General features: G+C 37.6%; 3 protein-coding genes and 2 long non-coding RNA genes across 14 annotated transcripts; 3 read left to right on the top strand and 2 right to left on the bottom strand.

Moving 5' to 3' along the window:
- Positions 1-57,460: 57,460 nt before the first annotated feature.
- On the top strand, positions 57,461-58,142 carry LOC135770591 (uncharacterized). The gene is made up of 3 exons (XR_010542709.2): positions 57,461-57,589; positions 57,877-57,932; positions 58,021-58,142. It is a non-coding gene; the product is annotated as an uncharacterized lncRNA (long non-coding RNA).
- A 101-nt stretch (positions 58,143-58,243) lies between these two features.
- LOC135770592 (uncharacterized) lies at positions 58,244-60,029 on the top strand. The gene is made up of 4 exons (XR_010542710.2): positions 58,244-58,554; positions 58,639-58,715; positions 58,862-58,964; positions 59,046-60,029. It is a non-coding gene; the product is annotated as an uncharacterized lncRNA (long non-coding RNA).
- Positions 60,030-75,935: 15,906 nt separating this feature from the next.
- On the bottom strand, positions 75,936-122,289 carry sh3bgr (SH3 domain binding glutamate-rich protein). 10 transcript variants are annotated; one of them, XM_065271168.2, is made up of 13 exons: positions 122,131-122,289; positions 121,218-121,403; positions 112,847-112,927; positions 109,879-109,962; positions 107,177-107,329; positions 106,677-106,703; positions 99,107-99,136; positions 97,378-97,404; positions 95,155-95,178; positions 92,860-92,886; positions 89,258-89,284; positions 84,851-84,908; positions 75,936-77,019 (listed from the first exon to the last, which is right to left on the bottom strand). In XM_065271168.2, exons 1-12 carry the CDS (start codon positions 122,284-122,286, stop codon positions 84,894-84,896), a joined length of 837 nt encoding a protein of 278 aa, XP_065127240.2. In that variant the 5' UTR covers positions 122,287-122,289; the 3' UTR covers positions 75,936-77,019; positions 84,851-84,893. The 10 variants fall into 10 exon arrangements, with proteins under 10 accessions (XP_065127240.2, XP_065127241.2, XP_065127246.2 ...); XM_065271169.2 differs by lacking the exon at positions 95,155-95,178; XM_065271174.2 differs by lacking the exon at positions 109,879-109,962.
- Positions 122,290-126,870: 4,581 nt separating this feature from the next.
- get1 (guided entry of tail-anchored proteins factor 1) lies at positions 126,871-137,002 on the bottom strand. Its single transcript, XM_065281887.2, has 5 exons — positions 136,845-137,002; positions 136,065-136,230; positions 127,465-127,532; positions 127,251-127,365; positions 126,871-127,109 (listed from the first exon to the last, which is right to left on the bottom strand). Exons 1-5 carry the CDS (start codon positions 136,932-136,934, stop codon positions 127,036-127,038), a joined length of 513 nt encoding a protein of 170 aa, XP_065137959.1. The 5' UTR covers positions 136,935-137,002; the 3' UTR covers positions 126,871-127,035.
- A 358-nt stretch (positions 137,003-137,360) lies between these two features.
- Positions 137,361-141,687, top strand: hmgn1a (high mobility group nucleosome binding domain 1a). The gene is made up of 6 exons (XM_065271192.2): positions 137,361-137,550; positions 139,666-139,692; positions 139,836-139,865; positions 139,943-139,978; positions 140,063-140,170; positions 140,603-141,687. The coding sequence occupies exons 1-6, from the start codon at positions 137,533-137,535 to the stop codon at positions 140,630-140,632; spliced, it is 249 nt and encodes an 82-aa protein (XP_065127264.1). The 5' UTR covers positions 137,361-137,532; the 3' UTR covers positions 140,633-141,687.
- The last annotated feature ends 2,492 nt before the right edge of the window (positions 141,688-144,179 follow it).

Genomic DNA, 144,179 nt, shown 5'->3' with positions numbered 1-144,179 from the left:
TGACTACTTGTCAATGGAGAAGGCCACTTGAGCCTTGTTGGAATTGAACCTGGGTCTCCCATATGGGAGAACTAGTGCTCTAACCCCTAGACTACAGCAGATGTGTTGATGCCAGGCTGCCAAAATCTGGTTCTGTGTATTGCTGCCTATGTACAAACTGTTGGCTGGCTGGTAAAGTCAAACTTGCTGTATTATTTGCCCACATAAGCTATGAAGACTGCTTCAGGAGACATAGGAACAGTGATAAAATGAACAACCTACTGGCTTTGGAAAATTAAAAGTGAATTTGCAGGCTAGAAGCTGCCCACAAACTCTATCAGAGATAAAGAAGTGACTACTTGTCAATGCAGAAGGCTACTTGAGCCTTGTTGGAATTTAACCTGGGTTTCTCATGCCTATTTTCAAACTGTTGGATGGCTGGTACAGTCAGAGTAAAACCCACAAATACATAGAAACTATCAGATCTAAAGAAGATTTGTTTGCTTCTTTCAAAACCCAAAGACACTGTTTGCATCTGCTGTATTATTAGCAAATTTTATGTCCAGTACTCTATCTTAAATTTGATCTAAAATGTCCAGCAAAAACCTTAAGCCCACATCAGCTATGAAGACTGCTTCAGGAGACATAGGAACAGTACTAAAATGAACAACCTACTGGCTTTGGAAAATTAAAACTGAATTTGCAGGCTAGAAGCTGCCCACAAACTCTATCAGAGATAAAGAAGTGACTACTTGTCAATGCAGAAGGCTACTTGAGCCTTGTTGGAATTTAACCTGGGTTTCTCATGCCTATTTTCAAACTGTTGGATGGCTGGTACAGTCAGAGTAAAACCCACAAATACATAGAAACTATCAGATCTAAAGAAGATTTGTTTGCTTCTTTCAAAACCCAAATACACTGTTTGCATCTGCTGTATTATTTGCAAATTTTATGTCCAGTACTCTATCTTAAATTTGATCTAAAATGTCCAGCAAAAACCTTAAGCCAACATCAGCTATGAAGACTGCTTCAGGAGACATAGGAACAGTACTAAAATGAACAACCTACTGGCTTTGGAAAATTAAAAGGGAATTTGCAGGCTAGAAGCTGCCCACAAACTCTATCAGAGATAAAGAAGTGATTACTTGTCAATGGAGAAGGCCACTTGAGCCTTGTTGGAATTGAACCTGGGTCTCCCATATGGGAGAACTAGTGCTCTAACCCCTAGACTACAGCAGATGTGTTGATGCCAGGCTGCCAAAATCTGGTTCTGTGTATTGCTGCCTATGTACAAACTGTTGGCTGGCTGGTAAAGTCAAACTTGCTGTATTATTTGCCCACATAAGCTATGAAGACTGCTTCAGGAGACATAGGAACAGTGATAAAATGAACAACCTACTGGCTTTGGAAAATTAAAAGTGAATTTGCAGGCTAGAAGCTGCCCACAAACTCTATCAGAGATAAAGAAGTGACTACTTGTCAATGGAGAAGGCCACTTGAGCCTTGTTGGAATTTAACCTGGGTTTCTCATGCCTATGTTCAAACTGTTGGATGGCTGGTACAGTCAGAGTAAAACCCACAAATACATAGAAACTATCAGATCTAAAGAAGATTTGTTTGCTTCCTTCAAAACCCAAAGACGCTGTTTGCATCTGCTGTATTATTTGCTAATTTTATGTCCAGTACTCTATCTTAAATTTGATCTAAAATGTCCAGCAAAAACCTTAAGCCCACATCAGCTATGAAGACTGCTTCAGGAGACATAGGAACAGTACTAAAATGAACAACCTACTGGCTTTGGAAAATTAAAAGTGAATTTGCAAGCTAGAAGCTGCCCACAAACTCTATCAGAGATAAAGAAGTGACTACTTGTCAATGGAGAAGGCCACTTGAGCCTTGTTGGAATTGAACCTGGGTCTCCCATATGGGAGAACTAGTGCTCTAACCCCTAGACTACAGCAGATGTGTTGATGCCAGGCTGCCAAAATCTGGTTCTGTGTATTGCTGCCTATGTACAAACTGTTGGCTGGCTGGTAAAGTCAAACTTGCTGTATTATTTGCCCACATAAGCTATGAAGACTGCTTCAGGAGACATAGGAACAGTGATAAAATGAACAACCTACTGGCTTTGGAAAATTAAAAGTGAATTTGCAGGCTAGAAGCTGCCCACAAACTCTATCAGAGATAAAGAAGTGACTACTTGTCAATGCAGAAAGCTACTTGAGCCTTGTTGGAATTTAACCTGGGTTTCTCATGCCTATTTTCAAACTGTTGGATGGCTGGTACAGTCAGAGTAAAACCCACAAATACATAGAAACTATCAGATCTAAAGAAGATTTGTTTGCTTCTTTCAAAACCCAAAGACACTGTTTGCATCTGCTGTATTATTAGCAAATTTTATGTCCAGTACTCTATCTTAAATTTGATCTAAAATGTCCAGCAAAAACCTTAAGCCCACATCAGCTATGAAGACTGCTTCAGGAGACATAGGAACAGTACTAAAATGAACAACCTACTGGCTTTGGAAAATTAAAACTGAATTTGCAGGCTAGAAGCTGCCCACAAACTCTATCAGAGATAAAGAAGTGACTACTTGTCAATGCAGAAGGCTACTTGAGCCTTGTTGGAATTTAACCTGGGTTTCTCATGCCTATTTTCAAACTGTTGGATGGCTGGTACAGTCAGAGTAAAACCCACAAATACATAGAAACTATCAGATCTAAAGAAGATTTGTTTGCTTCTTTCAAAACCCAAAGACACTGTTTACATCTGCTGTATTATTAGCAAATTTTATGTCCAGTACTCTATCTTAAATTTGATCTAAAATGTCCAGCAAAAACCTTAAGCCCACATCAGCTATGAAGACTGCTTCAGGAGACATAGGAACAGTACTAAAATGAACAACCTACTGGCTTTGGAAAATTAAAACTGAATTTGCAGGCTAGAAGCTGCCCACAAACTCTATCAGAGATAAAGAAGTGACTACTTGTCAATGAGAAGGCCACTTGAGCCTTGTTGGAATTTAACCTGGGTTTCTCATGCCTATGTACAAACTGTTGGCTGGCTGGTAAAGTCAGAGTCAAACCCACAAATACATGAAAACTATCAGATCTAAAGAATATTTGTTTGCTTCCTTCAAAACCCAAAGACACTGTTGGCATCTGCTGTATTATTTGCTAATTTTATGTCCAGGAATTTTTCTTACATTTGATCTTAAATGTCCAGCAAAATCCTTAAGCCCACATAAGCTATGAAGACTGCTTCAGGAGACATAGGAACAGTGATAAAATAAACAACCTACTGGCTTTGGAAAATTAAAAGTGAATTTGCAGGCTAGAAGCTGCCCACAAACTCTATCAGAGATAAAGAAGTGACTACTTGTCAATGGAGAAGGCCACTTGAGCCTTGTTGGAATTGAACCTGGGTCTCCCATATGGGAGAACTAGTGCTTTAAGCCCTAGACTACAGCAGATGTGTTGATGCCAGGCTGCCAAAATCTGGTTCTGTGTATTGCTGCCTATGTACAAACTGTTGGCTGGCTGGTAAAGTCAAACTTGCTGTATTATTTGCCCACATAAGCTATGAAGACTGCTTCAGGAGACATAGGAACAGTGATAAAATGAACAACCTACTGGCTTTGGAAAATTAAAAGTGAATTTGCAGGCTAGAAGCTGCCCACAAACTCTATCAGAGATAAAGAAGTGACTACTTGTCAATGGAGAAGGCTACTTGAGCCTTGTTGGAATTTAATCTGGGTTTCTCATGCCTATGTTCAAACTGTTGGATGGCTGGTACAGTCAGAGTAAAACCCACAAATACATAGAAACTATCAGATCTAAAGAAGATTTGTTTGCTTCTTTCAAAACCCAAAGACACTGTTTGCATCTGCTGTATTATTTGCTAATTTTATGTCCAGTACTCTATCTTAAATTTGATCTAAAATGTCCAGCAAAAACCTTAAGCCCACATCAGCTATGAAGACTGCTTCAGGAGACATAGGAACAGTACTAAAATGAACAACCTACTGGCTTTGGAAAATTAAAAGGGAATTTGCAGGCTAGAAGCTGCCCACAAACTCTATCAGAGATAAAGAAGTGACTACTTGTCAATGGAGAAGGCCACTTGAGCCTTGTTGGAATTTAACCTGGGTCTCCCATATGGGAGAACTAGTGCTCTAACCCCTAGACTACAGCAGATGTGTTGATGCCAGGCTGCCAAAATCTGGTTCTGTGTATTGCTGCCTATGTACAAACTGTTGGCTGGCTGGTAAAGTCAAACTTGCTGTATTATTTGCCCACATAAGCTATGAAGACTGCTTCAGGAGACATAGGAACAGTGATAAAATGAACAACCTACTGGCTTTGGAAAATTAAAAGTGAATTTGCAGGCTAGAAGCTGCCCACAAACTCTATCAGAGATAAAGAAGTGACTACTTGTCAATGGAGAAGGCTACTTGAGCCTTGTTGGAATTTAACCTGGGTTTCTCATGCCTATTTTCAAACTGTTGGATGGCTGGTACAGTCAGAGTAAAACCCACAAATACATAGAAACTATCAGATCTAAAGAAGACTTGTTTGCTTCTTTCAAAACCCAAATACACTGTTTGCATCTGCTGTATTATTTGCAAATTTTATGTCCAGTACTCTATCTTAAATTTGATCTAAAATGTCCAGCAAAAACCTTAAGCCCACATCAGCTATGAAGACTGCTTCAGGAGACATAGGAACAGTACTAAAATGAACAACCTACTGGCTTTGGAAAATTAAAAGTGAATTTGCAGGCTAGAAGCTGCCCACAAACTCTATCAGAGATAAAGAAGTGACTACTTGTCAATGGAGAAGGCCACTTGAGCCTTGTTGGAATTGAACCTTGGTCTCCCATATGGGAGAACTAGTGCTCTAACCCGTAGACTACAGCAGATGTGTTGATGCCAGGCTGCCAAAATCTGGTTCTGTGTATTGCTGCCTATGTACAAACTGTTGGCTGGTTGGTAAAGTCAAACTTGCTGTATTATTTGCCCACATAAGCTATGAAGACTGCTTCAGGAGACATAGGAACAGTGATAAAATGAACAACCTACTGGCTTTGGAAAATTAAAAGTGAATTTGCAGGCTAGAAGCTGCCCACAAACTCTATCAGAGATAAAGAAGTGACTACTTGTCAATGGAGAAGGCCACTTGAGCCTTGTTGGAATTTAACCTGGGTTTCTCATGCCTATGTTCAAACTGTTGGATGGCTGGTACAGTCAGAGTAAAACCCACAAATACATAGAAACTATCAGATCTAAAGAAGATTTGTTTGCTTCCTTCAAAACCCAAAGACGCTGTTTGCATCTGCTGTATTATTTGCTAATTTTATGTCCAGTACTCTATCTTAAATTTGATCTAAAATGTCCAGCAAAAACCTTAAGCCCACATCAGCTATGAAGACTGCTTCAGGAGACATAGGAACAGTACTAAAATGAACAACCTACTGGCTTTGGAAAATTAAAAGTGAATTTGCAGGCTAGAAGCTGCCCACAAACTCTATCAGAGATAAAGAAGTGACTACTTGTCAATGGAGAAGGCCACTTGAGCCTTGTTGGAATTGAACCTTGGTCTCCCATATGGGAGAACTAGTGCTCTAACCCGTAGACTACAGCAGATGTGTTGATGCCAGGCTGCCAAAATCTGGTTCTGTGTATTGCTGCCTATGTACAAACTGTTGGCTGGTTGGTAAAGTCAAACTTGCTGTATTATTTGCCCACATAAGCTATGAAGACTGCTTCAGGAGACATAGGAACAGTGATAAAATGAACAACCTACTGGCTTTGGAAAATTAAAAGTGAATTTGCAGGCTAGAAGCTGCCCACAAACTCTATCAGAGATAAAGAAGTGACTACTTGTCAATGGAGAAGGCCACTTGAGCCTTGTTGGAATTTAACCTGGGTTTCTCATGCCTATGTTCAAACTGTTGGATGGCTGGTACAGTCAGAGTAAAACCCACAAATACATAGAAACTATCAGATCTAAAGAAGATTTGTTTGCTTCCTTCAAAACCCAAAGACGCTGTTTGCATCTGCTGTATTATTTGCTAATTTTATGTCCAGTACTCTATCTTAAATTTGATCTAAAATGTCCAGCAAAAACCTTAAGCCCACATCAGCTATGAAGACTGCTTCAGGAGACATAGGAACAGTACTAAAATGAACAACCTACTGGCTTTGGAAAATTAAAAGTGAATTTGCAGGCTAGAAGCTGCCCACAAACTCTATCAGAGATAAAGAAGTGACTACTTGTCAATGGAGAAGGCCACTTGAGCCTTGTTGGAATTGAACCTGGGTCTCCCACATGGGAGAACTAGTGCTCTAACCCCTAGACTACAGCAGATGTGTTGATGCCAGGCTGCCAAAATCTGGTTCTGTGTATTGCTGCCTATGTACAAACTGTTGGCTGGTAAAGTCAAACTTGCTGTATTATTTGCCCACATAAGCTATGAAGACTGCTTCAGGAGACATAGGAACAGTGATAAAATGAACAACCTACTGGCTTTGGAAAATTAAAAGTGAATTTGCAGGCTAGAAGCTGCTCACAAACTCTATCAGAGATAAAGAAGTGACTACTTGTCAATGCAGAAGGCTACTTGAGCCTTGTTGGAATTTAACCTGGGTTTCTCATGCCTATTTTCAAACTGTTGGATGGCTGGTACAGTCAGAGTAAAACCCACAAATACATAGAAACTATCAGATCTAAAGAAGATTTGTTTGCTTCTTTCAAAACCCAAAGACACTGTTTGCATCTGCTGTATTATTAGCAAATTTTATGTCCAGTACTCTATCTTAAATTTGATCTAAAATGTCCAGCAAAAACCTTAAGCCCACATCAGCTATGAAGACTGCTTCAGGAGACATAGGAACAGTACTAAAATGAACAACCTACTGGCTTTGGAAAATTAAAAGGGAATTTGCAGGCTAGAAGCTGCCCACAAACTCTATCAGAGATAAAGAAGTGACTACTTGTCAATGGAGAAGGCCACTTGAGCCTTGTTGGAATTTAACCTGGGTTTCTCATGCCTATGTTCAAACTGTTGGATGGCTGGTACAGTCAGAGTAAAACCCACAAATAAATAGAAACTATCAGATCTAAAGAAGATTTGTTTGCTTCCTTCAAAACCCAAAGACGCTGTTTGCATCTGCTGTATTATTTGCTAATTTTATGTCCAGTACTCTATCTTAAATTTGATCTAAAATGTCCAGCAAAAACCTTAAGCCCACATCAGCTATGAAGACTGCTTCAGGAGACATAGGAACAGTACTAAAATGAACAACCTACTGGCTTTGGAAAATTAAAAGTGAATTTGCAGGCTAGAAGCTGCCCACAAACTCTATCAGAGATAAAGAAGTGACTACTTGTCAATGGAGAAGGCCACTTGAGCCTTGTTGGAATTGAACCTGGGTCTCCCATATGGGAGAACTAGTGCTCTAACCCCTAGACTACAGCAGATGTGTTGATGCCAGGCTGCCAAAATCTGGTTCTGTGTATTGCTGCCTATGTACAAACTGTTGGCTGGCTGGTAAAGTCAAACTTGCTGTATTATTTGCCCACATAAGCTATGAAGACTGCTTCAGGAGACATAGGAACAGTGATAAAATGAACAACCTACTGGCTTTGGAAAATTAAAAGTGAATTTGCAGGCTAGAAGCTGCCCACAAACTCTATCAGAGATAAAGAAGTGACTACTTGTCAATGAGAAGGCCACTTGAGCCTTGTTGGAATTTAACCTGGGTTTCTCATGCCTATGTACAAACTGTTGGCTGGCTGGTAAAGTCAGAGTCAAACCCACAAATACATGAAAACTATCAGATCTAAAGAATATTTGTTTGCTTCCTTCAAAACCCAAAGACACTGTTGGCATCTGCTGTATTATTTGCTAATTTTATGTCCAGGAATTTTTCTTACATTTGATCTGAAATGTCCAGCAAAATCCTTCAGCCCACATAAGCTATGAAGACTGCTTCAGGAGACATAGGAACAGTGATAAAATGAACAACCTACTGGCTTTGGAAAATTAAAAGTGAATTTGCAGGCTAGAAGCTGCCCACAAACTCTATCAGAGATAAAGAAGTGACTACTTGTCAATGGAGATGGCCACTTGAGCCTTGTTGTAATTGAACCTGGGTCTCCCATATTGGAGAACTAGTGCGCTAACCCCTAGACTACAGCAGATGTGTTGATGCCAGGCTGCCAAAATCTGGTTCTGTGTATTGCTGCCTATGTACAAACTATTGGCTGGCTGGTAAAGTCAAACTTGCTGTATTATTTGCCCACATAAGCTATGAAGACTGCTTCAGGAGACATAGGAACAGTGATAATATGAACAACCTACTGGCTTTGGAAAATTAAAAGTGAATTTGCAGGCTAGAAGCTGCCCACAAACTCTATCAGAGATAAAGAAGTGACTACTTGTCAATGGAGAAGGCCACTTGAGCCTTGTTGTAATTGAACCTGGGTCTCCCATATTGGAGAACTAGTGCGCTAACCCCTAGACTACAGCAGATGTGTTGATGCCAGGCTGCCAAAATCTGGTTCTGTGTATTGCTGCCTATGTACAAACTGTTGGCTGGCTGGTAAAGTCAAACTTGCTGTATTATTTGCCCACATAAGCTATGAAGACTGCTTCAGGAGACATAGGAACAGTGATAATATGAACAACCTACTGGCTTTGGAAAATTAAAAGTGAATTTGCAGGCTAGAAGCTGCCCACAAACTCTATCAGAGATAAAGAAGTGACTGCTTGTCAATGGAGAAGGCCACTTGAGCCTTGTTGGAATTGAACCTGGGTCTCCCATATGGGAGAACTAGTGCTCTAACCCCTAGACTACAGCAGATGTGTTGATGCCAGACTGCCAAAATCTGGTTCTGTGTATTGCTGCCTATGTACAAACTGTTGGCTGGCAAAGTCAAACTTGCTGTATTATTTGCCCACATAAGCTATGAAGACTGCTTCAGGAGACATAGGAACAGTGATAAAATTAACAACCTACTGGCTTTGGAAAATTAAAAGTGAATTTGCAGGCTAGAAGCTGCCCACAAACTCTATCAGAGATAAAGGAGTGACTACTTGTCAATGGAGAAGGCCACTTGAGCCTTGTTGGAATTGAACCTGGGTCTCCCATATGGGAGAACTAGTGCTCTAACCCCTAGACTACAGCAGATGTGTTGATGCCAGGCTGCCAAAATCTGGTTCTGTGTATTGCTGCCTATGTACAAACTGTTGGCTGGCTGGTAAAGTCAAACTTGCTGTATTATTTGCCCACATAAGCTATGAAGACTGCTTCAGGAGACATAGGAACAGTGATAAAATGAACAACCTACTGGCTTTGGAAAATTAAAAGTGAATTTGCAGGCTAGAAGCTGCCCACAAACTCTATCAGAGATAAAGAAGTGACTACTTGTCAATGGAGAAGGCCACTTGAGCCTTGTTGGAATTTAACCTGGGTTTCTCATGCCTATGTTCAAACTGTTGGATGGCTGGTACAGTCCGAGTAAAACCCACAAATTCATAGAAACTATCAGATCTAAAGAAGATTTGTTTGCTTCTTTCAAAACCCAAAGACACTGGTTGCATCTGCTGTATTATTTGCTAATTTTATGTCCAGTACTCTATCTTACATTTGATCTAAAATGTCCAGCAAAAACCTTAAGTCCACATCAGCTATGAAGACTGCTTCAGGAGACATAGGAACAGTACTAAAATGAACAACCTACTGGCTTTGGAAAATTAAAAGTGAATTTGCAGGCTAGAAGCTGCCCACAAACTCTATCAGAGATAAAGAAGTGACTACTTGTCAATGGAGAAGGCCACTTGAGGCTTGTTGTAATTGAACCTGGGTCTCCCATATTGGAGAACTAGTGCGCTAACCCCTAGACTACAGCAGATGTGTTGATGCCAGGCTGCCAAAATCTGGTTCTGTGTATTGCTGCCTATGTACAAACTGTTGGCTGGCTGGTAAAGTCAAACTTGCTGTATTATTTGCTAATTTTATGTCCAGGAATTTTTCTTACATTTGATCTTAAATGTCCAGCAAAACCCTTAAGCCCACATCAGCTATGAAGACTGTTTCAGGAGACATAGGAACAGTGATAAAATAAACAACCTACTGGCTTTGGAAAATTAAAAGTGAATTTGCAGGCTAGAAGCTGCCCACAAACTCTATCAGAGATAAAGAAGTGACTACTTGTCAATGGAGAAGGCCACTTGAGCCTTGTTGGAATTGAACCTGGGTCTCCCATATTGGAGAACTAGTGCGCTAACCCCTAGACTACAGCAGATGTGTTGATGCCAGGCTGCCAAAATCTGGTTCTGTGTATTGCTGCCTATGTACAAACTGTTGGCTGGCTGGTAAAGTCAAACTTGCTGTATTATTTGCCCACGTAAGCTATGAAGACTGCTTCAGGAGACATAGGAACAGTGATAATATGAACAACCTACTGGCTTTGGAAAATTAAAAGTGAATTTGCAGGCTAGAAGCTGCCCACAAACTCTATCAGAGATAAAGAAGTGACTACTTGTCAATGGAGAAGGCCACTTGAGCCTTGTTGTAATTGAACCTGGGTCTCCCATATTGGAGAACTAGTGCGCTAACCCCTAGACTACAGCAGATGTGTTGATGCCAGGCTGCCAAAATCTGGTTCTGTGTATTGCTGCCTATGTACAAACTGTTGGCTGGCTGGTAAAGTCAAACTTGCTGTATTATATGCCCACATAAGCTATGAAGACTGCTTCAGGAGACATAGGAACAGTGATAAAATGAACAACCTACTGGCTTTGGAAAATTAAAAGTGAATTTGCAGGCTAGAAGCTGCCCACAAACTCTATCAGAGATAAAGGAGTGACTACTTGTCAATGGAGAAGGCCACTTGAGCCTTGTTGGCATTGAACCTGGGTCTCCCATATGGGAGAACTAGTGCTCTAACCCCTAGACTACAGCAGATGTGTTGATGCCAGACTGCCAAAATTTGGTTCTGTGTATTGCTGCCTATGTACAAACTGTTGGCTGGCAAAGTCAAACTTGCTGTATTATTTGCCCACATAAGCTATGAAGACTGCTTCAGGAGACATAGGAACAGTGATAAAATGAACAACCTACTGGCTTTGGAAAATTAAAAGTGAATTTGCAGGCTAGAAGCTGCCCACAAACTCTATCAGAGATAAAGGAGTGACTACTTGTCAATGGAGAAGGCCACTTGAGCCTTGTTGGCATTGAACCTGGGTCTCCCATATGGGAGAACTAGTGCTCTAACCCCTAGACTACAGCAGATGTGTTGATGCCAGGCTGCCAAAATCTGGTTCTGTGTATTGCTGCCTATGTACAAACTGTTGGCTGGCTGGTAAAGTCAAACTTGCTGTATTATTTGCCCACATAAGCTATGAAGACTGCTTCAGGAGACATAGGAACAGTGATAAAATGAACAACCTACTGGCTTTGGAAAATTAAAAGTGAATTTGCAGGCTAGAAGCTGCCCACAAACTATATCAGAGATAAAGAAGTGACTACTTGTCAATGGAGAAGGCCACTTGAGCCTTGTTGGAATTGAACCTGGGTTTCTCATGCCTATGTTCAAACTGTTGGATGGCTGGTACAGTCAGAGGAAAACCCACAAATACATAGAAACTATCAGATCTAAAGAAGATTTGTTTGCTTCTTTCAAAACCCAAAGACACTGTTTGCATCTGCTGTATTATTTGCTAATTTTATGTCCAGTACTCTATCTTAAATTTGATCTAAAATGTCCAGCAAAAACCTTAAGCCCACATCAGCTATGAAGACTGCTTCAGGAGACATAGGAACAGTACTAAAATGAACAACCTACTGGCTTTGGAAAATTAAAAGTGAATTTGTAGGCTATAAGCTGCCCACAAACTCTATCAGAGATAAAGGAGTGACTACTTGTCAATGGAGAAGGCCACTTGAGCCTTGTTGGAATTGAACCTGGGTCTCCCATATGGGAGAACTAGTGCTCTAAGCCCTAGACTATAGCAGATGTGTTGATGCCAGGCTGCCAAAATCTGGTTCTGTGTATTGCTGCCTATGTACAAACTGTTGGCTGGCTGGTAAAGTCAAACTTGCTGTATTATTTGCCCACATAAGCTATGAAGACTGCTTCAGGAGACATAGGAACAGTGATAAAATGAACAACCTACTGGCTTTGGAAAATTAAAAGTGAATTTGCAGGCTAGAAGCTGCCCACAAACTATATCAGAGATAAAGAAGTGACTACTTGTCAATGGAGAAGGCCACTTGAGCCTTGTTGGAATTTAACCTGGGTTTCTCATGCCTATGTTCAAACTGTTGGATGGCTGGTACAGTCAGAGTAAAACCCACAAATACATAGAAACTATCAGATCTAAAGAAGATTTGTTTGCTTCTTTCAAAACCCAAAGACACTGTTTGCATCTGCTGTATTATTTGCTAATTTTATGTCCAGTACTCTATCTTAAATTTGATCTAAAATGTCCAGCAAAACCTTAAGCCCACATCAGCTATGAAGACTGCTTCAGGAGACATAGGAACAGTACTAAAATGAACAACCTACTGGCTTTGGAAAATTAAAAGTGAATTTGCAGGCTAGAAGCTGCCCACAAACTCTATCAGAGATAAAGAAGTGACTACTTGTCAATGGAGAAGGCCACTTGAGCCTTCTTGGAATTGAACCTTGGTTTCTCATGCCTATGTTCAAACTGTTGGATGGCTGGTACAGTCAGAGTAAAACCCACAAATACATAGAAACTATCAGATCTAAAGAAGATTTGTTTGCTTCTTTCAAAACCCAAAGACAATGTTTGCATCTGCTGTATTATTTGCTAATTTTATGTCCAGTACTCTATCTTAAATTTGATCTAAAATGTCCAGCAAAAACCTTAAGCCCACATCAGCTATGAAGACTGCTTCAGGAGACATAGGAACAGTACTAAAATGAACAACCTACTGGCTTTGGAAAATTAAAAGTGAATTTGCAGGCTAGAAGCTGCCCACAAACTCTATCAGAGATAAAGAAGTGACTACTTGTCAATGGAGAAGGCCACTTGAGCCTTGTTGGAATTTAACCTGGGTCTCCCTTATGGGAGAACTAGTGCTCTAACCCCTAGACTACAGCAGATGTGTTGATGCCAGGCTGCCAAAATCTGGTTCTGTGTATTGCTGCCTATGTACAAACTGTTGGCTGGCTGGTAATGTCAGAGTCAAACCCACAAATACATGAAAACTATCAGATCTAAAGAATATTTGTTTGCTTCCTTCAAAACCCAAAGACACTGTTGGCATCTGCTATATTATTTGCTAATTTTATGTCCAGGAATTTTTCTTACATTTGATCTTAAATGTCCAGCAAAATACTTAAGCCCACATAAGCTATGAAGACTGCTTCAGGAGACATAGGAACAGTACTAAAATGAACAACCTACTGGCTTTGGAAAATTAAAAGTGAATTTGCAGGCTAGAAGCTGCCCACAAACTCTATCAGAGATAAAGAAGTAACTACTTGTCAATGGAGAAGGCCACTTGAGCCTTGTTGGAATTGAACCTGGGTTTCTCATGCCTATATTCAAACTGTTGGATGGCTGGTACAGTCAGAGTAAAACCCACAAATACATAGAAACTATCAGATCTAAAGAAGATTTGTTTGCTTCTTTCAAAACCCAAAGACAATGTTTGCATCTGCTGTATTATTTGCTAATTTTATGTCCAGTACTCTATCTTAAATTTGATCTAAAATGTCCAGCAAAAACCTTAAGCCCACATCAGCTATGAAGACTGCTTCAGGAGACATAGGAACAGTACTAAAATGAACAACCTACTGGCTTTGGAAAATTAAAAGTGAATTTGCAGGCTAGAAGCTGCCCACAAACTCTATCAGAGATAAAGAAGTGACTACTTGTCAATGGAGAAGGCCACTTGAGCCTTGTTGGAATTGAACCTGGGTCTCCCATATGGGAGAACTAGTTCTCTAACCCCTAGACTACAGCAGATGTGTTGATGCCAGGCTGCCAAAATCTGGTTCTGTGTATTGCTGCCTATGTACAAACTGTTGGCTGGCTGGTAAAGTCAAACTTGCTGTATTATTTGCCCACATAAGCTATGAAGAATGCTTCAGGAGACATAGGAACAGTGATAAAATGAACAACCTACTGGCTTTGGAAAATTAAAAGTGAATTTGCAGGCTAGAAGCTGCCCACAAACTCTATCAGAGATAAAGAAGTGACTACTTGTCAATGGAGAAGGCCACTTGAGCCTTGTTGGAATTTAACCTGGGTTTCTCATGCCTATTTTCAAACTGTTGGATGGCTGGTACAGTCAGAGTAAAACCCACAAATACATAGAAACTATCAGATCTAAAGAAGATTTGTTTGCTTCTTTCAAAACCCAAGACACTGTTTGCATCTGCTGTATTATTTGCAAATTTTATGTCCAGTACTCTATCTTAAATTTGATCTAAAATGTCCAGCAAAAACCTTAAGCCCACATCAGCTATGAAGACTGCTTCAGGAGACATAGGAACAGTACTAAAATGAACAACCTACTGGCTTTGGAAAATTAAAAGTGAATTTGCAGGCTAGAAGCTGCCCACAAACTCTATCAGAGATAAAGAAGTGACTACTTGTCAATGGAGAAGGCCACTTGAGCCTTGTTGGAATTGAACCTGGGTCTCCCATATGGGAGAACTAGTGCTCTAACCCCTAGACTACAGCAGATGTGTCGATGCCAGGCTGCCAAAATCTGGTTCTGTGTATTGCTGCCTATGTACAAACTGTTGGCTGGCTGGTAAAGTCAGAGTCAAACCCACAAATACATGAAAACTATCAGGTCTAAAGAATATTTGTTTGCTTCCTTCAAAACCCAAAGACACTGTTGGCATCTGCTGTATTATTTGCTAATTTTATGTCCAGGAATTTTTCTTACATTTGATCTGAAATGTCCAGCAAAATCCTTCAGCCCACATAAGCTATAAAGACTGCTTCAGGAGACATAGGAACAGTGATAAAATGAACAACCTACTGGCTTTGGAAAATTAAAAGTGAATTTGCAGGCTAGAAGCTGCCCACAAACTCTATCAGAGATAAAGAAGTGACTACTTGTCAATGGAGATGGCCACTTGAGCCTTGTTGTAATTGAACCTGGGTCTCCCATATTGGAGAACTAGTGCGCTAACCCCTAGACTACAGCAGATGTGTTGATGCCAGGCTGCCAAAATCTGGTTCTGTGTATTGCTGCCTATGTACAAACTGTTGGCTGGCTGGTAAAGTCAAACTTGCTGTATTATTTGCCCACATAAGCTATGAAGACTGCTTCAGGAGACATAGGAACAGTGATAAAATGAACAACCTACTGGCTTTGGAAAATTAAAAGTGAATTTGCAGGCTAGAAGCTGCCCACAAACTCTATCAGAGATAAAGAAGTGACTTCTTGTCAATGGAGAAGGCCACTTGAGCCTTGTTGGAATTTAACCTGGGTTTCTCATGCCTATGTTCAAACTGTTGGATGGCTGGTAAAGTCAGAGTCAAACCCACAAATACATGAAAACTATCAGATCTAAAGAATATTTGTTTGCTTCTTTCAAAACCCAAAAACACTGTTTGCATCTGCTGTATTATTTGCTAATTTTATGACCAGTACTCTATCTTACATTTGATCTAAAATGTCCAGCAAAAACCTTAAGCCCACATCAGCTATGAAGACTGCTTCAGGAGACATAGGAACAGTACTAAAATGAACAACCTACTGGCTTTGGAAAATTACAAATGAATTTGCAGGCTAGAAGCTGCCCACAAACTCTATCAGAGATAAAGAAGTAACTACTTGTCAATGAAGAAGGCCACTTGAGCCTTGTTGGAATTGAACCTGGGTTTCTCATGCCTATATTCAAACTGTTGGATGGCTGGTACAGTCAGAGTAAAACCCACAAATACATAGAAACTATCAGATCTAAAGAAGATTTGTTTGCTTCTTTCAAAACCCAAAGACAATGTTTGCATCTGCTGTATTATTTGCTAATTTTATGTCCAGTACTCTATCTTAAATTTGATCTAAAATGTCCAGCAAAAACCTTAAGCCCATATCAGCTATGAAGACTGCTTCAGGAGACATAGGAACAGTACTAAAATGAACAACCTACTGGCTTTGGAAAATTAAAAGTGAATTTGCAGGCTAGAAGCTGCCCACAAACTCTATCAGAGATAAAGAAGTGACTACTTGTCAATGGAGAAGGCCACTTGAGCCTTATTGGAATTGAACCTGGGTCTCCCATATGGGAGAACTAGTGCTCTAACCCCTAGACTACAGCAGATGTGTTGATGCCAGGCTGCCAAAATCTGGTTCTGTGTATTGCTGCCTATGTACAAACTGTTGGCTGGCTGATAAAGTCAGAGTCAAACCCACAAATACATGAAAACTATCAGATTTAAAGAATATTTGTTTGCTTCCTTCAAAACCCAAAGACACTGTTGGCATCTGCTGTATTATTTGCTAATTTTATGTCCAGGAATTTTTCTTACATTTGATCTGAAATGTCCAGCAAAATCCTTAAGCCCACATAAGCTATGAAGACCACTTCAGGAGACATAGGAACAGTGATAAAATGAACAACCTACTGGCTTTGGAAAATTAAAAGTGAATTTGCAGGCTAGAAGCTGCCCACAAACTCTATCAGAGATAAAGAAGTGACTACTTGTCAATGGAGAAGGCCACTTGAGCCTTGTTGGAATTTAACCTGGGTTTCTCATGCCTATGTTCAAACTGTTGGATGGCTGGTACAGTCAGAGTTAAACCCACAAATACATAGAAACTATCAGATCTAAAGAAGATTTGTTTGCTTATTTCAAAACCCAAAGACACTGTTTGCATCTGCTGTATTATTTGCTAATTTTATGTCCAGTACTTTATCTTAAATTTGATCTAAAATGTCCAGCAAAAACCTTAAGCCCACATCAGCTATGAAGACTGCTTCAGGAGACATAGGAACAGTACTAAAATGAACAACCTACTGGCTTTGTAAAATTAAAAGTGAATTTGCAGGCTAGAAGCTGCCCACAAACTCTATCAGAGATAAAGAAGTGACTACTTGTCAATGGAGAAGGCCACTTGAGCCTTGTTGGAATTGAACCTGGGTCTCCCACATGGGAGAACTAGTGCTCTAACCCCTAGACTACAGCAGATGTGTTGATGCCAGGCTGCCAAAATCTGGTTCTGTGTATTGCTGCCTATGTACAAACTGTTGGCTGGCTGGTAAAGTCAAACTTGCTGTATTATTTGCCCACATAAGCTATGAAGACTGCTTCAGGAGACATAGGAACAGTGATAAAATGAACAACCTACTGGCTTTGGAAAATTAAAAGTGAATTTGCAAGCTAGAAGCTGCCCACAAACTATATCAGAGATAAAGAAGTGACAAACTTGCTGTATTATTTGCCCACATAAGCTATGAAGACTGCTTCAGGAGACATAGGAACAGTGATAAAATGAACAACCTACTGGCTTTGGAAAATTAAAAGTGAATTTGCAGGCTAGAAGCTGCCCACAAACTCTATCAGAGATAAAGAAGTGACTTCTTGTCAATGGAGAAGGCCACTTGAGCCTTGTTGGAATTTAACCTGGGTTTCTCATGCCTATGTTCAAACTGTTGGATGGCTGGTAAAGTCAGAGTCAAACCCACAAATACATGAAAACTATCAGATCTAAAGAATATTTGTTTGCTTCTTTCAAAACCCAAAAACACTGTTTGCATCTGCTGTATTATTTGCTAATTTTATGACCAGTACTCTATCTTACATTTGATCTAAAATGTCCAGCAAAAACCTTAAGCCCACATCAGCTATGAAGACTGCTTCAGGAGACATAGGAACAGTACTAAAATGAACAACCTACTGGCTTTGGAAAATTAAAAATGAATTTGCAGGCTAGAAGCTGCCCACAAACTCTATCAGAGATAAAGAAGTAACTACTTGTCAATGAAGAAGGCCACTTGAGCCTTGTTGGAATTGAACCTGGGTTTCTCATGCCTATATTCAAACTGTTGGATGGCTGGTACAGTCAGAGTAAAACCCACAAATACATAGAAACTATCAGATCTAAAGAAGATTTGTTTGCTTCTTTCAAAACCCAAAGACAATGTTTGCATCTGCTGTATTATTTGCTAATTTTATGTCCAGTACTCTATCTTAAATTTGATCTAAAATGTCCAGCAAAAACCTTAAGCCCACATCAGCTATGAAGACTGCTTCAGGAGACATAGGAACAGTACTAAAATGAACAACCTACTGGCTTTGGAAAATTAAAAGTGAATTTGCAGGCTAGAAGCTGCCCACAAACTCTATCAGAGATAAAGAAGTGACTACTTGTCAATGGAGAAGGCCACTTGAGCCTTATTGGAATTGAACCAGGGTCTCCCATATGGGAGAACTAGTGCTCTAACCCCTAGACTACAGCAGATGTGTTGATGCCAGGCTGCCAAAATCTGGTTCTGTGTATTGCTGCCTATGTACAAACTGTTGGCTGGCTGGTAAAGTCAGAGTCAAACCCACAAATTCATGAAAACTATCAGATTTAAAGAATATTTGTTTGCTTCCTTCAAAACCCAAAGACACTGTTGGCATCTGCTGTATTATTTGCTAATTTTATGTCCAGGAATTATTCTTACATTTGATCTTAAATGTCCAGCAAAAACCTTAAGCCCACATAAGCTACGAAGACTGCTTCAGGAGACATAGGAACAGTGATAAAATGAACAACCTACTGGCTTTGGAAAATTAAAAGTGAATTTGCAGGCTAGAAGCTGCCCACAAACTCTATCAGAGATAAAGAAGTGACTACTTGTCAATGGAGAAGGCCACTTGAGCCTTGTTGGAATTTAACCTGGGTTTCTCATGCCTATGTTCAAACTGTTGGATGGCTGGTACAGTCAGAGTAAAACCCACAAATACATAGAAACTATCAGATCTAAAGAAGATTTGTTTGCTTCTTTCAAAACCCAAAAACACTGTTTGCATCTGCTGTATTATTTGCTAATTTTATGACCAGTACTCTATCTTACATTTGATCTAAAATGTCCAGCAAAAACCTTAAGCCCACATCAGCTATGAAGACTGCTTCAGGAGACATAGGAACAGTACTAAAATGAACAACCTACTGGCTTTGGAAAATTAAAAGTGAATTTGCAGGCTAGAAGCTGCCCACAAACTTTATCAGAGATAAAGAAGTGACTACTTGTCAATGGAGAAGGCCACTTGAGCCTTGTTGGAAGTGAACCTGGGTCTCCCATAAGGGAGAACTAGTGCTCTAACCCTTAGACTACAGCAGATGTGTTGATGCCAGGCTGCCAAAATCTGGTTCTGTGTATTGCTGCCTATGTACAAACTGTTGGCTGGCTGGTAAAGTCAAACTTGCTGTATTATTTGCCCACATAAGCTATGAAGACTGCTTCAGGAGACATAGGAACAGTGATAAAATGAACAACCTACTGGCTTTGGAAAATTAAAAGTGAATTTGCAGGCTAGAAGCTGCCCACAAACTATATCAGAGATAAAGAAGTGACTACTTGTCAATGGAGAAGGCCACTTGAGCCTTGTTGGAACTTAACCTGGGTTTCTCATGCCTATGTTCAAACTGTTGGATGGCTGGTACAGTCAGAGTAAAACCCACAAATACATAGAAACTATCAGATCTAAAGAAGATTTGTTTGCTTCTTTCAAAACCCAAAGACACTGTTTGCATCTGCTGTATTATTTGCTAATTTTATGTCCAGTACTCTATCTTAAATTTGATCTTAAATGTCCAGCAAAAACCTTAAGCCCACATCAGCTATGAAGACTGCTTCAGGAGACATAGGAACAGTACTAAAATGAACAACCTACTGGCTTTGGATAATTAAAAGTGAATTTGCAGGCTAGAAGCTGCCCACAAACTCTATCAGAGATAAAGAAGTGACTACTTGTCAATGGAGAAGGCCACTTGAGCCTCGTTGGAATTTAACCTGGGTTTCTCATGCCTATGTTCAAACTGTTGGATGGCTGGTACAGTCAGAGTAAAACCCACAAATACATAGAAACTATCAGATCTAAAGAAGATTTGTTTGCTTCTTTCAAAACCCAAAAACACTGTTTGCATCTGCTGTATTATTTGCTAATTTTATGACCAGTACTCTATCTTACATTTGATCTAAAATGTCCAGCAAAAACCTTAAGCCCACATCAGCTATGAAGACTGCTTCAGGAGACATAGGAACAGTACTAAAATGAACAACCTACTGGCTTTGGAAAATTAAAAGTGAATTTTCAGGCTAGAAGCTGCCCACAAACTCTATCAGAGATAAAGAAGTGACTACTTGTCAATGGAGAAGGCCACTTGAGCCTTGTTGGAATTGAGCCTGGGTCTCCCACATGGGAGAACTAGTGCTTTAACCCCTAGACTACAGCAGATGTGTTGATGCCAGGCTGCCAAAATCTGGTTCTGTGTATTGGTGCCTATGTACAAACTGTTGGCTGGCTGGTAAAGTCAAACTTGCTGTATTAATTGCCCACATAAGCTATGAAGACTGCTTCAGGAGACATAGGAACAGTGATAAAATGAACAACCTACTGGCTTTGGAAAATTAAAAGTGAATTTGCAGGCTAGAAGCTGCCCACAAACTATATCAGAGATAAAGAAGTGACTACTTGTCAATGGAGAAGGCCACTTGAGCCTTGTTGGAATTTAACCTGGGTTTCTCATGCCTATGTTCAAACTGTTGGATGGCTGGTACATTCAGAGTAAAACCCACAAATACATAGAAACTATCAGATCTAAAGAAGATTTGTTTGCTTCTTTCAAAACCCAAAAACACTGTTTGCATCTGCTGTATTATTTGCTAATTTTATGACCAGTACTCTATCTTACATTTGATCTAAAATGTCCAGCAAAAACCTTAAGCCCACATCAGCTATGAAGACTGCTTCAGGAGACATAGGAACAGTACTAAAATGAACAACCTACTGGCTTTGGAAAATTAAAAGTGAATTTTCAGGCTAGAAGCTGCCCACAAACTCTATCAGAGATAAAGAAGTGACTACTTGTCAATGGAGAAGGCCACTTGAGCCTTGTTGGAATTGAGCCTGGGTCTCCCACATGGGAGAACTAGTGCTTTAACCCCTAGACTACAGCAGATGTGTTGATGCCAGGCTGCCAAAATCTGGTTCTGTGTATTGCTGCCTATGTACAAACTGTTGGCTGGCTGGTAAAGTCAAACTTGCTGTATTAATTGCCCACATAAGCTATGAAGACTGCTTCAGGAGACATAGGAACAGTGATAAAATGAACAACCTACTGGCTTTGGAAAATTAAAAGTGAATTTGCAGGCTAGAAGCTGCCCACAAACTCTATCAGAGATAAAGAAGTGACTACTTGTCAATGGAGATGGCCACTTGAGCCTTGTTGGAATTGAACCTGGGTCTCCCATATGGGAGAACTAGTGCCCCAACCCCTAGACTACAGCAGATGAGTTGATGCCAGACTGCCAAAATCTGGTTCTGTGTATTGCTGCCTATGTACAAACTGTTGGCTGGCTGGTAAAGTCAGAGTCAAACCCACAAATACATGAAAACTATCAGATCTAAAGAATATTTGTTTGCTTCCATCAAAACCCAAAGACACTGTTGGCATCTGCTGTATTATTTGCTAATTTTATGTCCAGGAATTTTTCTTACATTTGATCTTAAATATCCAGCAAAATCCTTAAGCCCACATAAGCTATGAAGACTGCTTCAGGAGACATAGGAACAGTGATAAAATGAACAACCTACTGGCTTTGGAAAATTAAAAGTGAATTTGCAAGATAGAAGCTGCCCACAAACTCTATCAGAGATAAAGAAGTGACTACTTGTCAATGGAGAAGGCCACTTGAGCCTTGTTGGAATTTAACCTGGGTTTCTCATGCCTATGTTCAAACTGTTGGATGGCTGGTACAGTCAGAGTAAAACCCACAAATACATAGAAACTATCAGATCTAAAGAAGATTTGTTTGCTTCCTTCAAAACCCAAAGACACTGTTGGCATATCCTGTATTTTTTGCTAAATGGACGTCCAGGAATCTTTCTTAAATTTGATCTAAAATGTCCAGCAAAAACCTTAAGCCCACATCAGTTATGAAGACTGCTTCAGGAGACATAGGAACAGTACTAAAATGAACAACCTACTGGCTTCGGAAAATTAAAGTGAAATTGCAGGCTAGAAGTTGCCCACAAACTCTATCAGAGATAAAGAAGTGACTACTTGTCAATGGAGAAGGCCACTTGAGCCTTGTTGGAATTTAACCTGGGTTTCTCATGCCTATGTTCAAACTGTTGGATGGCTGGTACAGTCAGAGTAAAACCCACAAATACATAGAAACTATCAGATCTAAAGAAGATTTGTTTGCTTCTTTCAAAACCCAAAGACACTGTTTGCATCTGCTGTATTATTTGCTAATTTTATGTCCAGTACTCTATCTTAAATTTCATCTAAAATGTCCAGCAAAAACCTTAAGCCCACATCAGCTATGAAGACTGCTTCAGGAGACATAGGAACAGTACTAAAATGAACAACCTACTGGCTTTGGAAAATTAAAAGTGAATTTGCAGGCTAGAAGCTGCCCACAAACTCTATCACAGTTAAAGAAGTAACTACTTGTCAATGGAGAAGGCCACTTGAGCCTTGTTGGAATTTAACCTGGGTTTCTCATGCCTATGTTCAAACTGTTGGCTGGCTGATAAAGTCAGAGTCAAACCCACAAATACATGAAAACTATCAGATCTAAAGAAAATTTGTTTGCTTCCTTCAAAACCCAAAGACACTGTTGGCATATCCTGTATTATTTGCTAATTTTATGTCCAGTACTCTATCTTAAATTTCATCTAAAATGTCCAGCAAAAACCTTAAGCCCACATCAGCTATGAAGACTGCTTCAGGAGACATAGGAACAGTACTAAAATGAACAACCTACTGGCTTTGGAAAATTAAAAGTGAATTTGCAGGCTAGAAGCTGCCCACAAACTCTATCACAGTTAAAGAAGTAACTACTTGTCAATGGAGAAGGCCACTTGAGCCTTGTTGGAATTTAACCTGGGTTTCTCATGCCTATGTTCAAACTGTTGGCTGGCTGATAAAGTCAGAGTCAAACCCACAAATACATGAAAACTATCAGATCTAAAGAAAATTTGTTTGCTTCCTTCAAAACCCAAAGACACTGTTGGCATATCCTGTATTATTTGCTAAAATGGATGTCCAGGACTCTTTTTTAAATTTAAACTTACATGAATACATTTTGCTTGAAAGCTCTAAATGTTATGTCCAGACCTCTATCTTAAATTTGATCTAAAATGTCCAGCAAAAACCTTAAGCCCACATCAGCTATGAAGACTGCTTCAGGAGACATAGGAACAGTACTAAAATGAACAACCTACTGGCTTCGGAAAATTAAAGTGAAATTGCAGGCTAGAAGCTGCCCACAAACTCTATCAGAGATAAAGAAGTGACTACTTGTCAATGGAGAAGGCCACTTGAGCCTTGTTGGAATTTAACCTGGGTTTCTCATGCCTATGTTCAAACTGTTGGATGGCTGGTACAGTCAGAGTAAAACCCACAAATACATAGAAACTATCAGATCTAAAGAAGATTTGTTTGCTTCTTTCAAAACCCAAAGACACTGTTTGCATCTGCTGTATTATTTGCTAATTTTATGTCCAGTACTCTATCTTAAATTTCATCTAAAATGTCCAGCAAAAACCTTAAGCCCACATCAGCTATGAAGACTGCTTCAGGAGACATAGGAACAGTACTAAAATGAACAACCTACTGGCTTTGGAAAATTAAAAGTGAATTTGCAGGCTAGAAGCTGCCCACAAACTCTATCACAGTTAAAGAAGTAACTACTTGTCAATGGAGAAGGCCAATTGAGCCTTGTTGGAATTGAACCTGGGTTTCTCATGCCTATGTTCAAACTGTTGGATGGCTGGTACAGTCAGAGTAAAACCCACAAATACATAGAAACTATCAGATCTAAATAATATTTGTTTGCTTCCTTCAAAACCCAAAGACACTGTTGGCATCTGCTGTATTATTTGCTAATTTTATGTCCAGGAATTTTTCTTACATTTGATCTTAAATGTCCAGCAAAATCCTTTAGCCCACATAAGCTATGAAGACTGCTTCAGGAGACATAGGAACAGTGATAAAATGAACAACCTACTGGCTTTGGAAAATTAAAAGTGAATTTGCAAGATAGAAGCTGCCCACAAACTCTTTCAGATATAAAGAAGTGACTACTTGTCAATGGAGAAGGCCACTTGAGCCTTGTTGGAATTTAACCTGGGTTTCTCATGCCTATGTTCAAACTGTTGGATGGCTGGTACAGTCAGAGTAAAACCCACAAATACATAGAAACTATCAGATCTAAAGAAGATTTGTTTACTTCTTTCAAAACCCAAAGACATTGTTTGCATCTGCTGTATTATTTGCTAATTTTATGTCCAGGAATATTTCTTACATTTGATCTAAAATGTCCAGCAAAAACCTTAGGGCCCACATCAGCTGTGAAGACTGCTTCAGGAGACATAGGAACAGTACTAAAATGAACAACCTACTGGCTTTGGAAAATTAAAAGTGAATTTGCAGGCTAGAAGCTGCCCACAAACTCTATCAGAGATAAAGAAGTGACTACATGTCAATGGAGAAGGCCACTTGAGCCTTGTTGGAATTGAACCTGGGTTTCCCATATGGGAGAACTAGTGCTCTAACCCCTAGACTACAGCAGATGTGTTGATGCCAAGCTGCCAAAATCTGGTTCTGTGTATTGCTGCCTATGTACAAACTGTTGGCTGGCTGGTAAAATCAGAGTCAAACCCACAAATACATGAAAACTATCAGATCTAAAGAAGATTTGTTTGCTTCCTTCAAAACCCAAAGACACTGTTGGCATCTGCTGTATTATTTGCTAATTTTATGTCCAATAATTTTTCTTACATTTGATCTTAAATGTCCAGCAAAAAACTTAGGCCCACATCAGCTATGAAGACTGCTTTAGGAGACATAGGACCAGTTATTAAATTAACAACCTACTCGCTTTGTGAAGGTAAAATAGAATGTGCAGGAGAAGCTGCCCACAAACTCTATCAGAGATAAAGGAATGACTATTTTTCAATGATGAAGGCCACTTGGACCTTGTGGGATTCAAACATGGGTCTCCCATATGGGAGAATTAGTGCTCTTACCCTTAGACTACAGAGGATGTGTTGAAGCCAGGCTGCCAAAATCTGGTCCTGTGTATTGCTGACTATGCTCAAACTGTTGGCTGGCTGGTACAGTCAGAATCAAAACTATCACATGAAAACTATCAGATCTAAAAACGATTTGTTTGCTTCTTTCAAAACCCAAAGACACTGTTTGTCCACGTCTGCTGCCCTCAAAACTCCCTGTCAAAGGAGTTCTTGATTTTAATAGACTCTTTTAACCTTACACAATGGGTGAAAGAGCCCACCCATCTACAGGGGCACACGCTGGACTTAATACTCACCCACGGGCTTTCTATCACTGAGCTTACTCTCTCTGACATAATAATATCGGATCACAAACCAATTATTTTCTCCCCCTCTCTACAACAACTGTCTGTTCCACATGAGAGTTTTAAGGTATCACGTGTTTATTTTACACATTTTCAATCGGATTTTAATTTTTTATTCAAAAATCTGACTGCCCAGTGGTCTCTGGATGAATTTGAATCTGATTTGAACGTTTTCCAACAATTTGAGCTACTACAAAACACCTGGACTACAACTTTAAATGAGACTGCTCCGTTTAAAGTTTTTAAACCCCTTCACACAAAACTTGGAAAGTGGTGTACTACTGACACTCGCTCCCTGAGGTAAACATGCAGAAAAATGGAGCGTAAATGGAAGAAAGACAAGCTGCAATCATCACTTGATATGTTTAAACTTTCACTGACAGCGTACCAGGCTGCGGCTAAATCCGCAAAAGCAGCTTATTTTTCTAACCTGATTCTCTGTAACAAAAACAAACCCAAAGTTCTATTTTCTGCTATTGACTCATTACTTAATCCTCCTACAAACTCCCTACCTAACCCCTCAGACGAACTATGTGAAGGTTTCTTGAGCTTTTTTACTGATAAAATCACACATTTAAGGTCTCAGGTGGCTACTTCCTATGCCACCTTACCAACGATAGCTGATACTCAGACCATCTGTGTATGGGAAAATTTTGATCTCGTCTCGCTTCAACATCTGTCTGAGATTATTGATTCTCTTAAACCCTCTCTGTGCCCTTATGATGTCATTCATCCTCGATTTCTGAAATTAATTTTTGAGTCTGTTGGCCCTACGCTGCTTATCTTTATTAACAACTGTCTGGCCACGGGTGTGATCCCTCCTGATTTGAAACAAGCAGCTGTCACCCCCTTGCTCAAGAAGCCCTCTCTTGATACGTCTATAAAGAGTAGCTTCCGTCCTATTTCAGTTGTACCATTTATTTCAAAGGTATTAGAAAAAATTGTGTTAAAGCAGTTTCAATCTTTTCTCAGCACTTGTCACATCTCTGAATGCTTCCAATCGGGGTTTAAACCGCTCCACAGCACCGAGTCGGCCCTATTAAGGGTTCTGAATGACATTCTGGTTACCACTGATTCTGGGGATTCTGTGATTTTAATTCTTCTTGATTTAACTGCAGCTTTCGATACAATTGACCATCAGCTGCTTTTATCAAGATTAAATGAATTTGTGGGTCTAAAAGGCCAAGTTTTAAAGTGGTTTTATTCCTATTTAACTGATCGTTTTTTCTCAGTTAAAATTGGTAACTGCACCTCCTCTGCTGCTAGTCTTAAGTGTGGCCTTCCACAGGGCTCAATTCTATCTCCGCTGCTTTTCTCTCTGTATCTGCTTCCGTTAGGCGCAATTTTGAGAAAGCATGAAGTCTCTTATCATTTTTATGCTGACGATACCCAGATCTACCTACCAATGAAAAGAAATGATCCCTCTAATATCGCAACACTTTTTAGATGCCTTGATGAAGTTAAGACCTGGTTGTCAACAAACTTTCTATTTCTTAATAACTCTAAAACAGAGGTCATTGTATTTGACCCTCCAGTTAGCTCTAATGTAGACACCTCGTGTCTGGATGATCTGGCTGTCTACCAAACACACTGTGTTAGAAATCTTGGTTTTTTATTAGACTCCAAGCTCTCTTTAGAAAAACAAGTGTCTTCAGTAGTCGCCTCTAGTTTTTTCCAACTCCGTTTACTTTCTAAAATTAAAGCTGCTTTGCCTGTGCAATCACTTGAGTTGGCGGTCAATGCTTTTATTGTGTCACGATTAGACTATTGTAATTCCTTATATAGCGGCATCTCGAAATCCCAACTATCTCGGCTTCAATTAGTTCAAAATGCTGCGGCTAGATTTCTCAGAAAAGGACGCAAATATGATCATATTACCCCTCTTCTACGTGACCTCCATTGGCTACCAGTGCAATACAGGATTGACTTTAAAATCGTTCTGTTTGTGTACAAATGTCTTCACAACCAGGCTCCTCCCTACCTATCGGAACTGCTAAGTCCATATACACCACCCAGAGAACTACGCTCCAGCTCGCAAAGTTTGCTTACTGCTCCGGCCGCCAGACTAAAACGCAGAGGAGAAAGAGCATTTTCAGTTATAGGCCCTAGTTTATGGAATAGTCTTCCAAGCCATATAAGAGTTGCACCTTCCCTGAGCACTTTTAAATCTCTACTGAAAACTTATCTATTTTTCTTGGCCTATGGAATTTAGTTGAACATTTATCATTTTTAAATGTCATGAGTTATCCTTTGCACTGATACAGGTTTTAAAAATTTCCAGCTCAATCTACCCAGGTGAAAAAAAAGTCGTATTTAATGTATTAAAAATATACTTAAAATTTAAGTAATATGTTTTTAGTACATTTGTATTCCCAACGTGGTTATTTAAAGTGTATTAAAAATATGTTAAATAGCTTTTAAATGTATTTCAAAAAAGTGTACTACAAGTACGTTGGTAATAAATATATGCTTAATTACACTTTTTAAAAGTATGCTAAACTCAAGCATACTTTTAATTTATTTCTAAAAAGTGCACTAGAGTTAAGCTGGTAATAAATATATGTTTAATTACACTTTTTAAAAGTATGCTAAACTCAAGCATACTTTTAATGTATTTCTAAAAAGTGCACTAGATGTAAGCTGGTAATAATTATATCTTTAATTACACTTTTTATAAGTATGCTAAACTCAAGCATACTTTTAATGTATTTCTAAAAAGTGCACTAGAGGTACGCTGGTAATAATTATATCTTTAATTACACTTTTAAAAAGTATGCTAAACTCATGCATACTTTTAATGTATTTCTAAAAAGTGCACTAGAGGTACACTGGTAATAAATATATGTTTAATTACACTTTTTATAAGTATGCTAAACTCAAGCATACTTTTAATGTATTTCTAAAAAGTATACTAGAGGTACGCTGGTAATAATTATATCTTTAATTACACTTTAAAAAAGTATGCTAAACTCAAGCATACTTTTAATGTATTTCTAAAAAGTGCACTAGAGGTACACTGGTAATAAATATATTTTTAATTACACTTTTTACAAGTATGCTAAACTCAAGCATACTTTTAATGTATTTCTAAAAAGTACACTAGAGGTACGCTGGTAATAATTATGGGCCCTATTTTAACGATCTAAGCGCATTGTCTAAAGCGCACAGCGGAACGTCTAAATGGGCGTGTCCGAATCCACTTTTGCTAATTTAACGACGGGAAAAATGGTTTTTGCGCCGAGCGCATGGTCGAAAAGGGTAGGTCCTATTGTAATGGGAGTATTTTGGGCGTAACGTGCAGTAAACCAATGAGAGACTTAGCTCTCATCCCCTTTAAAAGCAAGTTGCGCTGGCGCTATGTCTAATCCCTATTTAGATAACGGACTTTGTAAACTGAAAAACTAAGCGGAGGAAGAAGATCCGTTAAATAATTGTGTTGTTTTTCACTTGTATTGAAATTGTTATTTTTTTATTAAAACCTTTAAAACCCGTTTTCTTTTAGTCATGGAAGTAAAAAGCAGGCTTGTAATTGCTTTAAATGTATGGCTATCCAATATCATCAAAAAATAATTTACAAGTATGTAAGATAAGGTTTGTACTCTAAAAATACTTTATTTGTAACAAACAGGAGATAAAGAATTTACAAACGGCTCCCCTCACGTTTCAGCACTTTGGACAGCGGTTTTTTTAGCAAAGAGTTTTTTAAGCATTACTTAAAAATGTTTCTCATCTCACCATATCCACAGTTACAGAGTCATCATATACAATAAATCCGTGAGGTAGCATTAAATTTTTTTTTAAAAACAGACGCATTTGTTCAAAGCAAAGCATTTATTTACTTACCAGGCTGCAGAAGCAGCTCTTTGCGCCTTCTAACGTCTCATAATTAGTCCTCATTTATGTCCAAGAGACTCTTTATAATCTTTTATATTCAATCCTTTAATCTTTCATATTTAAATGCATTTTTGTGTTGCTGCGCATTCATGTACCTTGTGATAAGCAAACCCGCGTTGTCCTCCCGTGTATAGGCGCATTTTACTAATGCGCTCTTTAAATAACATAAAACACATTGCGCCATTGACTTTAGACTTTAGACCAGGTTTTTGTTGGTCAATGGCGTAGTCTATTTTAGTTGCCTCAAAATAGCAACGCGCCAACAATGCGCCTGAACACACCTCGTTTTTAGACCAGAACGCCCATGGGCGCAAAAGGGGGCGCAAATGCATTTGCTATTTAAACAACGCGGCGCTAAACGTGAAAATTAGGGTGGAAACTAGCGAAAGACACTTGCGTCGCGCATTGCGCTGCATTGCGCCGGGTGTAAGATAGAGCCCTATATCTTTAATTACACTTTAAAAAAGTATGCTAAACTCAAGCATACTTTTAATGTATTTCTAAAAAGTGCACTAGAGGTACACTGGTAATAAATATATTTTTAATTACACTTTTTATAAGTATGCTAAACTCAAGCATACATTTAACGTATTTCTAAAAAGAGCACTAGAGGTACGCTGGGAAAAAATATATGTTTAATTACACATTAAAAAAAGTATGTTAAACACAAGCATACTTTTACAGAAGTTTTAGTGTATTTAGAAAAAAACATATATTTTTTTTAAACATGTACATTAATTTTAATAGGCTGACATTGCAATTTCAACATCATATCATTGAACTTGCATTATATATTGATTTTACAAAGTTAATCCACATAAATTTGTTAGTGTTTATATTCAAACAACACACGTGACGGACCTGACTAAACCTCATTGGTTCTTGGGATTCAGTACGTCACATTGGCTTTCTGATTCAGTTGTTCGATACACAACGTGCGTGATCGTTGGTAAATGTGGATTAAAAGTTGAAACTAAAACTGTTAAATTATATATAGTGATCATCAGAGGACTTGGCTGAAACAACGCGATTCACATGGATTACTTCGGCGATGTTTTTATTGCTGTTGCGATTCACTTTTTGAAATGTGAGTAGTTTTTAAGTATCAAGTGGATCTGACATCGAGGGGAAATATACGTTTCTTGGATTTCATTAAAGTACATCGGTTTTTGTTTGAAGATGAATGAGAGAACATGAGGGTAAGTTAAGTGATGACAGATTTTTGCTTTTTATTTTTAGTGAACTATTAAATAAGTAGAACATTTAGTATTACAGTATGTCTTAATTTTAACCCAGCTTCTTAAAGCGTGTATGTTGTGTGGCTTTTGGAACATAACGTTACATTTTTTTTGTGAGTAAAGTTAGGCATTTCATTTCTCTTGTTGTATTTCAGAAATCATAACAGCCTGTCTTTTTTTAGCACAGCGGCATTCAAATTGACCAATCAGAGCCGAGAATATCTAATAAGTTGAAGTAGAGATGAACAGATGAAGATACAGCCCATAAAAATACTTATTCTTGGTGGTAAGTTTTTAGTTCTACAGTATTTGTATAACATTTAGATAACTTTTACGTTTTTCTAATAATAATGTTTAAAGAGTAACTAAACCCTAAACCAACTTTTTTAGTTAATGATCTGTAAGAATGATGCTTTATTAGTGTAAGTTTTTTGACATTTGGATATAAAGTGTTTCAATACTACAATATATGTTGTAAAAACGTCTGAGTGCTGCCCTCTTCAGGTTGAACGGTGGCTACTGGCAGGGCTCGAAATTGCGAATATTTTGGTCGCATATGCGACCGAAATTTAATCTGTGCAACCTTAAAATATATTTGGGAGCATTTCTGCGACTGCCCATTTTGTTGTGGTGCGACTTGATTTAGATTGTGATGCTGCGTGCTGCTGTCCCAGGTTCAGTGTTCTCTACAACGTTACATAACCAATCAAATTTCACCATTAAGTTCTTACGTTTAATGAAGACCGCAGATTGGCTAATATGAGCGTCAGTCATTCCTTGTTGCCGTGCTACGTTGGTACGTGAAGCGCGAAAATAAGACGCACCGCGAGCATGACGAGAACAAGCCGACTACAGCCAATGTTACTACTGTAATTAATGACGACGATCCGGATTCAAATGCGACTCCACCACCGGAAAATAAGACTTGACGTTAAACCTTTCGGAGAGAGTGGCTTAAAGATTTCGAGTGTCTCCGCTATGAAAATGGCTCGATGTAACTTACTTTGCCTACTGTAAATCCTGTAAAACGGCGTTGGTGGCGGAATCAAAACATTTTAAGCGCCAGACCTTGCTTAAACATGGCGAAAGTGCCAAAAACACTAGTAGTGTCATGACAAATGTGTTCATTATTGATGGAGACACCGACCTGTCTGTCAAAGAGTGTTTGATAGTGTATGTGTGCATGCGCTGGTGAATGGACATCCAACAAACATCCTTGTGGTCCATGTTGATGTGGAACACGACAATGTTGATGGTATGTTTTTATAAAAAAATATATTTTTTAAAACATATTTAGTAGTAATAGCATCCTGGTAATGCAGTTATCAATACCAATATTAGCCTTCTATATTAAGCCTTCTATGTTAAGGTCACTTTTGTAAATGTCCCAAGTAATCAGTGTTTTACGTGTTTGCTAGATTTTCTATTGTAATCTTAATCATTTTACCTGTAATCTGTAATTGGTAAATTATTATTGCTATACTATTTCAAAAGCAGTTGGGTATTAATTTAGGAATCTATGCAGTAAAAAAAATAAAATAAAAGACCAAATCTTAAATGCTGGCCATAGGATATGTAAAGCCTGGTGGTTGCATTTTATTTTAATAAAATAAATCTATTAACATATACATTGTAGTTGTGGTGCTTTTTAATTTTTGGATGGATGCGCCTAAATTTTTGCTGGTGCTCCTAACTCTTTAAAGTTGTGAGCACCAGTGCTACCAAAAAAACGTTAATTTTGAGCCCTGTACTGCAGTTGAATTTTCCTATTGGATGTTGGACCGGACACTTTTAGACAACATTACAAAGACAATAATATATTACTAACGTGATTAGCCTGCTGGACGAATTGTAAAAAACAGCACAATGGAAGCACTGCTAGTACAGGCTAGCTGAATATATCTTAATGATTACAGAGATAAGACAACACATAAAACTTGCAACCTTTCTCAGTTTGCACATCTGGACAATTCTTCACACATCATAGGTTGTAAATTTGGGTAAATCCAGCAAACAAGTAATTTTAGCGATTCTGCTGTCACTCTGCTTTAAATCTCCTGCATCAGAAACTTAAGAGCAGCCTTGAGTCAATTGTGGAAGTTAAGCGTGCATAGAGTCCATTGGCATGACTTCTGATTTCCTTAAATCTCCTTAAACAGAGGTGAACTTTTCTTGTAAGCAAGACCACAATAGACATGTCAATGGAAAATGCCCTTGGTTAAAATAAAACACAATTATCAAAGTAAAGAATATCCTGTAATACACACAGGTTGCATTATATCAGTGTCAGTGAGTTAAGCCTCCTATAACCCTTTGTTCAATGTAACTTGTAGAGTGCCAGGTAGCGACGGATCAAACGGACACTCATGTCAAGCTTGATGAGGACACAGTCAAAGCTTTAAAAGGTAAACTGAGAAGTTAACAAAATTCTAATGCATATGTTCATTAATTATTGGTTAATTTTGTATATATTCTGTTTCCTTTTCACAGACCTTGTGATTAAGTCTTCAGTGTCTGAATGGCAAGAAGAAGTGACCCTCCACTTAAACGTGACATTTAAACTGCTCTGTGTTTTGGTTCAACCATTTGTAGGTTTATCTCGAGTAAGTTCAAATGCACTTCTGCATTTGTCCAGTAACTTTTTGTTTAGAGAATTACATCATTATGATTATATAATTATTCAATGGTTGCATATTCATAGTGTACTTTTCATATTGATGTATTAATGTTCCACAATTTGATAAAAGTAGCTCATTGCATTTCACTGATCTTTGTTTAATATTGTAAAATCATTTCAATAGCAGTAAATACATACTTAGTTGTTTCTTTAACATTTAATTAGTTGTTAATGATGGAAGAAACCGGTTCGTATGTATGAATACAGAATAGGTATCATTTTAGAATGAGTTAAAACATGTTTTGGTGGCAAACATGCAGGTAAAATAGTACATGTATAACATTCTAATAGTAAACTTGACTGTAATTCAAATGTCACATACAGTACATTAGAAATGATTTATTTTATGTATATAAATGTGTGGGCAATATATTATTATTTCATTTTGTATGCTATATTATTTATGTAATATTATTATATCTGAAATTATTAAATTACATTTATAAATGTTTAAAAGGTGGGTTCAAATGTGCTTCAAGTTGTAACTGAATACAATTTTAGAAAATAGCACAGTTGAGTTCACTTAGATTGTCTTAAGTTTGTCTTAACAAGTACTAAATACTACTTTTTAGTATATTAAGCACAATTTACTGCACGAAAATAAAGAGCTTTTGGTACCTTAAGGTTGTGAACTTAAAGTGTATTTTAGTGAACTTTTTCACCTGGGAATACATTTGGTATATTATTTTAACATACTACTAGTATATTTTAAAGTAGATTCGTAAATGTTTAAAGGTGGGTTCAAGTTGTAATTAAAGATATTTTTTAAATACAGACCTAGTATGTTAAAATTACATTTTAGTTCAACTTCATGGTGTCTCAAAAAAGCACAGTTGAGTACACTAAGATGGTTTTAAGTTCATCTTAAAAAGTACTTAATACTACTTTTTAGTATACTAAGTTCAAAATTAGTGTGTGAAAATAGAGCACTTTTAGTATAATGTGGAAAGTGTACTTAAATAGTGTATTTTAGTGAACTTGTTTCACCTGGGAATACATTTGGAATATTATTTTAACATACCATTAGTATACTTTAAAGTATATTTAAAAATGCTTAAAAGTGGGTTCAAGTGTACTTCAAGTTATAATGAAATATATTTTTTTAAATACAGACATAGTATGTTAAAAATACATTTTAGTTCAACTTCATGGTGTCTCAAAATAGCACAGTTGAGTACACTAAGATGGTATTAAGTTCATCTTAAGAAGTATTAAATACTACTTTTTAGTATACTAAGTTCAAAATTAGTGTGCGAAAATAGAGCACTTTTAGTATAATGTGGAAAGTGTACTTAAATGTTGTATTTTAGTGAACTTTTTTCACCTGGGAATACATTTGGAATATTATTTTAACTTACCATTAGTATACTTTAAAGTATATTTAAAAATGCTTAAAGGTGGGTTCAAGTGTACTTCAAGTTATAATTAAATATATTTTTTAAATACAGACCTAGTATGTTAAAAATACATTTTAGTTTAACTTCATGGTGTCTCAAAATAGCACAGTTGAGTACACTAAGATGGTATTAAGTTCATCTTAAGAAGTACTAAATACTACTTTTTAGTATACTAAGTTCAAAATTAGTGTGCGAAAATAGAGCACTTTTAGTATATTGTGGAAAAGTGTACTAAGTGTACTTAAATAAAGTGTATTTTAGTGCACTTTTTTATCACCTGGGGTGCCATTACATTCTTCATATGTTTGATCGGCACAGTGAGTTACCTATTGATATGAGCTTTAATCTGTCTGTTGTATTAGATCTTATTGATATGAGTTTTAATTGTTTGTTGTGATATGTTTTTGTATTTTTTGTAATTGTTTCACTCAGTCAACTGACTGGTGATGCTATGAGTTCTGTCAACTGACTGAATTAGGAGGCAATGGTGGACCTCATAATGATGAGGTGCTTTTATCATATCATGACTTAAATTAGCCCTGTGTTTATGTTTTCTATTTCCTTGTTATTTATAAATGTGGTTTTATTAATAATGTCATGATCTGTTGCCACTATGGAAAGCACTTTGGGCAGTCCTGAACTGTGGAAAAGTGCTATAGAAATAAACGAACTTGAACTTGAACTATCAGATCTAAAGAAGATTTGTTTGCTTCCTTCAAAACCCAAAGACACAAAGTCAATGGAGAAGGCCACTTGAGCCTTCCCTTACGAAAAAGAAGTATACTTCAAGTTAATTTTATTAAGAATACTTAAGTAATGTTGGAGTATAGTTTTAAGTATACTTTATGTAGTAAGTGTACTAACATTTATGTTCTAGTAGTATACTTGTAAGTGTACTGCTTGAATACCGCTTGGAACTAAATTGGCCCACTTTTAGTATATAGAAGTATACTTCTAAGTGTACTATAAGTGTAAGAGTAGTCAACTTTAAGTGTACAACTAGTGCACAATTAGTTCTTCATTTGTACTGCAAGTGAACTCATGAGTATTCTAGTAGTTTTCTAGACTTATACTTCAAGTGTACATGCAAATGTTCTGTTAGTGTAATCTTAGTAAACTAGTAGGTTACTTATTGTGTGCTGCAGGTATACTTCCAAGTGTTCTTTTAATATACTTTTAGTTAACTAGTAGTTTACTAGTCATATACTGAAAGTGTACATGCAAGTGTTCTGTTAGTGTACTCTTAGTAAACTAGTAGGTTACTCATTGTGTGCTGCAGGTATACTTCCAAGTGTTCTTTTCATATACTTTTAGTTAACTAGTAGTTTACTAGTCATATACTGAAAGTGTACATGCAAGTGTTCTGTTAGTGTACTCTTAGTAAACTAGTAGGTTACTCATTGTGTGCTGCAGGTATACTTCCAAGTGTTCTTTTCATATACTTTTAGTTAACTAGTAGTTTACTAGTCATATACTGAAAGTGTACATGCAAGTGTTCTGTTAGTGTACTAAACTAGTAGGTTACTTTTTGTGTGCTGCTTGTGTAACAAAGCACTTTGACACTGAGGATCATCTGCAGGTTTTTATTAAACACACTCATTCCAACAGACAAGGTCAAACAACAGCAAACACAGCAATGTAGGGCAGGCAAATCTTGTAGTCATGAAACAGGCAAATGGGTCAGGGCAGTCAACAAACATAAACCAGGTAAAACAGATCAAGATTAATAAATACAGATAGATAAGCAGGCAGGCAAACCGCTCAGCAATGATAGCCGGTACAAATCAAGACTTTGCACTGACTGAATGGTTCCAGAGAGTTTATATAGGCTGTCCAATGAGTTTCAGGTGGCAGACCAATCAGTCCAGGCATGCAGGATTATGGGAAATGGAGTCCAGAAAGAAAGTTAATATTCAGGGGGTTCAGCCATATTATATAGATATATATATATATACAACCTCAAATCAGAAAAAGTTGGGACACTGTAGAAATTGTGAGTAAAAAAGGAATGGAATAATTTACAAATCTCATAAACTTTATTTACAATAGAATAGATAACATATCAAATATTGAAAGTGAGACATTTTGAAATGTCATGCCAAATATTGGCTCAATTTGGACTTTATGAGAGCTACACATTCCAAAAAAGTTGGGACAGGTAGCAATAAGAGTATAAAAGTTAAATGTACATAAGGAACAACTAAAGGACCAATTTGCAACTTAATTGGCAACATGATTGAGCATAAAAAGTGTGCCAGTGTCTCTCAGAAGTCAAGATGGGCAGAGATAGTCTATATTCTATTGTGAATAAAAAATAAGTTTATGAGATTTGTGAATTATTCCATTCCTTTTTTACTCACAATTTCTGCAGTGTCCCACTGTAGTGTCCCATTATATATATATATATATATATATATATATATATATATATATATATATATATATATATATATATATATATATAATTTTTGTATTTATTATTTTTGTTTGATTAGCTCACTGATAGCACACGAAAGATTTAGCTTCAAATTGAAAATACAATTAAAAGGTACAAGTATAAAAATTAATACACAGGAACATTGTATTGTACTTTAAGTGCATTATATTTATATTTATAGTATGATGTTAAGTTCATTTAAAGTAAAGTTAAGTAGTAAACTACTAGTTAACTAAAAGTATAGTAAAAGAAAACTTGCAAGTATACCTGCAGCACACAATTAGTAACTTACTAGTTTACTAAGAGTACACTAACAGAACACTTACATGTACAATTTCAGTATGAGTACACTAGTTAACTAAAAGTATAATAAAAGAATACTTGCAAGTATACCTGCAGCACAAAATTAATTGTACACTACCCATAATTTCAAAATTACTTAAAATATACTGTTTCTAAAGAATGCTAAATAATGTATTTTATAAATATGCTGTCAGTGCATTATTATAATGATAACTTTAACAGATAAAGTATACCTAAAATAAACTTTAAAATAAGTTCAAATTAGTATACTTTAAAAATTACACAGAACTTTAACTCCAAGTATATTTTTTAAGGTATACTTTCAGAAAATATACTAAAGTATAATTATTTTGAAATATGTTAAAAGTTTAATTGTAAGCAAATATGTTGTAAGCATACTTTCAATATATTCAAAGATGGTACATTTCTTTCTAAGTATATTTGTAATGTACTAATTTAAATATACTTGAAATACAATAAAGTATATTTATTTTTCACCAGGGCTAATCATATGGCTTTTTGCAGTTTTCTTGATGTAGCTTTCGTTGTTGCATTTTTACTTTAAACTTTTAAGTATATGTCAATAAACAAGTATAGGCCAAATATACTTAGACATTTCGGTCAGTATAGGTCAAGTATACTTTAGTACAATTTAAGTATATTTCTGAGAAGTACCTAAAGTACATTTTAGAGAAGTACATAAAAAGTTAACTGAAAGTATACTTTCTTATTTTAAGTTTAAAAGAAGTATACTTATAGCACACTTGAATAAACTTCTTTTTCGTAAGGGTTGGTGGAATTGATTCTGGGTCTCTCATATGGGAGAACTTGTGCTCTAACCCCTAGACTACAGCGGATGTGTTTAAGCCAGTCTGCCAAAATCTGGTTCTGTGTATTGCTACCTATGTTCAAACTGTTGGCTGTTCGTTACCATAATGTTTGATTCCTGTTCTTTGTTGTCTTGTTGTTTGTTCTAAACTGTGTTTGCAATGGTGGATCGGTTACTTTTCTTCACCTATCCTAATGTTTTAATGTACTGTAAATGTCGCCAAATCAGTGCTGCTCAGACGGCCTGTTAGACTAATTATTTGAATAAGAAATCAGCTTTCCAAGTATACTCCCCGCGGCTACACGTGGATGGCCGTGTTCGACACTATACGCAATACAAATGACTTCTTATTCAAATTATTAGTCTAACAGGCCAGCAGCACTGATGTGGTGACATTAACAAAACATTAAAACATTAGGAAAGGTGAAGAAAAGTAACCGATCCACCATTGAAAACACAGTTTAGAACAAACAACAAGACAACAAAAACAGGAATCAAACATTATGGTTACAAACATCAGGGTTTAAATTGGGCCGGGGCCGTCCGGAGCTAAGCCCCGGCACATAGGCTGAAGGTCTCGCTCTGCTCTTGCCAGTGTACCCGCTGATGCACTGGTGCATGTGTACTCGCTGCGCTAGTGCATAGTGCACTGACGCAAAGGGAATAATGTGTTTCCATTCATTATGGGGCATACTCACCAACAAAAGTTCAACGATTTGCAAGAGCAGACAAAGTCAATGCAAAGACGCAATCAGACACTTTCATGACGGTGCGATGTAAATGATGCGAATCGGTCGGAGAAAACATGCGCTTCTCCCTTTAAACGCGTCTTCTGGCGCAAGTTATGCAACTCAAGCGAAAAAATTCAACTTCAAGAACGCGCTCTCAGGCAGGATAATTTGACATTGTAGAGACGAGAGAGAGAGAGAGAGAGAGAGAGAGAGAGAGAGAGAGAGAGAGAGAGAGAGACTTTTTTTTTGACTTTTAAAACACCTTTTTATTTGACATTATAACATTAAACAAAGAAGGTGTTTAATATTAACTACATCTTTTCCATAACTACCAAGGAAAAATTAATTCTCCATCTCTCACCAAAGAAACCAAAACTGTGCTTAAGCACCACTTCATTTCAAAACTTAACATATCATCATTCATTTTATAATATTCATATTCTAATTTTATTCTAGATTTTACCAAAGCTTTAAACAAGGCTAATATATTTGCACTTCTTCCTTCATTTTCAATTTTATATGCCTTCCAAATGGATAATTTTGCTTGACCAATCAAAAAATTTGAGAGAGTACAACGTTCTCTTTGAGAACGTAAATATGTACACCCAAAAATAAACAGTGTTTTTGAAAAAGTCCAGCCAAGATTTGTTAAAATATCCTCTAAGAAACTGAAGAGAGCACACAGTCTTTGACATTCACAAAAAGTGTGAAACACTGTTTCTGGTACATTACAATACCCACAAACTGGCAATATATCAGGATTACATTTAGACAAAAAAGTTTTTGTTGGCATTGCACAATGCAAAATACGCCACTGAAGGTCTCCTGACCGCTTAGGTAATGGACTTTTATAAAACAACCGCCAAGATGGTGACTGTTCGTTAGATACAGATAAGAACATTCTCCATTTTGTGTCTTTCTTCCCTATTAGTTGTTTAAAAAATATCATTTTAACGCATGCATTATACAATTGTCGTTTATTTAATTCTAAAAATGATTCATGTTCTAACTCTCGAAGGGAAAGAAGCTGTCTTTCCTCTTTATCCTCTTGATAATTCTGTAAAGTGATAAACACCTCAGGAAAGAGGCATTGTTTTAACCCAATAGAGAAAAATCTTTCAATAAACTTTTTAAGCAACACTGGAAAGGATTCTTTTAGCCTATTCAAGATTTTCCCTACAATTCTCTCGGATTTTCCTCCAACTTGCCTACAAATTCCTTGCACTGAAATCCATTTTCTTTCTTTTAAATCAATTAAATCTTCCTGCTGAAATAAAATTCTTAATTTCAGTATCTGACATATTATCTTTTTGGCAAAACCAGGAATTATAAAAAAGTGGTTCGTCAAGACCAAAGTGTTCTTCTCGATCTGTTTTAAATTGATTCCAGACACTTAAAACATTCTTATAGAATCCAGTAAAGGATGCATTTTTAAACATTTCATTTGACATCAGAAATAATTGTCTATCAAGTCCTCTTCCGCCAGTATTCCGTAAAATGGCTAAAGCGAACATAATCCATGGCTGGGGGTTTTGATCATAAAGCAGTCTTTGAGCTATTTGTAATCTCATTGCTTTAACTTTTGAGATTAAATGGATAAGGCTTTGACCGCCCTCAAATACTGGCAAACTTAAAACTCCTGAATTCAGCCAGTGATATCCTCCCCAAAAGAAATCCACAAAGTGTTTCTGGAGTAGTTGTAAAAGGTCTGTTGGAGGGTCTAAAATGGACAGACGATGCCACAACTTAGAAGCGGCCAAATTATTTATTACTAATACCCTTCCTCTGTAGGACAGTTGAGGTTGAATCCACTTCCATTTCTGAAGTTTCCCGAACACCTTTTCTGCTATTCCATCCCAGTTCTTTGTCATATATTGCTCAGTACCAAAGAAAACTCCAAGAATTTTAAAACCATCTGTTTTCCACTGACACATTCGAGGAAGATGAGGTGGACTTTCTTCTTGCCATTGACCGAGAAGTAATGCATTAGTTTTATTCCAGTTAACCTGTGCAGAAGATGCTTTCTGAAACAAATCCAAACTCGTGTTCAAGTGATCAATATCTTCTTGTGATCTTATGATCACTGTGATATCATCTGCGTAAGCTGTAAGGCTTACGTTGGTTACTTCTGAGATATCAGGATTAAGAACTGAAATGCCATGTAAATTCCTCCTCAAGAATATCAACAAGGGTTCTATGGACAATGTATACAAAAGTCCAGAAAGACTGCAGCCTTGTCTAACTCCTCTGCATACTGGAAAAGTTCTTGTTAAAACTCCATTAATCTTCAACATACTGTACACATCAGTATATAGTAGTTGAATTTGAGAGATGAATTTCTCTCCAAACCCAAAAGCAGTCAAAGTTTTAAAGAGGTAGTGATGGTCGACTCTATCGAATGCCTTTTCCTGGTCAAGTGACAGAAGTCCAACATCAAGCTTGTATATCTCAGTCAACTGTATTAGATCACGCACTAGAGAAAGGTTATCAAAGATGGAGCGTTTTGGGACACAGTATGATTGATCTTCATGGACTATGGTTGCCAAGCATTCTTTAAGGCGATTCGTTAATGCCTTCGAGAGAATTTTGTAGTCTGTATTTAAAAGTGAAACTGGGCGCCAGTTCTTTAAAGAAGATAAATCGCCCTTTTTGGGTAATAGAGTTATTACAGCTCTTCTGCAGCTAAGAGGTAAAACTTTCAATTTTTCACTTTCATTAAATACAGAATATAGATCTGGTCCAATAAGTGACCAAAAAGCTTTGTAAAATTCAGATGTTAGACCATCTAATCCTGGGGATCGTCCAGCAGATTGTTGTTCACAAGCTGTGCTCAATTCTCCAAACGAAAGCGAAAGTTCTAGTTTTTCCTTTTTATCATCATTTAATTTAGGAACATCATTAAGAATGTGTTCCACAGCTTTAGGATCACAAAACTGAGCGCTATAAAGCTTTTCATAAAATGTCAAGGCTTGTGAAATAATTTCCTTTTTATCTGTTGTTTCTCTCCCATCAGGTAGTTTAAGATGATCAATTGATTTTCTCTCTCGAACTTTCTTTTCCAAAGCAAAAAAGAATGCTGTGGAAGTGTCCATATTATGAAGTTGAGTGATTCTTGCTCGAACTATTGCTCCTTGGTCTCTTTCTTCATACAAATTTTTTAAAAGAAATTTATTATGTTCAAGTAAATCTTCACTTTTTTCATCTTTCCCACTTATAGAGCCACTCAGCTTTAAAATTTCTTCTTCCAAAAGTTGTATCTTCTTTTTAGTTTCATTTGTATTATTTTTTGTATACTGTTGGCAGAAAGTCTTAATCTGGGTTTTCCCGATGTCCCACCACTGGCTTAGGGATTTAAACTGTGACATTCTCTCTCTCCACGCTCTCCAGAAAATAGTAAAAGAGTGCTCAAAAGTGTGATCTTTTAACAGTCTATTATTAAAATGCCAGTAAGATTTATTATACGTATTTAATGTTGTAACTGTGACAGATGGTCAGATAGGGGAGTGGGACTAATACTGCTATTAAGAAAACGCTGTTTTTTGAACATAAATTCTATCTAACCTAGCTCCAGATGTCATTTTTGAACCCATCTTTAACCATGAATATTGTTTTTCTTTAGGAAAGGATTCTCTCCACACATCAACAAGTGCATGATATATTAGAACATTTCTAAGCGCTTCTGATGATTTTGGATGAGGCTCATCATGATTCCTGTCAACTGTGTAGTCTATAGTACAATTAAAATCACCAGCTACAACTATTACTCTATCTTGAGGAATTCCATTTATCACTTCTTGTAATTTACTAAAGTATTCAATTCTGTCAGATCCAACGTTAGGGGCATAAACATTAATGAATGAAAAAAATAAACCTTGCAATACAATATCTACTTGCTGCATTCTACCAGGTATAATATCTATCATATTTAAAAACTTTCCTTGTAGATTAGCAGATATCAGGATAGCTACACCGGCACTAACATTTGAACCGTGGCTGAGAAAAACTTGGCCTTTCCACTCACTAAGCCATTCTATCTGGTTATAGTTATCGGTGTGCGTTTCCTGCAAAAAAGTTACACCTGTCTTCTTTAAAGTTAAAAAATTAAAGCGAGCAAACCTTTTCCCTGCACTACGGCATCCGTTAACATTTAGAGATCCAATGCTTAAGGATGCCATAACTATTAAAAGGGAGATTTTAATGCTGCCGAGTAACATATTGCAAGCCTTATACATTTATCCTAACCCATTAAACTTTTTTATTGCTACGTTGAGTCATCTTTTTTACTTTAGTAATTATTTTCCTAAGACGATATCGTTTCTGTCTATTGAATTCTTCAAGGGTTGCATTTGTCATTATATATTTAGAAGAGGCAAGAAAGCTTTTCAAGTCTGGAAAAAACATTTCAATCTGGGGATTTCTGGTTCCTTTGGTTTTGTCAAGGAAAACACTTATTTGCTTTACAGAATATAATCTGGAGTTTGTATCACTCATTTCTAAAGATCCTGCTTGAGAATCAGTGTCTTCCATGTCAAAAAAACTCTCTTCACTTTCACATTCATTTTCTGAATCATTTTCTGACTGAATAGTAGCATCTGTACTTACACTTGACCACTGACTACATTTCCCTTCTTCAGTTTCATTTTCCTTTGTCACATCACTTTCATCTGTGTTTTTCTGCACTAAGCACGTATTTTCCTTACTTTTAGACTGAGAACGTGCATTTTCTGATTGACTTGCATCAGAAATGTCAGCTCTCTGTTCTGGTTGTTTATCGTTGTTTACGTTTTCCTCTCGGTTTTGTGGTTCTGCGTTTGTCTCTCTGCGCGTATTAGAGCTGCCCTCTTCTGCATTGTTAGCAGCAGATCGTCTGCCTAACATGACCATGTTCACCACACACAAAACACCGCATTTGTTCCGAGCTGATAAAGATTGTATAATCTTTACCTTCAATTGATATTTTTATCGCTAGGTCAAGCAGGTCATGTTGTGCGTTCGGAATTAAATACGTGAAATGTCGGAAAGACATGATATGCTTTATGTCGGGATTTTTGAGCCCTAAAGGGATCATCCTGATCGGCGCAGTTACTTTACCGTAACGTTCAAGTATTCCTTTCAAGGTTTCATCTTTTATGAATGGCGGTACATTAGAAAGAACTACTTTTTTGGAGGGACTTGACAACGGCAGTAGTTGTAAAAACATATTGTTTACCTCAAGCCCTGTCTCGATTAATTCATCAACCATATCAACCTCAGTAAGAAAAACAACAAGTGCTTTGTTCATCCTAGCAGCTGACTTAATATTTAAACCACCAACCTTCTGACTGACGGCTACTAGTACGTCTTCAATGTTCATGTTCTGCTCTGGCATGCACTTGAATCCGTGTTTGAGAGTTAGACGCGAAAATGCGTCGTTTGACTCCATTCTTGCTCGCAACCCTGCGCTAAGCGCAGTCTGCGTGTTAATACTTTAACAGTCTTTACGTTAAATCAGTATAAACAATGAAAGTTTGAAAGAGAAAGGAAACAAAGTTTCACACGGGTGCTCCAGCAACACTCTTCCCGCTACCCACAATCCTCAGAGAGAGAGAGAGAGAGAGAGAGAGAGAGAGAGAGAGAGAGAGAGAGAGAGAGAGAGAGAGAGAGAGAGAGAGAGAAGACTAGAAACGTGTAAAGGATTAAAGTATGTATGTCACTCATCTAATTACAGAATGTTAACTGGATAAGACTGGATCTAACTCATAATTGTATAGTTTAATAAAATATTGTATTTTGATTACACAAATCAAACCTAACTATATGATTGTTTTAGCTGCTGACCAGCATAGGGAATCTCTATGGCTAATTTATAAGACATGTTGATGATACAGGACTGTGTGTCTTTTCTTGTTAATTGAGTCATTTAAGATTAAACTTATCAAATCCTATCAGAGGTACAGAATGTCATTGATACACACCAGTGGCTTTCCTGTCATCATGTTACCCCTTGAAGTACCCCTCCCCATAGAGCCCCCCCAGATAACAAATCCCAATTTAACCCCTGACAAACATGATCCACAGCTTTCTGTTCTTGGAAGAAGTAAAAGCTAAAGAAGAAAAACGATAGTGTGTGTGCAAATGCTGTCTATTTCCTTTGTATAATTGTTTGAAGTGGAGTGTCCTGTCTAAATATTATAATGCGCATGCGCTGTTATACGCGGTCTGTACGCACACTGTCCAAGCTGTCTCAAATTTTGTGCTGCACGCGAACGGTCCGCGCGGGTTTGATTGGTTTTGATGGGCAGGCCTCATTGAAGACCTGGACGTAAACGCCCACTGCTATGATTGGATGGCTTCATTCCCCGTCATTACATGTGGGGAATTGTTTTGAAAACCTTAATGTGTAGAAATAGCAGCCAAACTATATGACTGCTATATGGCTGATATATGTTCGATCCAAAAAAGATTCTGGGTGCTAGAAATTAACATAATGTGACATAAATGACAATGTGTATGGTGAAGTAGCAACAAAAATTTAAACCCGACGTGACTAAATTACCATATAGACCCTTTTACAGCCCACGTGATCAAATAGCCTACATGCGCATTTTGGCAACATAAGTGGTGTTGTTCCCCAGTGGTTCTAATGTGTTACCAACTCAGATAGTTTATTAAAATGGTTTCCCGGCATCAAAATGTCTGGTTGTTGCGTTTGGTTGCACTAATATAATATACTAATATACGTATCAACATAAACAAGCAGCTGTCGCGGCCAACAAAGTACTTTAAACGTAGTTTATTTATATAACAAGCAAAAAAACAACACATAGATTACCTAGGAAACCAACGAGGCATTTATTTTCGACGAGGCATTTGTTTAAGAGATCAGTTTAGCAACTAGTCAGACCATTAAAAAAACAAAACCGGAAGTAAAGTTCGGATCCAGATGTGTATCACGTGCGTCTGATGAAACCGTCTATATATGTATCTGGCAACTTTATTTTTGGCCATCTGCTAACGTCTTCTATCCACTCCACTATAGTACACGGATCTGATAGCTGTGTTGAAAAAGTTGATAAGTCAACTTTTTAAAATAACTTTCTCTGTCTGTGTTGCTTCACTGCTGATTCTTGCCATACTTCCTATGCCAAACTGGGCACGCATACGTTGCCACATCATCGTGTACAAACAGTAAAAGGGTCTATACAAGACAATAACTGTGCTTTAGAATCTAAATCGCACCTATTAAGTCCTTATCAATAACTTTGTATATTTCTAATGTGCTTTTAATGTAATGAACTGGCGTGTAGCCTCTTCATTATTTGACAACTTCACATGTGTCTAGTTCTTCATGTGATCTCCCTTAGATATCTCTCTTGGTATATCACAATGTTGCCACCTACAGGACATTACAATTTTTCCCAACACATACCATTGTTATATGATAAAAAAAACTTTGTTGAGAGTCAGACCAGTCTTTTGAAACTAGCAAAAGACACCAGCGTTGTGTATGATTGGGCCCCAAGTGTTTAAGTTCAGATCCACATTGGAAGTTTTCAAAACAATTGCCATGTAATGACAGAGCAGTTGAAATTTGAAAAACTGTTATCCAATCCTAGCAGTGGGCGTTTACTTCAAAGTCTTCCATATAGCCTGCCCATCAAAACAGAGCATTTCTCTAACCCTCCTCAAAACCGAGGTACAAAGTAGTCTATTACTTATTGCTTTGATGTTTTTGAATGTAAACACCACACAAATGTCAGAAGTAGACCTCAGACAACAGTATTAAAGGTCACGTTCTTCCTGATCCCATTTTTTTAAAAACTTTTTTGGTGTGTAATGTTGCTGTAATAGCATAAATAATACCTTCTAAATGATAAAGCTCAAAGTTCACTGATAGGGCGACATATTTTCTTTAACAGAATTCCCCTTTCAAAGTCTACAGCAATGGTCGGTGTCATGAGCAATTCGTTCCCCCCTGGCAATTCGGTCTCCCCTAGCCAAGATGGCAGCGGTGTGAATAGTCACGTTTTATCATCTTCTTAGCAGTTTGAGGAGTTTTGAGCTAACAGACTGAAATTTGAATATGTAAACTTAATTTTTTTTAAATATATGGTGTTGGAAAAAATGTATTTCTTATTACATATTTGAATGTTTTATGTTACCATTTATGAATGTATAATCAATGGTTTAGATTTATGAATATATAATAATTTGCTTAGAAATCATATTCTGACTAGAATTCAAGTCTGACTAGCTACTTAGAAAAACTGCCAAGGTAAAATAGTGCGTACAATGTTCTTTTGTTATCATATGACCTTTGGTAACTGCATCATCAAGCTGCATCATCAAGTTACTATCTTGTTTTGGTAAAATGCAGTCAATCCAATTTTAATCCTATTAAATGTGTGATGTTGTTACAATTGTGAAAGTCTGTGAGGTTCAACCTTCGGAATGAACAGAGTGAACCAGTGATTAAATCCTAAATAAATACAGTCATGCAGGAAGGCTCAAGTCGAGAGACAGTTGAATGTTTCCTGATGAGACATCTCAATCTGGGTTCTCCCTGCAGAGAATTATACTACCCCATTTGTGGTCTGAGCGTGTCTTATTTTTGTTAAGGTTCATAAGTATTATAAACCTGACATTTTGGTCCTTCGAGCCGGATTCCAACACATCCAGTGATCAACAGTGGAGGAGACATGCCAAAGCCTGTCGACGGCCGAGTTCTAGGAATTCGAAGAAAGTCCTGGGTGGTGAAAATTCCTCGCCAGGCCGGCATTTAGGTCTCCTCAGCTGGTGGTCTTGGGATTGACGGAATCCGAAGCTAAGACGACTCAGACGCAGTGAATCGGGTGAGTTTCTGATTGGTAATTAGATTGTTATTTACCATAAGAAAAGGGGACAGCTGAATCGGTTTGAGTCCTACAGTGTCGCCCAAGAACAGAATTGTGGGTTCGAGTCCCCAATGTCTGTTGGACAGTTGAATTGAGTGGGTTTGAGTCCCCCAGTAACTGTCAGTCAGCCGAATGGAGGGTTCGAGTCCCCCAGTAGCTGAAGGGGATCCTGGGGATCGCCCAACAGAATTTACTATATTTGTGTATAAACCAAAAAATGTATTCAGTGCTTTGTATATTATGCGGGTTTTTGTGTTTGATGTGCTGAAGCAGTTGTATTATATTGTATTATATTGGTGTATATATATATACTGTGAATTTACCCAGTGTACTGAAACAGCGACAGGGAGAAAAACCCTGAAGGTTCAAAACAACCAATCAGTTAAACGCTGAAGTAAGCACACTGTGTAAACAAACAGAATGTGGTGTTTAAAATTCCCCGGGGAAAGAAAAGTTGAAGAAAAAAGGAAAGAAACTGTTTAATTCTTGTTATTGAATGTTTTGTTTTTATTTGAAGTGTTTGTGCTAAGAAGGATTTAGAAGGAGATGAGAAGTATATGTATGGTAAAGAAAGTGAAAATGTGAAGTTTGCTAAGAAATGGAAAAAGAAATATCAGTGGTCAGGAAAAATTGAATGTAGATGAATGTAGGTCATTGGTGGAAAAGTTAGAAGTTCCCATAGCAGCCTCTAATGTTCCTGTAGCAGCCCCTGATATCACTACCCATACCCCTGCCCAAATTGGTCCTCCCCCATATCATGGTCTATATGACCCTGCCAGAGAAGCACTTAATGCAGCGATTTTGTGCCATTGACTTTGTCATGTCTCAACAGCGGGGATGGTTATGGTTAAGTTAATAGAAGAGCATTTCATTGCTTATGGATTCAATATTTACTTAAAAATGTTTGTAGGGCATGTACCATTTGTATAAAACATCCAGCTAAATTACTTGGTTTGTCTGAAGCAATTCCAAACAGCCATGATTGTGACTGTGTAGATATTATACAAACATTAAGTGTTGATGAATACTTAGATAATCTGTCATTTAAAAATTCAAATTTGATTGTTACAATGATGTTTATCTTTTGTGGACAAAAAGGGAAATGAAAGGCAAAAATCCCAAAAAACATGTGAATTGACGAGTAACAGAAAACCTAACATTTATATTTATTTTTTGTTATGTCTGGGAAGCTGTGCTTAACTCTTGAGCAGGTTGGCAGCAGAGAGGCTTCCTGAGATGTCCCGGGAACAGGTTGCGGTAAAAGCCCACCTGAAGGGAGATACCAGTGAGGTAAAGGGAGTACCCTTGCTGACCAGGCAGCTACGGTTGCCAGCCGCATGAACGGCAGACAGACTCTTACTGCTCCAATGTGTCATCTATGATGACCAACTACTCACAGCTCACAGACATAGCTGATTTTCAAATTCAATTGAGAATGGATTGAAAATAATAATTTTAACACGGATTCGTAACTCCAAAAGCCTTTTCCTTATTTGGTCACACAGATACACAGTGTCGGACGCTTAGGCGTTTTTCAAATGTGATCACATTTTAATGCAAATGGGAGAGGGGGTTTTAGGAAACATGCAAACGAAATTGTTTGCGGATGCGTAATTTCTCAAAAAACACAATTCGGCACCCCAATCAATTCTGAGCAGAACACCTCAGGGCTGTTTTCTGAATTGCAGTGTGACCATAATCTTTCATCTAAATACAAGGGTTTTAACTATAGATTTTCTCATGCGGTGTAAAGTTTTCCCCACAAAGAAAGGCTTTGCTGCCTTTATGGCTAATATGACAACATAATAATGTGCCAGGGCAAATGGTTTTAATATAAAAGTAATTTTTATATAACACTATTCTATATAACATTTTATTTTTTCATTCATTCATTATACTCCCCAAATCTTAGACATGAGATGCGGGATAGAGTCATGAGAAGAACTTTGTCTTTTAGTGACGATGGGGCCACCTCATGATGAAGATATGGGGTGGGGGGCAAATGTTTAGCTTGTGATGTTTTGGTCACCTAATGGTTTCTATAGTTTCTATGGGAGTCAAAACCAGTTATTTTCTAGCAATAGTCAAAACAAGATATTTCCTAACAAATATTTTTAAACAAAGTTGTTTTTTGGCCATGGAGCTCTTTTGTTTTCTTTTCTTTTGTTTTGTTTTTATGTTTTCGCAGAAATATATGACGGCTTCAAGAAATTAGCTGAAATATTCAGGCCAATGGTCATTTTCATTTATTACACTGAAGGGAAGCAGCTGTGAAACCAGGTGATTACGTTTTCATCAAAGTCATCAAATGAAAAACCTGGTCCAGCCCGAAGTTGGACGGTCCTATCAGGTCCTCATTACAACACCTACAGCAGTGAAGATTGCAGAAAGACCTTCGTGGATAAATCTCAGCCACATCAAGAGACTGAAAGCTCTGGAAAGCTCACCCATGGATGCGGATACAACTTCCCCCCCCACAAAGCTATTTTATGGAATAATTTGGATATCAAAATTAGAAATAAATCAATATTTTTTGATAAATGGTTTAACAAAAACATTTTTTGTCGCTGATCTATTCAACCCTAATGGTGATCTGTTTTCTTATGAATGCTTTATGAATATCCATCATTTCCTGTTCCGTTTAAAGAATTTAAATCTGTTATAAAGGCAATTCCTGATGGATTTATATGTTTAATGAAAGCTTCCCTTACCCATGAGTCATGCAAAAAACAATGTTCACAGTTATGTTTAGGAGGTGTTTCAATTTTAAGTAAAAATGTAATAACTCATTTATCCGTAAACTCTCTCAATCTCGCAACTCAATTTCTCCAAAAGGGAAATTTTTGGGGGGTTCAAAAATAGATAACATTAATTGGAAGAAAACATGGTTATAGCCATATAAATACTGTATACCAAATAAAATGAAAGAAGTGCACTTTAAAATTTTGCATAATATATACCCATGTAATGCCTTTTTATCTAAATTTTGTGATGTATCTGATATATGTTTCTTCTGTATTAATGAAAGTGATGATATTGTCACAGTGTCAAACTGTGTTCTGTGTTTGTAATTATGTATTTGTGTTGTTCCCCGAGTAGCCACCAGATGTCTCTTGTTCTCACTATCACATGTGCCATGAACTGCATATCCCATAATCCTGTCTGTCATCATTGATCATTGTTTTCAGCTGTTCCCACTCACCTTGTTAGTGTTGTGTATTTAAGCCCTGTCTGTTCAGTCTTTGTTGTGGATTCCTTGTTATATGTTACATCGCCTTCTGTGTTTGTGTTGGTATTAGTGGTGGGCAGAGCGAGGCTTCGTGAAACACTGAAACAGTTGAATCAATTGTGCCGTATGTTTCGAGGCTTCGAAACATCAATCCGAAACCGCCTCCACAGTGACACCTAGCGGTCGTTTGCATGTCTTTACATGAAGCAACCTTGACAAGATTTTAGACGAGCGCTGACAAATTGTATCCCACATGTTGATTGATTGACACACAAGTGATAGAATGGGAGAGTGGATGGTGCTCTCGACTCTCATTCGTAAATCTTAGGATCGAACCTGGGAAATGTATGTGCTACATCATCATAATAAAATAGTTTTGTTGTTGTTTTAACATCTGTTTGACAACTACATGAGCTTTTAGGCTCACAATTGTCGATAACTATAGGCTATTCGGGTCTATTTAATGAAAAAAAAAATAGAATAGAGATATACCAAATAAATAATAAGAGATTCATAAAATATATCAAGCCATAATATGCCACATTGTTTACATATAAAGATCTTTATTCAAATATATAAATTGTTCTGTGTTGATAAACTCAACCAGCTACTTTTTTACATATAATTTCTCCAGCCTTTGAAAACATTCTCACACAAGGGACACTTGCTGGCATGCATTTTTTTGTAAGTAGCCTAAGTGTTACATACCTATGAGGAAAATTTACTTCTTTTCAGTAATTTATAGTATTTGATCTTGCCAAAATAGCATCTATGAGATATTGTCAGTTTTGTTTCCTACCCTGTCAGTTTAAGATTCGAAGCAGATTCGACAGGTACGCCACCTTTCGAAATACTTGTGAAATGCACCGCTTGGTGTTTCGAATCACTTCATCACGTGACATGGGTGTTTCGAATCACATTTCGGAGCAGTGTTTCGAAACATTTACGCTTCGGGATCTCGACACAGTGTCGAAACGTCAGTTTCGCGGGAGCCATCCCTAGTTGGTATTTGTATTTATGTTCTGGACTGTTTCTGTGGATTTTGACCTTTTTGCCTGTACGGATTATGATTTTGGATCACCCCTAATAAACTGCTTTTGGATCTTACTTTTTGTGTGAGCGAGTCGTGACAGAAGGAATCCACCATGAAAAGATCCAGCGGATTGGGGATCCGGATCAGTCCGCCCGCTACTGCTAGGGAGAGAGTAGAGCGGATAAGCAACGTAAGGGCCCTACGCCAGCAGGGTCAACCGGTGGGTTGTCTGGCCCAAGGGTTTTGGACCTTGTCTCGGGGCCTGGACTATAACGATGCTGCACTAAAGGACCTGTTTAATTCCTGCCTGGATGACCCTTTACCTAGGTGGGAGATGAATGGACTGGAGATTTTGGATTTCTGGGGGTTCACCCGTTACTTAGAGCATCGTAGCCAGTGGGATAATCCAGCCACACCTGCGATGCCAGACAAGATGGCCACCACCAAGCCAGCAGCGGTTCATAAGATGGCAGTCTACAGGGATGCCCCTGTTTTGGAGACTGCCACAACGATACCCGCACCTGTTCATCAGAGGGTCACGGTGGTAGAGGGGACTGTTTTCAACAGGGCGGTGTCCGTGCCGGCACCCGTTCTCAAAATGGCCGCCACTAAGCCAGCAGCTGTTCCCAAGATGGCCGTCACAATGCCTGCACCTACGTTTGAGACCGCCACGGTTATACCGGCCTTTACTTTCCAGATGGCCACGGCCTCACAGTCACCTGCTCTCAGAAGAGCCATTATCACACCTGCACCTGTGCTCAGAGAGGCTCCAGAGGTATGTCCCGTAGACTCTATGCTTCTTATGTTTGCCATGGCTCTGTGGTGCGGGTGGTCTGTCTTCTGCTCTTTTGTTCAACACGACTCTGAGCCGAGTGAGTCATCTGAGCCGAGTGAGTCATCTGAGCCGAGTGAGTCATCTGAGCCGAGTGAGTCATCAAGTGGGTCCACCTCCGTTCCTCCACCCACCTGAACTTTTGTGTTTTGTCGTTTGGAGTGTCTGGAAGCCACTCCTTTAGAGGGGGGTACTGTCACAGTGTCAAACTGTGTTCTGTGTTTGTAATTATGTATTTGTGTTGTTCCCCGAGTAGCCACCAGATGTCTCTTGTTCTCACTATCACATGTGCCATGAACTGCATATCCCATAATCCTGTCTTTCATCATTGATCATTGTTTTCAGCTGTTCCCACTCACCTTGTTAGTGTTGTGTATTTAAGCCCTGTCTGTTCAGTCTTTGTTGTGGATTCCTTGTTATGTTACATCGCCTTCTGTGTTTGTGTTGGTATTTGTATTTATGTTCTGGACTGTTTCTGTGGATTTTGACCTTTTTGCCTGTACGGATTATGATTTTGGATCACCCCTAATAAACTGCTTTTGGATCTTACTTTTTGTGTGAGCGAGTCGTGACAGATATCTGCCATTTATTTTTCTCATGCAGTGTGTCAACACTTTTTTGAAAAGATTTGAGTTCCTATTGCTTTTCAAAAACTAATGTGAACTGTAATTTACACATTAAGGATGTGATTTGTTTTTTTGAAAATCAAAACAAATCTTTAGAAACAACTGTTAACTTTCTTATACTTGTTGCAAAATTCAATTTTCACAAAGAAAGATTTCTTAAGAAAACACATACTTTTATAGATTTCTTGTGTGAAGTAGAACATTTCATTAAATCACTAAGACTAATTGATAACAACAAATGTATTTCTTTTTTGAAGAAATATGATGAGATCTTTCATGTACTGTAATTAATACCTTTTTTTTTTCTTTTCTTTTTTCTTTCTCTTCTCTTCCATCTGTTCAGATGATCTGGGTTGTATTGTTAATACACTATGGGTTGTATTGTTAATACACTATATGTTATACATGTATTACATATATGAGATTTCTAAAAAAAAAAAAAAATTAGGTCTCCCCTAGGACCCCGATTGGTACCTAGCACTTATGCCCGTTCAAAAATTTGTCATTGCGATATCTTGTCTGCGTTAGCCGACTAGCAAAGCTAATTATGTTGTACAAAATAGAAGCATACAATTTTTTTTTTAATAAAAGTTAAAAAAATTATATAATAAACTAATATTCATGTTGCAGACACGTCAGTACTTTTGTAAATTATTAACATACCTTACAAAATCCTTTTTTTATAGTAAAAGTGTAGTAATCATGGCTAATAAATTATCATTTTAATGTGCGATTCAGCGATGTAGTAATCGTGTTTTGTATAAGTAATTTATTAACTTTACAAAGTACAAAAGTGGAAAGGGTACAGTATAATAAACTAAATAATAAAATGACACAAGCAATGTGTAGATCTCCCACCTATAGCCTTATTTATATACTACTATATGAAACATATCATTTAAAAGACATCAATTGTAATTTTAACAACGTTCTAACTTCTAACTACATAAATCATAACGCGATTTTGTAGGAATTGTGAGGAGTTTTTCAGCCAATGGAATCACGCGGGGGTCCTAGGGGAGACCGAATTGCCAGGGGGGACCGGATTGCTCATGACACCGGTTTAGACCATAGATTTCATATAGAAGACTAGATGCCCTATTGGCCGCTGGGGACTGAAAAATACGGCCGCCATCTTAAACCGGTCGTACTCTAGTTTCGTTGCATGGCAGCAGATAAGATGCCAGAGCACTGTAGAGCATTTTCCTGTTCTAATCGGCAGACCATCGCAAATAGAGCCCGGGGATTATTTTGACAAGTAAGTTTTAACATTACTGTACTATTCGTGTTATTTTGTAAATAGAATATAACCATACAATTGAGAAAGAGCAAGGATTATTGATATAACTGTACTGAAATCGTAGCCAGCTAAACTGCAGCAGCCGTTGTTCACCCTGCAGATGTGGGGTAAAGTAATTATTACTCTGTTGTGAGTATTGTGTAAGGCGCTATATAACTGTGTTTTATTATTATTATTATAAGGTGTTGTGAGCTGCGTGATCCGCCGAGCTTTAACAAGCTAAGATGTCAACAGTCATGCACGTTGTGCGGGAGGATCTGACACAGAGGAGGTTTCCTTCGTAGGGAGCTCATTGAGGAGACCCAGTTTGGAACGGACACTACAGAAAGGGAGCACGGGAAAGAAGCTCTGCAAAACAGTCCTCTTTCAGGGGTGTGTGCGCGCGCGCGCGTGTGTGTGTGTGAGAGAGAGAGAGAGAGAGAGAGAGTGAGAGTAAGAGTAAGAGTAAGAGTTAGTTAAATCATTTTAAATTGTTTCTTCACCTTATTAAAATAAATAAATAAATCTTATTTTATTGCAACTATCTGTTTCTGCGTCTTTATCATATTTATAGTGTGTGATTTATAAAATATCTACATCACATATTTTGATTTTGGACGTCTGCTCACTTTTTATCTTATATCAGAATATTATATTACTGTTAAGTGAATATTCATTCATACTATGAATATTAAGGGGCGCTGTCCACATTAGTGTTTGTAACACTAATACCCTATTCTAAACCTAAATCTTGATAAACTATATATTGTTGGAAAGCTCAACAAGTATAATTTTCATATTTCATTACCATTTGGGGAAAATTATGACATAGTGAGAGCACTGATCTATATAAATGACTGGATTGCGCATGACATCACACTTGTGAAGCCACCGCGCCGCCATGTTGGTATACCCTAACGTTCTATTAAATCAATGGATGTTATCAGATTTTAATGATAAAACATCACTTTATTCGTCTTCGTTTTTATATGTGAAGTTACCCTGTACATTATTGCAACACAAACGTCCTAAGCATGTAAATAGTTATTTACTGAAAGTTGTACATTTTGCGTTTTAATCAGTTATTATACATTTATCTTGATTACAGTATCAGATCAGCAGACAGACGCAGCATATTTAGTATTAATGACAATAAACGTGCTCATTCTGAAATCTAAATAAATAATCATGCTTTGTACCGTATGTGCATGCAAAATAGTTTTGTAATTATGTTATCTAAACTTACAAGTTACCTAAACTTTTTTAGAGAAATAACGCTGACCGTCACCGTGTAGCTGAATGTCAAAAAAAAACTTTATTTATACCCGTGTCATTAACAAATGCAGCAGACACACTCACCTTAACGTTTTTTTATAAATCCATTATCCTGCCCGATTAAAACATAAACATTGCAAATAACACCAGAATAAACAAATAATTTACGTACACATATCCTAAAAATTAACCTTGTGTAACTGATACGCTGTAAAGGGGGTAAATTTTGATCATGATTTAAATGGAAGTCAATGACGTGCCAGTTGGGTATACCAAGATGGCCGCTCGAACTCTGCGCTGGCTTCACCTCACACTGTTACGTTACGTCAAGCGTTCTATGCGCAATCCAGTCATTTATATAGATCAGTGAGTGAAATCCAGTCATTTATATAGATCAGTGAGTGAGAGTCAGTTTCTAAAAGGTTACGGGCCCCCAGGTGGGCCAAATTTGTTTTTGCATATTATAACACTAAACCCCTACTCTAAACCTAAAAATCATGACAACCCAGATAGCAAAAAATATCCGCAGGACTTCTTTTTGCCGCCAGCCCTAAGCTGTCGGCTATAGGTGCGTCCCGCTGGCGGGGATGAAACGTTTGCCGCCGAATACGTCACTCCCATCTCTTGCGATTTGCCGCCGGCCCGACTGCTTAATTTTCTCTGGCGGTTGCCTCCGTCTAATAGACCGCGGCAGGCTGGCGGCAAGCCCCTTTGAAATCTTCTCAAAATCAACATTAGCCATTGGAGTTAAAGTACTGACAGCATTTTAACTTTCACATTTGAGCGGTTATAAAATCATAATAGCCTATATATGTGAATTATATCAAATAGGATAGTTGTTTTGCTCCAAAGCAAAGATATGCAAGTTATGTTTATACGAATGTGTTTTCAGTTAGTTTCCTTTTTTTGAGTTCTTGAAGTTTTAGGAAATTACATTTAAATTACTTTTAAACTGTGAAGCGATTATACAGTAATATATGTAAAATATATCGAATTATTTTATCACTTAGGTGAACATTTTTACATGTCTTTGATTTATGCACTTGACTGGAAATTTCCTTTATGTCTTTCATTATTTTCCAACATCGATTTAATTTTTTTTACCTTTTACATGTACAAGGATTATTTTGCGATTCGACCTGTACAAATTAATTGAGAGAAAAAAGAAAGTGTTAAAGCACAAACAGTGAAGTACCGCTACCGGTCGACAGGGGCAGCACTTAAAAAAGACGGAAGAATTGTAAACCGGAAGATAACGTGTCCTCCCAGAGAGCACTCGGCGTCACACATTTCAGTGTTTGAAGAGAGGATCAAGATACAGATTTAAGACAAAAGTCATCAATTACGATCGTTTAAGTAAGTACATGTTTCATTTTTGTGTAACGCAAGATTATGTTCATGTATAGAAGTTGTTTAAATTGTCGTTTGTCTGAACAAGTATGCTCCCCTAGCTAAAGTGGCTAGCAAGTGTAAGCGAACACATGCTGTTTTGCCTTTGTTATAGTACACACGGAGGTTAAGCAAAGTTCTAGTTCTTTTATTTTTTATTTAAAAGTTGTTAGTAAGACTATGTTTGCTCTATGCTGCTTATCCAGTAACTGAAGTTGTATTAACAATGTAGTTTTATTCATATTTTCTTGCAGATAGCTTGCCCAGAGCACAGCATCTCGTGCACAGCATGAAGTTTTCAGCTATCAAGGTATATTCTAGGCCTGTGTCTTAGTGTGCAGTGTTTTAACAATATTTAAAATAGTGCTTTTAGTTATTGTTTTTCTTATATAATGTAGATTTCTAGAGACTCCAGAATGAAAACCAAGCCCTGCACTGCAAAAAAATGAAAGTCTTGCTTGGTTTTCTTTTGTCTTGTTTTCTAATATTAGTATCTGAAAATTCTTAAATTGAGATACACTGACTTTGTAAGCAAGTGGCTTAAGATATTAAGTTTTGTTTATTGAAATAAATGATGAAAATCGGGAGTTTTTTTACTTAAAACAAGTCAAAATATTTGCCTGTGCAGTAAGAAAAATAAACTTAATTCCAGTTTTTAACTTAATCAACTTAAATTAAGTTTATTTTTCTTACTGCATTGGCAGATATTTTGACTTGTTTTAAGTAAAAAGAAAAACTCTTGATTTTTATCATTTATTTCAATAAACAAGACTTAATATCTTAAGCCACTTGCTTACCAAGTCAATGTATCTCAATTTGAGAATTTTTAGATATTTATATTAGAAAACAAGACAAAAAACTAGGTAAGACAATCATTTTTTGCAGTGTGAGGGAGAAGAACCAAGCCCTGAGGGAACGTAGTGAACGAGCAGGTGAGAACATGCATTCTTTCTTAAATTTTACTTTTTTTGTCTGTGATGTAGGTCCAAAATTACCATATGCCTTTCATTTTGTAGCTTTGGATGACAGCGGCTTACTTTTAATGTTGCTTGACAACACTTTGAGGCAGGATAAAATGCTCCAGGAACAATTTGTAAGTGTGCTAATTTTGCCGTAGGGTAATCTAAAAGTAAAATGTTTGTACACTGCATATACAGTCTGAATCCACAGCCTGTCTCACATTTATGTATGAGAAAATTCTGAGAAATGTAATTTGTAACACTTTTTTTGAATTTTCAGCTTTAGAGTATCTTCTCTAATCACCTTTCAATTAATACAACCTGGACTGGTGTAGGGAATCAAGCATGTTTTAGATACCCGTTTCTGAAGACCATTGTTCAAAGTAAGTTAGATTTTTATATTTAAGTAGATGTGTATGGCCTTATGTTATTCAAATGGAATGACAGTTCTGTATTTTCTACAGGAGCCATCCGGAAGAACCCTGCAACCCAGGATGCCACTGATGGGGCCGTTCAGGTTAATGTTACGTGTTACCTGAAAGGAGCATCTGACCGTGAAGGCGGAAAAAGGCAGTACACAGCTGAGCGGGACCCCCAGATGACCCCTTAAACCGAGGCTGACTACTGACACCCCAACATCGCTGACAACTGGAAACATTTCTTTATCCTGCAGTCAGTAACATCAAGAAGCCTGAAGTGTGACAGTACACTCAACCAATCCACATTTCACTGTGAAAATTACTTTTCTTTTTTTCCAAATTCCCTGGGACCCTGCCTTGATGGCAGCTCCTTGGAAAGATATAGAATGGGGAGAAGGTTTGTCCTTTATACAGGTGCACGAGATAAAGTACTGATCATAAGCGCCTCATGCTTATACATTACATTCATGTGGATATTTTTTAATATCTTTAGTGTCTTTTACTGTTTTTTTTAGTCACGTGGATTTGTTTTTTTTTAATCATTTTGTTTATGTTGATGTGTGTTGTGTTATAAGCTACTGGGACCTTGAATTTACCATTGAGGATCAATAAAGTATCTGTTCATTTTTCATTCACAAGAGACAGATCATATTGCAGCAAAGTAAAAATATTGTGTCCCAGGTCAGCAATGCCATTATAATAGTCTATTCTAGTCCAGAGCTTTACTCTAAATGATTAACACTTATCTATTGTTAGAAATGACGATTATTTGGTATGCTGGGCATTCTTTGGTACCAAATATCCTCATTACTTAATATAATGTTTACTGGTAGCCTAATTATTTTCATCTTAGAGCTGACCTCTAAATTATTAACAATTATTGTAAATGTCTAATTTGCTTGTAATGTTTTTTTTAAACTAGAATTTGTTTGGAAACCTGTATGTTCTTTAGTACTTTTTTATTTTTCAGTTATTTATATTTAAGTGCTCTTACACATCTTAGTTCAATGACTGTTAATGTACTTTGAAATGTGGAATAAAAACTCCAAATGACAATTTGTCTGATTTGATCAATCATCATACTAGACATAGCCTATATAAATATTATATATTAGGCCGCGAAAGAGCCGCCTTCAATACAAAGGCGGCCGAACGGCGGTTGGCCGGCGGGCCAGCCGTGGATTGAAGGCGGTAGACAGTCGGCTGCCGCTTTTAAAAAGCGGCTGCCGCCGGCGGTCCGCCGTCAGACGTGTTTGCGATTACGCCTTCGGTGGTCTGCGGACTCATTGCTATCTTTTGCTATCTGGGAAGCTATATATCATCGGAAAGCTCATGTAGTTTTAATATTTCAAACCCTTTTTGCAATAATAATAATGCGGTGACAGTAAATTATTAGTTTGTGAGTATACAAGAGTACAAGAGTGTGCAGCAAAATCTAGTGGCAGTTGTTGGTAAAACCACTAAAAGTGTGACACAAATCTCATTTTTATGATTTTTAACTTGAAATTTGGATCACAACTACTTGAGACATATTGCTTCATGTTTACATTATTTATTGTGTGAAACATTTATATTTTATAATTTTATATATAAAATTAATATGTTATTGCATTATATTTATATATTAAAATAAAGGTAAACTGCTTGTTACGAACGACACAACTCAAGATTCCCAATGCAGAGGTTTTAATGGAACTCAGAATCAGTGGGGTATGTATAATGAAAATAACACTCAATGTCTTCATGTGATGTATGTGTGAAAATGCCAAACACTCTAAGTGGGAAACACAGTAGGACATCCACTTCAATAAACACTCGATGAAATCCTCACAGGGCACAGAGAGGGATTCCTGGTGGGACAATGAGAGAGAGAGGCGGTCAATCCTTCAGCAGAGTCCGTGCTGGACAGCGCACTGTAGCGGTCCGAGTGAAGCGCAGAATTACGCGCCCGAAAGCGCACTGCGGCTGGACAGCGCAAGGTGTAGAGCAGCGCTCGGAGATTCCACAGACAGAGTGTTCTCAGATGAATGATGGTAGACACACCAATCGGGAGAGACTGACGGCAGGACGGGGAAATCTAAGAGGCAAGGCAGCAGAGAGCTCGGTGAATAATCCAATGACGAGAAACAGATAATAGACACAACAGGACTGGAACTAGACAAGCTAGCGGGCAGGTACATACAAAGACGAACTTGCAAAGAACAGAGGAAACGAGGGGAATTTAAATCAAACCGGATGGGCAAATAATAAGGATCAGGTGTGGGACGCCGGTGAGAAGAGTCGGAGATAATGAGGTCACCAGGTGGAAGGCGCGCACGTGTGGAGCTGTCAAAACATAAACACAACACAACACATGGTGAAACAAAGACAAAGCGGCCAATAAGACCGAAATCATGACAGGACTCCCCCCCCCCACGACCGCCACCGGGCGGTCCATGAGGGGGCTCACCCCGTCGCCGGCGGAGATCCTCTATCAGCCCAGGGTCCAGGATGTCCCGGGCCGGTACCCCCCCGGACCATATCCTTCCCAGTCAACGAGATATTGAAATCCCCTACCCCGGCGACGCATATCCAGTAAGGACTTAACCGAATACACAGGGGCACCATCTATAAGCTGAGGGGTGGGAGGGGTGGGGGCAGAGGGAACAGGATTAAGGTGGGAAAAATACACAGGCTTCAGTTTAGACACATGGAAAACTGGATGAACCCGACCGAGTGCTGGGGGCAATCTGAGCCTGACCGTCACGGGATTAATAACCTTAACAATGCTGTATGGCCCAAGGAATCGTGGAGCCAGCTTGCGAGAAGGCTCACGGAGAGGTAAATCCTTGGACGAAAGCCATACTTTCTGCCCACAGATAAAACGGGGCGCAGTTCTACGGTGACGGTCGGCCGCGGCTTTGGTTCGTCTGGAAACCTGGCGTAATGTAAATCTAGCCCTTCTCCAGGTGCGTTTGCAACGACGGACAAAAGCTAGCGCAGACGGAACCACCGCATCAGGTTCCTGTGATGGGAATAAAGGGGGCTGAAACCCCATGGACGCCTCAAAAGGGGACATGTTAAGGGAAGAAACAGGGAGAGAATTATGGGCGTATTCAACCCAGGGTAACTGTTGGCACCAGGAGCTCGGATATTGCGATGTCAGACAGCGGAGAGCTCTACCTAAATCTTGGTTAGCCCGTTCACATTGCCCGTTGGTCTGAGGATGATACCCTGAAGACAAGCTAGCTGTGGAGCCTATTTGTCTACAAAATTCCTGCCAGAAACGAGAAATAAACTGAGGACCCCTATCTGAAACAACGTCTGTGGGCAGACCATGTAAGCGAAAGACGTGTTCGATCATAACCTGGGCAGTTTCCTTGGCAGTGGGCAATTTGGGCAAAGGGACAAAGTGAGCCGCCTTGGAGAAGCGGTCGACAATGGTCAAAACTACAGTGTTTCCCTTAGAACTAGGCAAATTGGTTACAAAATCGATGGCGATATGTGACCAAGGACGAGAGGGAATGGGTAGTGGTTTAAGCAGACCAATAGGGGCTTGATGAGAGGCCTTATTACGGGCACAAACCTGACAGGCTAACACAAACTGTCTGACATCGGGACCCATAGAGGGCCACCAAAAACGCTGACGTACGGTAGCCAACGTTCTCCGAACCCCCGGATGGCAAACAAACTTGGACTCGTGACCCCACCGGATGACCTCGGAGCGAAGCGCATTCGGAACCCACAATCGACCCGCTGGGCACCCTTCTGGCACTTCCCCCTCCCGGCCGGCCCGTCTCACCCGTTGTTCTATTCCCCAGCCCAGCGCAGGGCACCCACCACCCGCCCCTCCGGGAGGATGGTTTCGTCCCCAGCGGAACCGGGGCTTTCGAACAAACGAGAGAGAGCATCGGGTTTTGTATTCTTGGAACTGGGCCGGTACGAGAGGGTGAAGTTAAATCTGTCAAAGAAAAGCGCCCAACGAGCCTGACGAGAAGATAACCTCCTGGCTGAACGGATGTATTCGAGATTCTTATGATCCGTCCAGACCAGGAAGGGCTCCGAGGTCCCCTCTAACCAGTGACGCCACTCACCCAAAGCCAGTCTGACCGCCAGCAGCTCCCGATTGCCTATGTCATAATTTCGCTCTGCTGGGTTTAACCGATGGGAGAAGAAGGCACAGGGATGCACCTTGCCATCCTTTGCAGACCGCTGAGACAAAACGGCGCCTACCCCGACATCCGAAGCATCCACCTCCACAATAAATTGAGCAGCCGGGTCTGGAATAGAGAGAACAGGAGCAGAGATAAACCGGGACTTTAAATTATCAAAGGCCCCCTGAGCACTGGAATTCCAGACAAACCTCTCCTTAGTGGAAGTGAGAGCAGTAAGAGGTTGAGCAATCTGACCATAATTCCTGATAAATCGCCGGTAAAAATTGGTGAAACCCAGAAATCTTAATAAATCCTTACGGGAGTCGGGGACTGGCCATTCGGCCACCGCTTTGATCTTGGCAGGGTCGGGACGGATCTCACCGGGGGCAACAACAAAACCCAGGAACGAAACTGACTTACGATGGAATTCGCACTTCTCCGCCTTGACATACAGCTTATTTTCTAACAGCCGGCGTAAGACTCGGCGAACATGCTGAGTGTGTTCCTGCATAGAGGGAGAAAAGATGAGAATATCATCTATGTACACAAAGACAAACTTGTTAACCATGTCTCTCAGCACATCATTGACCAGAGTTTGGAAGACAGAGGGGGCGTTACAAAGGCCGAACGGCAGAACGCAGTACTCAAAGTGTCCGGTAGGGGTGTTAAAGGCTGTCTTCCATTCATCTCCCTCTCTTATTCGCACCAGATGATAGGCGTTGCGTAAATCTAGCTTAGTAAAGAACTGCGCCCCCTGCAGGAGCTCAAACGCAGTAGACATTAAAGGAAGGGGGTACCTATTCTTAACAGTAATGTCATTTAAGCCCCTATAATCAATACAAGGGCGCAGGGAGCCGTCTTTCTTGCTAACAAAGAAAAACCCCGCCCCTGCGGGCGAGGTGGAGGGACGGATGAGACCGGCACGCAGGGCATCATTAATATACTGGTCCATAGCCTCTCTCTCAGGACCCGATAACGAATAAAGTCTACCCTTAGGCGGAGAAGTGCCGGGGAGGAGATCAATAGCGCAATCATATGGCCGGTGAGGAGGTAGGGAGGTGGCCCGGGCTTTACTAAACACCTGAGCGATATCCGCATACTCCGCCGGGACCCCGGTCAAATCGACCGCCGGAACCTGAGGAAGAGAAAGAACAGAACCAGAAACAGCAGAACCAAGACATGACACATGACAAGACTGGGACCAAGACAAGATAATACTATGCTGCCAATCAACGCGAGGATTGTGTTGCGCTAACCAACCATGCCTTAAAATAATAGGGGATAGAGACGCATGAAGGATATGCAACACAATCTCCTCACGATGATTACCAGACACAGAGAGACTCACAGGAGAAGTGCAATGTGTAATCCGCGCCATCTGCTGCCCCTTGAGGGACCAGACATCCAAAGGGGATTGGAGAGGGACAACCGGGACACCCCAGGCGCGCACCAGCGCTTCATCAATGAAGTTGCCCTCCGCGCCAGAGTCGAGAAGGGCAGTGGATGGATAGTCACGCCCAGCGAAGGACAACATGACAGGGAGTTGGGTACTGGAAACTGGGGAGAGTTTAGAAGAGGTGGCGCCCACCAGGACTCCCGTATTCACTGATGGGCGGCGGCTTTTAACGGGCAAGTCTTGGCGAAATGTCCGGGCTTTCCACAATAGAGGCAGAGGGCATTCTGTAACCGCCTCTCTCTCTCTCTCTGTGACAGGCGCATGCGCCCCAGTTGCATGGGTTCTGACTCGACTGGGGGTGACACAGGGGCCGAGGAAGAAATGGAAGTCTCATCCACAAACACACGTTGACGCAGAGAACGGCGCTGACTGCGAAGCATCCTCCGAGCTTTGATCCGAAGAGCAAGATCAATGATGGCATCCAGAGTGGGGGGAAGATCGTGAACAGCGATCTCATCCTGAAGCCCGTCTGTCAACCCCTCGACGAACTGCGCTCGAAGAGCCGCTTCGTTCCAGTGGCAGGCAGCCGCTAAGGTCTTGAACTAGATGGCGTACTCGGTGACAGAGTGTTTTCCTTGAACCAAATGTGCCAACCGAGCCACAGCGGCGTCCCCGCAGACGGAGCGATCAAAACGTTTCTCCATCTCCTCGCGAAATTCATCAAAGGATCGGCAGCAAGGATCGCTGGCATCCCACACAGCTGTAGCCCACTCACGAGCCTTGCCAGTCAGCAGGGTAATGACATATGCAACCCGGGTGCGCTCAGAAGCATAACGACGTGGCTGGAGGGCAAAGATCAAGGAACATTGTGATAAAAACGCTCGACAGGAGGCAGGATCGCCATCGTATGGTGGTGGGGCTGAGGCATGGGGCTCCGTCTCATGCTGCTGACTCGTTTGCGAGGTGTTCTGCCGCACTTGGTCAAGGCGAGAGGAAAGGTCGGACATGCGTGTGGATAAGTCCTCGACCTCCTGTGTCGTGGTGGTGAGACGGGCCGAGTGTTGGCCTAACCATGTGCCCTGCTGGGCAAGCGCCGACCGGAGAGCATCAACCTCCGCGGGATCCATCCTGGCAAGTTCGTCCTGTTACGAACGACACAACTCAAGATTCCCAATGCAGAGGTTTTAATGGAACTCAGAATCAGTGGGGTATGTATAATGAAAATAACACTCAATGTCTTCATGTGATGTATGTGTGAAAATGCCAAACACTCTAAGTGGGAAACACAGTAGGACATCCACTTCAATAAACACTCGATGAAATCCTCACAGGGCACAGAGAGGGATTCCTGGTGGGACAATGAGAGAGAGAGGCGGTCAATCCTTCAGCAGAGTCCGTGCTGGACAGCGCACTGTAGCGGTCCGAGTGAAGCGCAGAATTACGCGCCCGAAAGCGCACTGCGGCTGGACAGCGCAAGGTGTAGAGCAGCGCTCGGAGATTCCACAGACAGAGTGTTCTCAGATGAATGATGGTAGACACACCAATCGGGAGAGACTGACGGCAGGACGGGGAAATCTAAGAGGCAAGGCAGCAGAGAGCTCGGTGAATAAACCAATGACGAGAAACAGATAATAGACACAACAGGACTGGAACTAGACAAGCTAGCGGGCAGGTACATACAAAGACGAACTTGCAAAGAACAGAGGAAACGAGGGGAATTTAAATCAAACCGGATGGGCAAATAATAAGGATCAGGTGTGGGACGCCGGTGAGAAGAGTCGGAGATAATGAGGTCACCAGGTGGAAGGCGCGCACGTGTGGAGCTGTCAAAACATAAACACAACACAACACATGGTGAAACAAAGACAAAGCGGCCAATAAGACCGAAATCATGACACTGCTATAAAAATATTTATATTTAATATTTTCACCTTCTAACACATCTGTGAAAAACCCTAAATTGTCTTCTTTAAAACAAGCCCAGGATTAGGCTTCTAGTCCAAAAAAATCCCAGAGAAATATTCATTTAAAGATGTACATCACATTGTCTCCCTCCACTCAAACGGGATTTCCGGCACATAAGGGGTTAAACTATGCCGAACCATGTGTCCTGTATCAAAGCTCTATGGGGTGTGAAAGCTGAACTTTCTACTGATTGATTAGCTAACAGACATAACGTGTATACGCTCGCCTGCCGTCTGGCCAAAATCCTATAGAGCCGTCAGACGTATAATTTAATGCGTTAGACGTCACGGTCACGTGTTGGAGCTGCGCCTTATGTATAATTTGCGTCTGGATGACGTACGCGTAAATAAGCGTCTGAATAACGTATTTGTGGATAACGTACGTGTGTATAAGCATCTGAATAACGTATGTGTGGATTACGTACGTGTAAGCGTCTGTAAAGGATTGCTATTATAGCTAGCTGCACTTCTATTGTGCTCTAAGGAAGGTTTTCAGATCGTAAATGATCACCATGGAGTCGGCATTACAAATATATCTTCATTTAGGACTATGATTATAGAATGCTGTAGTAGTATGTTCATAACGCAGATCTAACAGAGCAGCATTAATGAACTTGGACTATTTAATTTTAGGGTAAAAATTATATTTCCAGGCCAAATATTACCCAAGGTATAAACCATTTTTCGTCCAGACATGTTATGCTGATTAAATATTTTTTTATTTTATAAATCACTAAACTTCACCAATAAATGGCATTTCAAAATTATTGCAGCTAGAGGGCGGTTAGATCCTTCAGTCCCCAAACTTTGGTGTAGCATAAAGTGTTTAATGTTAATGTCACAAGGTGACGATCTTTTCGGGGGCGGAACCGAAAATTTGGAAAGTTCGGTTCCGCCCGGAAGTTTCCGTCCGGCCCGAGAAAGAGAGACACCGGATTTCCGGTAGCGCCGCGAGTGTTAATATCATCAAATCGAGCGCAGCTGTGTGTAGTTAAGAGGAGCGCCGGGTGATTGGAGGACATGAGCATACAGGGCAGTATTTAAGAGCAGTCCAAATCACAGTTTGGGGTCGGTTGTTGACGTTGTACTGAAGTGCTGTGTGTACTCATCGGGTGCGTTGCTGGTGGCGGTCCGGCTCTCTTTCCCAGGCTGAAGCGGTGTAGTTGGAGAGATATTGTGTACCTTAAAGGTTGAAAAACGAACGGATGAAATCGTAAACAAAGCCACAACATAAGGAGAAGAACGGAATATATGTGAGTACAGACCTGTAAGTGGATTGTGTAAACGCTGGAGAGACGCCCTGTTTGGCAGGATCGATGTTTTACCTGTTATGTGGACCAGAAGCAAAGGACAGTGAGATAAATCGTTTACAGTATTTGTGAGTATAACATTTGGTGAAGACGTTCTGTATACTAACCTGTATTTCCAGTGAATACCTCCAAGAGAAGGAGGGCAGCCCTACCCCTGAGATAGCGTGGTGGGCGAGCCGAAGAAATATTCGACGGAAGCTAAGCACAGCGACAAGACCATCAGCTAGATCGAATTTTCCATCACCAATCGGACCTGGGCAAAGTGGAAAGAGACGGGCGTCCTTTGTGTACACTTGAGCGTGGTGGGTGAGTCTTTGTGCTGTGGAAACTTTTACTTTTGACGTGGTGCTGTGTACTGCTGTGTACTGCTGTGTATTGCTGTGTGCCTTGTCAGACAAACCCCCGCCTTCGTACACTTTGTCCAAGGAAAACGAAGAGGTTGCCGGTCTTAGCAGAGAACATCTGAATATATGCTGTGAATACGCTTTAGGTCTACGTAGCGAAGCGGTGTCACGGAAACGTTCTCCCGTCCAGACGTTAGGGGGTTTCTGAAGAACGGCGGTGAAGAACTGAACGATTGGTGTACGTGTGAGTACAATTAAAGGTCACTATTGTTGATGCTTTAACCTATATAATACTTACTGTTGCAGAGAGTGAGGTGTAGGAACTCCGCCGTCCCGGGCCTTTACAAAGGGGCGCCCCTGCTCGGGATACTATCGCCTAACGGCAGACAGAGAAGGGCAGCGCTCGGCCTGGTGTGACGGCGTGACGTGTCCACCCCTCTGTGACCAACGAGCTCGTCGTGAGGGTTCGTCCCCGACGCCGCCCGGAAAACTACTTGTTGATCTGACCTATCGAGAGAAACCAATTGTTGTAAGTCCGCCATCTGGTTGTATTATATTGGCCCCTTTCTAAAGTTTGTTGATTGCAGGGACGGAGAACGCACCGCACCAAAACGGAACGCAATAAGGATCCTGTAAAAGAACGAGCTGTGTGAAAACCTGTACTTACCAAGAGCTCTATCCAGCGAAGAGGTGAGAGCCATCCAAGTCGGATTAACTGTGTCTATGTGTACCAGCCGCTGCCTGTGGAACAAGAGAACGAGAGTGAGCACCCAAGAGAACGAGCTGTGTGAAAACCTGTACTTACCAAGAGCTGTATCCAGCGAAGAGGTGAGAGCCATCCAAGTCGGATTAACGGTGTCCTTGTGTCCCAGCCGCTGCCTGTGGAACAAAGGAACGAGAGTGGGCACCAAGAGAACGAGCTGTGTGAAACCTGTACTTACCAAGAGCTGTATCCAGCGAAGAGGTGAGAGCTATCCAAGTCAGACTAACTGTGTCTTTGTGTCCCAGCCGGTTGCCTGCGGAACAAAAGAACGAGAGTGAGCACCAAGAGAACGAGCTGTGTGAAACCTGTACTTACCAAGAGCTGTAGCCAGCGAAGAGGTGAGAGCTATCCAAGTCAGACTAACGGTGTCTTTGTGTGCCAGCCACTGCCTGTGGAGAGAAAGAGAAGGAGGGTGAACAAACGACAAAGAACTGTACGAGCCCGAGTGGTGAAGTCCTCGTGGAGTGGAATACAGGTACGCAGACAAGAGATTTCACTTCGACAACTCATATTGTTTTACCTCTGCCTCCAGGAAAGAAAAGGAGGGCGCCACGGATAGCGGGGACAGGCGGGAGCCTGGTTTCTACGTCTCCCTTGGGCCTACAGCGCCTTGGACCCCCGTTGCCCCCCCCCTTTCTGTCACTCGCTTGGCCATAGCCTGCCTGGAAGGCAGAGCAAGGAGTTTAGTTTTAATTACCCTTTCCCCAATTCCCCAAGTCTTTTTAAATATTTAAATCAATAAAGATTGTTTCGTATTTTACCCGTTCTTGTCGTTGTCTGGTCATTGGGTTGGCTTTGGGGACCTCCTCGAGGTGGAAGTGGAGAAGGGGCATGGCTGTTAGCTGAACCGTAGCCAGCCCCTGGGCGTGACATTAACATTTTATAATAGCCTACTTAATGTGTACCAGTTGCAGCAGTTTGATCAAAAACCTTTTAGAATTTATGTCTTACGGCTAGTCTGATTTTCTCAGCAGTTTTTATGGATGGACGAATACTTTGGAAATATATATTACAACATAATATATTTATATATTAATAATATAACAACACATTTCAACAATAGTCGAAGATTCGATGCTTCGAGAAGCCTAAATTCGATCCCAATCTCACAGTCGAATCGTCGAAGGTGTGTTATAAAATATGAATAATTCAATTTTGGCTATATGAGGGTATCTGATTATTTCACATATACGGTAACAGCTTTCTCCCAATATATTAGTGCAGCCTATTATCATTATGATAATACTTTGCAAATAATGTGAAAAAGTAGCAATTAGTTTCAATAAATATTTTTAAAGTCCATTAATAAATCCAATGAAAATGTCCTATGAAAAGGGCTACATCTCCATATCAGAAGTTTTTTTAGGTTAATAAATAATCGCAAATCCGGAAATTCTGGCTATACTTTCGTTATTTTAATAATTTCTTGATTTTTATTTTATTTAGGCTCACTCTGAGTTATCTGATGTAATTTTGTGGCTAGTGTTTTGTTCCCCTGCACTTCAGGCATTTTGAACACATTTGTTCTGCATCTCGTTACTTCTGACTTAATTTTTTTATTATAAAGGCAAATTGTGATCTGGTTTAAGTCTGTAAATTTTGGATTTCTTTTCGTTGTATAAATGTTGCGCAGTTGCACGCATGGTGCTGGCACATGTAATTTAGCCGAACGCGCTATTTGCTCTGTGTGTCATATTTAGGAGTTCATAAAACTAAACATAAAAAACTTGAGTTTTTCGACATGTATACATTTTAAAATGTATTTAAAAATGGTGGTTATCTTGTCAAAAGTTGAACTACAAAACAGGTAAGCCGTTTTTTTATTCCGGTGATGACATTTAAAATATATATTTCACCCGATTGTCTCTGGTTTAATATTACGGACGATGATCACTTTAAAATTATAGAAAATTGATTTCTGAAACAAAGGATATAGCTAACCATCTGTAGGCTACCTAAAGTGAATACAGAGATGATCAAAGTTAAAGTAAGCGAGCAGGTATTTCTCTTCCAAATAATAACATAATTTCAGTGTTTTTCTTGTTATATATTAACGTTTAGGGATTTTATATAAATCTTAGTCTTTATCAATTACAGTAACAATCATAAATTGTCTTAATTACCGTTTTTTTTATCATAACTTTGACACTAAATCTACAAATTAAAAAAGTGAAGAATTATCTTTTTATGTTTGTGCTTAATGAAGTAGCCTAACGGTTTTAATGACCAACAATAGCTGGCTTGCATTTAACATAACTAGGTGTGTTTTATAAGAGCTTTTAACTTAAAACATATGACAACAAAAGTGATCAAATTAACATCAATAAAATAAAAATCCATAGTTAACTGTTAAAAAACATAGCTAAAAACACAAAGAACAATAACAAATAAAGACAAAAAACTTTATTAAATTAAGAAAAAAAAATGCAGACGACACAGACGTCAAGTATTTTTAGGCGAGAGGGGTGACGACGTAAATTCTTAACGGCATATGTCACGAAGTCAGCACACGACAAGGGACGCGACGATTGACACGACTGTCTGCTTAGTTAGCAAAGGAAGTTCAGCTTTCACACCCCATATAGCTCCATGAATGACCTTTGCAGCACAAAAATCCACGTGAAAATCAGTTCGGTATTCACTGAGATATGATTAATTAAATGCGCTGATAGCTCATTCCACCAGTCATACAGATTACACTGAGTGGAGCGGTCGACCGATCTAAGATGACGGCCCCATGTCTCGACCGCGCCAGTAGGTGGTAGCGGTCGATAGGGTGTCTACTTATATGATGTCTGTTTAGACTACAGCAGTCGCGTAGCTATGCCAGCTAGGCCCACCCACCTCCCTATCCAGTAAAGCCAATTAGTTATCCTAATGAGTAAATGATGTTGCAATTATCACTATACTTGACCTATAAAATAAATCTTTTTTTTAAACTCTTGTTTGCTATTATAATAAGGAATAAGTTAATTTTGTAAATAGTAGTGCAATAAATAGCGCATTTCAAATAGCCTCCTCGCCCCTCTTATACCCCACATCATGAACACCCGGTTTAAGACTGACATGTAAGGAATAATGAGAGCTGCGCTGCTTCATTGTCTTAGAATGAAGTTCACGAAGACCTTCGGTGAGAAGACTTTACACATTGATGGTGCACCCTTTAACATCACTGTTGAGGATTCTGAACATGAGGTGTTGGTTCAGCAGCTAAAAAAGAAAAGTCTTTGCAGATAACATTTGCGCCCACTTTTTTGTTCAGGCGCATTGTTGGTGCATTGCTATTTTGAGGCAAATAAAATAGACTACGCCACTGACCAACTAAAACTGGGTTGAAAGTCAATGGAGCAATATTGCTAATGAGCGCGTTAGTAATATGCGCCTATAAACGGGACAACAACGCGCCTTTGCTTATTACAGGGATGCACAGTAGCACACAAACGTTTAAAATATGATAAATCAAAGGATTAAAATGTTAAAATGTTTAAAAAGATTATTATTGAGTGTCTTGGACATAAATGAGGACCGATTATGAGACGTTAGAAGGCGTATAAAGCTGCTTCACCTGTAGCCTGGTAAGTAATTACATTTTTTGCTTAAAACAAATGCAAATATTGCATTTATTTAGATTTTATTAATGCTACACCATAGATTTATTATATATGTTGACTTTGTACCTGTGGATATGATGAGATGAGAACCGTTTTTATGTTATTCTTAAAAAACACCCACGGCGCTGTTCTAGTGCTGAAATGGCACGTTTGTAAAATTATTTATCTCCTGTTTGTTACAAATAAACCATTTTTAAAGTACAAACCTTTTCTTGCATATTTGTAAATTATTCTTTGAGATTACACTGATCATGTAGGCTATCCATACATTAAAGTGTAACTAAACCCCTGGTCAGAGCCTGACTCCACCCACTGGCAATATTTGAAAAATGCAAGAAAAGTGGGCAGATCCCAACGGAGATAGAGGGGACGAACTAAGTGTGTGGTGAGATCGTAACAAGGGCGTGGTGATCTTGAACCTGCTTACGTCACGAGTCATTTTTTGGACCCACCATCCAATAGGAAAATTCAACTGCAGTAGCCACCGTTCAACCTGAAGAGGGCAGCACTCAGACGTTTTTACACCATATATTGTAGTATTGAAACACTTTACATCCAAATGTCAAAAACTTACTAAAATCAATGAACAGCACTAATAAAGCCCCATTCTTACAGATCATTAACTAAAAAAAGTTGGTTTAGGGTTTAGTTACTCTTTAACAACAATTAAAAGCCTGCTATTTTACTTCCATGACTGAAAGAAAACGACTTTTAAAGATTTAAATGTAGAATTTAGTTGCAAAACGAGATAACTCCGTTTTTAACATTTTTTGTCAAATTATTAGTATGTTATCAGTTTATTATTTTGTTTTATAATTCTACTTAGCTGTATAATTTAAGTTATGAAGGTTTAAATCAAAACAAACCTTGAATTGATATTAATTGGAAAGCACAACCAAAAAACGAGATTTCTGAAAAATAAAAATAACGTAATTATCTCGTTTTGCAACGAAACTCTTCAAATACCAACAAATTAGGCTACTATTTAAAGTATTTTTAAAGTACAAAGCTTTTCTTGCATATTTGTAAAATATTCTTTGAAATAACACTGATCATCTGGGCTATCAATTTACAGCAATTAAAAGCCTGCTATTTTTTACTTCCATGACTGAAAGAAAACGACTTTTAAAGGTTTTAATATCAAAAAAATAACAATTTCATTACAAGTAAAAACAACGCAATTTTTAAATATCAATCTTAAACTGGTGGTCTTTTTCCTCCGCTTAGTTTTTTAGTTTACAAATTCTGCCAAAATATGGAATCGGGATGGCGCCAGCGCAACTGGCTTTTAAAGAGGATGAGACTCGTATTGGTTTATTGCACATTGTGCTTAGATTGTTAAAATAGGGCACATACAGGCTTTTGTTCTTAATAAACGGTGATATATTGAAGCTGGTGTAGTTGTGTGTTTGTATATTTTGATAATAGATGCATTTTCGGTTAAGGCCCACCTGATTTTCTCTGGGCCCACCCACATTGTGAATCCTGGCTATGCTAGTGGACTACAGCCCTCTACTTCCCGATTGAATGACGTTAATAAAACAGTTATTAGGTGTGTTCGACTTCATGTGGCGCTGCGCAGACCGATCGGCGGCTGCACTCATGCTCATACACAGACATTCAAAACAGTATAATTCACTTTATATGTTGTTTACTTCTTACTAATAATGTTTATTGCGATAAAGCAAGCAAACGCCACGTGATCAGCAATGCCTTACGTAAATGCAGCAAACTACTGGGAACCACAGCATGTCCGACTTCACGTCTCCGTTTTTAGCTCATCCCCGCCTACACGCGGCTAATCTCGCCGATCGGTTACATCCAGCTGCAGCTGATGTCGAACACACCTATACATGAATATCAGCTGACGTCACTCACTTGCGCCATTTTGAGGATCTGAAGTGGTCGCAAAAGAACTAGAAGCTATGCCTTCAATATGCTGTGAGCATCAAAGTCACTATTTTAACAACACTAAGAAGGCTCAACACAACATGATATTTTGCTCGAAGTATCGCCTGTGTCTCTACACGTGAACTCGAGCATTAAGAACATTGTTTGTGAACACAGAGTTAACTAAAAAGAAGGTTTTGAACAACTGACTTTGGATGATTTGGCGTCCGCTCGCCGCCTTCTTCCCAGTCAAGATGTATCGATCTCCAATTGCGACGTAAGGAGGGAGGAGAGTAAAGATTGATATCTCCTAAAGCATAGTTCCATAAAAATGTTGTTTTGTTGCAAGTGAAAAACAATATTGACCTTCTAGTTGAAAAAGGAGCCTCATATGAGAGGCATTCATTCGCATTCGGAAATCGATTATTTACGTCTGGCAGAGATGACGAGCGGACACCATAACAGCCAAAGTCAGTTGTACAAAACCTTTATTTTTAGTAAACTCCGTGTGCACAAACAATGTTCTCAATGCTCGCGTTCATGTGTACAGATCCAGGTGATACTTCGAGCAAAGTTTCATGTTGTGTCGTGCCTTCTTACACTGTAAAAAAATTCCGTAGAAATTGCAGCTGGGTTGCCGGTAATTTACCGTAGATTTACATTTATGTTATTTACTGGCAAGAGTTTGTTCAAAGTTAAATGAACATTAAACATTTACAAGTCTTTGTCTTTACAGAGTAAAACTAAAAAAACAGCATCAAGCAAAACATTCTGGGAAACAAAATCTGAAGCAAAAAACAGAAAAAGGTTGATGATGATTTCTGGTTCCCAGAATGCTTTGCATGAGGCTGTTATTGTATAGTTTTATTCTGTAAAGATAAAGAGTTATTAATATTTACAATTTATTTAACTTTGAACAAACTCTTGCCAGTAAATAACATAAATGTAAATCTACGGTAAATTACCGGCAACCCAGCTGCAATGACATTGTAATTTCTACGGATTTTTTTACAGTGTATGTTGTAAAATAGTGGTAGTTCGGTAGCAGCGGACAGCGGCTGGAAGAACGCATCAGGAATCGAGTAGGCATCACACCCTAACCAAGATATATATTTTTTTAAAGTAGCGTTTATTTTCATGACAGTCGAGATGCGACATGTTGTCTTTCGTAGCCCTTTACTGTATCCGTAAGAATCATAGACAGTAAAAGATAAGAAATCCATAAATCGTAGCAAGGTAGCCAATGCTTGTCAATAGCCTACTGGTACTCGGTAGGTCCTCAAGATGGCGGCATGACGTAAAAAGTCACATGACTGAAATCCATCTATTGACTAAACTCTGCCCACAAGGAATACGTCAGTCGCCTGCTTTGGCGCATACGGCTCTGCTTAGCTAAGCTGCTTTCGAATCACAACACACTAAACAAGCTACAAAATCAGAACTATTTGGCACCCCACCACCTTTGTTGAATGCCATCTTTTAAATACAGGGAATGTATTGACAAAAGAAATAATAGAATAGACAGGGCTTTTAAATGTTTTATTGGCAAATAAAGGCATTTCCAGTCATTAAGCTCTGTCTACATACAAAGTGCTAACTTGACTACAGAGAAGCAGGTGCTGACATCACATAATCAGACTAAAATATACTGACATAATAGACTGCAAGCATGAGGGGATTTTAACTTTTACAGTGTTTTAATCTCTCTAAAGTAGAAGTAATTCTATATCTTTTAGCCCCTACCACATTAAGCAGTTACTTGGCAGTTTAATTTAGCCTAATAAAAAAATATTTACACCACCAGTCAAAGATTTGGATACACCTACTTATTAATTTTTAGAAGTTTTTTAACATTTAAGTCAATAATACTGAATTTGTCAAAACTATGAAATATGCTAATTAAACTAGGCAGTTAGGATTTCATTTTAATAAACTAGATAACCTTTGTCTAAAGTAATGCTACAATTCTCGGTCAACTTCATGAGGTGCACAGTGGGATGCTTTTCAAACAATATTGAGGAACTCGTATTTATGTTTATCTACTTGTTGCCATATAAAAATATTAACAAATTACAGTTTTAGTTTTGTAAAGAAATTCCTAGGCAGTTTATATTTACCCAACCGCAAATATTTAAACATAATCCTAAACCAAGATATTCTGATCAAATCACATAAAAATATCAGTCAAGTGTGTCCAAAATTTTGATCGGAAGTGTACTTCACAATGTAAGACACTCACAGAAGTATTTTCACGCATTGGTTTGGCATATATATGAGACCTGTTTTGAGACATATGAATCTACAGAACATTCTCAACATGTTAGTCACAAACTATGATCTATATGTACAATAATAAAAAACATTCCCTTTATTTCATTTTTAAAGCAGCAATATATGTGAACAATAAAGCAAAAGGCATTTTGTGACCTCATCAATGTAATTAGTGGGATAAGGTACAGTTTTTCTACAGTTGGCGCCTAGTTTGTCCTGAGTGCATGTTCTTCAGTGCAGCGGTGTCACATTTGCCTGAGCAACGCTCTGATACAGGTGTTTATGGGAGTTTTTGGCAGACAGCTCCAGGGCAGGTGGCATGTTACTGTACTTCATGCTAAAATACAAAGAGCAGAGAAAGTTTATACAGGGTGAATGTGTTCAAAAATTCATGAATACTTGTCTTATCAGTGGTTAAAGTGTCTTCCTCACTGCTGAAATGCTCAATAAAATTGCAACAGAATGCAGCAGAAACTATGCATGTTTTGATTATCTTTCTGAATCTGATCTCTAATAAAAGTCCTTTACAAAAAATTGTATCATCTAGTTTTTTGCTCATAATTTGGTATTTTTGAAGAAACCCATATTTGGCACATGACAAAAAGAGAACAACTGAAGATAGGATGAAACAGGTTTTTTGTTTGATAGCAGAGGGTTGTTCTTTCATTTGATATATTGCATGTTTATATATTTAAAGTGACACTTTGTAGTTTTTCAACCTTTATAATATATTTTCAAGACCCTTGTGATGGTACATCGACTTAAAATAGGTTGAATGACATGTCTACCATAGCCTGGCGGGGTCTGTATCTCTTTTACTCGTACTTTTAAACTTGGGGTTTCTGGTAGTAATCGGAGCACAAAAAAGAACTACAAAAATCTGCTTTACGGCATACGTCACTTGCTCCACTTCCTCAAATTCGGACGTGAGAGCGCAACTATTCTTCATTTAATTGATGTTTTTGTCATGGCCAAAGCAGCAACTAAGAAAAAGAAACCCAAGGTTTTGTCAGAGGAGGCCAGAAAGAGAAAACGGGAGAGTGACAGAATAAAAAGAAGGACGAGGATCAATTACATTGGGTCAGCGTTCGCTCGCTTGCATGAACTAAAGGAGATGAAGGGGTTCCTGACCGATGCTGACTTGGCCGTCATGCTTTTGGACTAGTAAGTAATGTTATATTGCTTGCATATATAAGTCCTGTCTAGGGTCAACACAATTTTTTTACGTGAATTTTACTGGAGGCTACTTGGAGAGTGTAGAGAGAGACTTATATCATGTGACATTGTGGCACCGTGGTAACCTCATGGATCTACGACAGAGGCAATCTGGGTTCGATTCCCCTTTAAGGCAATTTTTTATATAAACTTTAACCAACCGACCACCGTTACAACTGGCTTGTAAACATGAGCTACGCAATCTTTTGGCGTTTGAAAAAAATAAAACTCATGAAATTATATTCATATGACATGCTGGAAGGCACACTTTGTGACCTAAAGAGTTGTCTTCTTTTTCTTTGCAACAGTGCTGCGGCGCTTGTGGCCTATAGGGGCGCTAGACATGAAAAATACATGTAGTGGCCAAAAAAGTTCTGAGGTGTGCCTTTAAAGAAAATTTTCTGGAAGGCATTAAACTCTTGAGCAAATAAAAAAAATGCTGGTGCGGCACTTAGCTTAGCCCAGTTCATTCAATGGTACCAAACAGAGATGAAGTTAGAAATGACCAAACACATCAACGTTTTCCCTATTTAAAACGAGTAGTTATACGATCAAATATGGTGGCACAAAATAAAACGTGGCGCTTTTAAAAGCGGGTTAAATAGGGTAATTATAATGTATGGCGGAAGGAGTTTTACTGTGCCACCATATTTGATCGTATAACTACTCGTTTTAAATAGGGAAAACGTTGATGTGTTTGGTCATTTCTAACTTCATTTCTGTTTGGTACCATTGAATGAACTGGGCTAAGCTAAGTGCTAACAAAGTGTCGTCGCGCGCCACAGTGCTTAAGTGCACGCACCAAGATGATAGAGGGATGTATCGACTCTTCTTAGTTAAGGTAATAACATAGTTTTATATGACAAAATGATGGAGTATCCCTTTAAAGACAATTTGAGCTATACAATAATCTTTTTGAAGCACTTTTATTATAGTATAAAATTATATGACATGATATTATAGAAAGCTTCAGCAACAACAACAAACAGCTTTTGTGGACCAAACGTAACTTCTGATGGACTTCCACACAGAATCAATAACAACAGAGCCATTTTAGTGTAGATATTTCTGATAACAAGCAAAATAAATGACAAGTAAATTACCTTCTTTGTGATATCAAATCTAATGCATAACAGCTACTACACTGACCAGAAGTAACATTTTTAAAATTGCTTCTTTCTTGCTTATAATGACAGTATAATTTATATTGCTATATTATTGCTGTCCAGGGTCGGACTGGGAACAAAATTCGGCCCTGGCAATTTTCTCGTGGAACGGCCCACAACTGGACCGACGACATCCCCCCTCCCACCACTAAAATCGCCCCCCTAACCCAATGCTTTGATTTATTGAACATTTATATTAATTTCACAGTATAGTTAAAATTCAACCACCCCAAACTCTCTTTGCCATGAACAAAGCTGACACTGTTTTGTCAAAGCACCACAAAAACACTTTACTATTTTTGCACTGATATATGAAGCAATACTTGTGTAGATAACCCCTTTTATCAAACTCTATTGAATACAATAATATGTAAAGTATATTAATGATAGAAAGTGCAGGTCTACAGACTATAAAAGTGACCGGTGTTATAATGGTTTATGTAGCTTTCTTCACTTTCTATTAGATAGAGCAGAAGCAGTAAAAGTGTCTCTCTTTCTATTCCTCTCTTGCTGATTAAAAGAGCTTCATGCACTCATTATGTCAGATTCAAAATTCTACTTGCTGTCACTGTGACAGGTGAGTTTACATTACAGCTTTGCGTTTTTATATCTTGAGTCAGTGTATAAGGACTGTTTGCCCATTTGAGCTATAATTGCTCGTTTAGTGCAATGGGCTTGACATTAACATTGCTTATTTGCTACCATCTCCATCTCTTGTATCTAAAATGTTTGCTCAGAAAGCAAAGATGATTTATTAATAATATTTATAAAAATACGAAAAAGAAAGTGCATTGTGACTTTCAAAAGAAGAGGCAGTTGTTACAGCCATATAAACCAGAGGCACGCTTGAGACTGCACATACACTTAAACGCATTAGCGCTGACTGACTCTGATCATGGACCCGAAGTAATTAAACTGGACAGACCCAACTGCCCCTTTGAAATATAGACCCGGAAGTGTACGGGTCCTCTGTGAAGACCTCTAATGCCTGGCTCACACTACAGGATTTTTAAAATCCTGGCAGATTATGAAATCTGGTTGCAGCACACACATAAAGAGAATCTTGTCAGATATTCTTCTCTCAAATCTTAAACATGCTCACACTACAGGATTTAAAAATCCTAGTGCATCACACACTTAGGCCTGTCGCGATAACAAATTTTGCTAGACGATAAATTGCCTCAGAATTTATCGCGATAGACGATAACATTGATGCTCCGGGGCCATTATAATAATGCAGATACACCTTTTCAAAGATCTATAAACTTTTATTTCTAAACAATAAGTAATACTGGAACTGGAAGACATTTTAAATATCCACAAGAAATGAACAAAATAACAGGATGATTGCGTTTTAGGTGCATATGCATGTTTGTCGTGTTGCCACTACAAACTGCTACGTTTTTACCACAAATGCGACATAACGGCTCGTTCAGGTTTAGTGGTTCACCTCGGTCATTAGGTTTAAATCCAAAGTACTCCCACACTGCAGCTGTAGCGTTTGGTTTTGAAACTTGGCTGTTTACACTTGGTATTAAGATGTGTTTTTGATCAGATCACAAGTGGACGAGAGAGACATATCACGTTTACACCTGGTATTTAAATCCGTCTCTTTTGTCCACTTTCGACCGATTCTGTGCTGAATACTGTGAGGGGGTGGTCTGTCGAGACGGTGGGCGAGTCTCTCCGCTGTCATTTGAACGCCAGCGGGAGTAATTATGAGTTTATATGGACGCAAACTAATATTATGTCCACTGCTTGTTTAGCAAGTAAACATGCTGCACAGTATTTTCTACATGTATATGTTAGAGCTTTCTCTGAATTTTCAGCGCAATTGATGAAATAAGATCGCGCAACTTTCACACGCTTGCAAAATGAAACTGCGAAGATTACCCGCTTTAGTTTTTCAATGAAAGGCTAAAAATAGCACTGTTCACCTTGTGTCAGAAAAGTCAGAAAAGACGTAAAACATTGTGATCCGATCGATAAAAACGCATGTTAATGACAAGTGTAAACAGCCTCTAGTAAATCCATATTTTTCTCCAACTCTCGTCTCAACTAGTGTTTTCTCCTGCTACACTTCTCACGCGGCGCTCATCCTCCTCAGTACTCCTACTGTGATAGGCTACACCAGGAGTCCCCCCTCCCCACACAGATCATGCGACTGACAAATGACTGACGAGGGTTCACTCCTTGTCACTCGTTGCACGGAGCGGTCATCCAGTCTCTTTGGTAGAGAGAGAGAGAGACAAGGAAAACAAACAAGCATGCAAATGTGAATTATTGCGGCCGAAAAAAATGATCGAGCTCATTTTATTTACCGTGCGATTAATCGATTTATCGTTTATCGCGACAGGCCTACACACACTACAGGATATTATTAAGATTATCTTGCCAGAGCAAGCACTTCACGTCACCTCAGGAGAAGAAGGAATGAAGATTATGACACATTTATTATGATTTCTTTTTAAATATTAACATTTGCTAGCAGCTTTCTATTTGAAACCTAGGCAATTTCTCATCCTCAGCTCTTGTTTATGGCAACGACATGATTTAAGGATGTGTTATGCAGGCAGTGTTTAAATGCATACTGTAGCTGTGTGCACAATCTAGCACCAACTAGTCTAATCCTCATGCAAGATTTATTTAAATTTAAATACATCCATTTAAAAACATATTTTAAATATAATTGGCTAGCCTATATATCACTATTTTTTGCACATTTAGGAGTTACTATTAAGTGATGTTGGCTGTTTCTATTAATGCTCTGTTTTCCTGTTTCTTCCTAACAGGAATATTATTGTAGGTTTATTATAAACTCAATAAAGCAGGATTTGATCTGCATGCTAACAAGCTATGCCGTAGCAATTGACTCAAATGGTGGTCGAGCAATCTGCAGCGCGATGGGGGTAAAATCCATAAAACTGTGGTCAACAGATTGTTTTTAAGATATTTTAGAGAATGTTTATAAAAGAGTGAACAACGTGAATCAAGCAAGGAATTAATTTCGATATTTTAAATAGTCTGTCTGCCCGACGAGCTGCAGTTGTGGCGGAATGAAAGTAGAATGAAACATTAACTTCCACAAACTTTTTCTCCGGCTGCGCTGTCTACCCGTACTGCAGCTTGTTTCGCGGTCCCGAAAGCTGTCAATCATCTCCGTCTCTCAATGATTGTTGTGAAGTACTGACGTAATTTTCCGGATTTAAAATCCTTAAATATCAAACATGTTTGATAAGATCGGGGCGGCCCCGATTTGCTTGAGAGCATATCGGAAGGTGTAAGTTTAGACTTTTAAACGTCTCACAGTCACATTACATGATAATCCGGGCCGAACTTCGGAGCCAATCAAGGTCCATTGCCCGATTTTCCCTCGGATTCTCGGGAGGGGAAAATCGGGGCATACAACTCTGCTCAAGTTCATGGACACATTGGCCCTCATTTATCAAAAGTGCGTACACCAAAATTCCAGCGTACACCTGGCGTAAACCCAAAACCACGGTGACTTTGAGATTTATTAATATGGACGTTGGCGTACGGCACGCTCAAATCCTACGCCTGCTCAGGAGGTGGTGTACGCACATTTTGAGTTAGTGCAGAAATGCGCAAACACTTCCTAACACCACAAAATGCACTGACAAACTAAAATATATGATATATTATGACCCACTGTAAAAAAAAACATAATAATTACAAACTTCAGTGTTTATTTTTATGCAACATGGACTTCAATGTTTAATTTGAGAGACTTTACCAAAGCATTTGATTTGTATGCATATGTATTCCTTCAGTTGAGAGCCTGGGCGCTTTACCTGACGTTTCAGGGCAAAGCATGTGAGCGGAGCGGAGCCTTGAGCGGTGCGGTAATATTACCATCAAAGCGCCTTTCTAAAAAGTCAGCTCGCTCAGCACCGCTCGTTGAACCCAGAACGCCCTTTGATAATTTGCTAGTTCGAGAATCTGTTAAAATGTCTAGCAATAAGTTGTGGAATTCAAGCCTTATACATAAATGTAAAGTAAAAATCAAAGTTAAGTTTGGACAGGAAGAAAACATTAAAAGGCAGTGCGGAGAGACTGTAAAAGTTAGCAAATATTCATCCTGGAATCTGAAGCGGCACATTGCAAGAAAGCACAAGGATGTGCTACGAAAACATGGTAATAATGCATCAAAAGGTAAGCTAGTTACATACTATTCGATGATAAATAAATAGCTACACATGAATAGGTAAAGTAAAATGTTTGTGTTGAATGGAGCCATAAATCCGATCATGATGACATGCGGACAAAATCATGGCCACGAACTATCTTTTATGCTACATTATGGACACTTCTTTTTCTTATTTAGTCTAAAGTATGGCCATAAATATAAAATTCGTTCCCAATATTCAACAGTTTGTTCCTTGGGATTAATTATTATAATATTTCGTCATTACTATTACAATTATTATTACTTCAGATTATGAATTAGCCTAGTAAAACATGTGGATGTCTTGGAAACAAATTGTTAATTTGAATTATATCCGGAGCTCCGTATCAAACTGGATCTAGCTAACAAACAACTGTATGTAAATACAGAAAAACACACTATAAAAGTTACTACATCATTTTAAAATATTATTTAAAAAAAACTTAACCGAACCATTAAGCAGACATATAATTTAGATGTAAGCAACAGTAAATAATAATAATAATAATAATAATAATAATAATAATAATAATAAATAATTATTATTCTAAATATCAATTAAGCGTCATTAATAATAAAAATAATACAAATATTACAAAATGTCATGCAATTATTAATGTGTCTTTAATCCCGCTCTTTAAACTCCCAAATAAAACAATTTTGTTTCTTTCCACTTCCCCGGTGTCTTCCTTACCGTCTTTCGTGTGTCAATGGCGTAAAATGAGGGCGTGGGGGAGGCGGAGACTTGAATTTATATGGGCGTGTTATTCTTATGACGATCGTTTTCAGCCGCGGCATTTATGAAGGGCAGATATTGCGTACACCTGAATATCAACGGTACGCACAGTTTCATAAATCAGGCGGTGAGAGGAGTGTAAGCATAATCTTACGCCAACATATACGCCCTTTTCTACGCAAGTATGATAAATGAGGGCCAATGTGACACTGAGCTTGCCTCGGCTTGCACTTCATCAAGAAACAGAGAGCACGCTAACACATACCGAACTCGTTGGAAGAGTCACGTGCTCGCACGCAAATGTCATTGTCATGGAAAAACAAAAAAAAGTTATTCCAGATATACTTGGGTGGTTGTTGGGCAACTTTTTCTCGCTGATCTTCTCCGCTCCCCCTTTCATCTTTTTGGAGCCTCTGTTGTCCATAATGATTATTCTTAAGTGCAAGGCAAAATGATGCGCTATCATCACTGTATATTTCCCCATAAACCTAGCGGCTGCTTAAAACAAATCCATTTGAGGGGTGGAGCAGGGGGGCGCGATCGTAACACACACTAAACCGGTCATGAAGAGGCCGAAAATATTTACCTGTCACCCGCCCCCAAGCCAAATGCAACTGCATTTATACATGACGGGCAGAAAATAAATAACTTTAACATTTTGGCATAAATAAATAAATAAATCTCGGGGGCCACTGGCCCACATGTCGACCGGCCCACCGGGCATTTGCCCGGTTGTACAGATTATCAGTCCGAGCCTGTTGCTGTCTAATAACAATATGGACACTGGGCAGTCGGCTTCCTACTGTGGTAATGTTATCCTACAACACCATTAAGTGGATGAGTGAAGAAAGAAAACATGTATTACCTGTGTAGGAAGATTCAGCTCCAATATTCATAGCTTTAGGAAATTAGTCTTCAGCCTCCTGTAGATAACACCAACCACACAGTTTACAATAAAATATATAAATAGTGTGCTTTAAATTCTTGGTAAAGTGTTTACTTCTTGCATAAATTACACCTATGACTTTAGCTATTTTATAGAAAGTACATCATGTGTCTCTCGTTCTAGTATTCATACACACATTGTGGTTTGTACTGTATAGTCATGGCAGTAGTTAAAATAATGAATAGTATTGAATTATAAAACTGAACAAACTATTGAATATTAATGAATAATTGTAACAAATAGGTCTCACTTAATATTAGAAGTAGGGATGCACCGATACAAATACTGGTATCGGGTATCGGCCTCGATACCACATTTTCTAAAGTACTCTTTACTCTTTAAAGTACTCTTTCCCCCGATACCTGGAATTGATACCACGGTCTGAGAAATGTCTATGTTTGAGCGGTGTGTAAGGGGTTAATGCCTCGTGTTGTCCAAAGAGGCAGAGTTTATAACAAACTGCAAAACCAGTCCTTTGTTTTTTTGTGAAATTATATGACTAAAGCGGTTACCTGTAAATTTAAATCATGTTTTTTTATTAAGTACTCGGTATCGGCAAGTACTGAAATGCAAGTACTCGTACTCGTATTCCAAAAAAGTGGTATCGGTGCATCCCTAATTAGAAGTCTTTAACTGCTGTGTACTTGCAAAGCATTTAATACATTGTACTCATTGCATACATGCATTTTGTTTAGAACAGGTTCAGGGTCAAGAGTTAATGACATGCATATGCTTTAAACATATACTAGTACAAATGTAAAAAAATTGAACATACACAGCTACGCACATACATAGCGAATAATAATACATATGAAAAGTTCCAATCAGGATTCAGGCCCCACCATAGCACAGAGACAGCGCTGTTTAGAGTTACAAATTACCTCCTTTTATCATCCGATCGTGGTGAAATCTCAATCCTTATATTACTAGACCTTAGTGCAGCCTTTGACACAATAGATCACACAATCTTACTCAATAGACTAGAAAACTATGTTGGCATCAGTGGTCAGGCGTTAGCCTGGTTTAGATCGTATCGAACCAATCAATATCACTTATGTAAATGAGGAAGAGTCATATCACTCCCACGTTAAATACGGTGTACCTCAGGGATCAGTTTTAGGCCCCATCCTATTCTCGTTATATACGTTACCTTTAGGAGACATTATCAGGAAACATAACATAAGTTTTCACTGCTATGCGGATGATACCCAGCTTTACATCGCGTCAAATCCTAGCAAAACTCACCAGTTTGCTAAGCTAACAGACTGCATTAATGATCTTAGGGACTGGATGGCACTTTCTTATGCTAAACTCCGATAAGACAGAGATACTTATTATTGAACCAAATATGTGTAATGTTCGACAGCAATCTATCTTTTGATTGTCATATCTCCAACGTCTGCCGCACAGCATTCTTCCATCTAAGAAATATCTAAAAAATACGCCATATGCTGTCTGCATCAGATGCAGAAAAGCTTATTCATGCTTATTTATGACTATTGTATTGTAACTCTTTACTCGGGGGATGTCACGCAAATCAGGTAAACAAGCTACAGCTGGTTCAAAACGCTGATCTAAAAAGTATGACCACATAAGTCCAATTCTGGCATCTTTACACTGGCTACCAGTTAAATATCGTATACAATTTAAAATATTACTAATCAGCCTTAAATGGCCAAGAACCCTTGCATATTAAAGAATTACTATCAGAATACAATCCACCACATATACTGCAATGACAAAATTCTGGCCACTTAATTATCCCTAGAATATCAAAAGTGTCTAAAGGTGGTAGATCCTTCTCCTACTTAGCCCCTAAGCTCTGGAATGATTTACCAAATAATGTTCGAGTTTCAGACACAGTCGATCAATTTAAAGCTAAACTTAAGACATTCTTATTTAACAAAGCATTCACATAAAATGTCCAGTAAATGTACTTATCCCCCAATAGTTAGTTTGTCTTGAACAAAGCACTCACATTCCTCATATGGGTAATATACTTATGCCGCAATAGATAGCCTGTCTGGAACAGAGTGGATTTTAATTTCATTACATGTGAACGGCCCCTACGCTAATCTGTTTTTCTTTCTCTCGGTCTCGTCCTCGACCCAGAGGATAATGAGACAAACAGACCCAGTTCTTTCTGCTGTGAAGGTCATCACACCACTGATCTACTGGCTGTCCTTCAACGTGATGCCCAGCCGATCTGTGACCAACGACCACCGGCTGAACCAGTTTAATCCTCTCCCAAGGATTTTTGTCCTTCTAGGAGTTTTCCCACATGGTTTTCCTCATAGGGTTTTTTTTCATCCAGGAAGAGTCAGCAAACTATGGCTTAATTTGGGCACCTTACTGTATATGTTACATTATTACTACGCTCGCTTGTACAGTTTATCCTTAGCCTCTATATTCTACTTCTACTATGCTCGCTTGTACAGTTTATCCTTAGCCTCTATATTCTACTTCTTATATTATCTATTGATTGTCTGTGTTTTCCCCTACATCTACTCATGTAAAGCTGCTTTAAACAATTAACAATTGTGAAAATCGCTATATAAATAAAATTGAATTGAATCATATCACATTTTTATGGAAATACATAGAAGTCAAGGGCGTGCATTATTTTCTTATATATTCTTATATTTTCCGTCATCAATTATTCCTTACTTAAGCTAAGGAAATGCATAAAAAAACATGAATGCACAGCCTATAATCGGCAGCGGTAGAAGAATAATTTTTTCCCACTTTTTGACACCGACCATTGTTTAAAGCAACACCAAAGAGTTTTTTTTACCTTAAAATAACGTTTCCAAAAAAGTTTCAGTGGTTCATCCACTCTAAACAGGGTGAACAGCACTTTCACATTCGCTTTGCAGCCCTCTATCGGCCAAAACCGCACTAAAGAAGTTTCCAACCGTCGGGTAGTGGTCCTGTAGTTCGAGTGAAAACTACAAAAACTTGCTTTACGGCAGACCTACAATCCAATCAGAGCCAGCTATGCTGCAGTATTTACGACAGTGTCAATGAAAAATTACGCTTCTAACCTGTAGGGGGAGCAAAGAGCAATAACTCTTTAGTGTTGCTTTAAAATCAGCCGATGACCAAGGCACATTACATCCTGGCAATCAAAAGAGCGAAGAACAATACATCAGAAATCATGCTGTGTGATTGTGACCCAATTCAGAATAATGACAATAGAATTGCAGTTTGTACGCTCTGCACTTTTTATGATTTGGATTTCATGACATTATAATTTAAAGCAAACAATCAGTCTCTGTCATGATCAACCCGTCCTGTCATAGTAATTCATAGTTGTTCACAGTCTTAATGTGGCATGTTTGTGGCAGTACCCTTGTTTTGTGTGGTAGCACATGGCCTTTGTTTGAAGCGTGTGCTTCCGTGTCTTGTTTATGCCCCCGCCACCCTCGTTAGATCATTCCATCATCGTTTGATTCGTTTCCACTGTTCCCTCCTGATTTGTTTCCATATATAATGTACTGTTGTCTAGCATCCTGTGCTCGTGCGTCATATGTATGTATAATTGTATATGTATATTTCCCCCAATCATGTGCTTCGTGTCATCTGTCAGGTCTCCCCGGATCGAGTTAATTGGCATGTGTTCAGTCCATGTTTGGGTCGAGACCAGTCCATGATCCTGTCAAGTCCTTATTTCAGTTCTGTTTGTGATGCAAAGTTGTTAGAGTCAGTCCTGTCTAGTCTGTTTTATTTTTAGTACCGTTTTCCCCATTGTGGTTTTTTTGTCCTTCAACCTAGTCTGCGGGTGGGTCTCTTACCAGAGTCAGATTATTCACAAATCTTTTGTTGTTAACAGAGTCGAGGGCTGTCACAGAAATTTTTAATGAGCAATGACATTTGTTTCTGTAATGTTTTTTGGATAGTACAGATCATTTAAGTGCGCTCTTCACTCTAAAAAATTCTGGGTTAGTTTAACCCATGGTTGGGTAAAAATTGGACAGAACCAATGGGTTATAATAAATCATATGCTGGGTTGTTTCAACCAAAAGTTGCGAAACAAAAAACAAACGTAGGTTTATTTATAACCCAATAGCTGGTTGTGTCCAATATTTACCCAACTATGGGTTAAACTTACTTAGTTTTAGAGTATTTTAAGCAGCTTTTACCACTTAAACAGTAAGAAAACAACCCAAGCAATTAGGACAAATATAAAAAGCGATCTATTCAAATGCAACTAGTTAGTCAACAAGGAGTTAGAATACAACTGATGCTTCTAGAGTGGGAAGCACTGCTGATTTCTGGTTTTAAATTATCACAACATGCTAAACAAACAAGCTTGTGCTAAAGTACCTCAGAGCCCTGCTCTTCCTCCTCGTCCTGAGGTGAAGGGATTTAAATATAAAAAAGAAACATGTGTGAGAATCAGCCCATGTATTTGGTTCATAGCAACAGCTACTAAGGAAAAAGAAAGTTATCCTACGTCCAGCTAAAAGCTGTGTTTGTGCGTACATATGTTTTTAACAAAGAAACATGCTAAAAATCATAGCCAAAGGAAACTACTTCCAGGATTTCTTCTCCGGTAAATGAGGCGTGAAATGACTGGAGGGAAAAAGTACATAGGATGAAAAACAGAGAAGGTGAAGAGTAAAGGCAGGAAGAGTCAATCCTGTCACATCTGCCTAATTTACTGCAATTAATTGTGGCCCACAAATGAACACTGAATATGTTTACACTAGTTTGCAATAGTATGCTTTAACATGTGGCCTGCTTTAAAGAGCACCAATTATCCGATTAACGATTTTACATTTCCTTTGGTGTGTGTGTATTAGAACATGTTAACGATATGCAAAAGGGATCCAAATCCCAAACTAAACGATGACGCAAGTAAAATTTATTTCTTGGACTACAACAATCACAAGGATTGTAGGCAACTTCCTGTGTTTACTTCCTGGACCAGTTGACGTGAACACAACGCTTATTATCATAATTCCTCCCGCTTCTGACTCACAGTCTGCAAGTTGTCTACTGTATGTTTTCATATTTAAACAATTTACTACCAACTAAACCTTGATTCAAACGCAAGTTCTGTGCAGTGTAGAGTTGTGCTTGTTGTTTGTTGTTTCTACGATCACTAATCCAGGCACGGTTTTAGGGCTCTATCTTACACCCGGCGCAATGCAGCGCAATGCGCGACGCAAGTGTCTTTCGCTAGTTTCCACCCTAATTTTCACGTTTAGCGCCGCGTTGTTTAAATAGCAAATGCATTTGCGCCCCCTTTTGCGCCCATGGGCGTTCTGGTCTAAAAACGAGGTGTGTTCAGGCGCATTGTTGGCGCGTTGCTATTTTGAGGCAACTAAAATAGACTACGCCATTGACCAACAAAAACCTGGTCTAAAGTCTAAAGTCAATGGCGCAATGTGTTTTATGTTATTTAAAGAGCGCATTAGTAAAATGCGCCTATACACGGGAGGACAACGCGGGTTTGCTTATCACAAGGTACATGAATGCGCAGCAACACAAAAATGCATTTAAATATGAAAGATTAAAGGATTGAATATAAAAGATTATAAAGAGTCTCTTGGACATAAATGAGGACTAATTATGAGACGTTAGAAGGCGCAAAGAGCTGCTTCTGCAGCCTGGTAAGTAAATAAATGCTTTGCTTTGAACAAATGCGTCTGTTTTTAAAAAAAATTTTAATGCTACCTCACGGATTTATTGTATATGATGACTCTGTAACTGTGGATATGGTGAGATGAGAAACATTTTTAAGTAATGCTTAAAAAACTCTTTGCTAAAAAAACCGCTGTCCAAAGTGCTGAAACGTGAGGGGAGCCGTTTGTAAATTCTTTATCTCCTGTTTGTTACAAATAAAGTATTTTTAGAGTACAAACCTTATCTTACATACTTGTAAATTATTTTTTGATGATATTGGATAGCCATACATTTAAAGCAATTACAAGCCTGCTTTTTACTTCCATGACTAAAAGAAAACGGGTTTTAAAGGTTTTAATAAAAAAATAACAATTTCAATACAAGTGAAAAACAACACAATTATTTAACATTCATCTTAAAATGGGGATCTTCTTCCTCCGCTTAGTTTTTCAGTTTACAAAGTCCGTTATCTAAATAGGGATTAGACATAGCGCCAGCGCAACTTGCTTTTAAAGGGGATGAGAGCTAAGTCTCTCATTGGTTTACTGCACGTTACGCCCAAAATACTCCCATTACAATAGGACCTACCCTTTTCGACCATGCGCTCGGCGCAAAAACCATTTTTCCCGTCGTTAAATTAGCAAAAGTGGATTCGGACACGCCCATTTAGACGTTCCGCTGTGCGCTTTAGACAATGCGCTTAGATCGTTAAAATAGGGCCCTTAATGTTTTAATATCCCTACCTTACCAATCTGTTACGCTCTGCTCAACGTAACATCTGGTCATCTGCATTTACTGGATCAGATTCGGCTCGTATTGATAAGGTAGTAAAGACGATATTAACTCCTGTCAGCATAGCATTGTGAGCTAATCTTCAAAACAAGGTGAGGAGAGTTCCATTTACGGTATTCAGGCCAATCACAAGGTACAGATCAGCTGGCAACTTGGATCATACTGCGCTTTTCAGAACGATAAGCTTTGTACAAATTCAGAGCGTTTGAGGAAGGCAGGGGTTTATGGCGCAACAATAATGTACGGTATGTGGAAAATAATGTTTTTAACCATAAACCACGCAAACACATTGTATTATACCAAAAACGCAAAATAATGTTGCTTTTAGCAAATGTCCGCATCAATTTTCAGTCCTGTTATTTAAAGAATAATGTTATCTCTGTACAACATCTCATTGTGTATTCATATGAATAGAAAATGTTGTTCTAGCATACATACATTTTAACATAGTCTCTAAATTGTAAATCCTATGAACAACTATGAGACATACTATTGCATAAAAATGTGTGTGTAAATTAAATTACAATCACATACTATTTATATTTGGTCTATCCTTTTGTATATCTTAAAGGGACTGTAAGTAGGATTTTAAGTGTTTTATTAATCAAAATCGATGTCTTTATTCATAAATATGTCCACATTGGTGTCAAATGACCTCTGCCAGTGATCTGACTTTTCTTTGTAAGTTTAGAATTTCTTCTCTTTACTTACATTGAACAGGAAGTTCAAGGAGGCTTCCATGTCGATCCGCCATACTGAAAAACTATAATAGCAGAGAGGGACAAAAAGCACTAGCCTACTCACACGTTTCCACAACGCGTTTTCATTCAGAATACGTGAACCAGCTGAAACGGACATGGAAATCAGTGAGTACATAACGGCTACTGTAGTTGCAAAACACATTTGGAAAAGCGAGGTGCTAGACAGCACTATTCGTTTGAATGCAAAATACAATTTCACCACTAGGTGGAGGTAAATCCTACTTACTGTCCCTTTAAAGAAACCTATTCTATAATTGCCATTGTGTCAACAAATTGTATCTGCCTATAGAAAATCTCTGACTATTTTTATGTAATTGGAATAGTGATTACAATAATTTATGACTTACAACTTAAAAATATATGGAAAATATTTATAATCCACAACCACAAGCCTCTGCTGATCACATATCTAGAGAGCTTAAAAATACACTGCACATCAAAACCAAGTTGCCTCATAAGCCAAGATGTTAACCTAATCTTAACACCACAAAAATGAGTGCAAATGTTTGCCTTCACAACTCTTTCAGTATATATCCTTAATTATAAAATCCTAAACGTGATAATGATTTGGTTTGTTTAATAAATGTTGATATGAATCATAAGTATTAGACTAAATTCTCTGCTAAAGATATTACAAGAAAAAAGTTTATCATCTCCTGGAAAGAAAATATTTCACAAAATAGAGGGAGAAAAAAAAGAGCAAGAGTGACAAACTAAAATTAAAGAGCAAGCATATTAAACTACCTCAAGCTTTTGGAGCTCTTCTTCGTCCTAGATGGGAGAACAGACAGTATGTCAGATGAAAAAAGAACAGGAGTTAAAAGTGGAGAGATGAACATGAGAGATGCATGCATCTGAATAAGAGATACAGGAAGGAGGCAACTACAGGACTATGGAGAGAAGTAGGGGAGAAATAGGAGGTTAACAAGAAAGGATGGCAGTTGAGAAATTAGAGGCGTAAAGGGTTACGTTTTAAGATACCAAATTTACGTTAAAACGTAAATTTGGTTCACTCTAAAAATGGCTGTCAATTTTAACCCATAATGGGTAAATATTGGACAAAACACACAGCTGTGCGTTCTGTCCAATATTTACCCAACATGGCTTAAAAAGAACGCTGCCATTTTTACTCTTAACATTCTTAAAAATAAAGGTTCCTAAAAATTATTTTTCGTGCTGTATGTTTCCATAAAAATTCTGTAAAATATACAGAACATTTCTGTTCGCACAAAAGGCTATTTGTGGTGGGAAATGGTTATACAGACTATAGGTGTGTAATAAAGAAATGGCTCCTTTAACTCTTTCCCCACCAGCATTTTTTTTTTAAGTTGTCAACGGCAGCATTTTTTATGATTTTAAATTTATGGCCTTCCAGAAAATGTTCTTCTTTAAATATATAAACATTTTGTTAAAAATGTATATCGGATGAAAGAACAGACCCCCTGCTTTGAAACAAAAACCTGTTGTTTCATACTATCGTCATTTGTTCTCTTTTTATCACCTCTTAAATATGGGTAGGTGTCTTCAAAAATACAAAAATTTTGAGCAAAAAGCTGAGATAATTGCCTTTTTGTAAAGGATTTTTGTTTAAGATTAAAGATTCAGGGCGGTGATTTAACAAGCAATGAACATTTACTGTTTTTGGATCCATGGATGCGTCAGCGCCTAGTGGATAACAGTGGACATATGGATTGTCGTAAAAACTTGATATTGGCAGGAAAGCACTTCTCTTAATTGACTCATAGGGTTGGGTACCAAAACCCTTTATGGCCGGTATCTACCGGGCCAAATCAGAACACAGATTTCGATGATTCTTAAATGCCTCAACAGTCGACTAAAATATTGTGCTCTCTGTGGTGCAAAAAGCATAATCTCACAAGCACCCCACATGATTTGCTACTTAAATTATACTGCACTCATATGGTGTAAATAATTTCCTGACTTACAAAATTCACATAAAAGTAAAAGTCGGAAAGCTTTAATAATACATAGGATGGAGTTAATAATAAAAGTTTTGTTTCTTCGCTTAACTTTTTATTAGTACTACGGCTGTTAAGGGCCTTTGAAAGGGGACACGGTAGTCATGAGTGTCAAGTTCATTAGAGGCAGATAACAAAAAAAATTCCAAATGGCGTTTTTGCGCCCTTGAAGGGCACTTCGTGAAGGGGATGTCGCATAAAGAAACACGCTGTATTTTAATGCTCTATTCGTCAAGTGTATATTAATTACCCACACTATTACACTCTAAAAAATGCTGGGTTGTTTTTAACCCAGGGCTGGGTCACTATTGGACAGAACACACTGCCGGGTAAAAATGACCCAACTGCTGGGTTATTTTAACCAAACTGCTGGGTTGTTTCAACATGGATGTTTCAAAAATAAAGTATACCTTACCTTACCTTAAAACAACCCAGCAGTTGGGTCATTTTAACCCGGCAGTGTGTTCTGTCCAATAGTGACCCAGCCCTGGGTTAAAAACAACCCAGCATTTACAATTGCTCTACTTTCTCTAGAGTTTATACATCAAGACACTTTCGATTGGAACTCGCTCTATCTTTTTGTGAGCGGCAGCGCGTGAATCTGAACAGATTATTAACAACTAATCATAAAACATTTTACTGACCTTAAAGTGAAGTGTTGAAAAGATTTCATTTAGTTCACACATCAAAAATCTCAAAGAAAAAAAATCAAGAATGCAGGGCTTAAAAGATGATGGTGCTTTAAGCAAATCATTAATAAACAAATCATGACACAATGACAAACACAGAAGAATTTTCATTGTGTTTAATGCTGTTCTTTCATCTACCGTCTTTTTGTGACTCGTTTAGGCACTGGTAGCATTTTTAAAAGTATCGATTTGGCACCGGTATCGAAAAACCCAAACGATACCCATCCCTAATAACTCGTCAAAGGCGAGGAAAAGAGTTAACAAGCTGTGACTGAAAAGTTGTGGCAGCACTACAAAGAACCATTTTTAGCACCTTCATTTTTAAGTCGGTACAACAACCAGCTTTAGCTGATTACGCTCTTTAAAGTTACCTCAGACATCAAATCTTCTTGAGACTAGAAAAAAATAGGTGGACAGAGAAAAAATAGGTTAAACATTTTTAAGATCCTAAATTTAAAGGCGCCTAAATAATTTTGTCCATCATAAAAAATTTGATTTTCATTTCAAATTTTATCATTGTTGTGAGTATGAGTAATCTGCTAGTATGCCTTTAATAGCTTCGCAAATGTACCAGACAGCATTTAACATACAATGCAAATGAGAATACCAATCTCTTTTTGAAGCCATTTTGTGCCCCTAGTAGCATCAAATAAAATAGCAAACATTGCAAAATACATTGCAAAATACTGAAGAAATTGTGTAAACTGCTAATGAAGCCATGCATTTTTATTATTTCACATTATATCACATTTATGGATTTGTGGGCTTCTGTATGTCCGGAAACAATTAAATTTCTGGGTGCAGCTACACTCTAAGAAAGGATGTGTTTGATTTTAACACGTTTGTTCTGTTATCCAATTTAACACATTTTGTGTTATTTTAACACATTGTGTGTTATTTTATGTTGATTTTGAGTTCAAATAAATAAAAGGGACAACACAAGATGTGTTAAAACAAAGTGTGTTGTTCCAAAAATGTTTTAACACATTTATTTTAAGAGTTTAGTAGTTTTACTATGAAACAGGGGTTCTCAAAGTGGTGTCCAGGAACCCCTGCTTGTCCTTAATGCTTAGTCAGAGGGTCTGTGAGATAATTTGTTATAAATTATATAATTGTGTTGTATTATTAAGAAGGGGATATTTACACATGGGGATCTTCTAGGAAACCATGTCAGTCTTGCTACTTCTAATTTTATGAAAGCTTTTAAGGTCATAAAAGGTATAACTGTTGGGCCTAAATGTAATTTTAACAAAACAACCTCTTAAAAACAAACAAGTTGAATTAACTTGATTCAGGAGAAAATGTGTTTTGTTTATCACTATGAAATAAGTGTAAAACATGGTTTAAGGTAAGAATATGCTTAGTAACTATTAGAATTTTAAAGGGGTCCTTGGATATTTTTCTGCCGGGTAAGGGGTCCCTGGTCGGAAAATGTTTGAGAACCCCTGCTTTAAAAAAAAATGCTGGGTTGTTTGGCCAATAAGGGACAATCCCAAATCTTTAGGTCAGGGGTGCCCAACCCTGCTCCTGGAGGGCTACCGTCCTGCAGACTTCATTTCCAACCCAGCTCCAACACACCTGTCTGTAAATATCAAGCAACCCTAAACACCTTGATTAGCTGCTTCAGTTGTGTTTGATTGGGGTTGGAGCTAAAATCTGCAGGACGGTAGCCCTCCAGGAACAGGGTTGGTCACCCCTGCTTTAGGTTGTTTAAATTTTTTTGACCAATGACTTCTGTCATTAGTCAGAGAAACAGGCCCCCCATCCAAAATAAATGCTATTGTTCAAGCAAAAGGTTTACATAAAAGGAAAAACTTAAGTCTCAGTGTTAACATGCTTCAAATAGTGTCTTCACTTTAAAAAAAATAAAAGTGCTTCACAAAGTCATAGAAGAACCTTTTTTGCTAAATAGTTCCAAGAAGAACCATTAACATTGTTAACATTCCTGTTTCACAAAAAGTTCTAGTTAAAAAAAGGTTCTTTGTGGGGGAAAAAATGGTTCTTTTATGGCAACGCTCTGGAGAACCTTTTAAGCACCTTTATTCTTAAAAGTGTTTGAATGACTTATTTATAGTTGTCTATACATATTAAAAAAGAACAGGATTTTTACAAATACACAAGTGACCCTGGACCACAAAACCAGCTGTAAGGGTACATTTTTTGTTGGTTGGGAAAGGATAATATTTGGCAGAGAAACAACGATTTTAAAATCTGGAATCTGAGGGTTAAAAAAATTGCATTTTAAATTAAAGTTATTTAAATTAGGCTTTTCCTACAAATATACCCAAGTGACTTATGACTGGTTTGGTAGTTCATGCTCACATATCAATTTAATAACTTTACATGAAAAATGCACCCGCATCACCTATAAGGGAGAAGGACACCATCTGATTAAAAAAGGCTTCAAAAAAAAGGGCATAGTGAGTTAGAAGTAAAGGGGAAAAAAGTGCAAAAGATTAAAAATTAAGGACTGAAATAAAAAAGTAAAGACAGATTGTTGTCAGCGAGATGATAAAGAGAAATGAGAGAGCAGAATAAGTAAAAGCCACACACTCCAACGTTCTAGAACAAACAAATTATAAATTAATTTTCACCTCTGAGGCTAGATGGTTGTCCTCTCCCTGAAACAGTATAGCAACCATTATTAGTTTTGTCTGATAATTTTATCTATGAAAAAATAAGCAAACATGAATCAACATGTAATATCCTGAAAACACTCAAAAACACTGACAATAATTCCCTTACTTTTTTATAGACATCACAATGGATTTCCATTTTTGAACAAAACCCTTTGTGTACAAAAATTAATAGGACAAAATCAAAGATTTGAAATTGCACTATGAGCAATATCTAGCTAATAAAATAATTTAGAACAGTGGTTCTCAATCTTGTTCCTGGGGGCCCACTGCTCTGCACATTTTGTAGTTCTCTCCTTAGCCTGCATGTCCCACACTTAAAGATTTTTAAAATCTTATGAGAATTCCTAAATGTAAGAGACCACAAATATGACAACATGACGAGTCTCGACTGAGAACATATGAAATCTCAGTGAAATCTTGCAATGTCTCTCACTGTCAAACGTGACTTCACAGTTAACAAACATTTTTACATCTCTGATGTTCATTTCACAGGACTGTGCCTTCTGCACCATGACTGTGGTTGTTATGCTTTATGTTATGCCCTTCATTAGCTCGCTTTCTGATTGGGTATCATTTCCTTCTATATGACAATCTACGTGATTGGCCGATACCGATCCTTTTTTTTTAAGCTGATATGCAATCTCTTCAATGACTGTAAAAAAATTTTTTCTAAATAATGTCATACCACGGATGTTGCCTTCGTTATATTACTTACAATTATATAGCTAATTACTGTGTTAATGGAGAATCAAATAAATAAGCAAAACAAATATATCTTCTGCAAAGAGATATTTAATATCTCTTTAAAAAGGTTTATGTCTCTTAAAAGTAATAAAAATAAGTCTTTACTGTATTTAATAAATATACATGGATTCGTATGAAGTATAATAGTTCCTAAGTCAAGAACAGCGAGGGATTTTATTGAGAGATGAATAAGAATTCTGCAGCTCAAAGATGTGAGAGAGATCGCTCTGTTCATGTGCACTGATGACAGGCTGCTGTATGTGCGTGTGGTGGGTGTACGCAGACAAGAGCAGCTGTGAGGAAAAAGGAAGTTTAAATGGTCAAAACTTTAAAATGCATGCAAATAAGAAACTTTTGGAATGAGGATGCAACTGTCAGTGATAGATACGTTTTGTATACACTGTTTGATGGGGATGTGAAGACGCATCGCGCTGTTGACCGGAGCATGTCCTCATAGAAAATACACATATCTCTGTAAAGGCAGAGGGAGAAATCCAAATCTGCACGTCGCACATGAGCAACAGGTTATAAAAATGCTCGCACTGCGTAAATAATGCTCTCTAACTGCAGCCGCATTCAGGATCCCTATGATGACAAAAGTAAACAAAGATTGGTTCACAAGATCAGCAAATATAGCAAGTACCGATTGAGTCATTTAATGCCATTATCGGCCGACACCGATTGATCGGAGCATCCCTACAAGTTATCTTTTAGTGTGTGGGGGCCTCTACCTGACTGGGAGCCAAGTGTGAGTTCATGAACAGAGTCTGGCGTGTTAGATGAGGGATATAAAGAAAATGTTCAGAGCAGTGGGCCCCGGGGAACAAGATTAAGAATTACACTTCAAGAGCAATAATTAAGTATAAAATGTGTAAAATACAGAAATTAAGTTGCCACAAAATACCTTTTAGGAAACTAAAAATATAGATGAGTGTCTTACCTTGTCATCACCTGCTTCATCCTCTTCATTCTGCCAAAAAAAAAAAATGTAAGAGTGAAAATGTAACGCTAAAAGCGGATGCAATTCAGGGTTTTTTTCCAGGGTTTATACAGAAATCCTTCAGCTAAATTTACTACTTTTTACTACCTTTTTTACTACCTTCAGAATATTTTTTAAAACCATCACGACACTGAATTGCAAGTGTTAATCAGGGACCTTTTTTTATTATTTACACAGATTTTGACATATATAACATACAAAAAAAGAATTAAAGTGAAAAAATTCTTCTGACTGAAATATTTTTCAGGCCAAGTCATATTCCTTTACCTAACACTTTATGTAGGCGAGACCAATAGCATTTTAAGGGGAGATTTTTTTGCCATAAATTCCATATTGAAGTCTCATGTGGCATATAGGTAGCTGTAGTTTGCAGGGCATTTCAGATTAAGGCGAAACAGCTAAATAACTCACTATATAAAAAGAAAACATGAATATCACCACCTTTAATGATTGTTTTATTAATTATTTATTAATTGTAAATGTATTTATTTTAGCATTTACTAATAATTTTTTAATCAAAGTTGAAACTGTTAACATTAGTGAATGCACCATGAACCACCGTCAATTACTGTAATGACATAAACAAGAATTAATTAATGCTTATATACTCTATATTTTTCATTGTTTGTTTGTTATATAATGCATTTACTAATGTGAACAAATACAACTTTTTAATATCATATTATTCAGTAAACATAAACAAATAATCCAGGGTCTGTTCTGTTCACACAACAGTTTACAGTCACAGCTCTAATACAGTAACGTTATGTATGAATATAAACCCTGAACGAGTAACTCGAGTCAAACTCGTGTAGAATTCGCACAGGATGTCTGTAACCATAGTGACAGTTGTTAATTGAATGACTGTACATTTCTCAACAAAATATTATGTTACAATAGAGGCAGCGCTGATCTGCTAGTTTTTGCGCAATGTTTCTGCTGTTTACTTTCTCCTAAGACCTAAATGGTCGTGTTTATATGAGGATATTTGCAAAGACGGGATTTTTGAGGCATATGTGTTATTTAAGGCCAATAAAGCGGCAAAAATACATACAACACATGCTTAATGAGAATCGAATGCGCGGCTTGCATGCTCTTCTGACACAGAAACTGCGGACGCACTGTTGTTTGTGTTTGAATGGCTTAAAATCACCTGTTTTTAAACTGCTGTGCTTAAATCTATGTACAAATGTTACGTTTTTGTGACCACACGCAAATGCAACTGCAAGAACCGACAGGTGGATGACATCAAAGTCCCGCGAGAGCATTTCGAAAGCAGTCGAGAAGGGTATTCCTGCACAACTGGAAGCTGCAGTTTTAGGACCCCAGTTCTATGACCGCAGTTCTATGACCCTGCGTTTTTGTGACAGCGCCAACTACCGAACTGGATGAGCAAAACCATTCATTTGAGATGGACGACATGGAAAGCAATCAGACTGTGAGTACCGATTTAATGACGTTTTATTTTATAACGTTTAAACGATGCAAAGTTTACATAGCGCGAACTGAATTAATAATTAATTCCCACGAATTAAAAATTTGTGTGCTAGTTTTATAAATAACTACGACATTCTTAGTCCGTGGCCATATTTCATTTCATAAATCCTTGTTGAGTTTAACGTTAAATGACTACATTTATCTAGCCAGCACATTAATTCAACTTAACAAGATAATAAGAGCATGTTGATGTGCAGTGTGTAAGATTTATCTTTAGTTTAATGTGTTAGTGGGAAAACCAGTTAATTATAAAATAGCAGTTCATAAATAAGTCCTTCCAGAAAAATGCAGAGTTTTTTTGTCATTGTTGCGGGCAAAAATCCTTGATCTTTGTTTTCTTAAAAAATGCGATGGAATATGTGGGATATTTATGATATTTTATGCGATGAAAGTGCTGGAACTTGCAAAAATTGCGGGATATCACGTCACCTCATAATGTTCCCATGGCAACAGGGACAGGCTGCGCTTGTGTGAAGTAAATGCAAAATTTTTCAACTTTCTGCTAAGATATATGTGACTTTTTGCTACGAAAATGTGGAGATTATTAAATCATGCAAGCCCCGCATATTTTGCGCACGGAAATCTGTAATTTATGCGGCGAAAGTGCGGTGTATTTGAAAAAATATGAGGACTTTGGCTAATTATGCACTAATCTTTGGTTAGTTTTGCTTTTCTCTTTTGTGATATGTTATGCAATTTCATTGGTAATGTGTTGAAGTAAGTGTAAAATAATATGAGGCCTATAATAAATAGGCCTTCTAAAATTAAAAAATCTCTCTCTCTCTCTCTCTCTCTCTCTCTCTCTCTCTCTCTCTCTCTCTCTCTCTCTCTCTCTCTCTCTCTCTCTCTCTCTCTCTCTCTCTCTCTCTCTCTCTCTCTCTCTCTCTCTCTCTCTCTCTCTCTCTCTCTCTCTCTCTCTCTCTCTCTCTCTCGAGTTCAAGCCTGCAGCCATTCTTTAATTGCAGCAGCTGATGGATTGACTGATTGCATTGTTCTTGGTTGCATTGTTTGTTGCAATGTTATTGGTAAAATCACATGTAAATATATAGATATATACATATAAATATGCATTCTTGAATGATTCTTGAGTCTTGTCTTGCCTCTATACAACCTTAAAAAATTGGCTGTAATTTAGTGACTGCATATGCTGATTCCATCTTTATTTTACCTGATAATTAGCTAATTAGTTAAGCTTATAGACCCCTTCACGGTTCACGTTACAGGCGGTTCCCACTGCGCATGTCGGGGTCAGAAAAGTCATTACAGCAGATTGAGTTGCGTATTATTCGGTATCGTCAAAAATGCTTACTTGCGTCGTGGGCTTTGAAAATCGCATCAGGTCTTCCGCAACGTTTTCGCAATTCATGCAGAATCTCAAAAACAAAAAAAATACAACATCTGCGGCTGCAAGCAATTAACGTGCAGACTGGGACAATGCAAATATCAAAGAGGCTTGTGTTTGTAGTGCTCACTTCATTTGAGGTAAGTCATCATTTTTCAGCCCTGTTAGGTTAAATTTAAAGCCAGGATAGTATGAACAGTTTGACCCCATGCTGCGCGCGCACCCGATAATCATTCAATGTTTACAAACCTTGAAGGGGTCTATAGAGCTAAACTTAGGTTTAGGTTTATAATTCAAGAAATTAAGACTAATACATTTTAAAATATACATTTTTCATTTATAGTTTGTGTAAATTTGTTTACACTGAAAATTGTCACTTAAAGCACATTTGGTAATTAACCTTACATTTAAAATTACATTTATGAAGAAATAGTACTGAGATTACTATATTGATATAATTATGTACAAACGTTATTACAAACTAAACCACCAGGGGCCCAGAACTGCGGACCTGAAACTGCAGCCGCCGCTATATCATCCAGTTCGGTAGGTGGCGCTGTCACAAAAACGTAGGGTCATAGAACTGCGGTCATAAAACTGCGGTCATAAAACTGCAGCCTCCGGTTGTGCAGGAATATACTATTGAAGCAGTCTCCTCTTATGATTCCTCGTCAATCGCTCTCACAGGATTTGGATGTCATCTGCCTCTTGATTCTTGTGGATCCACATGAAGTTTACCCACGAGTTAAACAAACCCGTTGTACCAGCCACTGGCTATATCAGCATAGCATTAAAAAGCGTGCCGCGGATGATCAGTAACGTGAGAAATCATTTACCCCCAAAATACAGGACCCCTTACGTTAGTCATACTGTGCAAAGACACGCAATTACCTGTTTGGTTTTCTTATCCCACGAACTGAAAGGCTTGCCAATCTTCATTATTTCGCTAAGCCAAGTCAATCGTCTTTTACACCTTTATCGTTCTTCAAAACATCGGAGCCTTCCTGCATTATAAGTTTGACCATGCTAGCTGAAAAAGTTTTACCTCAGCTTAACGTGATACAGTCAGAAAACCCGGAGTGGATCCGGTCCGTAGTGATTACAGAACGCTTACAGCGGAGAGAGGAACGTGATTTGGCTCCACTTCAGGCTTTGATCACATCCCAGAGATGAAAGATCTTTGATTATTTGCCCAGATATGCAGGTGATTTGAACTAATTTCCAGGCATCATAACATTACAAAAGGCAATCGAAAATTTACTACCTCGTCAGATGACGCTTACTACTTTTTACTACTTTATACTGGCCTTAATTTGGCATAATTTAATTTACTACCTTTTACTACTTTTTACAACCCCGCGGAAACCCTGTTTTCAACTGCTATGGTCTCCCCAAAAAAACTATTTTTTCATGATTGTTTTAACTGTTATGTCTAATTGTAATATTATTTATAAAATGTATAAAAGCAACGGTTACATAAAATCAATTAAGCACTTGAGGTTGTGCTACATTGGATATGAAGTCACCAATAAAATGGTAGCCGGCACACTTCAAACTTCTAAGGGTGTACTCACATTATACGCACCACACTGAACGTTTGATCCCCTGGTACAGTTCATTTGGCTAGTGTGGTCTTTTAGGGGCTTTTTCCCAGACAGGGCTTATCCTAATACCATACTGAAATGCATATTTGAGCTGCCTTAGTTTAAATACATCTTGCACTGACATATCTTAACATATCAGTACCATTGTTTTTGTTATGTTTGTAAAAACTGCTTAAATGTCCTAATATAACTAAGGTCTAATCCTGGATTAATCTAAACCCTGTTCAGAAAACCACCCCTTTATGACGCAAGCATACTTGGATACATACACTACAGGGCTCCAGACTGCAAGTAAATAGTCACATTTTGCAAGTATTTTTCCTGCCTATGCAACTACTATTTATTAAAGGAGTAATGACGGGTTTAAATTGCCGCAAACTAATATTATGTCACAGTCTGCTGCTTGTGTTGTAAGTTAACATGCTGCACAGTGTTTTGCACATGAATATGTAAGAGCTTTCTATGATATTTTAGCGCAATTGATGAAATAAGATCATGCAACTTCCACACACACTCCCAAATGAAACTAATTAAAGACACGGAGATCAGCTGCTTTAGTTATATTAATGAAAGCCTAAAGATAGCGCTGTAAACTGTGTGTTTACGCTAGAAGTCAGAAAAAATGTAAAACATTGTGCTCTGTACCTCAGATTAGAGTTTAAGGTCCTGGACAAATGATATCTTCAGAGTGCATGGAGACATTTTGTAGTGATTACAGCACAAGAATGTGATTTCACTCAAGTCTGTCTTAAAGTAGCCTAAAGCTTTTACAACAAAGTAAGAAAGTTGATTGTAAGTTTAATGATTTACGGTAAGACAACTTGGTGGTACCAGTGCCACCTCTCTCAAATGTTAGTCTGGAGCCCTGCACTATATTGCCAAATATAAGTGAAAGGAACTCTTCATGCTTCATCATATTGGACAATTTCATGCTTCCAACTTTGTGGGAACAGTTTGGGGATGGCCCATTCCTGTTCCAACATGACTGTGCACCTATCCTCAACCCAAAAGAAAATCTTTGGGAAGAATTAGAGCAGAGACTACAAGCGAGGCCTTCTGGTCCAACATCAGTGTCTGACCTTACAAATGTGCTTTTAGAAGAATGGTAAAAAATTCCCATAAACACTGCTTAACCTTGTAGAAAATCTTCCAAGAAGAGTTGAAGCTGTTACAGCTGCAAAGGGTGGGCCAACTCCATATTAAACTCTATGGATTAAGAATTTGATGTCATCCAGGTTCATGTGCATCTAAAGTTAGGTGTCCCAAAACTTTTGGCAATATAGTGTATCAATGTGTAGTGTGAGTGCAGACCAGTGGGGGAGTGGGGACAATCCCACTCGATTATGGTTCGATCCGGTTAAGTATAATATTAGCCTGCCCTATAAACTCTCACAATCATGCCATCTTTGTAGCCATTTTTTACCTCCCTGTTGTTTCCTTGTTAATCATCCCATTATTGTTTCATTTCTGTCCTTTATAATCAATTTATTGCACTTGTGTTTGCGGTCATGTGCAGATTTTGTGTGTGTATATATGCTGCCATGTGAATGATAGTTATTTTATGTTGTTTAATCCTCTCGTTGATCTTTCAGGACTCTGTTGATGCTAAATCCTTCTCTAAATCAGCTTGGTCTATTGCAATTTCCTTAGAGCAGTCATGTCCACCACAGTGATCCCAGAGCCAGTCACACCCTTAGCATCAGCCCCACAGTCAGTCATGAGCATCAACGTCCATCCTCGGAGGAGGTGGAAAAAGGGAATTTCCAAATTTCTGCCACAGTTTATTTCACAATCCACTCCAGAACCACAGTCTAGAGATCTGCACTTCAGCAGGACAACTATAAGAACCAAAACAACACAGCGCGGGCAAGTTGCAGGATCATATATTGATTTGCTGGGCTCCCGCAAAACAGAAATATCTATTAATAAAATATCCTAAATACAAAATTATATCTAGCTCTTGCACAACAACAACAACAACTAAACTTAAATAAAAGGATTTAACATCAATCTTGCAAAGAACTTTCTCGTGAGCAATTTCTGTGTATGATACAGCAGATGGATCTCCTAATACAGTACAACAGGCAAAAATTCAGGTTAAAAGAGTCATGTCTGTACAATTTCTAAAAAGCCAATCTTCCCAGACATTTTATGACAAGTCAACTAATGAGCACTAAGAGACAAGACTAAAGAAAAATTTGTTGTAAGTGCCCATTTTAGACAGCAGTCAGCATACAAAACCATTTTTAGCTCCAAAAGCCAGACCTTGGATGGGACTGCTTCTGACAAGTCTGCTGAGGACATCACCTAGTCAGCTCCAGAGGCCAGATCTTCACCCAAGTCCACTTCAGAGGCCAGCTCTCCATTCAAATCCACTCCAAAGACCAGATCTCCAGTGCCCGGGTCTCCACCTGACCCCGCTCCAGAGACCAGGTGTCCTTCATCAGTCTTGATGCCTTCTCTTGACTCAGAGTCTGGGATCCTCTCTATCCTCCTGGTTCGGCTCCACCATGCCTTTGTACCTCCTATTCTGCCTTGGTTTCCTACCTATTCTTGGTCTCTTAATCCTGCCCTGAATTAGTCTGCCCCTCCTACCCCTGTCCATCCATGGATGTCCCCCCATCCTTGTCTGGTAATCCTAAGGCTGTCTCTCCGCAGTCTTCAGCTCAGCCCACTCGATCAACCCCCGCTGTTTGTTGCCAGTCCCATGTTCTGTGTTTGGAAACACATGGCCATTGTTTCTGTGTGCCATTTCTGTGTGTTATTATTGTTACATGCCCCACACCTCTGTAATGCCCTGTCAAGTCAAGGATTGATTTGTTGTGTCTTGACATTCTGTTATTTTATGTAGTTTATTCCGTGCCTGGGTTTCCTTCTCTACTTTTTCTGATGCTACATTTGCAATATAGCACAGCCACTAATTTTATATTTTTATGCTGTTGAAATATTCTTAGTGGGTTTTTATCATAAATAGCCAATGAAACATATCTTAATGTTACTATATATTTTAAAATACAAGCAAACAATTAGTATAAGATGCAGAATTGTTCAAGAATGATTTACTTACTTGGTATTCCTCCTCAGCTGCTTGTCTCTAACAAAAAGAAAGTTAAGTATTAAAATCATCAAATTACATAATCTAACTGACTAAGAGTCAGAAAAGACCTTAATAACATTTAGTCTTCTCATTTATATGAATAACAACAAATAATCTTTAACAATTAAGCAAGAATCTGCAAGGGATATCTTTAAACACTTATAGCTCGTACAATTAACAAAACACTGATCAAATATTCAGTTCTCATATTTTCACCAGGAAATGAGAAAATAAGAAACAACAGCAATCAAACAACAGGAATGTAGAATGAAAAGCAAAAGATCAGATGAGGTTAATTTTAAAGGTGCTAATGAGAGGTTTAGAAGGGAACCTGCACAAGAAACCAATCATTAATAATAGAGGACGGATGGAGCAAAAGAGGATATCATACAGAGGATAAAGCAGCTTGGGAAAACACGCTATGTAAGCTAATGGGCAAGGGACAGAAAAATGGTCAGATAGTTAGTTACACTCTCTTCTTCTTCCTCGGTCTCTTCTGTTGGTTCCTCCTCTTCATCTCCCTCTTCCTCAGCATTTGTCTCCCCATCCTCAACCTGATCTTCATCCTCCAGCTCTGTGGTGTGTGCTTCTCCATTCTGCTCACTTTCTTTAATTTCTTTTTTCTAAAACAACATATAATGCACCCCAAGGAGATTAAAAAATGTTATTTAATACAGGGGTTATTGATATGATACATTGTGCTGCAAAAACATCATGGGTAATTTCAGAACAGGTTTCTTAGGATGAGAATAGACATGAATGAATGAATGAGATCACAGCTTTTCACAACAGCAACATAGGGTGGATCATGAGAAATACACTAAGTAAGACAAAAGACAGACTGTTTTATCGAATAAAAGGTGTGGTAAGAAGCAGGCCTTCAGTTGTGGTGACACCTTGCGGCACACATTGCATTTACAGGCATTTTCAACGTGTTTAGGGTGATCGTCCCTCTTAGTCATCTAGATCAGAGGTTTTCAAACTTTATGGTGCCAAGGACCTTAAATATGATCCTTTTGTGAGGAACCCCCTTACTTAAATATATATAACAATTAACAAATTTGTATGTGTAACGAAAATATAATTGGCTACACTTACAGTACAGCTGGACGTATGAACCTGAATACAAACATTTTTAATTTATGTTTAATTGTACTGCAGTAATTTTGACAATAAATCTTGTTTTATTGCAGCTTTACAAGGAATTCTACCTTGCGAACACCAGTAAGATAAAGGGAACCCTAATAAGAAAAACACAGAACGATACAAAGCAAATATAAATTATTCAAGAAATGGGAAATAAATGCCTTATTAATTAACTATATATTTTTTCTTTTTTCTCTGAAATTTTATGGGGACCCTATACCTCTTGCACAATCCCTGGGGGTCCCCAGACCCCAATTTCAAAACCCCTGATCTAGATCTTATGAATTGCAATAAAAATGAAATCACAGGCATTCAACTGTTGTTCGGTACTAATCGATAACTTACATTGATTAACGTCAAAAAGAGTAAGTTAAGCCCTCTTCTATCCTAATGCACTAATAAGTCATAAAACATCTAAAATGATCATTTTCTGAGAGGTGTACCGTCCTAAATGCTTATTTAAAGATGCACGTCCATCCACCTGTGTGTGACATTTTGGTTTTAAAACATGAGAATATAAAGTGGCGTAGCGGAGTAATTTTTTGTCAGATTCCAAAACGCATACATTGTTTTCATTTTATTTTAAAGGGATATATATTTTTTTAAATGTGCTCATTCCAACTCATTTAGCCAGCACAGGCCACATATGCATATAAAATTCTAATAAAACCTACAAATGTCTTACATAACATATCATACACATTTTATAAAAAAACATATCATATAAAACATAGCAGTAATAATTACTTTAAAAATTCTCCTAAATATAAACCAAACACTACTTGACATTAACTTTGCTAATGTAGTAGCTATCAATCTGGACATCAGGAAACTAAACCAAATATAATAATATCATCATTATACTCAAGGATTATTTATACAAATTTGTCAATTATACTAGGTGAATTTAACTAAGGATCTTATTGAATAAGCTTGACTGTTATTTTTGTGCTTTGTTAGGAACTGATAGAATGAATCAAAATGTGCTGCAGTCTGTGAAAACCTAGCTGAAGTCATTTTTTTTTTTTACATAAAATCATAACGTTAATATCATTCTGTGAAAATATAACCTTGATATCTTTAAAGGTGCCATAGAATAAAAAACTGTACCTTTACCTAGGCATAGATCAATATTATGAGCTCTGTTCATGGTAATGACATATCGTGAGTCTCAAAGGCATTTGTTTCCTCATTTTATGTCAACTTTGTGCACTCAAAAGACTGCTGGAAAACAGGCCAATCTCAACATAACACCACCTGTGACATCACAGTCGAGATGTATGCCCCAACATTAAATGACTCATTAAATTAACTATAAAGTTGTTACAATGCAAAAAACTAAGTTGTGACTGCTGAGTTAGCACTATATGCTAGTTTATGCTATATGCTAGCGTTTAGGGTAAAGTTCTACTATCGACTTTACAGTTACATTTTGCAGGACAATACTAAAAAAAAACACTCAGAAACATCCATTAACAATCTCCAAACAATTAGTTGTTCCTCAATATCTGTGTTTTCATAAATACAGGCTCAAACATATGAGGTCTGTTTACTAATGTGAGCTACTGAAGGAGCGGCTCTGAGAAACAGCCAATCAGAGCAGAGATCAACATTATTATTCATGACCCTTCCAAATAGGGCAAAAATAGACCGTTTCATTCAAAGGACAAATCCTAGGGTTGTAAATGGACATGTAAAAAACGTTTCTGGATTATTTTTATACTTAATAAAGTTACAACTTCTATATACATATCAAATAACTATTTAACATATTATTTCAATGCATTCTTTGGCACCTTTAATATTGACTGAGTAAGGCCAACAAACAGATTCAAATCAATGACTAAAACCAAACTTCTGACTTGATTTTGCAATTATGAGACTTCAGATTTTCACAGACAGGGTCACAAATGTGGATTAGAAAGATACAATAACGTGCTAGTAGATTTCTGGAAATTAACAAAAAGTAAATATGGATTCAATAGGATGAGAAATAATGAGTAAAAAAAGTTTAGTGGGGCATTACTGTTGAGTCACCATCAAGGTGTTCCTCTGAGCCAGATCCATGAGCTTTATGAAGCTTTTGTGAATTTTCAGCATGTTTTGCCTCCTGTGCCAAGAGAAATTTTCATTAAAACAGTGAATCATTTATTGCTTTGCTGTTAGTCATGGGAAAAGTAACCAAAAAAGGTAAAGAAATAAAAGTTGCAAGAAACATCCCATGATCTAAAGTGACCACACTCTCACAAAGAAACATCACTGTACAGAAAAAAAAATGGTCCCCTGCGGTCACTGGGACAGTACCCTTTAAAGGGCAAATATTATGCCCATTTTACAAGATTTAATAGAAGTCTCAGGTTTGCCTAGATTGGGTATCTGAAGTTTCAGCTCAAAATACACCGAAGATCATTTGTTATAGCATGTCTAAAATTACCCTATTTGGGCAGGACCAAAAAAAGTGTTTTCATGTGTACCTTTAAATGGATTCCTGTGAATACAGTCTGAGACAATATTAATTTCACCCGCATAAGTGCTACAAAGTGATAAACACATTTAAACCTCATTCACACAGCACTTTGGTCCCAGAAAATTTGCATAAAATTGGCAGACAGACTTCTGTGTGAACACATACACGTCCCATTAATGTTCGCTCCTGAAAAGAGAACCAAGTAACATTGCCATAACATATATGGAAAGCATTGTGTGTGAACAAGACACAGAAACAATGCCATAAGGGGCGTGCCGCATTGAGGATACGTGTGTCATTGCAACCAGAAATTATTGTTCAGCTCTTTGACACAAAGATTTTAACACAGATTAACATTCACAACAAGAAATATCGTCAAACTGGACTGAAGCAGAGGTCAGGGAGCTTGTCACTATCAGCACTGAAGCTGAGATCATTCACCACCATGACAGAACAGAGCATCAAGCACTCCTTATGATAAACAAACATGCACATGGTTTCCTAGAGAGATAAATCATGGAAAATTAGCTAACTTCAGCCGCTGTGGAAAAAACCAGTGCAGAACTTTAAATACATCACGTGTCTTTACAGGATTTTTATGGTACAGTATGTGTGTGAAAGCATGCACTGAAAATCATTGGCAGTGTGAATTAACCAAAAATCAAACAATCCCAAACGCATTGTCCGAGTATTTTCTTTGTGAAAAGGACTTTAGAAAAGCTTTTGGGTAAAGTTAACCAGTTGTTTAGTGGCTTTGGACGGTGCTTTGTTACCACAATTGACCTATCGCCAGCTCCGACAAACAAACGGTTGCAAGTGGTCTTATAATGGAAGCGGTCAAGTTTGAAAACCTTGTCCCAGTTTTTTTTATATATTTTGGACACTGAAGGACCACCTAGTGGGACTTAAATATGCCACCGAGGGATACATAAAATATTAAAATATAAATATGGTGGGAAAAAAGATTAATTTGGAACCGAGGGTTTACGGATCACAATGCAAGCGAGAGAAGCTAATGTTACGGTCGTCACGTTCGCAGATGACATCAGAATTTACACTGTTCATGTACTGTAGGGTAAGATTAAATTAATTTACATTTAACTAGTTTAATGTTAAGAGGCACTAAAATTTAGCTAACTTAATGTTAGCACAAGCTATCTAACGTCTAACTTAGAGGCGAGGCTGTTTTAGTACGTAATGATTGCGATTAAATAAGTTTAGATGACGTTAGCACAAATAAAACATCGTTTTTTCGACTTACCTTAGAACAAATGTATACATCCTTGTTGATCTGGACATTACGTGACATTTTGCTCTGTTTTGTTTGGGTTTAGAAAATGAAAAAAAAAAAATATCGCCCATCTTCCCAAGATCCCTGGGATTAGTGTAACAATTACCTCAATTGCCATTAGCTCATCTGCGTTCAAAGGAAGGGCTTTGCGATAGGTTAATAGTTTTTTACACAATATCAGCACAGCTGTAAATACTTCAACCAAATCATGGCGAATCTTTAACCAAACAGACATTCAGTTCTAACGTATTTTGATTAATGTATAAATTAATTAATTGCATTTTTTTCTGACTTTTCTTCTCCACAATGGAAATAGTTAAAAAACCAAACCTCAAACTTTGTGTATTACAAATTTAGGAAAGAACACTTCCTGCTGTTCAGAATGTCCTGACTAAACTTCTTGTTTCCATATGAAGTAGCAAAGATAAACATGCTCCTTAACTGTTTGGTGTCTTATAATACAATAATTTTAGCAGAATGGAGCAAATGTTTGGATACTGCATGCAACATTCACTTCTGAGGCATTGGAAAATACAGTATAAAACACCTATAGAGACAGAGCGCAGTTATGCTAATTTGAAAACTACGCCCACCGGGGGAAAAACAATCCATCTGTCTCCATCGACTTTGTATTACGTGAGGCTGCCTCCTTGTCATTTCTGGCTTGTTACAACAAAAACTAAATAATGCCTAAAAGCTGCTGTGTGACAAGGTGTACCGCTAGCAAGCTAAAAAACAGAAATATGTTTTTTATAAGCTTTCAACCCCAAAAAACAAGAGTTTAAAGACACAAAAGTGGGTAGCAAACTAAGTTTCCCTCCAGTGGACATAGTTCTAATAATAGTAGTACTATGAAAAGTTGCCTGTATCCACTTTTGTGTCTATAAATACTCGTTTTTGGGGGTTGACAGCTTATAAAAAGTTATTTCTGGGTTTTTTGGCTTGTTAGCTGTACACCCTGTCACACAGCAGCTTTTGGGCATTATTCTACTTTTTGTTATAAGCCAGAAATGGCAAGGAGGTGGTCTCTCGCAATACAAAGTCAATGGAGATGGTTGGATTGTTTTCCCCCCGGTGGGCGTGGTTTTCAGGTTATGACGTGTTGCGGTCTGTCTCTATAGCAGTATTTGTCCTCCATTCCCTGCTGTTGCTACATTATTAGGGAAAACAAAATGTTTTCTTCGTTGTAGGTAAATGAAAATAAAGGTAAGACAGAGGAAAAATGACAATTACAACCTTTGATTCTGGTGGAGGTGTCAGACCCAAAAATTCATAGACTGCATTGTCCTCCTTAGCGTTAAAGAAAGTTTCATAGTCCTGCAAATTAAAACAGAAACATTGAATTAATTGTTTATATAAATAAATGTTAGTCAATCATTACAACTAACATTTCCCAAAACTGAAATTTTTCTTCATGCATTTTGTAATGCAATAGGAGTTATAAGATTTATTTTTGTCATAACGAGACAACAGCTATTATGGACAAAGCTTACATGTGGCTTTACAAGAATTACAATAATAAAGCACATGCCTCTTATGATATGTGGGTCAATGACATGCCATATTTTGTGTCCAGTGGCATTATTTACTATAAAAATAACTTGATACATGTAAGATGTGTCTCACTTTATTCTATGAAATCTATTTCGTTTAAATGCATTTTCAGTATTTTTAATAATAAACACTAATATTTATTTTGGTATCTCAAACTTGTAAAATGGCAGGGAACTGTCCATACAAATGATCAGTTTAAGACTGATAAAATGGTGTTAAAATGATTAAAGTGCCCCTGTTTTCCTTTTCATGATTTAACATTTCTTTTGTAGTTTAAGCGTGTGTTACTACATGTAAAGGAATGTACAGGCGAAAGCTAAAACCATCATTCAAAAATAATTCTATAATTGTTATTATACTTTTTTCATTATTGCTCTTAAATTTATAGACCGTTTCATAAGACGCGGGTAGCCAAGTCTTGCGCCTAGCCCAAAGTTAACTTCTGCTCTGTGCTTGTTTATCGGACAAATACCTTGTGGAAACCTTTTAATTTCCAAAAGACAAGGGAAGACAGTGAGCATGGATCGCCACTATGCGTATTTGGCAGCCAGGCAAGAATTAAAGTATCTGTATACATTAATTTTATCCAGTCATGTTAGCTCAATGTAATGGTTGATACGCTTTAGCTATGACTTTGAACTATAGGTAATTAAATGGTTAAAGGAACACGCCCACATTTTGGGAATTTAGCTTATTCACCGTATCCCCCAGAGTAAGATAAGTCCATACATCACTTTCTCATCTCCGTGCGTGCTGTAACTCTGTCTGAAGCAGCCCCCGCTAGCTTAGCTTAGCACAAAGACCGGAAGTGAATGGCTCCAGCTAGCAAACTGCTCCCAATAAGTGACAAAATAACGCAAACATTTTCCTATTTATGTGTTGTGATTTGTATAGTCACACAGTGTACAAAAAACAAGGTCATATGAGACACAGCCATCTTTTAACAGTATACATACTGGAAACTATATTCTCAGAAGACAAAGCAAGCACTGGTACTTGGGCGGAGTGATTTGCACAACTCTGACCGAACTCTCTGCTCCTCACCAGAAGGCTTCTCGGTTGCTGTGAGCAAATCACTCCGTCCAGTAGCTGAAGTCTACTTAATGCTTGGAATGTACTTTTATGTAAATGAAAAACAAATAAACAAATATTCTCTTTCGGTTTAAACTGTATGAGACTTTTTTCCTTTTACTTCATTACCGGAAATAAGCTGAGATCGCCACACTCCCATTGCTCATGCCCCACAGTCAATGGACACTCAATCCCTGATCCAGTCTCTGCAGAGTGCAGCAAACATTATCTTAATCCTTTTTTACTTGCATATGTGTGTCTCCTCACTGAAAGTTCTCTCTCTAGACGTTAATTTTTCTTTGTGCTTCTGTCGAACAGTATGCCTATATACTTTGTGGTATTCTTATAAATAACACGATTTAAACCCTGTTTATTTACACTATCTCTGCACAGCAAATTAATTACAGGCACAATCACATGCCTGGCCAGGCATTCCTTTGTGCTTCTTTTAAACAACATGCCATGGAGTAATGGCGACTAAACAAACACGAAGTATTGATAAGTTGACCATGTTCATCCCTTACAAAACTTATGATTTAGTATAGTATTTGCGGTGTTGGGGAAGCTACTTTAAAACTGTAGTTAACCAAGTTACAAGCTAATTTTAAACTACTAAGATTTTTACAATAACATAACATTACAAATAACTGAAAATCATTTTAATGAAAAATGTTTTAAGAAAAGGATTTGGGTTTTAAACAACGTAATGTAAAACAATTATGATTTCAGTATTCTATGTTTATCTCAAACTGATAGTCTTTAAAGCTGATCATGTATAGTCATAAAAAGAAAAAAAGAGAGAGCATTAAAAGTTTTTAATGACTTAGACTTTTATTTCAGCTCTTTATAATAATAATTATGAATCGTTATTAATAATTCTTATAAACGAATTAGGTAATTAAATAATGTGGTTTGATAAATGCATAAGTATATAATATAAGTTAAATGCATTTTTCCTTTTCTGTTGATTGACAGATGCTAAAGCAGTGGCGAAAACACAACGTTAGTGTTCTTGATAGGACAGATTCGTTTCTGGAATGATGGGAAACACATATTCATCACTGTACTTGAAATAGACATTTGATAAAAAAGCAATAAAGTGGGAGGATTCATTTAAAATGGCTCTTACTTGTATGTGCTTGAAGATTTTGATGAAGTCAGACAAATTAACTTATAATGTATTGTTCATTGGCAATTAATCTCGACGTTTTCAGATTCTGCCGTCATGTTATGTGCGAACTTTAAGTTCTTGGGCACAACCATTACCATTACCAACTCACTCAAATGGGAAAATAATATCTCCCAACTAGTGAAGAAGGGCAAGCAGCGTCTGTTTCAGCTCCAGTCTACCTCACAATAATTTTGAAAAATGCTACTTAAATGGGCGTGGATGCTGTGAGAAGAATGGCGATGAGTGGGTGGGGCAACTGATATAAACTAAAATTTACTAAGATTAGCAGTATTACAGAAATAATTAAACGAATATAATATTTTACACATTTTTCTTCAGAACCGTATCCATGTGCGATTATCCTGAGCCCCAGACACCCCTCCCCCGGCTGACCTTCACGAGCACATTCATGCACACGCGCACACAAAAGCAAAATGTCTAAGCATTGGATAAGAACACACTATCTTATAAATAATAATGAGACACTGACAGTTATGATGCAATACAGTAATTTGCCACGTCACAGCCCGTGACGTTTACACGATATGGAGTTTAAACCCGGAAGACAAAAATATCACAATAAAGCTAAAAAAATTTCTCCTAATGTTAAAATTAACAGATACTAACATCGTCTTCTATGATGTTACCAAAGTTAGTTGTGTTGCACATCTAAAAAAAAAAGTGTTGGTCATGACACTTTAAGAAGAAAAGAAGACGCTGCGGCGCTCAGTCAGTACGCTGGAAAGGCATTGCGGAGGAGGCACAACAACGTTTTTTATTAAACATAAGGTAATAGAAGTTGCATTTAGCCATTGCATGCATTAAATCAAAACATGGTTCCTCTTTTTCTGTAGTAAAACCATGGTTTCCCTAAGGTATACTTGTGAAATTACAACAACTTCAATAGATAGAGAGATAGAGAGGTTATGTGTGTATGTGTATCTCACTCACTCACTTTATTTTTGTCTGCTAGTGTCAGCAAATTAATGCGAATCAGCAACAAAGTGGTTGTAGCAGTGAAAAGACGAGCGTGTGTTTAGCACTGCATATGATATTGTCTATGCAAACGCAGTGTCCTCTCTCCTGAATATGTTAATTAGATGATTTCTTTAAAGAAAACTTTAAACACTGCAGCATTTGTTTAACTGTAACATCTACAGTTGTGTAACCGATCAAATGCTTAAAGGGGACATTCCACTAGATGTTTTTAAGATATTAAATAAATCTTTGATGTCCCCAGAGTACATATGTGAAGTTTTAGCTCAAAATACCATATAGGTAATTTATTGTGGCATGTTAAAATAGGCACTTTATGGGTCTGAGCAAAAATGCACAGTTTTTGTGTGTATCCCTTTAAATCCAAATGAGCTGCTCAAGCGCTCGCGCTTTAGAAAAGGCATTGCATTCTCTCACGAAAGAAGTTAGTAAGAGATGTTCAGCATTATATATTTGAACAAGTTTAAAAAGTCAATCATCTGTTTTATGCATACTAAATACATGTTTATCAGCAGATGGGGAACATTGTGAAATAAAAATAAAGACTTTTAGGTGTCAGGCTGCCAGTGTTTTAAACAGGCACAATGATTTTCAGCATGTTACAATAAAATCCACTTCCACAAGCACTCAGAAGTTTGTTGACCAAACCACACGAGCACATTTAAATGATCTGTAATAAAACAACACGTTTAATGCTTAAACTTTAGAGAAACAGATCAAATGACATGTTTAAGTTTATTGTGTACACATATTGAACACATTCGCGTTTCTGTCAGTTTCTCACTCTCTATCTTGTAACTCCTCGTATTCATTTGAAACTTCAGAGAAACATTAAAGGTGCAATTTGTAAGATATTTGCAGTAAAATGTCCAAAAACCACTAGGCCAGTGTTATATATTTTGTCCAGCTGATTACTATCAATATCTGTAATGTTTTCAACTACTTGTAAATCATGAGAAAATTTCCATTCAAAACATTGACACGGGGCAGTGCAGTCTCCTGTCAATGACGTTAATATCCATGTGACCCTTTGTCACCGCCTTTACTGACGTAAACCACATGACAACAGTGGTCGAGCTCGAACAAATAAAATGGCGGCCAAGGAATCAGCTGGAGCACAAATTTAGTGAAAATAAACGTATATTTTCGCTTTTTAAGCATTTTAATTGCATTTCTAGCGAGAAATTAGTATTGTAGTTTTCAAATATGTGATTAGTTATCACAAAGGCGCTCTCTGTTTATATTTCAAACACGCTGTCTTTGAAGTGCGTCGGAAAGCCTTTCTCTGAGCGGCCTTCAGGCCTCCGAGGCCGAAGTCATTTCCTCAAGAGGCAGCGAGGCAACAAGTCCTCACTGCCTTGAGTTTTCGGACGCAGCGAGCCAGTGTTGTGGACAAATGCGGAACTATGCGATAGCGCCTGTCGGGCTACGCGCTTGCTTATGAACTTATGGATATCTCTGTACCGTCTGCCGCTGGTTGTGTCAGCTCCTGTAAGCGTACGGGCCAACCAAACGACCCAAGAAGAATTTGGAACAAAACAAGGGAGGATCAATTTGTTGCATTATCTGGATGGAGAGAGCTTCACGACAACATTTAACTAGACCGAGATTCTGATCCTGCTTGTGTTTTACGCGATGGGTGAGTTGTTTTGATTCGTAACCCTTCAAAAAACGTATGCTATTATATTGATCACAACATTAGTGTGTAGATTGTAATCAGCGCGTCTTCCCGCGGACGATATGCACATCAAAGGTATTGTACAGCAATATAAATGGTCATTTTAAGACACTTCACAATAAGATTTGTACTGTCAATACATTATGTCAAAAATCATTGTAGATTGTAAGTTGAAAACTTAATTCTGTGCTGTGTTTACCATCGAATTTGGACTAATACTGTAATATCAATATGACTAACAATTTCGTTTTGAACATCACATATAAACTTACATAATGAAATAAACGATGTCATCAAACGCAACATTTATAAGACTTGATTACCTTACGTGATTTCTCGTTCGCGTCTGATTGATGGCCATCAGTGGTTGAGTTAAAGACTACAAATCCCATAATTCCACGCTGCTTCAGAGCGTCAGTAAACAACATCATTGTTATTGTTTGATCTGGCGCCATCTAGCGGCGAAAATTTTACAAACGGCATCTTTAAACAACATATTTATGCTTATTGTGTATGATAGCGAATACGGGTTGTTCTCTCACTCTGTCTCGTGCGGGGCATTAATCCTCATGTTCATTTATATAAACTTCAGAGAAACATTAAACAACATACTTGAAAGTGAACCGTCACGTCTCTCTCTCTCTCTCTCTCTCTCTCTCTCTCTCTCTCTCTCTCTCTCTCTCTCTCTCTCTCTCTCTCTCTCTCTCTCTCTCTCTCTCTCTCTCTCAATCATTTAGAACGTTAATTCAATCTTTAGAAAGATTATTAAAACTACAATTCATAAGATTGTAGGCTCCTGTTTGTGTTTGAGGGAATACAAACGCGTCGTGCTGTCAGTCATACTTTTTTTCTCTGTCTATCGCACTCGTGAGGCCGTTCATGGTTGGATAGCGCAGTTGAAGGGGAGGTATCATTATAATAAGATCCCCTACCTACGTCATGGGGGGAGCGAAATCCGAATGACCTATTATTCACATGCTTGCAGAGAGAGCCTTACTAAAACAAAGTTACAGGGTTGCTATTTTTTCATGTTTTCTGGGTTGGTAGAAGCACTGGGGACGCGATTATAGCACTTAAACATGGAAAAAGTCTGATTTTCATGGAATGTCCCCTTTAAGTTTAACAGCTTTATTTTTTGTATTAATTTATGTTTTAATTTGATATGTTTTTCTACAACTACCTCAGTGATTGTCACCATTGCACATTTTGGCACAAAATACTGAACGACTTTGAGTGTTGCCATCATGGGCTTGATTTTTATGTGACATTTTGCCCCTCTTTATTAATTTTTCTTTATTTAAAAAGTATTTTTTTGTTCGTTTGTTGTTGTAAATGTTTCAATTGGGACATAGATTGTGCTACGCAAAATATCATTACATACATTTTTCAAGATTTTTTATGAGCTTGTTTTGTCATTGTCCTATGTGTATTTTAACATTGGAGGAATGACCCAATTTCCATTGTAGATCACTCATTGTATCCTTGATTTTTGTCTTTTCTTAAAGGAAAACTACACCGTTTTTCAATATTTAGTGTGTTCTTACTTTAACTTAGATGAAATAATAGATTCCGGTCTTTTTCACTGCGTGCACTTCTTTGTACAGCGCGTTGTGATTGTGTTGGCATTTTAGTCTAGCCCATTCATTCCTATGACTACAAACAGGGATGAATTTAGAAGCAACCAAACACTTCCCTGTTTTCCCTATTTAAAGACTGTTACATGAGTAGGTACACGAGCAAGTATGGTGGAACAAAATAAAACGTGGCAATTTTTTAAGTGGATAAAAAAAGAGAACTATATTGTTTGGCTGAAGAGCACTAGCAGGGCTCAACATAAAGGACTGCCCGGTGGCCCAAGGCAAGCGTGAGAGACGATCGGGCCAGTAAAAGGTATTGTCACTTTCTGATCGGGCCAGTGCTTCACCCTCAGTCACTAAAATATATTTTTATCAATGTATATTATTTAACATCTTGGAAGCAGACATTTACTTGAAGTGAAACCTGAACCACTGGCCCGACCAGGCCAGTATAAAAAACTATTTGCGTTGAGCGCCCTGACTAGTTTGCAGCACTTCGACCTCTGGCGCAGTAACATCATCACTCCTCTCACTGAGTTTGAACGAGTTCACAGGCGTGATCATGTTACTGCGCCAGAGGTTGAACCGCTGCAAACCGCCATATAATATAGTTCTCATTTTTTTATCCGTTTTGTGCCACCATACTTACTCGCAGCGAAAAAGGACAGGTATGTATTATTTCGTCTAAGTTAAGGTAAGAACATAGTAAAATATTGAAAAACGGTGTAGTTTTCCTTTAATAGGTTTACATTTAGTCAGATGCTTTTGTCCAAAGCGACTTACAAATGAGGTAACAATAAAAACTATTGGAGCAACACAAGAACAGCAATAGATAAGTGCACATTTATAGACATTAGTCTCATCAAGCCTAACACTATACATAGAGAAAGGTTAGCATTTATTTTTTTAAGACAGAAAATGTAAAGATAAGAATAAAAAAAGAAGAGATATTAGCAAGTGATGTGTTGACGGAGTAATCATAAATCTATACCACAAATGAGTTTATACCACAGATGTTGTCAATTAAATTAAATTTGCATAAGGATGCACCCTTATATCCAATTAGGGTGGCCATTCGTGCCAGTTCCGCCGGACACGTCCCAAACATGTTTTCGGGTTCGTTCTCCGGAAGTCGCGTTGCTCGACCGCATACGTCATCGAGGTTCTCACATTTCAGTTAAAAATACATTAGAAAATTAATATTTATTTATTTTAAGACATACAATCATTGTAGTTTCATTCTTACCTTGAAATGTAACGGTTGCTTTTCTGAAATTAAACCCAAAATATTAAACCTTGATGACATATGCGGTCGACTAACGCGACTTCCGGGGAACGAACCCGAAAACATGTCCGGGACGTGTCCGGCGGAACTGGCACGAATGGCCACCCTATATCCAATAGTGAGCTTTTTAAAAACACCAATACTAAAATACAATTATTTTGTCAAATAAAAAAATCAATAGCCGATTTTCTGCCTTTGTCCTGGCCATATTGTAATTTTCATGTTAACTTAGGCAGGACATTATTAGGAAAATGTCTGTTGTGCTATATTCTTACCCCGCAATACATTTCCTCATTAAAGATCTGTGGAGGAAGAGGAATTCCGTTGGTGGGCTTCTTTTCTCCAGGGACATTTTCCCTCATCCACTGCCGGTTCTCCTCATTTGAAGCAATATCAAGCTGTGTGTAGTCAATTTTAAGGGCCTCAAGAAACCCAACAACATCTTGCTGTTTCTTTTTGATCTGCAATATTGGTAATGAGATGTACATGAATACATTTGGAGAAAACCTTCACTTAAGACCATAAAAGCAGTCTGGACTATTTTACTTTATTGCAAATAGGATGTACAGCCATTATAAACTATAAGATGCATAGCATGAAAACCATTACAATAAAACTTTTGGACTTTACTCAAGTTGGATTTAATGGTGTTCTGATGGATCCCATTCCAGAAGAGGAACCAAATTCAGGTGCTTAACTTTAGGTATTTAATACCTACTAGGTTAAGTTACTAAAAAACATGATACAAACGGCAAAAGAAAACATGATAGTTTTGAAAATGAAAGTAGCTAAACAACAATAAAAACACATGCACCTCTAAACCAATAGGTTATTTTGACTAAAGAAAGTAAACTCTGGAAGGGTATTATGTATTAAGGAATGGCTGTTGCAGGACTGGAACGTGATCTCAGAGATATTTAAGGAAACTGGCGTCGCGCTGCAACTGTTATCGGGTCACTCGGATATTTAAAATTCCGAATTTAATAAACTTTCTGTGAGAAACTAGTTAAATCTGCTGTTGGTAAATGCAAAAACTCTTCAGGAATTCTATTTAAATCTGCTGATAATTATTATCTGCTAATTGTCAATGCATTTGTGGACTGCTGCTGACTGATACCTCAATCTGTATGAAACGAAGCTGACCTGTTGAATGACTGAATAAAACATAGTTACTACGCAATTCCTTACCGCTGTTGATCCAGAGGACGACGCCAAGAAGACTTTAATGACCATTTTGTAAAAAGAATTTAAATGATCGGGGAAAGACACGGAGATACGAGCTAAAAGGGTTAGAGGATCGCCTCGAGCTGCGCGGTGTCTATTTCTGTCCCGCACGCGCATCATAATCTGGCGGCGGGATTGGTGCGGCTGGCCTCGGGCTGCCCGAGTGATTGGCACTTTCAGCTGTCTGTCTGCTAAAGTTAGTGTTGAGACATTTGCATATATGGACAGAATGGTGTTTTTAAAGAAACGTGTCATTTATTGTCACCCTTTCCCAATAAACAAGTTATTATTTAAAACATGTTTGAGTTTAATAATCATTAATTAGTTAATGTATTAGTTCTCTGTTGGTTATATATTTTTTTTTATCAAAAATTGTTATGTAATGACATTGAGCCATGCGTGTTAATTATGAAGGATCTCAAAGCAGTGTGGATAATTTGGAACATTGTCCATGTTGAACATTGTCCAGTGAACAGGTGCTGTTCATATAATTAGAATATCATCAAAAAGTTTATTTATTTCTCTAATTCCATTCAAAAAGTGAAACTTGTATATTATATTCATTCATTACACACAGACTGGTGTATTTCAAATGTTCATTTCTTTGGGTTTTATTGAATTTTATTGGGGCTCCTTATGCCTGAATCCCATTCGCCTCTCTATTAATGTGCTTGGACACAGAGCTCTGTGAACAGCCAGCCGCTTTTGCAATGACATTGTGTCTTGCCCTCTTAGTGCAAGGTGTCAATGGTTGTTTTTTGGACAAATGTCAAGTCAGCAGTCTTCCCCATGATTGTGTAGCCTACAGAACAAGACTGGGAGACCATTTAAAAGCCTTTGCAGGCGTTTTGAGTTAATTAGCTGATTAGAGTGTGGTAGCAGGTGTCTTCAATATTGAACCTTTGAAATATATCACTCTGTGTGTAATGAATGAATATAATATACAAATTTCACTTTTTGAATGGAATTAGTGAAATAAATAAACTTTTTAATGATATTCTAATTATATGACCAGCACCTGTATATTACAGTTTTTCTCAATTGCTTTGGCTCATTTCTTGAAACAGAAATTACATTTTCAAAGCAACATGGACATACCTCCAAACCACTCGGCAATTGTTCACAATAGAATTGAATTTCTTATTCATTTCATCAAATTGCAAATGTCTAAGCACATGTCTCAATATCAGTACATCTTTGCAAATGATTAAGTACAGGTTGCATACATTTGGCACAATTTCCAAGTAAATATCTTGTTGATCCAAACTTAGTGGTTGATTCTCAGTGATGGTTGTCAAACTTTATTAACTACATTTTAAAACATGTTAAGTACATACTCTGTGGATGTTTGTTGGGAATTGTGCAACCGCCCTTCTTAAGACATTTTAAAGCTTTAAAAAGTCACAAGTTAGGGTATTACTGGTGTGTTTTATGCCTTAGAATAAAACGTAAAAATAGTGTAAATAATTATATTGGGCTGATAACCCAATATCTTATTTAAGTAGTTTTATCAAAACCCCATTCTAAAAACCCTATTTACTTTAGGAAGATCGAACCGGAAGTGCTAAAATACTTGCTTCCGGGTTTTGCCTACAAAAATATGTCATTCCTGTGGCACTCTACATTACACCATGCATGTAGCTGATAATATTCCTAATGTACCTGACTGTTACAACTTAGCCTGGTGAAATCAATCCAGACTAGCAAAATAAAGGTCTCCTAAAATGAGAAATTAACTTTGATATGTTGTTTGAACATTACTGTGTGCCGCCTGCATGTACACAACCACCCTGTGATGATAAAAATCTGTCCCCTCCTTTTTATAAATCCCTGTAAAACCTCAACAGCCCCATGGGGCTGGCATTTTCTGAGGAAACTGAGATCTAGGCCCTGGCCTCAACTGTCTAAAGACCACAGTCTGGTCATCATTTCTATTCTAAATCTTCTTAAAGAATATAAAACATTACTGCACATTCATTATGAACAACGAAGTAAAATGATAGTCTTAATGGTATATGTTTTCGGAATAGATAATAGTAAACACGGAAGGAAGCAGCAGGTGATTTGCATTTAAAGAGACATGTCTGACCCCAAAGTAAATTTTATTTGGCTAGTGTGATAGCTCTGTACTGTACCAGGGTGCATCACGCTTTGCAGAGGTGGTCTCGGGTATAGTTTGCTTGATTCAGAGGGTGAGGCATGGCATCCCAAACGACCCCAGATAACAGAGGCGTGTTGGACCTCACAGACCGATCAGTTTTAACCTCCTAAGACCTGGTGTATCCACATACGTTCACATCTTATTTGTTGTTTGCACCATGGAACCTGTTGTACATAAACTTGGACAATTACACTGCTTCATGTTCAAAGAAAAATATTTTGTTATTTATTGGGTCTTCCTAACCCCAAAATAGCTGAAAGAAATCTAAAAAAAGACAAACCAGCTCGGGTCTTAGCAGGTTTAAACAGCTTGAAAGTGATTAAAGAGCAGACTGCTCCTAATATGCTTTTAAATCTCTCTATCAGTTATTAATACCCCAAATGATCTGCACAGTACACATGATTTTAAACACACCTAATAAGCCATCAACTTATATTGATTGATGAACTCATAATTCTGATGAACCCCATCGTGCATATCTTTCATTAAAACAATCGCACCTTTTAATGACATAAGTGTACTCGGGGACGGATCAGAAAGTGTAGTGCAGGGGTGCCCAACCCTGCTCCTGGAGGGCTACTGTCCTGCAGACTTCAGTTCCAACCCAGCTCCAACACACCTGTCTGTAAATATCAAGCAACCCTGAACACCTTGATTAGCTGCTTCAGCTGTGTTTGATTGGGGTTGGAGCTAAAATCTGCAGGACGGTAGCCCTCCAGGAACAGGGTTGGGTACCCCCGGTGTAGTGTGAGTGCAGATGAGCGGAGGGGCACAATCATACTCTGGTACGGTTCAGTGTGAGCACACCCTAATGTTACATCTTGAAAAAATGGCCATATAAGGCGACTTTTAACACTTTACGACTCTTTTAGGCTTAGGCCTAGAATTGAATAAATAAAGTGAATGTTTGGTGAGTAGCTTAGCTTAACAGACCATGGAGCAAAGCTTTAGCATCAAGTATTAATTCGCTCTAAAATATAAAGATCACAAACTTTTTATGAGTGTATATAGGACAATAGCAGTATTACATAATTCTGCATGTAGTTACCTCTATAAAGGAGTACTGAATCTAGAGAATACAAGCACATATAGGGGCAGGTTCCCGGACAGGTTTTTATTAATCCAAGTCTAGACCTTAATTATATAGGCATGTTGCTATATTGGGACATTTAAGTAGTTTCTACAAACATAGTCACAAAAAACATTACTGGTGTGCATTTTGAAATAAAAATTGTTGTTAAGATACGTTAGTGCTATAAGTCAGCTCAAACATGCATTTAGATCTGGAAATAAAAGCCTGGTCCGCTAAATCGCCCTCTAGTCTTCAATTAACCTAAGAGAGTACTTGTTATAATATGCACCTTATTTTAAACGTTAAACAAATTCTTCAAGTATATGTAATGTAAGTGTACAGTATGCACTGTATTTGTAAATAGAACTTAAAGGTGCATACAGTTTTACCTCCTTCTGGCCAGATACATTTACATTTCTGTGTTTGGCAGACGCTTTTATCCAAAGCAACTTTCTGTAAATTACAGGGTATACATTATTTAAGTAGTATGTCTCACCTGGATTGAACCCATGACCTCTACCAGTTGAGCTACAGGAACACAGACAAACCAGTCCATAATTATGTGGCTATCCCTTTTGAATTAACAGATTTGTATATTACAATAAATGCAATATATCTTAATGCTATGCCATATGAGAGGAGTTCCTTTCTATTAAAGCAAATGCCAAGTGTTCTACTCAAGTGGTAGATAACTTTGAACAGCACATGGCAAGGGTTTGATTCCCAGGGAAAAAGGTATACATATATTTTGGATAAGAGCACCTGTCATTAAATGACAGCAAGACTATGTCTATGTAAACAATATGAATGTCCCTATACAAATGATTTATTTTAAGTCAAGTGTGAAAAACTTGAATAGGCAAATATAAAAGCCCTGACCCAAACCCCCACTAAACAACTTTGGAGTGCTGACAATGCATTTACACATTTTAATGCATGAACAGAAAAAATACAGTTGAATTAAATAATTATGGTACAGGTTTTGATAAACAAATGTAACAAAAAAGCCAAAATATACAAATATGGTAAAATAAATTATCACCTTTCTTGGTTACAACTTCATCAGTCATAAGCTTAGGACAATGAAAAATATTTAAACAGGAAGAAAATATTTCAACCTGAAAGACATGTCAAGTTTGCTGCATGTGTTTGAATCTATTAAAGGGATACTTCACCGATTTAGCATTCAGCTTTGTATCTGTAGAAACCTGGCAGTATTACTGAATGACCATGTTTCCCTCCCTCATTTCCCCCTGAGAGGAGAGATATCTGCATTTTGGTTCTGCAAAAAAGTCCTCCGATGATGTAATATGACGATTTTTGCATCATCGGAGGACTTTTTTGCAGAACCAAAATGCAGATATCTCTCCTCTCAGGGGGAAATGATGGAGGAAAACATGGTCATTCAGTAATACTGCCGGGTTTCTACAGATACAAAGCTGAATGCTAAATCGGTGAAGTATCCCTTTAATAAAATAATATCGTTTTTCTAAAAACAATTTACTACAGACCTGTTATGACCAGTATTTAAAAAACAAATACATTTCATGGAGCTTGAAAGAAACTTCAAACAAGTATCAAAAATCCAGTCACTGCACATGATGAGACAACACTGAAATAATTGAGGCAACTCTGTTTAACTGACAGCATGTAGACCAATGGCAACCACCTTGTTGCAGACAACTAGCCAGCATGTGATTCCAACACCACCTATGATAAAACGTCAAAAAGCACATATATTTTAGTTAATGTGTGGATAAAGTTTAATTCCCACAATGTATTTAGAAGGAATTCATTTATTCCAATATACTTAATAATATGTCCCGCTATCTATCCGAAATTATTGTTTACCTGTGACTCCAGATGGAAAGGCTACTAGTTTCTCAAGCGGAGAAATCCATTTACTAGGCACCACAGTAACTGGGTCTGCATAATACTTCAATATAAGTGAGATCATTAGCACTGCCTAGAAACAGAAAAACAAAACAACATTGACTTACTGCATTTAGAAGACTAACAGGATTCATAAACTTCTATGATTTATAATGATAAAAATGCATCTCACTTGAAGAATGTAGAATGCAATATTCACAATCCACTTCATTTTTGCCTGCTGTGCAGTTCTTGATTTGACTAAAAGAAGAAAAGAAAATTAAAATGTAAACCCCCGAAAAGGGTTAAAGTTGGGGAATATAGTAATTTTCAGCATGAATAACAATGCTGACATGAAAAAATGCTTGATGCATAAAAACAAAATAATCGACAAAACAAATGCAATTCACTATAAAACATGTGCCACGGGTCACAAATTGTATTGTAAATAAAGTACTTATCTTGTGAGAAAACATTGTTTGCTTAAATCATGCAAATACATTTGTCATTTAGAATCAGGCAGCATGAGTGAACTGGTGAACCTGATCTTCCTTGGTGTTTTTACACCTGTTTTTAGGGATCTGAGCACTGTTTGCTGTCTTTTCTGCACATATCTGAACACTTCAAATGATCACAGACCATTTAAAAACTAACTCAACTGAGACCATTCTAGTAGTATGGTTTGCTTTTGGCAAAAAATATAGTTTACTAAAAACTAAGGCGGTCAAAATTAACATGCTAATAACGCATTAATGTAAATTAATTTTAACGACACTAATTTGTGCAATTTCTGATCCTAGGCCTAGCCCGTTGTTTGATAAATTGAGATGCACCCTTAGAAGGTAAATAGTCATCAAACATTTAAAATGATCTTTATTTGTACGTTTTCTAAGAGGTGTACACTCTAAATGGCTTAAAGTGGTTAACTCAGAGGTAACCCTTTATCTGGCCTGCAAAGCAGTTTATAATCATATCAACATATTAAACAGTGTAGGATTTTGGACCAGAATGACTTTTTGATGCAATACCACCAACCTCCAAAAGATGACGCTAGTGCTAAAAAACTCATGTACAGGTATGTGTTTTTGCAAAGAGGTATTGCTATTTTTAAAGACCAAAAACTGCTTACCTCTGTTTTTAACATCATGGTGATGTAATAATTATCTAGCAAAGCAGATGAAATTATTTGCCCTTAAGAAAATGAAGCATGCCTTACCTACATTAAGCATATGTTTTATTTCTTGTAACCACACATTTACTATGGTCTCACCATGTTATTGTATTTGTAGTTAAACTGTGGTAATACAAAATGAGAATTAATCTGCTAAAAACATGGTTACTACAATAAAATATATATTACTTATAGTAATAACGTATATATTAGTAATATAGTATTATATATAGTAATATATATTAGTGTAGTGCAGATATCATCTGTTATGTCTTAAAGGGATAGTTCACCCAAAAATGAAAATTATGTCATCAATTAGTCGCCCTTATGTTGTTACCAACCTGTATAAATTTCTTTGTTATGATAAACACAAAGGAAGATATTTCAAGAAATGTTTGTAACCAAAGCATTTGTGGACCCCATTTACATCCATAGTATTATTTTTTCCTACTATGGAAGTAAATGGGGTCCACGAACCATTTGGTTACAAACATTTCTCAATATATCTTCCTTTGTGTTCAGCAGAAAAAAGAAGTTTATGTGGGTTTGTAACAACATGAGAGTGAGTAAATGATGATAGAATTTTTGTGATTTTCATTTTTGGGTGAACTATCCCTTTAAGTAAATGTTTGATGATTAACTGTTGAGGAAAAATATCTGATGTGTAACATTATATTCAGAACCAATCCTTCCTATACGCAGGGTATGCAAGCTGCGTAGGGCCCAGAAACACTAGGGTGCCCCCTTGTTCTTAACTTAATGAAGCGCTGCACAGACCAACTGGCAAGTGACATCATTGTGCTGCGAGAGCCATTCATACTTATATCTATAGTGCTGTTTTCACTGTCCTAAAAACAGGCTCATGTCTTCCTTGTTCTATGAAGTCCCTCCTTCAGAAATACGTAACGAGTTCTGATTGTGTAGCTTGTTTAGTGTGTTGTGATTCGACAGCAACTTAGCTTAGCTGGCAAATGACTATTCCTGTGGGCGGAGTTTAGTCAAACACTAAACACTAACCGGGAAGTAGAGGACTGTAGTCCAAACCGGCCATTTGCTGTAGGTTTTGAAAGAAGACTTTTGTTAAAGAAAATATATCGCCTGACAGTGAACTTCAGCTTTCTCATTTTGCAGATATTATTTATGCTCTAACAGCCACATTACACGCCAGGCAATCACGCCCTACACGTCATGGTGAAAATGAAAATATTTTTATTAAAAACACTCAAATAAAACTTAATTTCGAAGAAACTATGACAGAACGATGAACACATACTAGATTCCTTATTAATTAAATGTTTTTAACAGAAACCTCTAACAGGAAAAGCTGCGTGATGAAGTGAAACTAAAAGGTTAATAAACACAAACCGAAGCGCTTTCTATATGACGCACTCTGCATAATATTAAGCCTTTATACAACATAAATGTACAACATGCATCTATCTGCATGCAAGACTTTAACTAAGTTTTCAACTAAGGGGCCAGTCACACCAAAAGCGCTTTAAACGCTTGCAAACGCAAGGCGCGACGCACTGCCTTTTTTTAAAAAAAGAGCAGTGCAACGCTGCTTTTTATATTGCTATGAAAAATGGAAAGACGCGAATGACGTCGGGCGCTTCTCCGCTCTTAGCGTTCCTTCAAAGACGCGCGGCAAAAACCGCAATGCGCTCAGCGCGCATAAACAGCGCACAAACGCTCCCTGTCCATAGAATATCATTCAAATAAGGTGCCTGCTACTGCCATAAACGCTTTTGGTGTGACTGGCCCCTAAGTTATCTAAAAAAAAGAAAGTTTAACTCCCTTTGTGGATGTGCATCATAAACAGCGCACTTTTAACCTCCACTCAAAGCTCAAGCTTCATAACATTAAGCAGCTTTAAGTGTTTTGCTATCATTTCAGCGTTTAGCTGTGTCGTGTCGTCCACTTACCTCAGTCAAGATGTAATGTTAATGCTCGTATGGCTCTCTGGTATCTCTTAACATTTGATGTTAAAATATGAGATGATAACCCATTGAACTTTTGACGGCGCTGTACATTTTGCACCTGAATGACTGTATTTCCGAAAATGACGGCATCCTTTTAAACCATAGTGCCTCAGTAATGTGCGTTGTGGCCGGCTTCACGGGATCGGAGGGCTGGCGGGCTGCCGCAATTATCTGTTTTTTGAATCACGCATGGTAATATTACTGATGTCATACGTCGGTCTGCGCAGCTCGACACGACGTCAAACACGAATCTCCAGACCCAGTCTTTACTACTACAAGCGTTTATAATGCTAACCAGATATCCAAATGCCACCATATCCACAATAAATAAATAAATAAACCCACATGATCATCGTTTTCGTGATCGATCATCTATGCCACGTTCGAGTACTCGAGCAATACTCGTGCCCATCCCTACCGGGTGAATTTAGATCATGAAGTCAATGACACCCTCTGCCGGTTGGGAATACAAAGATGGCTACTCAGACTTCTCTGGTGGCTTCACTTCTTGCCATTACATCAAGTCTTCTATGCGCAATCCAGTCTTTAATATAGATCAGTGGTGTGCACACTTTCATTACGGTTATTGTACGATTTCTATGGTTATTCACTTTAATGTATAAGTTGGAATTTATCAAGTTCTGACATGATTCATCTTGGTTTCATTTTTTAAACCACAAAAAACTGCAATTTAAACAGGCCTGTGTAGACTTTTTATATGCACTGCATTTCACAAACAGCTAATAAGTTTAGTGTTTTCCAGATTTAAGATGATATTTTTGTGTCATATTCTCCTCGTGCACCCATCGTCTGTAATCCAGTACAGTATACCATCTTTCTGTAGTAACCCACATTCGCTATTTGCAAAAGATTGTCGATGTACCTACGGTGTGCATGTATTTTGAATGTATATTTTGTATACTTTAAAAAAGTAAATTACATTTTTAAAAGCTTATTATTAGTGGTAGATGCTTTCTGTATCGCCCATCACTGAATGAATGGTGGAACCATTTACACGCAATAGAGATACGAATGCTTTCTATGATCCTTTTACAACAATTGTGAATGTTTGAACTTTTGTACGTAAAAAAGTTGTATCATGTAAATAGTTGTTTGGGTTTTTTTGACAAGTAGTAAAAGAGCACCTATTTCATTGCTAAAAACAATGTTATTTTGTGTATTTTGTATAATACAATGTGTTCGCGTGGTTTATGGAAAAAAACAACATTATTTTCCACATATCATACATTTACGTAGCTCTGCTCCAGATTTCACTCTTTTCCTGAAACGCACGGATTTGAAAAGCTCCGTGTGCCTGATTGGTTAGCTAATCTGTACGCTGTGATTGACGTCAGCCAGAAATGTGACGCTCCCAGTCTTAGGAAAGTTCCCTTTCTACATGAACTAGTTCAAAGTTCAGTTCACAAATTTTAAAATGAACTAGTTCAGTTCATAGTTCATACCTCAAAATTTTTATCTAAGTTCACAGTTCCAAAAATGAACTAGTTCATAGTTCTTTTTTACATATGTTGCTGCGAACTATTATATTATTTCTATATTACAGCATATAGAACCACACAGACAACAATTATTTTGTCAGTTTTAACCAGTAGCGAGGCCAGAAAATTTAAACTAAAGCCCTTTTCACACAGACATTCCGGAAAATACACGGAAAATGCATCCTGGATTTTTCCTGGGATCATTTGATTTTTTATTTATTCACACTGCCAATGATTTGCCGGCATGCAAGGTCCCGGAAAGACATGTGACCTGTAAAGTCCTGTACTATCTTCTATGCAGCATCTGAAGGTTGCATATTATTTATTATTTCTCTCTCCAGAAACCAGTCGCATGCATTTTTGTTTATGATAAGACTATAAAGGAGACGTGCAGTTCTAATGCTGGTGAATGATCTCAGCTTCTGAGTGGATATTTGACGAGCTCCCTGATCTCTGCTTTTATACAGTTTTCAGACATTTCTCATCGTGATTGTTAATATGCATTTAAACCCCTGTTTTGAGGAGCTGAACGAAATATCTTATTGGAATGACGCACAGGCATTTTTGTTTATTATAGCTCAAATGAGCGTGTGACGCGATATTCTTTTATGCTGCTGAATGATGAGTGACGAGTCAACTTACCTGATATCTAGAGTTGAACCATTACTTCATGTTGCCATGACATGCGCATCCTCACTACGGCACTCATTGTTTATGCGTCTCATTTATCATTTCCTGATAACTGCTTCAATTTAGTTTGAGACATTTCTCATCGTAAATGTTGATATGTAAATCTCTTGTTTTAAAGAGCTGAACCATAACTTTTGTTGTGATGATACGCACATCCTCACTACGACACGCCCATTACGGCATTGTTAAGGCTTCTTGTTCACAAAGAGGGTTTTTCGTGTATCTTACTAGGTTCTCTTTACAGCAACGATCCCAGAAGACATGTTTGCGTTCCCACCGAAGCTTGTCTGGCTATTTTCTGGGACCAAAGGTCTGTGTGAATGGGGTATAAGTGGACCTTGGTGAAATAGGGTGGACCTCAATGCCTTCTCTCAAATTACATAATTTTACATTATAGTAGTGGTTAATGGGTTACATTACTTTTTTTTATCTTGGATCAAATAATTTTCAGATAAGCAAAAAAGGGAAATAAGGAAAATCAAATAAGAAAAAATCTAGAAATTATAAGCATCTAAAAAAAGAAAAGGAAGTTACAAAAAAAGCATAATAGTAGTATAACAGTCAAATGAATAATAACAGTCTTCTTTATTCTTTAAATTAAATTATATAATTCATCTTTTTAAAGCTACAGAAGTGATTTCCGTTTAGTCTTCTGTTGTTTGATTTACATTAATGACACAAACAGTAGATTTCTTGAGGGTACCACTGTAATACCGAATAAGCATGGATCCATACAGTATACTGACACACGTCTGTTTTCTTTCTGAACTTTAAGACATAACTATTAATTTTATGATAATATTTACCAAAACTGTGGTGTACGTGTTTGCGTGTCTCTGTGCTTGCGCTTATGAGTATGTGTGTGCAACTGCGTGCACAGAAACAGCTTATTTTAACATCTTTTTGCACTCAAATTGTTTTAAATGGCTTAGATGTTAACATTTGCAAGGTTTAGAAACACTTGAAAATGATGAACTTTCTATTTAAATAATTATTTATTTCTGAATGCTGCAGATTTGAGCGATTATTATTAAAGAGATAATTATAAATTACCACCAGGTTGTCCAACTGCGGCTGGGACATGACAACGTAGCCGCTACTGTATGCAATTAACCCTTAAACAGGCAAGAGTGGAAAACGTTGAGCAAAAAATCATTTCATGACATTTTTTGTATCATCTGGACTTATGTAAAAGATATTCATTGGAATTTTTTAAATATTTGATATATTCAGGATTTTATGAGTTGTATCTCCCAGGATACATTGCCCTATTAAGGTATAAAAAAAGGATTAAGTCATCAAAATTTATTTTTTATTTGCAGCAAAAATTATGTGATTCTGACTTCCTCTCTTGCTCTAAAACATGCCATACATATTTTTTCATCAATTTTAAAAAGTGTAAACAACAGGTTTACTAGCAACAATGCATGTAAATAACACAACTTAATGTAAGTAGGCCTAACTAAGAATGAGCAGTTTTTGAATGTCTTCATTGGCTTCGTTGGTGCTTTTCTGCTCCATCTGCAAAAAATATATTTTTTTTAGATAATAATAGTTTGGTAAATTATTTAAGAATTGATAAATTTTGCATACTAACTGACCTACCCCTCAATGTAAACTATATGGGTCTATATGTGTTTCAATCAGAGGCCTCTTATTGGCTGCAATTTAGAGGAATGCATGCCTGGTATGAGGAAAATTACCAACATTTCTTGGTTCTAATACACCACTGCACTGTCACAAAAAAATTCATCTTCATCACTTTTCTCAAAATCTGAAGAATTCATTGGTATCAGCTCTATAACTCATATTCCCTATTATTCCTTATACCATAAAATTAGCTGTTGTGAAGCCGTGAAAGAAAATTTCCAGTTAAAATGCTAAGATGCAGTCACCTAAATATACGAATATCAGTTTAACCTGCAAATTTGATCATTTATTACATTTTTCAACTCAAAATACAAAGATAGGCAATATTGTGGTTAATCCCTTTTTTATACCCTAATCAGGCAATGTATCTCAGGGGATACGTATATTTCAAAATGCGCTAAATAACAAAATAAACAACATATAACCAAATTTTCTTCTTTAGCACCTCAAGACAATGTTCACAATTAATATTAGCAGTATTAATATTTTTTTTAAAGACGAAAAGTAAGATTAATATTCATTTACTTACCACAAAATCTGACTGTCCTGCAAAACCGGTGGCCATGTTGGATTTAGGTCAGGCTGACCAATTGATTAAAAAAAACTTGAAGCAAATAATGTTACCCACATATTCAAGACAGACCAAGGTTTGATAAGTGATATAAGGATTTGATTGAAAAATCTTTTTTATGCCCCAAACAAGACACTGAAGAGAGCGTATCCCGTGGTGCACATTGCCTGTTTAAGGGTTAATGTGATTTGGGTCGCGAATCTGTCTTGACTGTTTTGATTTTTAATTTGCTTGCAAATATCTTGAAATGATAGCCGGGTGCATCAGTTCAGTGTGCCGTTTCAGGTGTGCTGCGAGTTTTTTTTTTTGAAAGCCGGTGGGAAAAGTTTGCACAGAAATGTAAGATTTGTCCCATCCTCACCAACCTTGTCATAAAACTCGTTGCTGTTTTGTCGCCTACATGCTGCTTTTTGTTTTGATGACATATGCGACGGTGCGACACTGACTGGTGTTGCCAGATTTTTTTCTTGATACATATTAAGGCCGGTTTACATTGTGTTTAAGTTGGGTTTTCGCCTGGAAGGCTCTATAGAATTCTGGCACCCTAATACCCTATTGAACGAAGTTAAACTGAGGGAGCGTTCCGTTCAAAGACACCAGAATGAACGAGTTCACAGTAACGGTCATCAGGCAGTAATACAGTACGTTCAGTTCACGGTCGCCCAAAATATGAAAAAGTTCATGAACTTTAGTTCAATGAACGCGTTCAAGCACAACACTGGACGCTCTTTACCAGTTTTGAAAGATTCACTCACAATGCAATACAAACAGGAGTTAACTTACAGACTGTGAGACAAAGTGGAAGAAATTATGATGTCGGTCTTTACTACATCACCAATCCAAGGAAGTAAACCGTTGCCTACAAACCGTGTATTTGTTGTAGTCCAAGAAAAGAAATTTACGTTGGAGATGATAACTTGCGTCATCATTTACTTTGGGGTATGTAACTTTTGCATATTCTTAACATGTACTAATACACGCCAAAGGAAATTTCAAAATGTAAATCAGACAATAGGTGCTCTTTAAAGATTTTGGTTGTATCTGATAAATGGTTTGGTATGTATCTTATAAATTTTACATGTTGCTATAAAAATTAGACATTTTTTGGTTTTGTGTATCGTGGTGGGTAAAAATATTTTACTCATTGACATTTTGCTAATGCAGACTGTGTTTAATGTGGAGAATTGTAATACATGTGTCTCTTAAATACTATTGTAGGCTTTTAATTACCAAGAGTCTTTAGCTGGTCAGTCATCTTGTTGATCTTCCGCTCCAGTCTAGCGTATCTGGCAAACTCATCCATTATACTGATGGTAGAAAGCTCCATCTTCATGTTCTGGATCTCTGTCCGCATCTCCATCTCCTGTTCAGCATCTTTCTGAAAGATCCTTGACAGCTACGAAAGCAAACACAAAAGATCTTTAGGTAACCTGCAATGTTTATGTGCTCACTTATTTTAGATATGCTAGTATTGTCCAAAACCAAGGCTTCAACAATGGGATTCCCCCACAAAAATATGTATAAAGTGTCAATATTTTCTCCAAGATAACAATATACATGTAACACATCAATAAGTCTAACACAGTTTGGTTTACTTTTGTTTACTGTAACAGTAACAACAAAACATGACCGTAAAAGGTCTTTTTTGAACGTTGTACATTATTTGAAGTAAGAGTATCATAAAAATACTATGGTAAATGAATATGATATAATACAATACAGCAGCACGATATCCTCTGCTTTGTGTTGTTTTTGTAACGTTTGTATTATTAACGTTGGATGATATTTTGAAATACAAGTGTTTGTGAATGAGTTCTCGGTTGAAGATGTAAACTGTGCTTGTTTAATAGCGCAGTTTTTGCTTGCTCAAGTCACTGAAGGGAACTAGCTAACGTTAGCAGATATGCTAACATGACAGATAATTGAGGCTTTATCGCTTTATTATCCATTATCATGTAAAAAAATACACGTTCCCATGCATTTCCGAGAGGTGTCTGGGTCAGTACTTACAAATGAAGAAATCGAAGGCAGAAAAGATTTAACAAGGTTGCATAAAAACACAGAGCTCAATACAAGAAACCAGTTAAACGTGGCAGCCATTTTCTGTTCACCAGCCTCCAGAGCCCAGTAATACAAAATCAACAATGATGCTTTAACAGCGTTCTCACTAAAATAATAATAATAATAATAATAATAATAATATATATATTATTGCGTCTAAATTTAATATACACTAGGTTTGTATTAATCCGTGTTTATAAAACAATTTGTTTTAAGGGCGTGTTTTTCTTTAAATCCATTTAAATGGTAAGCAATGGATATAATCATGCAACCATATGTTATCGCGCTTACATACACGAACAAAAACACAGAATGCTTTTTCTAAAATACATACAAGATTTTAATTGAGTGACATCTTAACCCATCCATATACGGATTTTGCTTTGGTTTGAAATGTGGTTGCCAAGACATTTGAGCCAATCAGCGACGAGAAGGGGCGGGGAGCAAGTGCCCTTTACGTTAGTGTAGTGATTTAGTGAAAACAGAATAGAAAAGGAGATCCAGTCTGGTGAACGCTAGCTTCTGTTCCGATAGTACATTAATTTTGTCTTAAGTGTTTTCTAGACCCATTTAAACTTGAATATAAGCTATTTAATTTTCGCGTTTTGTTCTTAAAGTATACAAGCCTGAAACAACAATGCCGAAAAGAAGCAAAGTAAGTTGCAAATACTGTATATCCTATATTATGTCATAGTATGTTTATTAATAGCATGCAGTAATGAAATGTAAAGGTTTTTTTTAATGTTGACTGCTTTGATACATGGGTTAATACGTGTTTTGGGGCATGAGAGTCTTGGACATGAAACTGGCGCCTTTTTACTTGGAGCGTGCAATGTTTTGTCGAATGCATATGGGCTCTGTGAAGAGAGCATGGGTAGAAAAAAAACACATTTTTGTCATATTAAAATGTTTAAAGTAATGATCACAGGGATGTACCCTTATATTGTTTGAACATGTTTTCGCTGTTTCAAAAACTCTATTTACAAATTTGGTTACACTTTTATTTGACCATAATGCGTATATGTGTATGGAGTTGGTCCTGTGTGGTGTTCGACTCCATATGGTTCTTGGGTGTCATGGCTGCCTTCGAACTAAACGTATTTGAATCATTTTACACAGATACTTTTATTTTCCTGCAGGGTTATTTCCTTAATGCACATTCGTCTGATCCGATTTGATTTTCACATGAGCTTTGAAGCGGACTGGGCGAAGTGTTTTAGAAAAGTTTTCACCTTTACATCGATTTCTTTGCGTTTAGCTACTAACTTACATAAGCATTATACCTACATTTTACAATGCATTTTAAAATCGATACCAAAACCGAATTATGTTTGTAGTTAGAACAGAATCGATTACTTTTGTAAATCTGACTGATGATCGACACTCAATGAATCTTGTCGAGAACGACCGCGCTGCTATACCCCTCCTCCCACCATAAACATGGTACGCGAATTTCGATAACATGGATACAATGGAAATAATTTTATAAATAAATATGCCGCATATAATTGCCCTTTTATAAACGGCTTCATACTTGCTGCATGTGGTCGTAATTGTTTAATTATGTCCAATATGTGGGGCTATCTTGCTGTTTTTTGTTTGTTTTTTTTGTTTTTTGTTTGTTTTGTTTTTTTTACATTTCAGACAAACTTTGTTTTAATTGTATACAACAAAGCTGAAATTGAATAAAATTTAACAACTTTGTATATCTATACTGTACAAAGACTATTTTTTTCTATTCCCCTTCTCCACCCTTACTTTTAGTAATTACATAATAATAGAATGCGCAGGGATGACGTATTGTTGTAGGCCAACCCGGAAGTTAGCGTTTCCCTCACTAAAAAGCCCATTTATTTTCCCCATAGATTTTTAGATAATTGCAAAAAAGCTCATTGTTTAACAAAAGTTGAAGACACATTTACATTTTGTGTAAAAACATCATCTTTACAGATGTCTAACTGCATTTACTAGAAATGAAAAGCTAACCTTAGGCTACAAGTGGACTACACCACAGTCTCTCAACATCAATGTCATCACCACCAAGCTTCCAAACTTTTTCAAACTTTATTACAAGCATTTAAAAACATGTTCCCTGATAAGAAAATATGTAAAAAAAGGAATTAAGGCGTTTAAAGGAATAGTCTACCCTTTTGCCATATTAAACTATGTTATTACCTCAACCTAGACGAATAAATACACGCCTATCTTTTTTCAATGCGTGCACTGTACAGCACGTTGTGAATGTGTTAGCATTTAGCCTAGCCCCATTCATTCCTATGGTACCAAAAAAAAGTTTTATTTTGTGGCACCATACTTACTGGTATAACTCCTCATGTAATTTGTCTTTAAATAGGGAAAACACGGAAGTGTTTGGTGGCTTCCCTGTTTGGTACCATAGGAATGAATGGGGCTAGGCTAAATGCTAACACATTTACGACGCGCTGTACAGTGCACGCATTGAAAAAAATAGATATGTATTAATTCGTCTAAGTTGAGGTAATAACATAGTTTAATATGGCAAAAGGGTAGACTATTTCTTCAATGAAAACTTCATAAAAAAAAAACCATTGACTTCGGAACAGTGGAACCGGAAGTGCCAAAATGCAAACTCACTTCCGGGTTTTGCCTACAAAAATGCGTCATTCGCTTGGCATTATATTTGCGGGGTGTGTGTGGTGGTATGACACTGCCCCTTCGACAACACACACCTAAGGATATGTTTACAAATATGCTTAACTAATAGCTTGTTTTTTTTTTTTTTCGCATACAGGCTAACAGTGCCACTGAAGCAGCCGGGGTAAGTATTTCGCTTTTTTTGTTGTGTTTATAAAATAAATTTTTACTTATGCATATATGTAATAATGTTACAATATTGTAACAGTGATAATAATTCTTATTTCTTTACTCACATTAAACTAATCCTTACCACCCAAAACACAGCCCAAGAGAAGATCTGAGAGACTTCAAACTGTAAGTACATTTTTCTTAAAAATCTAAATAGATACTTTTAACAATATAAATGACTTACACAGAATCCTGTTTTGTAGAAACCCCAAGCGTCAAAGCCGGAGCCAAAGCCAAAGGTAATTTTTTTAAAATAATGTTATATACAGTGGAACCGTTTATATGCTTCGGCTTAAACATTTAAGGTTTCTTGAATATTGCAGAAGGCACCTGCTAAGGGCAAAAAGGCTAAGGCAGTAGAAAAGGCCAAACCAGAGGCCAAATCTGAGGAGAAGACCCCTGCTGAGAACGGAGAGACTAAAGCTGATGAAGTAAATATTAGACCATTTTGCAAGGTGTAAACAACATTGGTCCAGAAGCACTTCTTGTTTCAATTTTTTTAGCATAACACAAATTTTAGAACAAAATGCAACCAATAGAACATTTAGAACTGAATCAAAATGACAAAAAAGTGCATGTTTTCTTGTAAACTATTTTTTTTATCAGACTCCTAATAGTTTCTGCAAAAAAGGTATTTCTGAGTGCCCTGAGGCTGTGATTAATTGGATTTGAAGCTAAAGTATTTGCTGAACGTGTACGATGTGTCAAGAGCATTTGGTTAACATCATTATCTCTTGATAAGTGCTTAATCCGGACCTGTGTTTACATGTGACAAGTGTATATACCTGGACATTTAGTCAACACAGTGATTTGATCTGTGGCTGCATCTGTAAATTTAATAAAAAATGTTTCTTTCATTGAAGGAAGCAAACGCTGATGGAGAGGAGAAATGATGAGGAGAAAGACCAGAAAGAGAGCTGCTAAATAACACCAGAGCTCCCATACCTCTTTTCTTGTACAATACAGAGGAGTATTTTTAATGACTCTTTTCTAAGAAACATGTTTTTTAGTTTAATATTAAAAACTTATTTGATAAAAAAAATCAAGAAAAACCTTAAGTATTTCATTCCCATTGTCTCATGAAGAAGATTCGCAATCATGAAACAAAAAATCTTCCTGTTACTTTGTATTATTCCTGTCTTTTTTTTCTGGTTTGTAAAAAATAATTGGGATTTGGGCAGGTGTTGACTGATAGCATGCTGTATCTCTTCAAATGATTTAAAATAGAAGTTTGTTAGGCTTTTGAATTGAAACTGGAAGAGTTTGTTTGAGACAAACATTCCACAGCTGATATGAGGTAAATGGGTATTTAGCCTCAACTGTATTTTGTAGTTCAAGTATTGTGCTTGTTTCTGGGGTGCTGGAACTGATTTTAAGCTGTATTTTATGGATTATAGCCTGTTATGATTTTAATTGACATCTTGCATAAATTTTCCAGCTCACTAGTACTGAAACATTCATCAAATTACAATCTGAATTACAATGACTTTTGGCTTTAATGATAGTACCGCAAAAATGTTGTATAGCTGTTGTGAAAAGGTTTATATATTTTCTATTTACAGTATGTGGTGGTACTTTTTAAAAGAATGAGAAATGGAATAGAATTAGGAAAACTAATAACACAACTTTGCCGCAGTGTTAAACATTCAGGTTCTTGCTGCTGCTGTTGATATAAAAATGAGTGTATGTTCATTTGAAAACATGCCAGCAGTAACATGTTTTTAGGTTAAAAATACCACTGTACAGTTTTGTGGTTTTATTTCCGTTTTTATGTAGTATGTGTAATGATTGTTGTACAATACCAATAAAATGGTTGTTTTTCATCAATTTTTTTGTAGTGTAAACAGCAAATGTTTAAAGCAGGGTTCTATGGGGTCTGGGAAAAATATGGAATTTCTTTTGAATAATTTCCATGTCTTAAAAAAATAAATCTGAGTATGGAAAAATGTTTATGTTTCCAGACTATTGTCCCTATTTAGTTTTCTAAATATAAAATTAAGAATTTATAAATGTATATAATAAATATATATTATATATATACAATTGTTTTTTCATGGCGGTTGGATCAGTCTGCCAGCACTGCCAAAAGATTTTTACACTTGATCTTATTAGTTTAGAACAGTGTTTCTCAAACTTTTTCAGCCTAAGGATCACTTTATCTTCCAATTTTTTTCTGAGGACCATCTAACAGAGTCCCACTCTAACACGCCCCCAAAAAACAACAAAATAGGAAGACTAACCTATAAGCTAAATTTAAGTTTAATATGCAACTGTTTCAAGTCAAAAACTAATTCTTTAAACACAAATGCAATGCCATGTTCAGAAATTATTATATACATTTTATTTAATTTGAACAAGTAAATGTGAAATGAGTTACAGCTTAATATGAACAACAAACTGCACATATGAAAAAAACTGCAATTAAACATACTATAACAGCCTAGGTCCCACTTAATGTCATTCCAAAGAGCCCTCAGTTTAAAAATGAGGTGGTGGGTATATGAAGTCTATGGTTGTAACTATGGTAAAAATGCTGAAAAAAAATGTTCCCCTTAATGTCCAAAATCACTGAAATTACAGGGATTTTACACATGAAACGAAAACTAGTACATTACAAAACTAATAGATCTGTAAATTTTAGCTGCTTTCAGTTGATGCTTGATCCTTCTTTTGACTCCTCTTTGGTTTAGCCACCGATCAATTTTTACGTTAATAAAACAGAATGGCAAGAACTGATATCACAGTTTTCCAAGTGCATTAAAAATCTACTTATATATGTGACGATTGTATAAACACTTGCCTAGTTTAGGTCATCTTTTTGCGGACCACTGGGGGGGTTTGGCGGACTGACCACACTTTGAGAATTACTGGTTTAGAATGACATGAGAGTGAGTAAATGAAAAAAACATTTTTTGGTAAATTAATAACCCTTTAAAAAATTGTGACTGATTTAGCATTTTGTTCATTAAGGTCACAAAAGGCAATATTTTAATATAAAATATTAATAGCTTATTGTTTAAACAGTCTTTTCAAGTTTGTTGTAACAGCAAATTGAGCATTGTCGTTTGACTTTAGCACTATTTTCTGGTTAATTGTACATGAACATCCCTTCTGTTTCTGTATTTACAAATTTAACATGATAGCCTACATAGAGATTTTGACTCAGAGTTTAACATACTTGTCACTGCCAATAGCATTGTGTTTAAGTGCGCCGCCACGTAGTGCTGTTGTGCTTCGAGAGACCCGAGTTCGAGTCCTGGCTCATGGACTTTTCATCATCCCGACCCCCTCACTCTCCCACTTCCTATCTAGCTACTTTTCTATACTAACAAAAGGCAAAAACACCAATACTAAATGTTTAGAATGTAACATACTTGTTAGCAGTTGAATTTTAAAACAATTTATCAGAACAAGTTAAATATGGTTGGAAAATCTTTAGGGAAGTCAGGAAAATTAAGTCTGGAAAAGTATGGAATTTTGAAATGAAAATTGTGTAGGGACCCTGTTAAAGATGCAAACCATAGATATTAAAATATGCATATGCTGGTAGACTCCAAGGTCCCAATCAGTTTTGTATATTGCTTTTCCCTATTTGGGTTGTGTTGAAGTGCTGCTGCCTATCCCAGTTTTATATTTATAGTTAAGACTATTGGACTATTATCAGACTATTTGGAATAGATATAAATTGATCTGAGTGTGATTGCTCTAAATAACGTGCATAAACCTTTTATTTTACTTTATCAAAACATTGTGTTTTTCATCTTTACTATTTCTTAGGGGAAAAACCTTGTGCTAAAATGTTAAACGACAACTAATTTATATTTACAGTCTAATAAAACTGCTGGTCAACATGGCTGAAAAGATGGTTGATTTAACAATGAAGTATGACTCATTGCATTAGATAACAAAATATCAAGTGGTATCTTCCAATAAATTGCTTATGACCAAATGCTTTAAAAGGCATTTGAGAGGAGAAAGTGATGAAACATCTTATTTTGATACATCATAACATTGTTTCCATCAATGGATTTTTGGAATTTTTTTGTGTAGTTTTAGATGTGTCTTGGCAGATGAGAAGAAACTAAACATATGCAAATGCATGTAACTTTATCACATGGGTGTCATTTTAAAATCTTAGAACATCTAGAAATTGCTTAATGTAAGCCTGATTGGATGAAAAAGGAAATTAATTTCCTTGACTATTTTGCCTAATATTTGAAAATGAAATGTAAAAACCTGTATTTTGTGATATATGCATTAGAAGCAAAATATAAAAATAAATTAAATTTAAATGTCTATTAAAACTTTCCCCTGAGCTAACTCATTTCCAATTCATGTTATGGTAAAAGACACAGATTAATTGTCTTATTATTTTTATCTATCCTGGCATGTTTATTTGAGCTCAAATTTCCGATGGCAACCCAAAACAGATGCAGACAA

This window comes from Paramisgurnus dabryanus, chromosome 8 (assembly GCF_030506205.2).
Source record: "Paramisgurnus dabryanus chromosome 8, PD_genome_1.1, whole genome shotgun sequence".
In the NCBI taxonomy this organism is placed as follows: Eukaryota; Metazoa; Chordata; class Actinopteri; order Cypriniformes; family Cobitidae; genus Paramisgurnus; species Paramisgurnus dabryanus.
Note: the sequence above shows the minus strand (reverse complement) of the source record. Positions and strands in the feature narration are given on the sequence as shown.

Excerpts from the sequence above, each read along its gene's own strand:
- sh3bgr (XM_065271168.2), bottom strand. The coding sequence starts at position 122,286 with ATGATGCGCGTGCGGGACAGAAATAGACACCGCGCAGCTCGAGGCGAT. Across the intron at positions 109,963-112,846 it reads CACCTCCACCAGAATCAAAG|GAGGCAAAACATGCTGAAAA; the intron begins GTTGTAATTGTC and ends CTCTTGGCACAG. Across the intron at positions 95,179-97,377 it reads ACAACCATCTAGCCTCAGAG|TCTCAAGAAGATTTGATGTC; the intron begins GTGAAAATTAAT and ends ATTTTTTTCTAG.
- get1 (XM_065281887.2), bottom strand. The coding sequence starts at position 136,934 with ATGGCTGCCACGTTTAACTGGTTTCTTGTATTGAGCTCTGTGTTTTTA. Across the intron at positions 127,533-136,064 it reads TGACCAGCTAAAGACTCTTG|TCAAATCAAGAACTGCACAG; the intron begins GTAATTAAAAGC and ends TTCTTCTTTTAG. Across the intron at positions 127,366-127,464 it reads TTGCATTCTACATTCTTCAA|GCAGTGCTAATGATCTCACT; the intron begins GTGAGATGCATT and ends TTCTGTTTCTAG.
- hmgn1a (XM_065271192.2), top strand. Across the intron at positions 139,693-139,835 it reads GTGCCACTGAAGCAGCCGGG|CCCAAGAGAAGATCTGAGAG; the intron begins GTAAGTATTTCG and ends CCCAAAACACAG. Across the intron at positions 139,866-139,942 it reads GATCTGAGAGACTTCAAACT|AAACCCCAAGCGTCAAAGCC; the intron begins GTAAGTACATTT and ends CCTGTTTTGTAG.